Raw genomic sequence first — 144,179 nt, 5'->3', positions numbered from 1 at the left:
GTGGGCCGAGGACAGTAGCCATTTAAGATCTCGCATTCTTCCCTGTTTATCAAAACTTTAAGCAATACAAATCTCCCGTCTGTGTCTTTAATGCATTCTAACAACTTAAATGGGAGATTCTTCCTAACAAGTATAGCCACTCCCCTACTAATATTGAAAGATGAGCAATAAATCCAGTCATACATATTCTGTTCTGGATTAGTGGTGCTGGAAGAGCACAGCAGTTCAAGCAGCATCCAAGGAGCATGAAGGTAAAAGCCCTTCATCAGGAATAAAGGCAGTGAGTCTGAAGCGTGGAGAGATAAGCTAGAGGAGGGTGGGGCTGGGGAGAAAGTATCATAGAGTACAATAGGTGAGTGGGGAGGGGATGAAGGTGATAGGTCAGGGAGGAGAGGGTGGAGTGGATAGGTGGAAAAGAAGATAGGCAGGTAGGACAAGTCCGAACAAGTCATGGGGACAGTGCTGAGCTGGAAGTTTGAAACTAGGGTGAGGTGGGGGAAGGGGAAATGAAGAAACTGTTGAAGTCCACATTGATGCCCTGGGGTTGAAGTGTTCCTAGGCGGAAGATGAGGCATTCTTCCTCCAGGTGTCTGGTGGTGAGGGAGCGGCGGTGAAGGAGGCCCAGGACCTCCATGTCCTCGGCAGAGTGGGAGGGGGGGAGTTGAAATGTTGGGCCACAGGGTGGTGTGGTTGATTGGTGCGGGTGTCCCGGAGACATTCTCTAAAGCGCTCTGCTAGGAGGCGCCCAGTCTCCCCAATGTAGAGGAGACCACATCAGGAGCAACGGATACAATAAATGATATTAGTGGATGTGCAGATAAAACTTTGATGGATGTGGAAGGCTCCTTTAGGGCCTTGGATGAAGGTGGGGGAGGAGGTGTGGGCACAGGTTTTACAGTTCCTGCGGTGGCAGGGGAAAGTGCCAGAATGAGAGGGTGGGTCGTAGGGGGGTGTGGACCTGACCAGGTAGTCACGGAGGGAACGGTCTTTGCGGAGGGCGGAAAGGGGTGGGAAGGGAAATATATCACTGGTGGTGGGGTCTTTTTAGAGGTGGTGGAAATGTCGGCAGATGATTTGGTTTATGCGAAGGTTGGTAGGGTGGAGGGTGAGCACCAGGGGCGTTCTGTCCTTGTTACGGTTGGAGAGGTGGGGTCTGAGGGCGGAGGTGTGGGATGTGGATGAGATGCGTTGGAGGGCATCTTTAACCTTGTGGGAAGGGAAATTGCGGTCTCTAAAGAAGGAGGCCATCTGGTGTGTTCTGTGGTGGAACTGGTCCTCCTGGGAGCAGATACGGCAGAGGTGGAGGAATTGGGAATATGGGATGGCATTTTTGCAAGAGGTAGGGTGGGAAGAGGTGTAATCCAGGTAGCTGTGGGAGTCGGTGGGTTTGTAAAAAATATCAGTGTCAAGTCGGTCATCATTAATGGAGATGGAGAGGTCCAGGAAGGGGAGGGAGGTATCAGAGATGGTCCAGGTAAATGTAAGATCAGGGTGGAATGTGTTGGTGAAGTTGATGAATTGCTCAACCTCCTCGCGGGAGCACGAGGTGGCGCCAATGTGGTCATCAATGTAGCGGAGGAAGAGGTGGGGAGTGGTGCCGGTGTAATTACGGAAGATCAACTGCTCTACGTAGCCAACAATGAGACAGGCATACGTGTGCCCATGGCTACCCCTTTGGTCTGAAGGAAGTGGGACGATTCGAAGGAGAAATTGTTAAGGGTGAGGAGCAGTTCGGCCAAACGAATGAGAGTGTCAGTGGAAGGGTACTGTTAGGGACGTCTGGAGAGGAAAAAAATGGAGGGCTTGGAGGCCCTGGTCATGGCGGATGGAGGTGTAGAGGGATTGGATATTCTGTTGCAGTTTCAAATGTTCTGCATCATCTTGGTGTGTCTCTTGCAATAAGGCAACATCCACCTTCTCCCTTTTAAGACTGGAGAGTACCTTCTTCCTCTTGACTGATGAGTGACTTCCCTTAAAGTTCCAGATATACCACTTGAACACATCCTTAGCCATCACATTCTATAGCACCATTTAGACTCCAGAGAGGAGGAACTCGAATTATGAAACACTGACCTTCATTCAAAAAAAAATCCACCAAACACAAAAACTACATAAACTAAAACAGCTACAACCAACAAACCTACAAACTTACATAAACTATGTACATCAAAAATGGAAAAGCAAAAAAATGCTAAAGACACTGATTAGAGAAATTTACCCATGATTCAAAGGGGGCACTTACACACCCCAAACTCCTATTAACCATCCCAACCATCCTGTTCACTTCTCCGAATTAGGGTCGCACCATAACACAGGCAGCCCAGGATAAAGTAGCAAAGAAGAAAGCAAAAGACAAGATTAGTAGTATATTCCAGAAAGTTAAAAGTTAATACATTACCCATTCCCTGAAATAACTTAGCTTCGAAATTATAGGTGAATACTCTAACCATCCTGAGCATAATTTAACACCATTCACTACCAACAAAAAGAGACTCCACCAAGTCCTCCCTAAAGAAGGACAAACCCGAGCAACATTGTTATCTGTACCTATTCAATCATCCGGCTTAAGTTAGCATGTCCACAAAGTTTCTTACTTTCTCTGATGAGTCAAGTAAATGTACAGATCCATTATAGTTAATCAGAAGCACTACTGGAAATCTTAGAGAGTACTGGATCCCAAGCTGTCTCAATGACTTCTTGATGTTGTCATAGGACTTCCTTTTCCGGATCACTGCTGCTGGAAACTCTTGGAAAAACATAACCCTTGGGGCTTGCACACCAATGCCCTCGGATCCTCCCCTTGGGCTCTGGAAGCTTCCATGACTCTCTGTTTGTATTTACAATGATGGAACCATACCAGGATAGGGCAAGGGCACGAGTCCATACATGACCTCCATGCCGCGACCCGGTGGGATCTCTCAATCTTTACCCTTGCCTTTTCAGCTTCCCCACTAAGGAATTTTGGCAACCACTTCTTAAAGAATTCCACTGATCTTCTGCCCCCTCTGGCAGACCAACCACATGAAGATTCTTTCTTCTGTCCCTGTTCGCAAGGTCACCCACCAGATCCAGCAAACCATGGACGTGTGTTTCCAGGGCTTCAATCTGACTCTTGGATGAATCAGCCTCAGCGTTTGAGCTCATCAGTCCTTTTCCCCAGGTCTTCCAGCTGCTGTTCGTGCTTTTGCAGCATAGCAGAGACCGGGGCCAGCTTCTCCTCCACTTTATCTTCAATCTGCTTTCCCAGGACCTTGCGAGGTTTGGTGAGCTCCTCAACCAAGGCCTGGTGAGTAAGCAAACTGGTGGATTGAGCTGCAGCCCCAGGCAAACTCCTCCTTTCTTTGGCAATCTCACGCAACAAAAAAAAAGTAAGTAAAATGTTCAAGTTCTGTCGCTCTTTTACCTTTTTATTGTTCACAGTGAATTGGATGGGATGGGTTTTAGCTCTGGTAAAAACAATGACTGCAGATGCTGAAAACCAAATACAGTGGTGCTGGAAGAGCACAGCAGTTCAGGCAGCATCCAATGAGCAGCGAAATCGACGTTTCGGGCAAAAGCCCTTCATCATAGCTCTGTCCTGCTGATGTTATAGTGTGGACACCAGCAATGCAACCCCCCTAGGTCGCTGCCATCTTGTATCCAAGTGCATAGTTTTTAAGTGTAGCAGTAGTGAGTAGAGTGGGGGTTTTACCTTGATTATCTGTTTTATTGAAATCTGTCTCTTGGTTAAATTTTTAAAAATATAAACCATAAGTACTAAGTTAACCTGAACACCTTTTTTTAGAGCAAAATGATGGTGCAATTTTCTGGGTCTGTCGATTGTGAAGGAGCGAAGATTGCCTTTAGTAGAGTTCTTGTCAGATGTGGAAATTTAGGGAGAGTTTCCATGTTACTGAGAATTATGTCTGGAAGGCATGCATATTGGTTACAAATCCTTTCAGATGGAATGGAATGGTTGGAGCGACAGTTAGAGGCAATGAGGAATTTACAAGAGCTGGGGGTTTAATGGATGGGAGAAAAGCCACAGATAGAGTCAGATAGATGGGTTAACTCCAGGAAAGGTAGAAGAGCTAGACAGGTAGTGAAGGAGTCTTCTGTGCTTTCCGCATTTCAACCAAGTATGCTGTTTTGTAAAATGTAGGCGGTGATGGATTCTCAGGGGAATGTAGCACGAACGGCCAAGGTTTTGGTATAGACAGGCTCTAATGTAATGAGGGGTATGTCAGGTTTCAGGTGATCAGTTGTCATGGGGAGTCTCTCGTGAGAGGCACAGACAGACTTCTCTGTGGCCAGCAGTGTAAAATCAGAATGGTGTGTTGCCTCCCTGGTACCAGGATCAAAGGTGTCTCAGAGAGGGTGCAGAATGTTCTCAAAGGCGAGAGGGGCCAGCAGGAGGTGTATACATTGGAACCAATGACATAAGAAGGGAAAAGGATGAGATTCAGAACAGAGAATATTAAAAGTTAGGCAGGAATTTAAAAAGGAGGTCCTCGAAGGTAGTAATATCTAGATTATTCCCAATGCTACAAGCTAGTGAGGACAGGAATAGGAGGATAGAGCAGATGAACGTGTGGCTGAGGAGCTGGTGCAGGGGAGAGGGGTTCACATTTTTGGATCATTGGAATCTCTTCTGGGGTAGAAGTGACCTGTACAAGAAGGATGGATTGCACCCAAATTGGAAGGGGACTAATAGACTGGCAGGGGGATTTGCTCGAGCTAATCAGGAGGTTTTTAAACTAGTAAGGTGGGTGGACGGGGGACCCAGTGAGGAACAAAATCAATCTGAGACTGGTACAGTCGAGAAAAGGAGTGAATCAAACAGTCAGGGGCAGGCAGGAACAAAACAGAGTAGAAGGTAGGACTTATAAATTAAACTGCATTTACTTCAATGCAAGGGGCCTAACAGGGAAGGCAGATGAACTCAGGGCATGGTTAGGAACATGGGACTGGGATATCATAGCAATTACAGAAACATGGCTCAGGGATGGACAAGACTGGCAGCTTAATGTTCCAGGATACAAATGCTACAGAAATGGGAGGCAAGAGGGGATGGGGAGTGGTGTTTTTGATAAAGGATAGCGTAACAGCTGTACTGAGGGAGGATATTCCGGGGAATACTTGTAATTAGGTTATTTGGGTGGAACTGAGAAATAAGAAAGGGTTGGTCACCTTAATGGGATTGTATTATAGACCCCCCCCAATAGTCAGAGGGAAATTGAGAAACAAACTTGTAAGGAGATCTCAGTTATCTGTAAGAATAAGAGGGTGGTTATGGTAGGGGATTTTAACTTTCCAAACATAGACTGGGACCGCCATAGTGTAAGGGTTTCGATGGAGAGGGATTTGTTAAGTGTGTACAAGAAAATTTCCTGATTCAGTATGTGGATGTACCTACTAGAGAAGGTGCAAAACTTGACCTACTCTTGGGGAAATAAGGCAGGGCAGGTGACTGAGGCGTCAGTGGGGGGAGCACCATAATTTTGTTACTTTAAAATTATGATCGAAAAAGATAGACCAGATCTAAAAGATGAAGTTCTAAATTGGAAGGAGGCTAATTTTGACAGTTTTTGGCAAGAACTTTCAAAAGCTAATTGGGGGCAGATGTTCGCAGGGAAATGGACGGCTGAAAAATCCTTCAAAAATGAGATAACAAGAATCCAGAGACAGTATATTCCTGTTAGGGTGAAAGGGAAGGCTGGAAGGTATAGGAAATGCTGGAAGATTAGAGAAGTTGAGAATTTGGTTAAGAGAAAGAAGGAAGCATATGTCAGGATAGATCGAGTGAATCCTTAGAAACATATAAAGGCAATAGGAGTATACTTAAGAGGGGAATTAGGAGGGCAAAAAGGGGACATGAGATAGCTTTTGCAAATAGAGTTAAGGAGAATCCAATTGGATTTTATAAATACATGAAGGACAAAAAGGTAATTGGGGAGAGAATAGGGTCCCTCATAGATCAGCAAGACAGCCTACATGTGGAACCACAGGAGACGGGAATATACTAAACCAGTATTTTGCATCAGTGTTTACAGTGGAGAAGGACATGGAGGATACAGAATGTGGGGATATAGTTGGTGACATCTTGAAAAACGTCCATATTACAGAGGAGGAGGTGCTGGATGTCTTGAAATGCATAAAAGTGGGTAAATCCCCAGAACCTGATCAGGTGAAGGGCTTATGCCCAAAACGTCGATTCTCCTGCTCCTTGGATGCTGCCTGACCTGTTGCTCTTTTCCAGCAACACATTTTTCAGCTCTGTACCCAGAACTGCATGAAAAGCTAGGGAAGTGATTGCTGGGCCCTTTGCTGAGATATTTGTTCCATCGATAGTCACAGGTGAGGTGCCCGAAGACTGGAGTTTGGCAAATGTGGTGCCACTGTTTAAGAAGGATGGTAAGGACAAGCCAGGGAACTATAGCCCGGTGAGCTTGGTGTCGATGATGGGCTGTTGTTGGAGGGATCCCTGAGGGACAGATTCTCACGTAATTGGAAAGGCAAGGACTGACTCGGGATAGTCAGCATGGCTTTGTGCGTGGGAAATCATGTGTCACGAACTTGATTGATTTTTTTGAAGAAGTAACAAAGAGGATTGATGAGGGCAGAGCAGTAGACGTGATCTATATGGACTTCAGTAAGGCATTCGACAAAGTTCCCCATGGGAGACTGATTAGCAAGGTTAGATCTCACGGAATACAGGGAGAACTAGCCATTTGGATACAGAACTGGCTCAAAGGTAGAAGACAGAGGGTGGTGGTGGAGGGTTGTTTTTCAGACTGGAGGCCTGTGACCAGTGGAGTGCCACAAGGATCGGTGCTGGGTCCACTACCTTTTGTCATTTATATAAATGATTTGAATGTGAACATTAGAGGTATAGCTAGTGAATTTGTAGATGACACCAAAATTGGAGGTGTAGTGGAAAGCAAAGAGGGTTACCTCAGATTACAACGGGATCTTGATCAGATGGGCCAATGGGCTGATGGAGTTTAATTCAGATAAATGTGAGGTGCTGCATTTTGGAAAAGCAAATCAGAGTAGCACCTGTACACTTAATGGTAAGGTCCTAGGGAGTGTTGCTGAACAAAGAGACCTTGGAGTGCAGGTTCAGAGCTCCTTGAAAGTGGAGTCGCAGGTGGATAGGATAGTAAAGGCGGTGTTTGGTATGCTTTCCTTTATTGGTCAGAATATTGAGTACAGGAGTTGGGAGGTCATGTTGCGGCTGTACAGGACATTGGTTAGGCCACTGTTGGAATATTGTGTTCATTTCTGATCTCCCTCCTTTCGGAAGGATGTTGTGAAACTCGAAAGGGCTCAGAAAAGATTTACAAGGATGTTGCCAGCATTGGAGGATTTGAGCTAGAGGGAGAGGCTACATAGGCTGGGGCTGTTTTCTCTGGAGCATCGGAGGCTGAGGGGTGATTTTATAGAAGTTTATAAAATCATGAGGGGTATCGATAGGGTGAATAGGCAAAGTCTTTTCCCGGCAGTGGGGGAGTCCAGAACTGGAGGGCCCAGGTTTAGGGTGAGAGGGAAAAGATATAAAAGGGTCCTAAGGGGCAACATTTTCACGCAGAGGGTGGTATGTGTATGGAATGAGCTGCCAGAGGAAGTGGTGGAGGCTGGTACAATTGCAGCATTTAAAAGGCATCTGGATGGGTATATAAATAGGAGGGGTTTCGAGGGATATGGGCCAAGTACCAGCAACTGGGACTCAATTAGGTTTGGATAGCTGGTCAGCATGGACAAGTTGGACTGAAGGACCTGTTTCCGCGCTGTACTTCTCTATGACTCAATGACTTAGAGATAAGCATTTCTGGCAAATATCTGAGAAAGAGTATAATCATGAAGATCGGAATGTAAATTAACGAGGAATGTTGCAAGATCCTAAGGCCTGATGATAACAATGTCTGGTGAACATCATGAGCTCGTAGTAAACCTAAGGTTGACCATGACATTGTCCATCGTTGATTATGTATTCACAGGATTGGATGTCTAGGTCAGATAGGATGTGGAAGCACTGATGTAACAGGTTATGTATAAATATCCTATGCTTTATTGGGAAAGGTAGAATGTTGCTGACCTCCAATCTGAGCTGTAACTCAGCACACAAAAGCCAGATTCAGAACGGTTTCTCGTCTCTCCCACACGTGTATTAAAAGAACTCTGAAAAAAGTCACTTGTCCTGTTGGTTGCCTCATCCTTCCTGCTTCTTTTTCCTCAGGATGAATCTCTGCTGTATCTCCTGAATTACTCCCAGAAACTCCTGCCATTGCTGAATAAAAGTCACTTGTATTGCTGGACGCAGAACTCCTCTTTGATATTTCTCCCCAACAATTGGTGCTGCAAGCAGGGTCCAGCACTGGTCTGCTACCCACAATGTGGGTCCTAATCGGATGAGTACGTTTAATAATAATCAATTGACCTAGTGTGCACCAGGTAGGGGAGGGCCCTACAGCAGGATTGGTAAGGCCTGAGGAAAGTCAGTATTGGGGAGGACTGAGCCCCACAGCAGCACACCTCAGTTGAAAAACGTGCTAAGGGAGGCATAAGACCATGACAGCTGGAAAGGGTCCAGAATGGATCATGTTGAAGGACAAAGGAAAAATAATATGGGGCCCAGAGGGTCTTTAGAACAAAGTGTGCTGGATTTCAATCAGAAGCTGATCATGAATATGACCAGGAGGTGGTTTGACCCAGACCCCCCTGATAACAGAGCAGAAAGCTTGGTGGAAGGGACAAGGTAAAGATAAATATGAGAAGGTGCTGTAATTCAGACAACCCTTGTCAGTAATATAACCAGTGTGAGACGAGAACAGTGAGGGTGGTGGCTGTCAGACGTGAGAGTTTAAAGCCAAAGGCCAGATAATGGTTGCAGTAGGGGAGGCACCAATGCCCCGATCTACTCAGAGGGCAGCGAGGATGATGACATTCACTAGAATGGGTTCGAGGACAAAATGGGCTTGTATTGGCATGGGGCGGGAATAGGTGGGATGACCTACCACCCTATGAATCAGAAAGACCCGCACCTATAGCTCCTCTGTGAGCTGTAGTTAAACATTGAAGAGATAGGCAGGGGAATCCGCAGGACAGGAAAAAAAAATAACTTAGAACCTTTTAGCCCAGCAGAAAGGCAAGTGTTATTGAACAGATTGACCAAATAATTAAAATTAATTGGAACCTCACAAACCCACCTAGTTTGCAAGTAGAGTAGTAAAAAGAAACAAGAAACAAAGAAGATAAGTCCTTAAAAATTAGCATTTTGAAATCTAAAGTACAATTCCTTGGTCAGTGGATAAATATCAAGCTGAGATTATGGATGTGACCTGCTTTGTTGTGACTGTGTGCAATATAACTGCTGGTTCTGGAATGTGAAACTATTGTACTCTCATTCTCTTTATGAACAAAGAAAAAACAATAAGTTAAAACCTGACATCAGAAGGAAGTAAGGAAGTGTTTATAAGTGAGTGGTGGAGAGAAGAGAGAGACTTTTCTGTTTGATCAAGATAAGATGTTTTTCCTGTTTGGCTGTGAACGCGAGTGTCTGTAGCCCTTGAACCAAAGATTTACTCTTTCTGGTCTGGTGCATATGTATTTTCATTTGTTAGTTGTTAAATGGTGTCTTGTCTAATTTGTGTGTTTTCATTCCCTGGAGCTCACAATCTCGGAATACTTTGAGTTTAATTTGTGTTTTGGGAATATAAGGTGATTTGAAAGTGTGGTGTGTGCCTGTGTATTGTCACTTCAAGGAACTAGCAGTGGTTGGGTAAAAGAAAAGCCTGCTATGAAATGTTGACTTAGAATATGTTTCTTAAAGCATGCTAAAAAGTTACCCCTTGCAATTGTTTACAGTTGATTTAAGTTCATTGAGGAAGAAACAATTTGGTCAAAAGAGAGAACTTATTTTCTCCTTCCTCAAAATAATATCAAAATAAAACCACTTCAGGAGTTGAACCCTTGCTATTAGATACTGGATTAGTGGTGCTGGAAGAGCACAGCAGTTCAGGCAGCATCCAACGAGCAGCGAAATCAATGTTTCGGGCAAAAGCCCTTCATCAGGAATAAAGGCAGTGAGCCTGAAGCATGGAGAGATAAGCTAGAGGAGGGTGGGGGTGGGGAGAGTCCTGGGCACCTGTGAGGTCCACCGTGCAGACACAGATGAAGAGATATTACAGTATGTCACCACCAAATTGTCACCTATTTCCGACCTGACAGCAGAATGGGTTTGGATCATTAAGGAGGCTAAAGAAATCATCTACAAGTTATGAATTGGAGATGCCAGTGTTGGACTGGAGTGTACAAAGTTAAAAATCACACCAGGTTATAGTCCAACAGGCTTAATTGGAAGCACAAGTTATCTGCATTGTGTTTAGTTTGAGGAAAGAAACCTGAGTACATATATAATTTTGGGATGTTTAGGGTTTCAGTTACTGGCCAGAGTGAATGGCAAATGTTGAGATGAACTTGACGTCCTTCGGGCAGATTCCTGGTAGATACACAGCCCAAGTATCATAATGTAAAGCCCGAAGAGCAGCACTGAAATTAGCCAGGGGTCACAGAGTCAGCATATACAGCATAACACTTAAGGCAATGTAGACAAATATCGCGAGGGGACCTCGATATCACTAAAAAGCCTAGGAGAAAGTGAGCACTGTATGCTGGAGATCAGAGTCAAGAGTGTGACGCTCCTCCCAGCTCACTGTGACTGGAGAAGAACACTAGGCATGGCGAGAGGAACTGACGAAATAAAAGTTTGTCAATTGTGGCTTTGACTCTTATCAGAATTGCACACTGTCTATTTAATTAGTGAAAACAGTCTTTTCTGACACATGCACTGACTGGATCAACTTATCATTTAGCCACAGCAGGGGGTTATTGTCATAAAGGGTGAAAACAGCGCCATCTACTGGAATATAATATTGCCAACAACTCCAAATCATGAACAATATAACTGGGGACTTTATTGTTAATGAACAATGCCTGGGAAAGACTTAATGCTTAAGGATGATCTCGAGGTCCATTCTGTGGACACAGACCAATAGATATTATAGTATGTTGCCACTAAACTGTCACCTACTCCCCACCTGACAGCAGATTGGGTTTGCATTATTAAGGAAGCTAAAGAAATCATCTACAAGTGTTCTGAACACACTAAGGAGATCAAGATTCATGCGGATGAAGCAGACAAGATCCTGAGAGAGCCTAGTTGGTGGGACTGAACGTGGGACTGGCACCTAAATACCCAAATCTATCCATGGATTTGGATTATATGTTACCTGGTGGGTGTGGTACATTGTTATTTCATTGTATTGATTGTGTTGATGTGCATCATTAAAAGACAGTTCAAGAAGTGGGAGAATAGATAGCAGAGGTTGGAAGAACAGTTGCTAGTACCAGAGTTGATGCCTTAAGATATAGGGCAGCTTGGCACATAGTCCAAGGTCATAGAGGATGTTATTGTAGGGCTAGCCCATGGCCAAAGATGGCTGCCTGTGGATTTGTAGTTGGCACATATATATGGCGGAAAAGATTTTTAGTTGCAGTAACCGATTAGGACGTAGGTAATGGAGAGGAGCTCCCATCCATTGGCAAGAAAGGACTGAATGACAAATGGTTATCAGGTGATCTCAAAGCGGCACCAGCTTGAAAGCAAGAAAATAAAAAATCACGGCTTTCCAACCTAAATAATCAAATCTACATAATGATAAAGTCAGCTCAAATTAATTCTTACGTCTATGGATCAAGGCGGGAAAGGACAGATTCAGAGCAGTATCTGACCTCTCCCACACTTGTATTGCTGAACACAGAATTGGGGACTCCTCTTTGACATTTCTCCCCAACACTGGGCTTTCTTCCAGATGACTGAGACTGCACTCAGCCAGGTCTCAACCTTGGATCGGGCTGGGCATGGTCTGCTGTGGTAGCCTCCATTAGAGAAGATTTGGAGATGCTGGTGTTGGACTGGGGTATACAAAGTTAAAAATCACACAACACCAGGTTATAGTCCAACAGGTTGAATTGGAAGCACACTAGCTTTCGGACCGACACTCACAACCACCTGATGAAGCTCCGAAAGCTAGTGTGCTTCCAATTCAACCTGTTGGACTATAACCTGTTGTTGTGTGATTTTTAACTCCATCAGAGATGAGGACATCCCACTCCACATGACTCAGTCCACTAGATCCCTGGACACAAAACAGATGCCAATTTTCCTTCATTTGCGTGACAAGTCAGGAACCATACAGGGCAGCTTTGGACTGACAGTATTTTTCCCAGTGCATAGTGGTCTTGAAAAGATAGCATGAGGGACAGGAATGGTAGTCCATTTCGATAAATCCCAGCAGTGGAGAGGTGTCCAGGCTACAGTGGATGGTAAGATGGGGCTAAAATTGGACAAGAGGAGTGCCATATGGTCAGGATGCGTAGGTAATGAGATAAATTTGATGAGAAAACCTAATAGACTTCATGTAGAGTAACCCTCTATGAAACTCGATGAAGCTGAATTCGCCAAAAACAGTAAGATTCTGCCTGTCTTTTTTGAAATGCCTGATTGGATATGCCTCCATGACACATTCAGGCTGCACATTCCATGTCACATCAAAAAGAAATTCTCATCTTTCCACAGGTCATTTTGCCAGTTATCTAACCTGGCTACCAACCCTCATCTCAGTGAGAAACAGGAGAGTCATATCAGAGAGTAGAGACAGGTTTCTTTAGAGTAGAGATCTTTAAAATCATGAGGGGTCTAGATAGAATAAGTAAGGAGAAACTGTTCCTATCTAGAACTTGAGAGTGGAGTTAACATAATCACCAAACTAGATAATCAGGACATACATGTAAACAGTGGCAAAAACAAAAAAACACAGGTACAAGCGAATGTTCAGAGTTTGTGAGTCCATTCAATATTCGAACAACAGTAGGGTAGAAACTGTTTCGAAACCGGCTTGTGTGTGTGTGTGTGTGTGTGTGTGTATTCAGACTTCTGTACCTTCTCCCCGATGGTAGAGGTTGTAGAAAAACATTGCCAGGGTGGGATGGATCTTTGAGAATGCTGGAGGCCTTTCCTTGACTGCGGGCCTGGTAGATGGATTCTATAGATGGGGGAGTGGCCTTTGTGATTGTCCGGGCCGCGTTCACCACTCTCTGTAACTGTCTCCAATCTTGAATGGTACAGTCGCCATACCAGGTAGTGATACATCCAGACAGAATGTTCTCGATGGCGCACCGATAAAAGTTGGCAAGGGTATTCGCCGTCATGCCAAATTTCCTTCAGCTGCCTGAGGAAGAAGAGACGTTGTTGGGCCTTTGTAACCAGCGTATCCACATGAAGAGTCCAAGAAAACTTGTTATGGGTGATCACTCCCAGGAACTTGACACTCTCCACTGGTTCCACCTCTGTGCTGTTAATGTGTAGGGGGGCATGAGTAACATCCCGCCGAAAGTCAATAATGAGTTCCTTGGCTTTTCCGACATTGAGAGCTAGGGTGGTCTCAGTGCACCAATTTTCCAGGTCTTCCCACCTCCCGTCTGTAGTCTGTTTTGTCGTCATCTGAGATTTGACTGACTATGGTGGTGTCATCAGCGAACTTGTAAATGCCATTAGTCAGGTATTTGGCGACGCAGTCATGGGTATACAGTGAGTACAGTAGAGGGCTGAGTACGCACCCCTGGCGGGCTACAGTGCTGAGTGTTACTGAGGATGAAATATTGTCCCAAATCTTCCTGATTGTGGCCTGTGGGTCAGGAAACTGAGGATCCAGTTGCAGAGAGTGAGGTTTAGTCCAAGATCACTAAGTTTAGTAATCAGTCTCGAGGGGATCATAGTGTTGAAGGCTGAACTGTAGTCAATGAGTAGGATTCTTTCATAGCTGTTCTTGGTGTCAAGATGTTCTAGAGGGGAGTGAAGCACAAGTGATATGACACTGATGTGGATCTGTTGGTCCAATAGGCAAATTGGAGTGGGTCAAGAGTAGTAGGGAGGCTGGGTGATCATCATTGAGACATGCTGCATGACCCTTCTTCCGCACAAGGATGATGTCGGCCCTCTTGAAACAGGCAGGGCCAGTGGTCTGCTGCAGGGAGAGGTTGAAGATATCTGAGAAGACCTCTGCCAGTTGATCTGCGCATGGTCTGAGTGCACGGCCTGATACTCTGTCTGGTCCCATCACTTTCCTTGGATTCACACAAAGGAAAACCAATCTGCCCTCTGATGCAGTGACTGTTGGGATAGGTTCGTCAGGACTTGTCGGGATAGGTGTTACCTCTCTGCCAAAATTCTGCTCAAAGCGAGCGTGGAAGGCGTTGAGACAATCTGGGAGGGATATGATATCGTCTGCTATCTTACACTGTCTCTTTTAGAAACTGTGATGTCATTCAGTCCTTGCCGTAGTTGCCGGGTGTCTGTCTGGGTCTCTAGTTTGGAATGGTATTGGTCCATGGCTGTCTTAATGGCTCTGCGAAGGTCATACTTGGATTCCTTATATTTGAGTGGGTCTCCTGATCTGAAGGTCTCACGCCTAGTTTTTAGCAGGTTCTGTATGTCCTGATTCATCCAGGGTTTCCTGTTGGAGAACACCCAGGTTAACTTCCTCGGTACGCAGTCCTTCACAGATTTGCTGATGACAGTGATGTAACGGTAGTGGCGTGATCGTTTGAACACAGCCCAATCAGCCGATTCCAGACAGCACCGGAGTTGATCCTCTCCCTCCTCCGGCCAGCACTGCACCTGTATCCACGAGGGGGTCTCCTGCTTGAGCTTTTGCCTGTAAACTGGGAGCAGAAACATGGCATTGTGGTTGGAGTTCACAAAATGAGGGCGGAGATGGAGCAGGAGGCTTCCTTCACAGTGGTGTAGCAGTGGTCTAACATGTTCGGGCCCCTGGTGAGGCAGGTAATGTTCTGGTGGTACTTGGGCAATGCCTTCCTTTGATTGACTTGATTGAAGTCGCCAGTCACAATAAACAAGACCTCGGGGTGTGCCGTCTCTAGGGTGTTAATGGTGGAGTACAGCACGCCCAGAGCTTCCTCAACCTTTGCTTGTGGCAGTATGTACACATTTTTCAATTCAAAATTGAATGGTGTGTGTCTTTGTATCCTCCTGAATCGAAATGTCACTTTAAAAGTTACTTTAACTCTGTCTGAAGCAATGCAAGCTCTTTGCACCATCCACGTACTGCACTTGAGCAGCTTATCAAAAGTACATTGAGTTTTCAGTTAAAATCTGAAAAAAAATACCTGCCAGGAAAGACAAGGGCAGCAGATACACAAGAGCATCACCCCCCTTGCAAGTTCACTTTCCAAGACACTAACTATTCTGATTTAACAGATAGCAGTACAGACAGGAACAGGCCCCTCAGCCCACCAAGCCTGCACCAACACACGTTTTGTTTCTAAACAAAGCATATTTTACCTCTGTGTGTTCGTAAGCCTCTATCACCTGCCAACTCATGTATCTGTCAAGGTGCATTTTAACCATTGCTTTTACCACCTCCACTGGCAACACATTCCAGACACTTCTGGACAAAACAAACGTGCCTCACACATCTCCCTTAAACTTTCCCCTTTTACCTTAAATCTATGTCCCCTAATAATTGACATTTCTACCCTGGGAAATCGACTCCAATTAGCGATTCTGTCAATGCCTCTCATACTTCTGTAAACTTCTAACAGGTCACCCCCTCACCTTCTGACTTTCAAGTGAAAACAAACTAAGTTTGTCCAATCTCTCCTTATAGCTAAACTCTTTTCCAAAACTTGAATGCATAGTCAAAGCTGAGTATTCAATGTAAAACTGGGCAAATGACTTTATTCTGTATGTAAGGGTAAGACTGAACACCTTAAATTTTCAGGTTATCACAGAAAGCCAGCATGGGTGGGGGCATACTTTGTCATATTTGATTGCCATCTCTTTAAAAGTAAAATCAGTTTAAGACTTGAACCAGGGAAATGTTGATATGGGCCGCAAAACACATTTGATGAAGTACCTCATAAGAGATTCTTGCTCGAATTTGGAATTGGAAGCAAGTTATTGACATGTTTGGGAATGGCAGGAGATGAAGAAAGGGCAGATACCTGAATTGGTAAAATGTGACCATTGGTGTCCCTGCAGGATTTGTGCTAGGGTCTTAACTGTTCATTGTCTAAGTGTTCACATTCTGAGATAGAAAACCAGATACAGTCAGTTTTGCTATAACGCAGGAGTTCCATTCTTGTGCAATCCCATGATATAAGAAAATCACTTAATAGCAACAGCATTTGAACTAATGGAGCCGGAATCATGTTATAACCAACACATGCTTTAAAAGATCGCACTTTAGAAACAGTGTCCTCAACGCGTGTTAAAGAAATTTGCGTTATAGTAGAACAACCTGGATCTAAATGTGATGGTATGTGGGTAGGCGGCAATGTCAATGGTGTAAGTGGAATGATAGAGAGAAAGGGAGAGAGATTAAGTGAATGGAAAAATATGGCAAATACATTTTCATTATCAGTGAATGTGAGGTCACCTACTTAGAATATGACAGGAAACTTTCTAAATGGGGGATTAAAAATACTAGCAACAGTAGAAGTTTAAAAGAAAGCAAAGTATGTCTGTCACGAAAAGGTTATAAACAGGTACAGAAGATAATCAAAAAGGCTATTGGAATTCTGGTCTTTGTTTCTCAAGAAATCAAATGCAAAAGATAACAGTTACTTTACAGTTTGGTTATGTCCTGGTTAGACCACATCTGAAAGATAGTGAGCAGTTCTTTACCCTACAACCCTGAAATAATTCATGGGTACTCACAGGGGGAGGGTTACAGAAATTATTAAGGGTTAAACTCCAAGGATAAATTAAACAAATGTTGGGAATTTAAGGCTATGGGTCAAAGGCTGGATAATGGGATTAGAATAGTTAGATGGTTGCTTTTGACTGGCGCAGACTCAAAGGACTGAAGATTCTTTTATTTTGACTCAAATACATGCTTATATTGAAGTATTACCTAGAAAGAACTTCTCCGGATTGAAAAGGGATTTATTGGGTGTTCTCTCGAAAGAAGCTGGGGCTGTTTTCCCTGGAGCGCTAGAGGCTGAGGGGTGACCTTATAGAGGTTTACAAAATCATGAGGAGCATGGATAGGGTAAATAGGCAAAGTCTTTTCCCTGGGATCGGGGAGTCCAGAACTAGAGGGCATAGGTTTAGGGTGAGAGGGGAAAGATATAAAAGAGACCTAAGGGGCAACTTTTTCACACAGAGGGTGGTAAGTGTATGGAATGAGCTGCCAGAGGAAGTGGTGGAGGCTGGTACAATTGCAACATTTAAAAGGCATTTGGATGGGTATATGAATAGGAAGGGTTTGGAGGGATATGGGCTGGGTGCTGGCAGGTGGGACTAGATTGGGTTGGGATATCTGGTCGGCATGGACGGGTTGGACCGAAGTGTCTGTTTCCACGCTGTACATCTCCATGACTCTATGACTCTGAGCCAATAGTTTAAAGTATGCTGTGATTTCTGCTTTTCCAGAGGAAATGAAATGAGTGAAGAAACAGTTAAACAAAGCTTTCAAAGATTCCTCAGGTTCCTGAAGAAGGGCTTATGCCCAAAATGTCGATTCTCCTGCTCCTTTGATGCTGCCTGACCTGCTGCGCTTTTCCAGCAACACATTTTTAAGCTCTGATCTCCAGCATCTGCAGTCCTCACTTTCTCAAAGCTTTCAAATAGATAGGCACATGGATGATTTTGGGATAGTGTAGGGGGACGAGCTGGGAGTAGTTCACCAGGCGGTGCAACATCGAGGGCTGAAGGGCCTGTTCTGTGCTGTATTGTTCTATGTTCGATAGCTTTACTGCAAAATCCCAGCTTTGAGAGGAACAAGAGTCTCCATATTAATGGTTTCCTAGCATCTCAGATTGGGTGCAGTTCCAATAGCCCTCAAAGATCAACAACATCCAGGACAATTTGAGGCATACAAGGTAATGAGAGGCATGGATAGAGTCGATACCCAGAAACCTTTACCCAGGGCAGAGTTGACTGCCACTAGGGGGTTATAGTTTTAAGGTGTTAAGAGTAAGGTATAGAGGAGATGTCAGAGGTAGGTTCTTTATGCAGAGAGTTGTGAACGCATAGACTGCATTGTCAGCGGTGGGGTGGAAGCAGAGTTATATGGGACATTTAAGCGACTGATGGACATGCACATGGACGGCAGTGAATTGAGGAGTGCGTAGGTTAGGTTATTTTATTTTAGATTTGAATTAATGCTTGGCACAACATTGTGGGCCGAAGGGTCTGTCCTGTGCTGTACTTTTCTATGTTCTGAGTTCTAAGCCAGTCAGTCAGGGCAGGCAGGGACAAAGCAGAGAATAAGATAGGACTGATAAATTAAACTGCATTTAGTTAAATCCAAGAAGCCCAACAGGGCACCCAGGGCATGGTTAGGAATGTGGGACTGGATGATCATAGCAGTTGCAGAAACTTGGCTCAGGGATGGGCAGGACAGGCAGCTTAATGTTCCAGGATACAAATGCTACAGGAAGGATAGAAAGGGAGGCAAGAGAGGAGGGGGAGTGGCGTTTTTAATAAGGGAAAGCATTACAGCTGTGCTGAGGGAGGATATTCCCAGAAATACATCCAGGGAAGTTATTTGGGTGGAACTGAGAAATAAGAAAGGGATGACCACCTTATTGGGATTGTATTATAGACCCCCCCTAATAATCAGTAGGAAATTGAGAAACAAATTTGTCAGGAGATCTCAGTCATCTGTAAGAATAATAGGGTGGTTATGGTAGGGGATTTTAACTTTCCAAGCATAGACTGGGACTGCCATCGTGTTAAAGGTTTAGATGGAGAGGAATTTGTAAAGTGTGTACAAGAAATGTTTCTGATTCAGTATGTGGATGTAACTACTAGACAAGGTGCAAAACTTGACCTACTCTTGGGAAATAAGGCAGGGCAGGTGACTGAGGTGTCAGTGGGGGAGCACTTTGGGACCAGTGACCATAATTCTATTAGATTTTAAATTGTGATGGAAAAGGATAGGCCAGATCTAAAAGTTGAAGTTCTAAATTGGAGGAAGGCTAATTTTGACGGTATTAGGCAAGAACTTTCAAAAGCTGATTGGAGGCAGATGTTCGCAGGTAAAGGGACGCCTGGAAAATGGGAAGCCTTCAGAAATGAGATAACAAGAATCCAGAGAAAGTATATTCCTGTCAGGGTGAAAGGGAAGGCTGGTAGGTATAGGGAATGCTGGATGACTAAAGAAATTGAGGGTTTGGTTAAGAAAAAGAAGAAAGCATTTGTCAGGTATAGACAGGATAGATTGAGTGAATCCTTAGAAGAGTATAAAGGCAGTAGGAGTATACTTAAGAGGGAAATCAGGAGGGCAAAAAGGGAGCATGAGATAGCTTTGGCAAATAAAGTTAAGGACAATCCAAAGGGTTTTCACAAAAACATTAAGGACAAAAGGGTAACTGTGGAGTGAATAGAGCCCCTCAAAGATCAGCAAGGCAGCCTTTGTGTGGAGCCGCAGGAGATGTGGCAGATACTAAACAAATATTTTGCATCAGTGTTTACTGTGGAAAAGGACATGGAAGATATAGACTGTAGGGAAATAGATGGTGACATCTTGAAAAATGTCCACATTTCAGAGGAGGACGTGCTGGATGTCTTGAAACGCATAAAAGTGGATAAATCCCCACGACCTGATCAGGTGTACATGAGAACTCTGTGGGAAGCTAGAGAAGTGATTACTGGGCCCGTTGCTGAGATATTTGTATCATCGATAGTCACAGGTGAGGTGCCGAAAGACTGGAGGTTGGCTAACGTGGTGCCACAATTTAAGATGAGTGGTAAGGACAAGCCAGGGAGCTATAGACCGGTGAGCCTGACCTCGGTGGTGGGCAAGTTGTTGGAGGGAATCCTGAGGGACAGGATGCATATGTATTGGGAAAGGCAAGGACTGATTCAGGAGAGTCGACATGGCAGTGAATTTTTGAATTCCTCCAAAATAATTATCTCTCTAAGAGCATCATCGGTTTGATTGATTTTTAAAGCTCTTATCCATCTTTTGAAATTACTCTGTTTGATTCTTTCAAACTCAAAAGAGTTTTGACCAGGGGCCCTCCTTATATTCCTGAAACATTGGTGATAGACTTCTGCTACAAGCTCATATGCACTTAAAATGGCTTTTCTTCACCTCCTTATACTCCCCAGATAGCTTCTCTGATAGGGATGCAAATACCCCAGTAGCCCTACCTGCACATTTCGTTTGGATCAACAAAACCCACATGGCCACTGACCACTGCATATGATTGGAATGTTATTTAGATCTTGTAGCTTAATGAAACGTTATTCTAGAGACTAATGTTCTGTAGAACACTAATAACTGGCATGGATTTTTTTTTTGGAAGAAATCTTTGGACAAGCATATTGCAGGAAGGTCAGTGTGCCTTATTAAAAACTTAAATCTATTTTGCGATATTCTACTCCATTTGTTTAATTAAGAATTGTTGCCTACAATGTGAGGGATGTTGCACTGAGTAAAGCTCCACTGCACTATCCCATCAAACACTTCTAAAGCAGATGCAGAATTCAATAGATATAAATCTCTCAGTCCCCTGTCCGATGATACACTTCCAGCATAGGTGCAGCATGAGGTTAGATACAGAACAAAGCTCCCTCTGCACTATCCTACCAAACACTCCCTGGACAGGTACAACACTGGCTAAATACAGAATAAAGCTTGAACATTGTAATTTTATTCTGTTAGCTTCACAGTAATTCTCACAAGTTCCAGAAGCCATGTTACTCACCCATAAAAAGGTGTTGGGAAACAATATTCAGACAATTAACTACATTAACTGTGCAATTAATGCAATTCTAACCTTAATCAGAAATATCGTCTTAACAATTTGGTCAACATAGTTTCCATGATTCAGAACTGCATTATGGTGTCCAGAGACTGACAAGGCTCCTTCATCCTCTGGAATCTCAGTGCACCATATCTCTTCACTTCTCCATCCAAACCTGACCATAGATTTGTGTGGATGAATTATAGGGACAAGAGATGACTCTTTATGTGACCCCACCTACCCCACAATATGGAGCTTCAGAAATGCAAAACTGAAGTCTTTGTTCACAAGGACCTCGAGCAATCCTTTCTGGGTGCCTTGGAGAAGAATATTTCTCCACCATAGGTGCACCTGAACCTTTAAGAGATAATTGTGCAAGATTAAAACACATGGGATTGGGGGGAAGTATATGGAGCTGGCTAGAAAACTGGTTGGCAGAGAGGAAACAAAGAGTAGGAATTAAAGGGTCCTTTTCAAATTGGCAGGCAGTAACAAGTGAAGTGCCACAGGGATCGGTGTTAGGACCCCAGCTGTTCACAATATATTATTAATGATTTGGATGAGGGAACAAAACATAACATCTCAAAATTTGCAGATGATACTACGTCGGGTGGGAAGGTGAACTGTGAGAAGGATGTAGAGATCCTTCAGCATGACCAGGACAGGTTGGGTGAGTGGAAAATCAATGGCAGATGCAGTATAATTTGGATAAATGCAAGGCTATTCACTTTAGAAGCAAAAACAAGAAGGCCGATGACTACCTGAATGGCTGTAATTTGAGAGAGGGAACGATGCAGTGGGACTTGGGTGTTCTCACACACCAGTCATGTAGGTGCAGCAGGGCGGTAATGACAGCAAATGGTATGTTGGCCCTCATTGCGAGAGGTTTCAATAACAGGAGCAGGGATGTGTTATTGCAGTTACACAGAGCCTTGGTGAGGGCATACCCCAGAATATTATGTGCAGTTTTGGTCACCTTTTCTGAGGAAGGATGCTCTTGCTCTTGAGGGAGTGCAGCGAAGGTTTCCTGGGCTGATTCTGAGGATGGCAGGACTGGCATATGATGAGAGAGTGACTTGGTTAGGATCGTTTTCATTAGATTGTAGACTAGTGTAGGGGGAATCTCACAGAGACTTACAAAATTCTAACAGGACTAGGCAGGGTAGATACAGGGAGGATGTTCCCAATGGTGGGTGTCCAGAGCCAAGGGTCACAGCCTGAGGATTTGTGATGGAAATGAGGAAACATTTCTTCACCCAAAGAGCCTGTGGAATTCACAAGAAGTAGTTGATGCCAAAACATTGAATGTATTCAAGAGGCAACGTGACAAAGCACTTGGGGCGAGTGGGTTCAAAGGTTATGGTGAGAAAGCAGGATTAGGCTATTGAGTTGGATGATCAGCCATGATTGTGATGGGGGGGGAAACAGGCTTATAGGGCCGAATGGGCTCCTCCTGCTCCACCTTCTATGTTTCTATGTTCACGTAATCAGTAGACACTACAAGGAAAGATGTGAGTAAAATTCCATTTTTAATGACTGAATTTTCTATTAGTTGTGTTTTTTTAAAAGTGGGCTCAGAATGATATGGCGCTTTTACAGCTTTTACAGTAATCGGTCGTGTAGGATAGGCTGAAGGGCTAAACGTGTTGATGGTATTTGACAGCTGGGTGACCTTGAATGTGTCCTGTACACAACATTCCTGTACATGCCAAAGTCAGCACCATACAACGTGTTTTTCTGTAGTTATTTCTTCTGTGTCTTGCTGTCTGTGATACTGATTAAGAGAGAGTTTTGTTCCGAGCCTCTGGACCTCAACTTGGACCGGGATCGCAAACGGTGCCCAAAACAACCTTTAGCCTCCAAACAGACCGTAGATTATGGGGTCCCAATGGGCAGAAGAGTGTGAGGCTTACTGTGTTTCTTCCTCTCTTTTTCATTCTTTTTATTTACTTAGTAAATGTACCTTTGTTTTTGTGTCTTTTATTATTATTCAATAAATGTTCACATTTAAGCAAATCGCTGTTGTCGAGCCTCCTCTTAATTACAATTAACCAAATCCGAAAAGAACTGCTTGCACACGTTCTGTGATCCAAGACACACCCTTGACTGGACAGGTCAATGTCAGCTGAGGTTTACTCCAACTTAGTTCATCTTGTCCTGGTGCTTTTTTATTTGTTGTCAACAGAAAAATGTTGCTCCAACCCTGGAATCTGTATCTCCTAATTATTTAGATTCCTAATTATTTATATTATGAAATACACAACAACAAAGTTGCACGAAGAAAAACATAATCACTTTATTGAATCACCTGACAATTTTATATCAAAACACAAGATGATGTGAAAAGTATATCAACAGTAAAATAGCAACATGAACACGTTATGACTCAGAAACATTCAAGCTTGGCCTCTGGACTTTCATCTGCAAAAGAGAGAGGTAAATATTTCATTTATTTTTCTAAATAAACCTAATGCTCAAGTTCAAACATCCATTTTAATAATGGGGAATTATTCTTCTAGGTCAAAACAATGACTGCAGATGCTGGAAACCAGATTCTGGATTAGTGGTGCTGGAAGAGCACAGCAGTTCAGGCAGCATCCGAGGAGCTTCGAATTCCTGATGAAAGGCTTTTGCCCGAAACGTCGATTTCGAAGCTCCTTGGATGCTGCCTGAACTGCTGTGCTCTTCCAGCACCACTAATCCAGAATTATTCTTCTCGTCAATGTGCTGCAGTGTTAGTGCAGATAGGAGGAAATTATTATTGCCTGAGACATTTCTATGGGTAATTCGGTCAGTGGTCAGGGACAGCAGGGTGTGACTGCAAGTGAGGCAGGTAGAGGAATCCTGTAGTCAGGAACAGAGGCGCTCAGCCCTTGACTTTGACCAACAGGTATGAGGTACCTGCTCCCTGTGTGGATGGGATCAGGGCTTTGGGGAGGATGTGCCAGCTGACCATGGCACAATAGGCCATTCAAGAGGGGAGGAGACCAAAAAGACAAGTGGCAGTTGTAGGGGATTCTATAATTAGGGGAATAGGTAGCATCATTTGTAACCAGGATCGAGAGACACAAATAGCATGTTGCCTGCCTAGTGTCACAGTGAGAGATATCTCCGACAGGCTTGGAAGGATTTTAGAGAGGGAGGGGGAGGATCCAGTAACTGTGGTCCACTTTGGGACAAGCAACATAGGCAAGGCGAGGAAGGAGGACCTGTTTGGGGCTTATCAGGAACTAGGAGCTAAATTAAAGGACAGCTTTTCAAGAGTTATAAACTCTGGATTATAACCTGAGCCACATGCAAATTGGCAGAGGGATGCGAGAATAAATGATGTAAACATGTGGCTAAAGGAGTGGTGGGGGAAAGAGGCATCAGGATTGGAATAGGAGGGATCTGTACCATTGAGACAGTTTCTATCTAAACCGAGCTGGGACCAATGTTCTAGTGAATAGGGTGGTCAACAGGCCTTTGATAAGGTTCCACATGGTAGGCTGCTCTGGAAAGTTCGATTGAATGGGATACAGGGGAGTATGCAAATTGGGTATACAGTTGGCTGGATGGTAGGAAGCAGAGGGTAATAGTGGAAGGATGCTTGTCGGATTAGAGGCCTGTGACTAGTGGAGTCCCTCAGGGATCGGTGCTGGGCCCATTACTCTTTGTTGTCTGTACCAATGATTTGGATGAGAATGTACAAGGCAGGAATAGCAAGATCGTGGACAGTGAGGAACGCTCTCAGATATTGCAGCAGAACCTCGATCAGCTGGCGAAGTGGGTTGAGAAATGGCAAATGGATTTAATATAGATAAGTGTGAGGTTTTGCATTTTGTAAAGTGAAATCAAGGTAGGAGTTTCAGGGTGAATGGTAGGGCCTTAAGGAGTGTAGTGGAACAGAGGGACCTTGGAGTCAGGTTCACAGTTCTCTGAAAGTAGAGTCACAGGTAGACAGGGCAGTAAAGAAGGCTTTTGGCACACTGGCCTTCGGTCAGGGCATTGAGTTTGGAAGTTGGGAAGTTATGATGCAGTTATACAGGATGTTGATGAGACCGCACTTGGAGTATTGCATTCAGTTTTGGTCACCTTATAGGAAGGATGCTATTAAACTAGAAATAGTGTAAAAGAAATTTACAAGGATATTGCCTGGACTCAATGGTCTGAGTTATGCGCAGAGGTTGGACAAGCTAAGATTTTTTTCTTTAGAGCGTGGGAGACTGAGGGGGTACCTTGTAGAGGTGTATAAGATCATGAGAGGCATGGATAGGGTGAATGCACTCAGTCTTTTTCCCCAGGGTTGGGGAATCAAGGACAAGAGGACAGCAGTTTAAGGTTAGAGGGGAAAGAATAAAAGAGGGCCAACATTTTTACACAGAGGGTGGTACACATATGGAATGAGCTGCCAGTGGTAATGATTGAGGCAGCTACATTAACAACATTTAAAAGGCATGTGGGCAAATACATGGATAGGAAAGGATTAGAGGCATATGGGCCAAGTGCAGGGAAATGGGGTTAGCGTGGGTAGACATTTTGGGGGTCAGCAAAAGGGCCTGTCTCTGTGTTGTTGGACTCTATAACTCAATTACAGGACTTTAAAGGAGAAATTGTGGGGGAAGGGAAGGGTAAAACCCCAAGAACTATAATGGCTAATGGGAAACAAAGCAGCAGATTAACATCTGTGGGGGTGGATTCAACTGCATGGAAAAGAATTTAAAAAGTGAAAAGAAAGGAAAACTCAGGTGAGATTACTAAAGTCTCCAAGATACAAAATATGTCAGATTGTTTGGAAAGGGTGAGGAATCTAATTTCAAACACATTGGATAAAGGGATGACAATGAGAAGACAGATGGTAAATACAGGACTATATCGGAATGCACACAGTATACGAAATAAGGAAACGAGCTTGTGGTGCAGATAGAAATTGGCTGGGACGATGTGGTGACCATCATGGAGACATGGCTGCAAGGGGATTAGGACTGGGATCTAAATATCCAAGGGTATACGTCCTATGGAAAAGACAGGCAGGCAGGTAGAGGGGGCAGAGTTATCTTATTAGAAAGAAATGAAGTTAAATCCAATGCAAGAATTGAGGTAGGGTCAGATGATGTCGGATCTGTGGGTATCTGCGAAGGTAAAAGAACCGTAATGGGAGTTATGTACAGGCCTTCAAACAGTAGTCAGGATGTGAAGCACAAGATACATCAAGAGATGGAAAAGCTTGTCAGAAAAGCAAGGTTGTAGTGATCATGCAGGTGGACTGGGACAGTTGGTAGTGGATCGCAAGTTAATTTATTTGTGGAACATCTATGAGATGGCTTTTTGGAGCAGCTTGTAGTGGAGCCCACGATATAACAGGCAATTCTGGATTTAGTGATGTGCAATGAGGCAAATTTGATAAGGCAGCTTAAGGTGAAGGAACCTGTAGGAGGCAGTGGCCATAACATGATAGAATTTATTCCGCAATTTGAAAGAGAGAAGGTGGAATCAAATAAGACAGTATTACAGTTGAATAACGGCAACTAGAGAGGTGTGAGGGAGGAGTTGACCAGAACTGTCTGGGGGAGGAGCCGAGCAGGAAAGACAGTGGAACAGCAATGGCAGGGGATTCTGGGAGTGATTCAGGAGACATAGCAGAGATTCATCGCAAGGAAAAAGAAGCATGGTACAGGGAGGATGAGGCAACCATGGCTGACAAAGGAAGTCAGGGACTGCGTAAAAGCAAAAGAGAAAGCATATAATGCAACAAAGGGCAATAGGATGCCAGGGGATTGAGAAGCCTACAAAGACCAAGAGAGGACAATGAGAAAAGAAATAAGGAGGGAGAAAATTAAATATGAGAGTAAGCTAGCTAGTAATATAAAAGAAAATAGCAAGAGTTTCTTTTAATATATGAAGAGCAAAAGAGAGGCAAAAGTAGACATTAGGCTGCTGGAAAATGATGCTAGAGAAGTAGTCATGGGGAACAAAGAAATGGCTAAGGAACTGAACAAGTACTTTGCATCAATCTCCACAAAGGAAGACATGAGTAATATCCCAAAAATTCAAGAGAGTCGGGGGGGATGAGTATGATGGCCATTACCAAGGAAAAGTCTGGTGGGGGGGGGGAAGGGGGTAAATCACATGGACCAGATGGACTACACCACAGAGTTCTGATGAAGAATGCTGAATTAGATTAGATTAGATTACATTACAGTGTGGAAACAGGCCCTTCAGCCCAACAAGTCCACACCGCCCCGCCACCCACCCATACCCCTACATCTACCCCTTACCTAACACTATGGGCGATTTAGCATGGCCAATTCACCTGACCTGCACATCTTTGGACTGTGGGAGGAAACTGGAGCACCCGGAGGAAACCCACGCAGACACAGGGAGAACGTGCAAACTCCACACAGTCAGTCGCCTGAGGCAGGAATTGAACCCGGGTCTCTGGCGCTGTGAGGCAACAGTGCTAACCACTGAGCCACCGTGCCGCCCACATAGTGGAGGCATTTGTGGTGATCTTTTAGGAATCACTAGAGTCAGGGACGGTCCCAGACAACTAGAAAATCACCAATGTAACCCTCCCCCACCACCAATTAAGAAAGGAGTAAGGCAAAATACAGGAAATTACAGGTCAATTAGTCTGACCTCAATTGTTGGTAATATATTGGAGTCCATTGTGAAGGATGAGATTCCTGAATACTTGAAAGTTCGTGGTAAAATAAGATCATGCCTGACAAATCTGTCAGAATTTTTCAAGGAGGTAATGAACAGATTAGACCAAGGAGAGGCATTGAATATTATCTACTTAGACTTCTAGAAGGACTTTGACAAGGTGCCACACAGGATATTACAGGCAGGGTACTAACCTGGCTGGAACATTGGCCTTTTGGCAGAAAGCAGAGAGTGGGGTTAAAATGGTCCTTCTCAGGGTGGTAGCTGCTGATTAGCGGTTCCCCAAGGGTCAGTGTTGGTACCACAACTTTTCACTTTATACATCAATGATCTAAATGAAGGAACTGAGGGCATTCCAGCTAAGTTTGCTGATAATACAAAGATATGTAGACGGACAGGTAGCATTGAGGAGGCGCAGAGGCTGGAGAAGGATTTGGACAGGTTAGAAGAGTGGGCAAAGAAGTAGCAGATGGAATACAATGTGGGAAAGTGTGAGGTCAAGCACTTTGGTAGGAAGAATAGAGGCATAAACTATCTTCTAAATGGGAGAAAATGCAGAAATCTGAAATGCAAAGAGACTTGGGAGTCTTTGTCTTGGATTCTCTTCAGGTAAATTTGCAGGTTAAGTTTGTAGCTAGGAAGGCAAATACAATGCTGGCATTTATTTTGGGAGACTTAAATATAAACACAAAGATGTACGTCCAAGGCTTTATAAGCTTCTGCTCAGACCTCATTTAGAATATTGTGAGCAATTTTTGGCCCTATACCTCAGAGAAGTTGTACTGGCTCTGGACGGGGTTCAGAGGAGGTTCACAAGAAAGATCCCAGGAATGAAGGCTTCACATATGACAAACATTTGAGAAATCTGGGTTTATTCTTGATGGGGTTTGGAAGGATAAGAGGAGATCTAGTTGAAACTGACCGAATACTGAAAGACTTGGACAGAATGGATATTGGGAAGATGTTTCCATTGATAGGAGAGACTAGGACCCGATGGCACAGCTTTAGAGTGAAGGGAAGGATCTTCCAGAGAGTGGTGAATCTATGGAATTCACTGCCACAGAAAGCTGTGGAGGCCAGGTCATTAAGTATATTTCAGACAGAGATAGATAATTTCTTGATTGTTAAGGGAATCAAGGAGTTACAGGGAGAAGGCGGGAGAATGGGGTTGAGAAAACTATCATTCTGGATTAGTGATGCTGGAAGAGCACAGCAGTTCAGGCAGCATCCGAGTAGCTTCGAAATCGACGTTTCGGGCAAAAGCCCTTCATCAGCCATGATTGAATGGCGGAGCAGTATCGATGGGCCAAATGGCCTAATTTCTGCTCCTTTTTCTTACGGTCTAAACTTGAGCAAAGGAATTGATGATGGATACATAAAAATCAGGACAGATGTATCTTTTATGAATGAGAATTTAATTATGTCTGTACGCCCTAGCCTAATTATCCCCTGTGCTCCAATCCTCCAATTTGCCGAAGATTGTACTTAAACTGGATTGGTCGGGAGATTAATTAGCTTTATATTATAAATGGCCTCCTTCTGTTATTCTATAGAGGCACACATTTCCTCTTTTCGACTTCTCTACTGTACCTCAGGCAAGAGGTGTTTGACAGCCAATGATACAGTTTTGAATACATTACTGCTCATGTAAGTTTTTAAGCATGACTTTCTGAGAGAAAAAAAAGAGAGCTATAAATTTCTTGACCTGAGTAATACATCTTCTTCTCAAAGAGTTACCAACAGAGGTGAATTTGAAGTCACACATCTCTGTGGCACTTACGGTTTAACTGGTCCATTATTAAACCAAATAACAGTTTAAATACAAACCTCCTCAGTATAGAAGTTGGGGAATAGCTCCGATTTCATATTCTCCACAGAATCGTCAGACAATTCCCTTTGGCCTGTTGAATCTGCATTATAAACATAAGAAAAGATCATTATATCAGGAAAGACTAACCTTATATATGTACAGCACATTTTATATCTTGAGTATACCAAAGTGTTTGAATGTACTTTCAGTTCACTACAGTGTAGGGAAATGAGAATTTATGAATGAGAAGTTAATTATATCTGTATGCCTTAGCCTAATTATCCATTGTCCTCCAATTCATCAAAGATTATACTTAACTGGATTAGTTGGGGATTATTTAGCTTTGTATTAAAAATGGCCTCCTTCTGCCTTGAAATACTTCTGCTATTCCGTAGAGGCACGCTGAGAAGTGGCAGATGGAGTTTAATTCAGATAAATGCGAGGTGCTGCATTTTGGGAAAGCCAAATCTTAGCAGGACTTTTTAAGACTAGATTACTTACAGTGTGGAAACAGGCCCTTCGGCCCAACAAGTCCACACCGACCCACTGAAGCACAACCCACCCAGACCCATTCCCCTACATTTACCCCTTCATCTAACAATACAGGCAATTTAGCATGGCCAATTCACCTAACCTGCTCATTTTTGGATTGTGGGAGGAGACCGGAGCAAACCCGCACAGACACGGAGAGAATGTGCAAACTCCACACAGAGAGTCCCCTGAGACAGGAATTGAACCCGGGTCTCTGGCGCTGTGAGGCAGCAGTGTTAACCACTGTGCCACCGTGCCACCCTTAATGGTTAGATCCTAGGGAATGTTGCTGAACAAAGAGACCTTGGAGTGCAGGTTCATAGCTCCTTGAAAGTGGAGTCGCAGGTAGATAGGATAGTGAAGAAGGTGTTTGGTATGTTTTCCTTTATTGGTCAGAGTATTGAGTACAGGAGTTGGGAGGTTATGTTGCAGCTCTACAGGACATTGGTTAGGCCACGGTTGGAATATTGCGTGCAAATCTGGTCTCCTTCCTATCGGAAAGATGTTGTGAAACTTCAAAGGGTTCAGAAAAGATTTAAAAGGATGTTACCAGGGTTGGAGGATTTGAGCTATAGGGAGAGGCTGAACAGGCTGGGGCTGTTTTCCCTGGAGCGTCTCTGGCTGAGGGGTGACTTTATAGAGGTTTACAAAATTATGAGGGGCATGGATAGGGTAAATAGGCAAAGTCTTTTCGCTGGGGTCGGAGAGTCCAGAACTAGAGGGCATAGGTTTAGGGTGAGAGGGGAAAGATATAAAAGAGACCTAAGGGGCAACATTTTCACACAGAGGGTGGTAAGTGTATGGAATGAGCTGCCAGAGGAAGTGGTGGAGGCTGGTACAATTGCAACATTTAAGAGGCATCTGGATGGGTATATGAATAGGAAGGGTTTGGAGGGATATGGGCCGGGTGCTGGCAGGTGGGACTAGATTGGGTTGGGATATCTGGGCAGCATGGACGAGTTGGACTGAAGGGTCTGTTTCCGTGCTGTACATCTCTATGACTCTATGAGTTTTTCATAAATCCTACAACAGCAATAAGATCTTTTTATAGAGGGAGGAACATTGTATATCAAGAAGAACAGACAGTTCTTTGTTATCATGGGATCCTTTACAGCACCTAAACTGTCAGCTAGGTTCTCACTGTTAAGTACCACAAATCAAGAACAACATCTGTTGAAACAGGTCGAAGGCTAGCAGGAGAGTAGTTCTTTTACTTTTCAGCGGATTAAATACTATTTGTATTTTGCAGTCACCATTACATTCAGAATGAACAAAATCAGTATACTATTTGCAACCATCCTCGGTCTTGTAACCTATGGAATCTTTTGTGTCATTCAAAATAGACTCTGGAATCAAATTAAAATCACAATCAGCTCAAATTTAAAGTGGTCTTGACTATTCTATTGCTAATACATGTCTGACTCAAATATCTGAATAAAATTAAAAGGTATAGTAAATATCAGCCTTACTGTCAAAGCTGGCATCTTCTCTGTTAGCCAGAGTAATTGTTGAAGGATTGTAATATTCAATATCATCTTCTTCCCATTTCTCTGATATAATTTTGTTGTGCTCATCCTCTCTGTTAAAAAAAATACAGAGGTCAGATAGAGTTGGGCTGAAGGGTCTGTTCCCATGCTGTGGTTCTCTATGATTCCTGATGCCCGAAACGTCGATTCTCCTGCTCCTTGGATGCTGCCTGACCTGCTGCGCTTTTCCAGCAACACATTTTTCAGCTCTGATCTCCAGCATCTGCAGTCCTCACTTTCTCCCTGTGGTTCTCTATGACTCTAATTGCACTTGGAATAGAAAAGGTAATTGTACTTTGCATTGGTTTAGTTTACCAGGTCAATTGACACACACTACTTCCACTTCTTGCATCATTTTAGTAATTTGCTTCAAGAAGCTACAGAAATGACCTGTGGGTGAAATGGAACCCGCACCCACCCCCTAAAGCACTGGTACTCAGACTGTCAGGACAGCTGATCATATGGCTGTATTGGGAGTCTTGCCTCCTTCCAGCTCGACCTCACTGTCCATTTCCACCTCCCTTCCATCTGGAAGGGGTGTGCAGTTGAAGAGAATGCAATTAGTGCTGTTCTATTGCTGGTAGTATTCTTAGAATGGTGTAGGCTTTGCCCTTGTTCCTTATCGGTGGTACAAATTACTGGTCTTCTCTGCTGCTTCCATGCCACAGTGAGGGCTGCTGGCAGGAGATGTAGCTGCAGGTAAATAAAGTGCGAGACAGGAGAGTTTCCATCACGTTTGACAGTGACCTGTCAGAGTGTAATAGCACTTTTTGAGAGAAGTACTTAAGCTCCAAGTGAGCCAGGACTGGCCTTGAAACCCCCACTGAAGGAAGCCAGGAGAGTATGATAAGTTGGAATGCCAGGGAATGTAACTGTCCACATGTTTGCAAACCCACCCCCTCTTTGCTGAGAACAAGTCCGTTCTCCATGTCTTTATTCAAACTTCTCTTACTGCTTTCTCAAGATCTATTTGATACAAATTTATATGAAATACAAAGACACAGAGCCGACGTCTTAATGTTTTAGATGGTCATATTGTACTGTACCTTTCTCTGAGGTATTGTTTTCTGCTCCTTTGAAACCACACCGTGTAGACTGCAAAGGCTATAAGGCCCAGAAGAAACAGGATCAATGTCGCTGATAAACCACCAATCAAACCATTCTTATGAATTGGGTGGTTACAGAAATCCCCAAGGTACCAATAAGTTCCAGTTGAATCACAGCTGGGCAAAGAGGGAGGGAAAGATTCACCATTACTGACTATTGGCATGACATCACTTCTCAGCCATTCCAGTAAACAACACACCAGGGTCCTGAGGACAGGAGATTCACACCATTTAATTCATAGAGGGGAAACGTTATTGACCCCAGCTGCCATATTATAGTTGGAGGAAACGTAAAAATGAATGGGTGCCGCGTTAGTGGCTTACTTGCCTGGTGCCAAACTGCCTCCATGAATGCAAAGTGTTGATTAGGCCTCAACACCCTACCTGCTTTCCTTTACATGTATTAAGGCCATTATTGAGCCAATTGGTGATCAATTAATGGCTTGTTTCCTCACCAATGTTACAATATATGCATCTGCTTGTGGCATAATGGTAGTGCCCCTACCCCTGGACCAGGAAGCCCAGGTTCAAGTCCCACCTGCTCCAGAGGTGTGCACTAACATTTCTGAACAGGTTGATAAGAAAAATAGGTTAAAAAAAAAAGTGGCTGCTCTTGTTCACACCATCAAAAACCAGGCGAAAGTGAGGACTGCAGATGCTGAAGATTAGAGGGATGCTGGAAAAGCACAGCAGGTCAGGCAGCATCCGAGAAGCAGGAAAATCAACATTTTGGGCAGGAACCCTTCATCAGGAATGAGGCTGGGAACCTCTAGGGTGGAGAGATAAATGGGAGGGGTTGGGGCTGGGGAGAAGATAGTTGAGAGTGCAATAGGTGGATGGAGGAAGAGATAAAGGCGATAGGTGGGAGGGGATGGTAGAGCAAATAGGTGGGAGGGTCAGTCTTCCTGATGAAGGGCTCCTGCTCGAAACGTCGATTTTCCTGCTCATCAGATGCTGCAGTGCTTCTCCAGCACCACTCTAATCTTGACCATCAAAAACCACATTGTCAGTTTCCCCATGTAAGCTGATGACAAATCGCTTTATCCTACCATCACTATGTCTCTTGAGCGTTTTCATATTAGACCCCAGGATGCATTATGGACCACATAGCAGCACCATCAATAATTCCACCTATCTCCTCATCTGTAACATTGCTTGACTCTGCCCTTGCCTAGACTCATCTGCTAGAAACCTTGTCCATGCCTTTAGTGCCTCTAGTTGAGAGTATCTAATACACCCCTGGCCCGTGTTTCTAGCTCTGATTTCTGTCATTTTGAGGCCATTTATAATTCTATTGCCTGTTTCCTAAATTATCGTTCATACTTCACTCCAGCGTTGACTGATCTTCACTGGCTCCAAGTTTATTTTTATATGACTCAGATGATAAAGATTTCACACCATCACCTCTTAGGTTCCCCCACATCTCTACTCCCCTCCCCATTCCCCATACCACCCAGGCCAAATTAATGTCACCTCATGCTGCTCATGGTTTCCCCATGTCTCCTTGTTACGTCATGCTGATTGTCATGATATGTGCCTTTCAGAGGGATTTATCTAACTAGTTTTCTTGAAGAGGGGGTGTTTTAAACCTCGTGCTGAGGTGTCTGCTCCATGGAAATCTGTTTTGCTGTAATTGCCTTTGCCAAGGGTGTGTTTATGGGATGCTGCCATATTGGAACAGTTGATGTGTAGTAGCTAAATAATATATCATCTCGTCAAGCATTTCGCGAGTTAAGGTTATCCCAGTTCTTTCTTTACATGTATTTTAACTGATGTGTAAGAATAAAGTGTAGTTTGCTTAAAGCCGAGTAGTTTGACCAATCAAATCACATTTGGAACACAGCACCTTACACTTGCCTCTAAATAAGAGAAAAGGTAGCGTCTAGGCTATCTGCTTGATATCTTTTGAGGGGGTTTGGTCTGGTCTGTAACAGATTGGGGTCTCTTGTTGGGATCAAAATATTTAATTCCAACTTGGGTTTAGACTAAAGTTGGACTAAAGTGGTGAGTTGTGATGTTCTCTTTTCAGGTATTGCACTCAGTTGGTTGAGATAGGGCGTGCCTTTTGTAATAATGGCTCTTTCGGTGGCTAAGAGTTTCCTGGGTGTGAAGAAGTCCCTTGTAGAGGTTTACAGAAGGTGAGTAAGACAAAGCTTTTGGAATTGGTGGATTAGCTGGAGTTGAAGTTGCCTTTGATGAAGGAGGAGATGATTGCAGTGATAGCTCAGCACTTACAATGTCTAGCAATGCAATCGGAATCATTGGAAATGGCTCAAATTGAATTGCAAATAAAACAGTTCAAATATGAAAATGGAATGAAACAGTTTGAGTTATGATTGAAAACAGAAAAAAAGTGAGAAAGAGAGAACTTTTGAACATATAGTCATGTAGCATGGAAGCAGATTCTTCAGCCCAAGTTCTCCATGCCGATCAGATATCCTAATCTGACCTAGTTCCATTTGCCAGCGTTTGGCCCACAATACTCTAAACCTTTCTTTTCATGTACCCATCCAGATATTCATTTTGAATGTAATTGTCCACGATTTCCAGTGGCAGCTTATACCATACATGCACCACCATCTGTGCAAAAAGGTTACACCTCGGGTCCTCTTGAACTCTTTCCCCCTTACCTTAAACCCTTTAGTTTTGGACTCCACTACTCTGGGAAAGAGACCTTGGCTATTCACCCTAGCCATGCCCCTCATGATTTTATAAACCTCTATGAGGTCATCCCTCAGCCTCTGACACTCCAGGGATATCAGCCCCCAGCCTATCAGCCTCTCCCTATAACTCAAATCTGCTGGTCTTGGCAACATCCTTGTAAATAGTTTCTGCACCCTTTCAAATGTAACAACATCCTTTCTATAGAAGGGGAACCAGAATTGAATGCAGTATTCTAAAAGTGACCTCAGTAATGCCCTGTACAGCCGCAACATCATGTCCCAAATCCTATACTCAATGTTATGACCAATTAAACTTCATCCATCATTCCTCAGTCCACAGAACCATCTGATCAAGATCTGTTCATACTTTGAGATAATCTTTTTTTTAGATTAGATTAGATTACTTACAGCGTGGAAACAGGCCCTTCGGCCCAACAAGTCCACACCGCCCCGCCGAAGCGCAACCCACCCATACCCCCTACATCTACCCCTTACCTAACACTACGGGCAATTTAGCTTGGCCAATTCACCTGACCTGCACATCTTTGGACTGTGGGAGGAAACCGGAGCACCCGGAGGAAACCCACGCAGACACGGGGAGAACGTGCAAACTCCACACAGTCAGTCGCCTGAGGCGGGAATTGAACCCAGGTCTCTGGTGCTGTGAGGCAGCAGTGCTAACCACTGTCCACTACACCACCTATTTTGGTGTAAGCTACAAACTTACTAACTATGCCTCCTATATACGTAACCCAAATCATTTATATAAATGACAAAAAGCAGTGGACCAGCATCAATTCTTGTGGCACACTGCTGGTTCCAGGGCTCCAGTCTGAAAAGCAACCCTCTACCATCACCCTCTGTCTCTTATCTCCAAGTCAATTTTGTATCCAGGTGGATAGCTGACCCTAGATCCCATGTGATCTAACCTCACTAACTAGTCTACCATGCGGAACCTTGTCAAAGGCCTTGTTAAAGTTCATGTAGACAATATCTACAACTCTGTCTTCATCAATCTCCTTCGTCACCTCTTCAGAAAAATCAATCAAGTTAGCGAGACACAATTTCCCATGCACAAAGCCATATTGAGTATTCCTAATCAGTCCTTGCCTTTTCAAATGCAAATAAATCCTATCCTTCAGAATCCCCTCCAATACGTTAACCACCATTGACATAAGGCCTACTGGTCTAGAGTTCCCTGGCCTTTCCTTCCAACCTTTCTTATGTAATGGCACTACATTAGCAAACCACCAGTGGCTGGTAACAATATAGATGTCTCAGCAAGGGACCCAGCAATCTCTTCCCTAACTTCTCACAAAGTTATGAAAAACACCTGATCAGGACTCGGAAGCTGGAACTGAAAAGTGAAAGTTGACTCAAAGTGGTAGCGATAGAGGTGAAAGATGGGAGCAACGATGAGAACAGGGATGAAGAACAAACCCATTGTAGCCAAAGACCTGATGGGGAATCTGTTTAAATATGTCTGAGTGTTTCCTAGGTTCATTTCAGAAAGTGTTAATGTTATTTCCAGTGTTAGGTAATAGCAAGACTTAGTGGGCCTTATCAAATTGAAAGGCGATTGAGGTGAATTATTTGATAAGAACTCCAGATAGAAAGAAATATCACGGTGTGTGTCATGTGAATATGCTCAAACAGTATTTTTATAGGAAAGGGGAGGGTTGGGGAGGGGGGACTTACCAGGGGAAAACAGTGGGGCACAGGGGTCTGGCACAGAGTCTGCCCCTGCTGCTCAGAAGGGAAAGGGGAAGAGGAGCAGAGCAGTAGTCATTGGGGACTCCATAGTTAGGGGTACAGATAGGAGGTTCTGTGGGGACGAGAGAGACTCACGGTTGGTGTGTTGCCTCCCAAGTGCCAGGGTTCTTGATGTCTCTGATTGTGTTTTTGGGATCCTTAAGGGGGAGGGGAGCAGCCCCAAGTCATGGTCCACATAGGCACTAACGACATAGGTAGGAAGAGAGATGGGGATTTAAGGCAGAAATTCAGGGAGCTAGGATGGAAGCTTGGGGCTAGGACGAACAGAGTTGTTGTCTCTGGTTTGTTGCCCGTGCCACATGCTAGTGAGGCAAGGAAGAGCGAGAGAGAGGAGTTGAACACGTGGCTACAGGGATGGTGCAGGACGGAGGATTTTGGATTCTTGGATAATTGGGGCTCTTTCTGGGGTAAGTAGGACCTCTACAAGCAGGATGGTCTTCATCTGAACCAGAGGGGTACCAATATCCTTGGGGGATATTCGCTAAGGCTATTGGGGTGGGTTTAAACTAATCCAGCAGGGGGATGGGAACCAAAATTGCCGTTCGAGTATAGAAAAGGTTGAGAGGAGGGAGGTCCAAAATCATGTTTCAGGGACGCAAGATGGCACCGGCAAGCAAGAAGTTGGTTTGAAGTGTGTCTACTTCGACGCCAGAAGCACCCAGAATAAGGTGGGTGAACTTGCAGCATGGGTTGGTACCTGGGACTTTGATGTTGTGGCCATTTCGGAGACATGGATAGAGCAGGGACAGGAATGGTTGTTGCAGGTTCCAGGATTTAGATGTTTCAGTAAGAACAGAGAAAATGGTAAAAGAGGGGGAGGTGTGGCATTGTTGGTCAAGTACAGTATTACAGTTGCAGAAAGGATGTTTGGGAACTTGTCAACTGAGATAGTATGGGCTGAAGTTAGAAACAGGAGAGGAGAGGTCACCCTGTTAGGAGTTTTCTATAGGCCTCCGAATAGTTCCAGAGATGTAGAGGAAAGGATAGAAAAGATGATTCTCGATAGGAGTGAGAGAGACAGGGTAGTTGTCATGGGGGACTTCAACTTTCCAAATATTGACTGGGAACACTATAGTACGAGTACTATAGATGGGTCAGTTTTTGTCCAATGTGTGCAGGAGGGCTTCCTGACACAGTATGTAGACAGGCCAACAAGAGGCAAAGCCACATTCGATTTGGTACTGGATAATGAGCCCAGCCAGGTGTTAGACTTGGAAGTAGGTGAGCACTTTGGTGATAGCGATCACAATTCTGTGATGTTTACTTTAGTGATAGAAAGGGATAGGTGTGTACCACTGGGCAAGAATTACAGCTTAGGGAAAGGCAATTACAATGCAATTTGGCAAGATTTAGGAAGCATAGGATGGGGAAGGAAACTGCAGGGGATAGGCACATTAGAAATGTGGAGCTTATTCAAGGAAAAGCTACTGTGTGTCCTAGATAAGTATGTACTTGTCAGGGAGGGAGGAAGCTGTCGAGCGCGGGAGCCGTGGTTTACGAAGGAAGTGGAATTTTTGGCCAAGGGGAAGAAGAAGGCTTATGTTAGGATGAGATGTGAAGGCTCAGTTAGAGCGCTTGAGGGTTACAAGGTAGCCAGGAAAGACTTAAAGAGAGAGCTCAGAAGAGCCATGAGGAGACATGGGAAGTTGTTGGCGGATAGGATCAGGGAAAACCCTAAGGCTTTCTATAGGTAGTTAAGGAATAAAACAATGATAAGAGTAAGATTAGGGCCAATCAAGGATAGTAGTGGGAAGTTGTGTGTGGAGTCAGCGGAGATAGGGGAAGCACTAAGTGAATATTTTTCAACAGTATTCACTCTAGAAAATGACAATGTTGTTGAGGAGAATACTGAGATACAGGCTACTAGACTAGGTGGGATTGAGGTTCACAAGGAGGAGGTTTTAGAAATCCTGCAGAGTGTGAAAATAGATATGTCCCCTGGGCCAGATGGGATTTATCCTAGGATCCTCTGGGAACCCAGGGAGGAGATTGCCGAGCCTTTGGCATTGATCTTTAAATCATCATTGTCTACAGGAATAGTGCCAGAAGACTGGAGGATAGCAAATGTGGTTCCCCTGTTCAAGAAAGGGCGTAGAGACAACCCTGGTAATTATAGACCAGTGAGCCTTACTTCGGTTGTTGGTAAAATGTTGGAAAAGGTTATAAAAGATAGGATTTATAATCATCTAGAAAAGAATAATTTGATTAGGGATAAGTCAGCACGGTTTTGTGAAGGGTAGGTCATGCCTCACAAACCTTATTGAGTTCTTTGAGAAGGTGACCAAACAGGTAGCTGAGAGTAAACCGGTTGATGTGGTGTATATGGATTTCAGCAAGACATTCGATAAGGTTCCCCACAGTAGGCTATTGTACAAAATGCGGAGGAATGGGATTGTGGGAGATATACCAGATTGGATCAGTAATTGGCTTGCTGAAAGAAGACAGAGAATGGTGGTTAATGGGAAATGTTCATTCTAGAGTCCAGTTACTAGTGGTGTACCACAAGGGTCAGTATTGGGTCCACTGCTGTTTGTCATTTTTATAAACGACCTGGATGAGGGCGTAGAAGGGTGGGTTAGTAAATTTGCAGACGACACTAAGGTCGGTGGAGTTGTGGATACTCTAGTGTGGCTGCACTTGGAGTATTGTGTACAGTTCTGGTCACCACATTATAAGAAGGATGTGGAAGCTTTGGAAAGGGTGAAGAGGTGATTTACTAGGATGTTGCCTGGTATGGAGGGAAGGTCTTACGAGGAAAGGCTGAGGGACTTGAGGCTGTTTTCATTAGAGAGAAGGTTGAGAGGTGTTTTTCTTTATTCTTTCCCAGGATGAGGGCATCGCTGTCCAGGCAGCATTTATTGCTCATTCCCAATTGCCCAGAGGGAAGTCACCAACATTGCTGTGGGTTTGGTATCACATGTAGGCCAGACCAGGTAGGATGCTCATGAGCCAGATGGGTTTTTCTGACAATTGACAATGGATTTATGGTCATCATTAGACTCTTAATTCCAGATTTTTTTTAAAAATTGAATTCAAATTTGACCATCTGCCATGGTGGGATTTGAATCCTGGTTCCCAAAACAATATCTGCGTCACCAGATTAATAGTCTAGCAGTGATACCATTAGGCCATCACCTCCCTTACTTTCCTCAAATTAAATAAGGTAATGAGGAAGTTCTCAAAATTTAGCACAAACTATTGAGTTACTTTCCAGAAGAAAGTTGAAAGTTATTACAACCACATGTGTGGTAATAAGCTGGGAAGTATGCAATTGACTACGCATGATGTAGATATAGGAAATGCTATTCCAGTTAAGCAACATCCTTATGGACTTAACTATCTAAAATTGGCACAGGTTGAAAAACAAATTGAAAGCATGCTCAGAGACAACGTAATTGAAGTTGGTGGCAAAACCAGATGGCACCCAACAATTATGTGTGGACTATCATGAAGTAATGGCAGTTAGAAAATCCAATTCATATCCTATTCTACATTTTGAATACTGTACTGAGAATATGGGACAAGCAACTTATATTTCTAAGTTGGACTTGCTCAGAGGATACTGGCAGATACTCTTATCTGAAGAAATGAAGGAAATTTCGGTTTTCATGAAACCAAATAAACTTCACCAGTTTACGGTTTACATTTGATGTGAAGGATACACCAGCTACATTTCAAAGACTGACCAAAGGATGACCCAAATGTATCATGTACATAAATAATCTGGTGATTTTTAGTTACATATGGAAGGAAGAGTTTCAGCATCCAGCAGAATTACTCTATCAACTTCAGGAGGCAGGCTTGGTGATCAGCCTGGCTAACAGTGAGTTCAGGAAAGCCCAAGTCATGTTCCTGGGCCATACCATTTCACACGGGATGTGGAAACAAAGATTTCTGGGGAGTTTCCCATTCTGTCAACGAAGAGGGAAGTACCAAGAGTGGTTCTTATGGAAAACCCATAGCCGAATTTTAGCAGTGTGATTGCTCCATTGACTGATCTACAGAAGGAGTGCAGAAAATGTGAGTAGATGGAGGAGTGTCAGAAGCATTTGACAGCCTAAAAGCTGTGTTGACCTTTGCTCCAGTGTTAGCAACACCTAACTACACAAGCTATTCAAGGTGGCTATTGATGCAAGTGGTGTAGGTGGCAGTGAAGAATACAATGAGAGGATAAAAAGACCTTTTGGGTATTTTTCCAGAAAGTTGAATATTCATCAAAAGAAATATTCCACTATTGAAAAGAGACCTTTGGTGTTGGCATTGCAACGCTTCAACATTTATGTTGCCAGTGAAGTATCTGAGAAAATTGTATATACAGATCAGAACCACTTAATATGTTTGGAAAAAACTAAGGATAAAAATACCAGCCTGTTTTGATGGAATTTGTTGTAATAGCAATTCAATTTGAAAATTATACACTTGGCAGGATGAGAGAATGTAATTGTGGGGGTGTTGACATGACTTTGATGATAGAAGATAAAGATGCTGTGTGCAGTTCTGGTCTCCAAATTTGAGGAAAGACGTTCTGGCTATTGAGGGAGTGCAGCGTAGGTTCACGAGGTCAATTCCTAGAATGGCGGGATTACCTTACGCTGAAAGACTGGAGCGACTGGGCTTGTATATCCTTGAGTTTAGAAGACTGAGAGGGGATCTGATTGAGACATATAAGATTATTAAAGGATTGGACACTCTGGAGGCAGGAAACATGTTTCTGCTGATGGGTGAGTGCCAAACCAGAGGACACAGCTTAAAAATACGGGGTAGACCATTTAGGACAGAGATGAGGAGAAACTTCCTCACCCAGAGAGTGGTGGCTGTGTGGAATGCTCTGCCCCAGAGGGCAGTGGAGGCCCAGTCTCTGGATTCATTTAAGAAAGAGTTGGAAAGAGCTCTCAAGGATTGTGGAATCAAGGGTTATGAAGATAAGGCAGGAACAGGATACTGATTAAGGATGATCAGCCATGATCATATTGAATGGTGGTGCAGGCTCGAAGGGCAGAATGGCCTATTCCGGCATCTATTGTCTATTGTCTATTGCTTGGTGGCAGAAAAAATGGACCCAGATGGGCTGTAGTTTTAAATGTTTGCATGCTTAAGGATTAACGTAATGTATATAAAATGTAGAGTACTAACAGCGTGAGACTAAACGGTTTGAAAATGAAGCCATCTTTGTACATTGATGTTATTTTCAAGGGTGAGGTGTGACAATATGTGCCTTTAAGAGGGATTTGTCTGTCTTGGTTCTCTTGAAGAGAGGTGTTGTAAACCTGATGCCCCATGGAAAGCTTTGGGTTTCTTTTAAATTCGACAAAAGAAGCATGTTCTGACTCTGTTCTGAACATGATCAATATGTTCTAGGTGAGAACCCAGAGCAGCTTTTAGGTAATGAGCAGAAAATCTGGTTTACTGATGTGAGTTGTGGAATAAATATTGACAAAGCCCATCTCCTTGTTAGATCTTTTAAATCTGCAGGTGGAGTTCTGATTTAATGGAACTTATGACAGCATTAACACTCCTTCATTATGATATTGAAGTGCACTACATTGTGGCAGTAAAAGTATATAAAAATAGTGAAGCAGATTTAATTGATTGTTCAGTCTTACTAGCATTTGGCTCCCTTATTTGTCATTCCACATTTTCCATTTCCACATTTCAGTGAGTCCTTTCTTGCTTCGTTGCAGATCGAAGCACATATGGCTCCCTTACTGGTCAGAGTCAATTCATAATATTGCTGTAAATTTTCAGGAACCTGTGAAGCACAGTCACCTGTTGATTGCAAAAATGTGCATTTTTTAAAAATGTACCTCAAACATACTTAAAATTGTACACTTATACAAGAAATACTTTGAGAGCTAATTTGTTATAACATTGCTGGGAGGAGTGCACTGAAAATCAAGGTCCACTTCTCCAAGAGCCATGCCAAAAGAATAAACATTTATATCAACAATAAAATGGTCAATTTGTTTTTCATTATTGCTATGTAGAACAAAAGAGACTTTCATCAAGTCTCTTCAATAAGCTCAAAACTTACACATTTGTTAAAGGCGAAGTGTATTCTTACAGTCAGTCACAAAATTGTTATCAACTAAGCTACTGTGCTGACTTAAATCTATCCCCTTTAATCCCTAACACACAGAGGAATTGTGAGTAAAGAGATAGCAAAGAAACTTGTTGACCATGAGTCCAAACTAAAAGGGTAGAATTACTCCTTTCTCACAGCACCTTTGGTTTCTTGTCAGCAGAACCATACAATTATTGGCTGCAGAGCATTGAAAGACCTTCAGTTCAGCTCGCAAGTCAGCTAGTCATAGGCCTTACAATTAAATTAACAGATCAACTTTCAGAATATTTTGAGGAGATCAATGACATTGATTCCAGAGGCTTTCCCCTCAATTCTCAGAAAATACTGAGAACATTACAACTATGGGGGAGGTCATTTTTGTCTTTGTTGGCACTCTGAGCACTGCCCCAGCAGACTTAGCATCTCACCAACATCTTCATTTTGGCCCACCCCCACCAGATGACCCTGTTGGAATTTGGTCAGTATCTAGTTGTGGCAATCTTTGCTCGGAACAATCACTCTTGCTCCCCATGATGGAATACCATGCTGTCCGGTGATCTGGTCTTGCTGGGCCCAGAAAGGTTTCTGCTCTGGTTATGATTGCTCTTTAGTTTGCCTCATCACCACTAGCTGTTGTAGTTTTGCCAGGAGCAGATCTTTTTCCATGCACAGTCTTATATTGTCAGCGGTGACCAGAAGGACATCAAGAAAATTTAAAACCAGAATGCATTCTTCCAGTGCTGGCTCCCCTCGTAGTGTATCTGCCAGTGGGAGACTATTGAAGGCATCCACATTTATTACTTGGCCTCCTGGATAGTGATCTAACTTGTAATTATATTCACTTACAATGAGAGCCCACTGCTGAATTTGACCTGAAGCTATGGGCAGCACAGCCTTGTCCTCTTTGAGTAGCCCTAGCAGGGGTTTCTTGTCAGTTACGATTATAAATTTATGTCCATAGAGGTATTGATGGATTTTTTTCACACCAAAGATGATCACCAAACATTTCTTCTTTATCGGAGTGTATTTGCGTTCTGCATCACTGAAAGTCAAGGAAGCATACCTTATTGGGTGTTCCACTCCATTGGGCCATATGTAACTGAAGTTTAATGTTGAATCCCTGAAACTGTCTGGGGAAGCATTGCATGTCAGCACCACATCTCTCTTGGGACAGCGGTATGCCACCACCTTAGACAATGATAGCTGCTTCTTCACTTCCCTAAAAGGTTACATCTTGACTCCGAGATCATTTCCAAGGCTGATCCCTTTTCAATAGCAGATGTAATGGTGTCAGAATGGAGGCCAGCTTATGTCTGAACTTTCTGTAATAATGACCAATCCAAGGAAAGACCTGAGCTCCAGTACAGATGTGGGAGTCAGGGAATCTTTGATCACCCTCACTTTATCTTCCAATGGGTGTAGCCCAGTCTTGGCGACTCTGTAGCTTAAGCAGATCATTTGTGGTGCCTGGAACACACATATTTCTTTCAAAGGTATATGGCCACTTTGTAGAAACATCCAAGTACTATATCAAAGTTCTCTAAATGCTTTTTCTTGGTCTTCCCTTTTAGAATATCATTCAGATAAATGATGACCTGGGATAGACCTTATAAAATGGTTTCCATCACGCCACTGAAAAAATGGCACAGGCTGGTGATACCCCAAATGACATCTTGTATATTGGTACAAACCTTTATGGATATTAATTGTAGCATAATTCTGGGAATCCTCGTCTAATTGCAATTGCAGGCATGCATTTGATTTGATTTATTATTGTCACATGTACCTCGGTACAGTGAAATGTTTTGTTTTGCGTGCAGTACATGCAGGTCATACCATACAAAGTGCTCAGGGTAATAGAACAGGACAAAGAATGCAATTTTATGGCTGCAGAGAAAGTGCACAGAGAGTGAGGTCAACATTAAATTTAACTCTGTAGTTTCTTGCGGTCTTGGGAAGAGCAATTGCCAAACCACACTGAATTTCCTTAGCCTTCTGAGGAAGTAGGGATGTTGCTGTGCTTTCCTGACCACTGTATTGTTGTGGGTGGGAACAGGACAGATTGTTGGTGATCATCAGTCAAACTCTGGACCAACTCTACCTCAGGCAAAATTGAGGACTGCGGATGCTGGAAACCAGAGTTTAGGTCAGAGTGGTGCTGGAAAAGCACAACAGGTCAGGCAGCATCCGAGGAGTAGGAAAATCGACGTTTCAGGCAAAAGCCCTTCATCAGGGATGGACATGATGAGTTCTCTTACTCAATTCAAGCTAAGTGTGTCTCTTTTAGCTGTGTTGAGTCCACACACCGAAAGCAACTACAATGGGTTGCTGGTCTGGATCCAATAGAAACTGTTAACCGTTTGTCCAAGGCTTAGCTTTGTTTTGGGGTTTTGCTGTCCCTCTGTTCAGGATATGTCCTAAGTGAGGTTATGCAATTGCGTTCATTCAAGTGGTGTCACCCAAACTCAGTTATCCTGAAAAAGGTGTCCACTACCAACGGCATGTCCTGTAACTCATGTGCGGTACTTGCTGCATTTTCTTATGACAGAGCCAATTGTGGTTCCTGTTTGAAGTTTGGTTAGGCTGGTAGGTGCATTTGATGGTTACATCATTAATTCCACACACCAAAGGGTCTCTCAGCCTCTCATTAAAAATTAAACCAAAGTCTCTGCCAGTCTTCTTAACCTAATCAAAAATAACAACATGGATTCCCCTGATTCTTCATCTACTGAGTAAAATTGATAGCGTCTCAGAATTAAACGCTTGGGGTCGTAATATTCCTTAACTAAATCCATCAACTCTTGAAAAGTTTTAGTATCTGGTGTCTCAGGAAACATTAGGCTGTTAATAACTGAAAAAGCTGTATGTCCAAAAGCTGTCAGTTGCCTTTCATCTGTCCCAGTGTTATTCACTCAGAGAGAATAATGCATCCTTTCCCATATTATGGCCCCAGTCTTTGATGGCAGGATCAAATGAGTCAAGCTTCCCAAATAACAGCAGGATGCCAGAAATGCTTATCTCAACTTAAAGGTGACCGTTGTGAATGAATTTCGTCAGGAATGTACTTTTTTTCTCTCGTTGCCACTGAAATAATTCCACAGAGGCCCGTTATCCCATCACCGAGCCATTCTTTGTTTTCACATGCATCGTACTGGTCCAGCTTCCTCAGAGCCAGCTCTCAGAGTGAACAGAACTTCTGATACCCCTACTTATATCTGTCAGCTAGAACTCTCTGACTGAACCAGGTTAAATGCCCAATTAGGGAACTCCTATTTTATGAGGTCCATCTGGCTGACCTTGTTACAATCGCCACAAGGGTGGTGACAGCAAATCTATGAGTTGGATCTTACACCTTGATGAGTTATGGTGAGGGTTCCTCTTACAGCATCTGGAGGCCCTCTTATTGGACAATTACTGCAGGGTGATTGTTCCCCATATTCTGCAGGGCTGTGATCTCTATTTGAGCCAAACGTTTAAAATCGTGGAAACATCCATCATAAAAGGAAGTTATTCAGCCCCTTGTGTCCTGAAGAGTGATATTCAATTAGTCCCATTGCCCACCTCTTTCTGCATAAATTCAATTTCTTCTTTCACATGTTCACCTAGTTTGTTTTAAAAGTTATCATTGATCACATTTGCTTCCTTAGTGCAGAATGGCATTCAAGATCATAGCAAGTCATAGCAGAAAATATATTCAAAATTTTCTTCTCTAAGTTCCTGCTGTCAATTGATTTATATCTTCATGCCCTACACTCCCAATCCCCCAGTGGAAAAAAGTTCCTTTAAAATGTCAGAAGGGTTAAAAGATGTTATATCCCGAACAGATTATTCTTTGTTCGGACCACATCACCCATATTGCAACAGGAAAGTACCACAAATGCATCTCTTACCAGTTATAACTGGTTCTTCAACTTTTACATGGCCAGCGTCAAATTTGAATCCAGTGTTGTTATCTAGAGTTTCAAAGACAACATTATGTGAATCATTTCTTATTACCAAGTATCAGAGAATAGTTCATACTCAAACCCTTCTGGACCAAGAGTATTCAGATTTTGGTGCAGAAATTATATTAGCATTAGTATATTAACACAGAAATGTTCCCTCCACACTGTGCCACCAGACCCTCACAGAACACAGAGATCTAAGTTTCCATTACATTGTCCCAACAAATATTACCTCATTTATGGTTCTGCACAGGTAAGATACCAAATAGAACTCCTGATACACCAACAGTTCGCAGTCTATGACTCACAACCACTGTGGAGGTTGCAAAAACAGTTGAATGTTATATAGACCACAGTTGGTGTTCTGCATGGTAGCTCAATTGTTACAATGCCATGGATCCAGGTTTGATTCAAACCTTGGCCGACCATCTGTGTGGAGTTCCACATTTTTCCGGGATCTGCATCAGTTTTTCCCTGGTGCTCTAGTTCCCTCCCACAGTCCACGATTTGCAGATTAGGTAGTTTGACCAGGATTAATTGTCCCATAGTGTCCGGGGATGTGCAGGCTAGGTGAATTAGCTATGATAAATTTGGGATTATGAATAGGATGGGTGGGGTGCTCTGCAAGAGTTAGTGCAGATGTGATGGACCAAGTGGTTTCTTTCTGCACTGTAGGGATTTTGTAATTCTGTGTGAAGTTCTGGTCACCACATTATAGGAAGGATTGTACCAGGGAAGGTGCAGAAAGTATTCATCATGATGTTGCCTGGGACTGGAGTAATTCATATATGAAGAGAAACAAGATAAATTGAGGTTGTTTTCTTTAGAGTAGAACAGGCTTGAGGAGGGGAATCTGATTGAGGTGTGCAAAGTTATGAGGGCCATAGATAGAATAGATAAGAAGAAACCTTGTCCCTTAATAGAAAGGCCAATAACCATGGAACACAGTTAAGGAGCAGCAGAGGATTTAAGGAAAACGATTTTCACCCAGAGGGTGGGAAGTATCTTCAACTCTTTGCCTAAAAGGGTGGTCGAGACAAAACATTCAAGACAATTAAAAAGTATTTAGGTGGGCACTTGAAATGCCACACCACCAAACAAGATCATGGGCTAAGCCATGGAAATGAGATTAGAATCGATAGATGCTTGGTGACTGGTGCAAACTTGATGGGCTGAAGTGTAATTTTTCCAAGCTGCATATCTAATGGAGTTGCAAGAAATAAAATCATATTAAACTCTCATTCTATTAGGTCGTCCTGGCTTTGCGTGTGGGAAATCATGTCTCACGAACTTGATTGAGTTTTTTTGAATATATAACAAAGAGGATTGATGAGGGCAGAGCAGTAGACGTAATCTATATGGACTTCAATAAGGCGTTCGACAAGGTTCTTCATGGGAGACTGGTTAGGAAGGTTAGATCTCATGGAATACGGAGAGGACTGGCCATTTGGATACAGAACTGGCTCAAAGTTAGAAAACAGAGGGTGGTGGAGGGTTGTTTTTCAGACTGGAGGCCTGTGACCAGTAGTGCAGCACAAGGATTGGTGCTGGGTCCTCTACTTTTCATCATTTATATAAATGATTTGGATGTGAACATAGGAGATAAGTAAGTTTGTAAGTTTGCAGATGACACCAAAATTGGAGGTGTAGTGGACAGCGAAGACAGTTACCTCAGAGTACAATGGAATCTTGATCAGATGGGCCAATGGGCTGAGGAGTGACAGATGGAGTTTAATTTAGATAAATGTGAGGTGGAAAAATAAATTAGGACATGACTTACACACTTAATGAGGTAAAAGCAATAACTGCAGATGCTGGAAACCAAATTCTGGATTAGTGGTGCTGGAAGAGCACAGCAGTTCAGGCAGCATCCAACGAGCAGCGAAATCGACGTTTCGGGCAAAAGCCCTGCATCAGGAATAAAGGCAGTGAGCCTGAAGCATGGAGAGATAAACTAGAGGAGGGTGGGGGTGGGGAGAGAGTAGCATAGAGTACAATGGGTGAGTGGGGGAGGAGATGAAGGTGATAGGTCAGGGAGGGGAGGGAGGAGTGGATAGGTGGAAAAGGAGCTAGGCAGGTCGGACAAGTCCAGACAAGTCAAGGGGACAGTGCTGAGCTGGAAGTTTGAAACTAGGATGAAGTGGGGGAAGGGAAAATGAGGAAGCTGTTGAAGTCCACATTGATGCCCTGGTGGTAAGGTCTAAGGGAGTGTTGTTGAACAAAGAGACCTTGGAGTGCAGGTTCATAGCTCCTTGAAAGTGGAGTCACAGATAGATAGGATAATGAAGAAGGCATTTGGTTTGCTTTCCTTTATTGGCCAGAGTATTGAGTACAGGAGTTGGGAGGTCATGTTGCGGCTGTACAGGTCATTGGTTAGGCCACTGTTGGAATATTGCGTGCAATTCTGGTCTCCTTCCTATCAGAAGGATATTGTGAAACTTGAAAGGGTTCAGAAAAGATTTACAAGGATGTTATCAGAGTTGGAGGATTTGAGCTATAGGGAGAGTCTGAATAGGTTGGGGGTGTTTTCCCTGGAGCATTGGAGGCTGACGGGTGACCTTATGGAGGTTTATAAAATCATGACGGGTGTGGATAGGATAAATGGACAAGATCTTTTCCCTGGGGTGGAGAGTCCAGAACTAGAGGGCATTGGTTTAGGGTGAGAGGGAAAAGATATAAAGGGGACCTAAGGGGTGTGTGTGGAATGAGCTGCCAGAGGATGTGGTGGAGGCTAAAATAATGACAGCATTTAAAATGCATCGGATTGGTATATGAATAGAAAGGGTTAAGAGGGACATGGGCCTAATGCTGGCAAATGGGATTAGATTAGTTTAGGATATCTGTTCGGCATGGACAAGTTGGACTGAAGAGTCTGTTTCCATGCTGTACATCTCTATGACTGTTTGAGTCTATAATGGCAAATAACCAAACAGAACACAAACTCTCAGCTTTGGACATTTTGATGAGCTGTTATGGCTCTGATTGGACATGACGTGACATATCTATGCATCTGGAGTGACAGTGATGCAGACAGACCCTGATTTAGTCACTGGTGGCAGCCTAGGAACTGATTAACTGGAATTTTCATCGCAAATGTTTAATAGGTATACATTCTTGCAGTGATGCATAATCTTTAATGATTGTGTCCTTAATAACTGTTTGCTTTTAGAAAAGGACACAAAGTCAATGCTTTTCGTCTTGCACTCATCCAGACTTGTATGTCAGAATCAAAACTTGGAAACACTAACTTAGCCTGAGAGGAGGGTGCTGATTGGACCACAGCTGACGTGGAATTGCAGCAGGAATTGTTAACCTTCAAAAAAACAGAAGCAGCAGGTCTGGCACTGAAAACGTTAACTCTGTTCTCTCTTCACACATGCTGCCAGACATGCTGAGTTTCTCTGTTTTTGTTTGTTTCATCTCCAGCATTCGCAGTTTTTTTTATATTTTAGTGTTAACTGTTGAATCTGGTTAGCTGGAAAACCTCAGCCCAGGCAGATTGGGTTCCCATGGCAACACTGTGGCAAGTCAGAGTCGACCGATCTGATCAAAGTCTTTTCAGTTACTAAGATTGACAGTTAACAGCTTCTATCAGCATCCGTTTTACTGTACGAAATAGTCTTTCCTTTCTAAATTGGATTCCTTGCATAACAATCCTGATAAGAGCAGCCCGAAAAACGTCAACATCATGCCTCTATTTGCTTAATGTTACGATACTGCCCTAATGCAGTTTCGGTTTAATTTGGTTTAATTTCATTTTCAACAGTTAACGTAGATCATATTGGAAATGCTTTTACACACTAGTCTGCCAGATATTCCTAGAGAATGCATAGTACTTATTTGAGATAGAATAAAAAATTTACCTTTCCATACTAAAACTGTCTTCACTTATAGGGTCCGTATCCCTCTATTCCCTTCCTATTCATGTCTTTGTCCAGGTGCTTCTTGACTGCTGCTATTGTGTCTGCTTCCACAACCTCCTCTGGCAACATGTTCCAGGCACTCACCTCCCTTTTGTGTAAAAAACATGAAACACACATCTCTTTTAAACATCCCCCCCTCCTACCTTGAACCTGCGTCCTCTGGTAATTGACCCCTCACCCTGGGAAAAAGCCTCATACGTCCCACTCTATCCATGCTATTCACAATCTCATAAACTTCTGTCAGGTCGCCCCCTCAACCTCCTGCGTTCCAGTGAAAACAAACACAGTCTATCCAACCTTTCTTCATAGCTAAAATCCTCCATACCTTGCAACATCCTGGTAAACCTTTTCTGTACCCTCTCCAAAGCATCCACATCCTTCTGGTAGTGTGGTGAGCAGAACTGTACACAATAATCCAAGCGTGGCCTAACTCAAGTTGTATAAAGCTGCAGCATAACTTGTCTATCGTTATATTCAATGCCCCTTCCAATAAAGGTAAGCATGCCATAGACCTTTTAGTGATTTATGGATCTGTGTACACAGATCCATCTGCATATCAATACTCTTAATAGTTCTACCATTCACTGTATAATTTTCACTGTATAATTTCCACCTGTACTTGACCTTCCAAGATGCATCACCTCACATTTATAGAGAAGTACAACACAGAACCAGACCTTTCAGTTCAACTCGTCCATACCAACCAGATATTTGTCTGGATTAAACTCCATCTGCCATTCTTTTTGTTCATGTCTCCAACTTACCCATATCCTGCTGTATCCTCTGATAATGCTCTTCACTGTCTGCAACTCCACTAATCTTTGTATCATCCACAAACTTACTAATTACACCACCCACGTTTTCCTCCAAATCATTCAGACCACGAAAAGCAGAGGTCCCAGTACTGATCCCTGTGGAATGCCACTAGTCACAACCCTCCATTCCAAAAAGCATCCTTGCACCACTGCCCTCTGACTCCTCTGACTAAGTCAGTACTGTATTCATCTTGCTAGCTCACCCCTGATACCATGCCTCTTTTGATACCAGTCTACCATGAGGGACCTTGTCAAAGGTTTATTGAAGTCCACGTGGACTTCACCCATTTTCCTGCATCAATCATCTTCGTCAGCTCCTCAAAACACTCTAACAAGTTAGTGAGGCATGACAATCCTCCGCACAAAACCATGCTATCTATTACAAGTAAGTCCATTTGTTTCTAAATGCACATACATCTTGTCCCTAAGAATCTTTTCCAATAATTTCCCTACCACTGATGTGAGGCTCACAGGCCTGGTAATTTCCTGGATTATCCCTGTTACCCTTCTTAAACAATGGGACAACATTGGCTAGTCTCCTGTCCTCTGGGACCTCATCTGTGGCCAAACAGAATACAAAGATGTCTGTCAATGCTCCAGCAATTTGTTCTCTTGCCCCCCTCAATACTCTGGGATAGATCCCACCTGGATCCAGTGACTAACCTACCTTAATACTTTTTAAGAAACACAGCACCTCTTCTTTTTTAATAGCAACTTGGCTTGGAAATTCAATATTCCCTTCCCTGAGATCATCCTCCACCAATTCCTTTGGTGAATACTGACTCAAAGTATTCATTTAGGACCTCGCCTACCTTTTCTGGCTTCACACATAGATTCCCTCATTTGCCCTTGAGAGGGCCAACCTTCTCCTCAGCTACCCTTTTGCTTTTCATATATACATAAATAACCTTGGGATTCTCTTTGATCCTGTTTGCTAATGAATTCTCATGCCCCCTTTTAGCCCTTCTAATTCTTTGCTTAAGTCCTTTCCTACTTTCCTTATATCCTTTCTCAATGCCCATCCTCCTAGACCTTACGAATGGATACAGCTAGGGTTAGATACCAATGAATCTTCTCCTACATTACCCATCAATCACACAAGGGGAAGGTACAGCACTAACTTAGATACAGGAAACAACCTCCTCTGCATTCCCACAGCAAGTCTGATGTATAATGGCAGCCTTGTGTATTGTTAAACAATGGTTTGAACCTGGATGGTCAACAGGGTGTTAAAGATCGCCCAGCATAACAGATTCCACTGTATTTACTGAAGCTGAAGATTTCCAATTTAGGAAGTGAAAATTTTACTTGTCCCTGTTTATGCTGGACAGGTTCAATAGCTGTTAGAAATTACAGTACTCTCTTTGCACAATTTCAATACTCCTGGAACATGTATAGTAGTGGTTTTAGATAGAAACTATCTTTATACAACAGTTTTAAAGAGCTGCATCTTTTACCCATTGGCATTTCATGTTTGACTCCTACCTTCTGTTGCACTGTCGTTAGCTCTTTCTTTCAGTTTGACTTCAATGTCTTTAATTGTCTCAGAGAGATATTCTGGAGTAAGCTCTGCTGGATTGGTCATGTTGATGATAACGTCATGATCAACAATGATGCTGCCATTTCTATGAAGCAAAAAGGAAAGCCCATTAAACTCAATGAAATTCTGTCCAAGTTATATACGATGAAAGCTGTAGCTGTGACTATTTGAGCTGGGTAGAACATTCTTTACTTTGTCTCAAATGTGTACTGTATGTTCTTCACAAATATCTGGCAGTGCAATATGTAAAAGAGTTTTCAATGGCATTGCTTTAGAAGTTGAAGAAGAGGAATGTTGTTTTGGATGAGGCTCTGTCGGTGATAGCATGCCACCCTCAAAAGGAGCCACCTGAGGTTAACAACTCCTTCAGCTCTCTTTCAGTACTGCATGCAAACATACAAACATAGGAATTAGAAGCAGCCAAAGGCTATTTGGCCCTATTAGCCTTCTTTGCCATTCAATACAATCATAATTAAACAATTAATGGGATTAACATCACATTCTAGCTTCAATAAAAATTGATTCCCTTGCTAGTCAAGAATCTATTTACTATACCTCCACTGTGTTCTGGGGGAGAGAATTCTAAAGACTTATGACCTCCTAATTGAAACTTGCTGAGAAAATTAAGTCCTCCTCATTCCTATCTTAAATGGGAGAATCCTTGTTTCCGACCTGCCTATCTCCTTTTCCACCTATCCACTCCACCCTCTCCTCCTTGACCTATCACCTTCATCCCCTGCCCCACTCACCCATTGTACTCTATGCTACTCTCTCCCCACCCCCACCCTCCTCTAGCTTACCTCTCCATGCTTCAAGCTCACTGCCTTTATTCCTGATGAAGGGCTTTTGCCCGAAACGTCGATTTCGCTGCTCGTTGGATGCTGCCTGAACTGCTGTGCTCTTCCAGCACCACTAATCCAGTATTTGGTTTTCAGCATCTGCAGTCATTGTTTTTACCTTTAAGTAATTCCAGTCTTAACTACAAAGGTAAATGTTATTTCAGCATCCACCCTGTTAAGATGCCCGATAAGGTCACCTTCCATTCTTCAAAACTCCAATGAATACAGGCCCCGCCTGTCCAACCTTTCATCAGAAGATAATTTCCATCCCAAGCATTGGTTGAGTGTACCTTTTCTGAACCGCTCCTACTGCATTTATATCCTTTCTTAAATAAGGAGACTAAAACTGTATCCAGATGTGGCTTCACCAATGTTCTATACACCTGTAACAAAACATGCCTTCTTTCACATTCCCCTTGCAATAAGTAACATTTCATTTCCTTTCCTAAACATTTGATGTACTCACATCCTGGGTTCTAGCGGGACATCCAGATCCCTCTATTTCCCAAGGTTTTGCTATCTCTCTTCATTTTAACTAATATGCTGATTCTGTATCCTCTTGCTAAAGTAGACAAGTCCACATTTTCCAGTTTTATAACCTGCCAAATTATAGCCAGCTTGCTTAACTTATCCAAACCCTTTTGTAGAATCTTTGGACGGAATCTACACGCCCTGAAAGGTGTGGGCTACAGCAAGAAATTTGTGAAAATTAGATCAGATATTGAGCAGGGCCCACCTGATGATCGAAATATTGCATTCTCCAACCACATCCAAGATGTCGAGAAGAGATTCTCACTAGTGAGTGGCCAGAGACCTATTAACTGGCGATGTCACTCATTATCATCCTCAATATGAATTAATCTCATCTCATTGACAAGCATTCTTCTATCATCCCACCCGCTAGATAGAAACTAGGTGCTGAGAATTTATGACATGAAAGTCAGAGTAGCTACCATGCAACTCTAGCTTTTTGCTTCTACCTCTGGACCTCTATCTCAGACAGCTAGCGTCAATGTCTCAAGGCATGCTCCATGGAATATTGAGTGCAATTCTAGTCTCCCTCCTATCGGAAGGATGTTGTGAAATTTGAAACAGTTCAGAAAAGATTTACAAGGATATTGCCAGAGTTGGAGGATTTGAGCTATAAGGATACATTGAATAGGCTGGGGCTGTTTTCCCTGGAGCGTCGGAGGCTGAGGGGTGACCTTATAGAGGTTTGTATGGAATGAGCTGCCAAAGGAAGTGGTGGAGGCTGTTACAATTACAACATTTAAAAGGCATCTGGATGGGTATATGGATAGGAAGTGTTTAGAAGGATATGGGCCGGGAACTGACAAATGGGACGAGATTAGGTTAGAATATCTGGTCAGCATGGGTGAGTTGCACTGAAGGGTCTGTTTCTGTGCTGTACATCTCTTTGACTCTATGACTATATGAGCGGTGATCGCACTAACCACGCATTCACAAACATTGGCACTTCACGCAAACCAGCCTCATCGCACCCTCAAGACGACTCTGAACCACTTAGAGTATGCTCTGCACTGCCAAGCTGTGCTTTGGAAAAACACCAACATCTATCATTGAAATAGTTGCAAAGACATCGGGCACTTAGGGACAGGCATCCAGCTCTGATCTGCCCACCTTCCCCATTAGTGTTCACTCACTTTGTGCCTATCTGGATGTCCCAGCACCCTGCCCTCTCTCGCCTTACTTTGCCTTTCCGTGCTTTTATCCCCTCAGCTGCATTGTAAACATTCACAGTACTTAAACCATGACTTGCTATTGAGTGTAGATACAAAGCCAGACAATGTGTCCTGCTTGTCAGCAGTCATCAGTCAAAAGTGTGGACATGTAGCTGTGTGACACTGTGCTAGGTCAGTCTCACAACTACAGAATGTTGCAGCAGCCTTCACTGCAAACAAACTGCATGTGCATAAACGAAGTGACCATGTCTCAAATTTGAAGGAGAGTAGTCAAATTGGGAGTTGGGGGAGAGGGTGGGTGCTGCTCCTATTACCAGTCAGGGAATCCAAGTACAGTCAGTCAAGAGTCAGGGTCAGGTTCTGCTCTGGGCAGTGGACCATAATCATTCCTTTAGGTCCATGCCAGCTGGCAGGGGATGAGCAGATTATCAGACAGGAGATGCACTGTGAGCAATCGGGCATCTGATCTCTCATTGGTCGGACTGTCAAATGGAAAGTGAACATGACCCTCAGTGGGCAGAGTCAATACTTTTCCTGGTCAAAAATGTGAGATGAACTCCTGAGCAATCGGAGGCCCTTTAAGGGGTAATTGCCTCAATCATACACTTGCAGCATATAGCTTTACCTAATTTTCAACCATACATTATGCAAGTAAAATGTATGCAGTGTACAACTAAGTGGTGTGCAAATGCCGGTCATTAGCCAAGTCCACCATGTCATTAGTCCTTGTAGATTTAAAGATAATCATTTCAATGAAACAGAAGTAATCACAGGGAGCTTAAACTAGGCATCTGCAGAACACAAAGCTAATGCAAACCCTCATGCTAGTGTTCCATATTGTGTGAAGAATGGAACAACACTCAGTCCTCCAGCTATGACCTAACCAAAGGTTCTTACAGCTCCAACGTGACCTCCCTGCTCGTATAATCTATACCATGGGAAAGGCAAGTGTCCCATATACCTTCTTAACTACATTATTAACCTGTCCTCCTGCTGCTTTCAGGAATCTGTAGGCAACTACCCCAAGATCTCTCTATTCCTCTGAGCATCCTTGTGTTCTGCCATTCATTCAGAACTCCCTTGTCTTGTTACTTCTTACAAACTACATCACCTCACACTCTTTGGCGTTAAAGTCCACCTGATTCTGATCTGCTCATTTGACCAAACCATCTACAGCTTCCTGTAATCTAAGATCTTCTTCCACACTATTAACCTACCAACCAATCTCATAGAGTCATAGAGTCATAGAGATGTACAGCATGGAGACAGACCCTTCGGTCCAACCCGTCCATGCCGACCAGATATCCCAACCCAATCTAGTCCCACCTGCCAGCACCTGGCCATATCCCTCCAAACCCTCATGTCATCTTTAAATTTATTTCTCATGCCCCAACATTCTCATCTATATTGTTTATATGTCTCACAAGTATTAAAGGACCCAGTACTGATCCCTGTGGTATACCAATGGAAACCACCTCCAGTCACCCAAACAGCCTTCTACCATCACCCTCTGTCACAAAGCCAATTTTGGATCCATCTTGCCAAGTTACTCTGGATCCCATGTGCTTTAACCTGCTTTATCAGTCTCCCATGTGGGATCTTGTCAAAAGCTTTCCTGAAGTCCATATAAACTACATCAATTGCACTACTCTCATGTACATACTTGATCATCTCCTCAAAGTATTCTATCAAATTTGTTAGGCATGATGTCTTTCTGTCAAAATACTGCTTGCTATCCCTGATGAAAGCTTAACTCTCCAAGTTGGAATAATAATAAGTAAATAATTATTAATTCAGAATTTCCTTGTAATTTTCCTGCCACTGATGTGAGACTCACTGGACTGTAATTCCCTAATTTAACATCCTTCCTGAAAATTGGAATCACATTAGCTGTCCTTGAGTCCTCTGATACTTCCCCAATGTCCAGAGGGTCAGATCCCCTGTAATTTCCTTCCTCACCTCCCACAGGGTGTCAATTAGCTCAAGAACCTCATAGTCCCTTTCACCAAATTCTATGCATCAATCCTCTGTCTCCCAAATGAAGATAACTGTGAAATACTCATTTAAAATCCTACCTATGCCCTTTCACTCCTTGCATGATCACCCCTTAGTCCTTAATTAGGTTCTACGTAATTTTACCCAATAGTGTTTGTTCATGCTCACTCTTTGCTCTCCACCTACCACCCAAAGTTCCCCCCTGCACTTGGTGTTCCCCACAAGGGTCTCTGTTGATTTGTTCCCCTTGTATCTGATAAAAGTCTGTCTTTTCCTTCTCACTCAGTGCTGAATATTCCTAGACATCCAGAGTTCTCTGGGTTTGTTACTAAAGGAGACAAAAAAAAAAGAGGAATTGCTGGAAAAGCTCAGCAGGTCTGACAGCATCTGTAGAGGTAAATCAAAGTTAAAGTTTCGGGTCGAGTGACCGTTCCTCAGGTCTGTTCTCTTCACAGATGCTGCCAGACCTGCTGAGCTTTTCCAGCAGTTTCTGTTTTTGTTTCTCATTTGCAGCATCTGTGTTTATTGGTTTTTGTTTACCTGAAAGGGCCTGTACTTTCCTGATGCTTTTGAATGTACCCCATGGTTCTGCTGGAGTATTTCTCACAAGTAGCTGTGTCCAGTTTACTTTGGTCAGCTCCTGCCTTATTTTTAATAAAATATGCATTCCTCCAATCTAAAACCCCCATTTGCAGACTATCCTTTTCCTTTTCCATAACAAAGTTAAATCATACTGTGCTGTGGTCACTATCACGTAGCCACCTCAAACACATGTAGAACATAGAACATAGAACATAGAACAATACAGCACAGAACAGGCCCTTCGGCCCACGATGTTGTGCCGAACTTCTAACCTAGATTAAGCACCCATCCATGTACCTATCCAAATGCCGCTTAAAGGTCGCCAATGATTCTGACTCCCACGGGCAGCGCATTCCATGCCCCCACCACTCTCTGGGTAAACAACCCACCCCTGACATCTCCCCTATACCTTCCACCCTTCACCTTAAATTTATGTCCCCTTGTAACACTCTGTTGTACCCGGGGAAAAAGTTTCTGACTGTCTACTCTATCTATTCCTCTGATCATCTTATAAACCTCTATCAAGTCACCCCTCATCCTTCGCCGTTCCAACGAGAAAAGGCCGAGAACTCTCAACCTATCCTCGTACGACCTACTCTCCATTCCAGGCAACATCCTGGTAAATCTTCTCTGCACCCTCTCCAAAGCTTCCACATCTTTCCTAAAGTGAGGCGACCAGAACTGCACACAGTACTCCAACTGTGGCCTAACCAAGGTCCTGTACAGCTGCAACATCACTTCACGACTCTTGAATTCTGGCTTAATTTCCCAGAATTAGGTCCAGCACTGCGCAATTTTCTACGTGTTAGGAATACAGCGTAGGAATGGGCCTTTCAGCCCATGGTGTTCTGCCAAACGTGAAGCCAAATTAAACTAATCCCTTCTGCCTGTCCTTGGTCTGTATCCCTCCATTCCTTGCATATTCGTGTGCTTATCTAAAAGTCTCAGAAATGCTCCTGTTGTATCTAACTCCAGCATCACTCCTGGCAGCATATTCCAGACTCCCACCACTCTCTGTGCAAAGTACTTGGTCCTCACATCCCCTCTAAACTTTCCCTCTCTCACCCTAAGTGCATGCCCCCTAGAATTAGACATTTCAACTGTGGGTAAAAGATTCTGCCCATCAACTCTATATTTGCATCTCACAATTTTATAGACTGCTATCAAATCTCCCCTCAGTCCCTGACGCTCCAGAGAAAATAGCCTGGGTTTTTCTAGCCTCACCTTATAGCTCATAACCTCGAATCCAAGCACCATCCTGGTAAACCTCTCCTTCACTCTCTCCACATCCTTCCTGTGATGTGGCGACTAGATTGAATGCAATACTCTGAAGTGTGGCCTCACCAAAATCTTATAAAGCTGCAACATGGCATCCTGACTCTTGTACTCAATTTCCCGATCAATAAAGGCAAGCATCCCATACACCTTCTCTACCACCCTGTGTACTTGCATGGCTACTTTCAGGCAGCAATGGACTTGGACCCCAAATTCTCTCTGTGTATTGTATCTTGACATAAATAGCTCACCTGAATGCATTTTAAGAAATCTGTCCCTCTAAATCCTTAACACTATGACTACACCAATTAACTTGGGGAAGTTGAAATCCCTAATAAAGTTAGGCTATTATTATTATCATTACACACCTCAGTGAATTGTCTACATATTTGCTCCTGTATTGCCTGTTGGAGATGTATCATTCACTCCCTCCCTCCTTACTGTCATAACGGACACCTAAAGTAATAATGCAACTGCACCTCCTCTTTTACTGTATCTTGCCTGAAGATCCTATGATACAGAATGTAAGCAGGCAGCAAAGAAGGCAAATCCTATGTTGCCTTCACGCTGCTAGAATTCAAGTCCAGGAGCAGGGCTGTGTTGCTACAGTTGTACAGAATTTTGATGAAATCGCATCAGGAGTATTGTATGCAGTTTTGGTGTCCTTATCTGAGGAAAGATGTTCCAGCTATCAAGGGAGAACAATGGACTGATTTCTGGGATGGCAGGACTCATGTATGAAGAGAGACGAGATTGGTTAGTATTATATTTACACTAGTCCAGAAGAATGAGAGGGCATCTCATAGAACAAAGAACAATGAACAAAGAAAATTGCAGCACGGTAACAGGCCATTCTGCCCTCCAAGCCTGTGCTGAATCAAATCTTCTTTCTAAACCTGTCACCTATTTTCCAAGGATCTGTATCCTTTTGCTTCCTGCCCATTCATGTATCTGTCTAGATACATCTTAAATGATGCTATCGTGCCTACTGCCACCACCTCCACTGGCAACACGTTCCAGGTACCCACCAGCCTCTGCTTAAAGAACTCTCCATGTGTGACCCCTGGTAATTGAGTCCTGCACTCTAGGAAAAAGCTTCTTGCTATCCACCTTATCTACACCTCTCATGATGTTGTAGACCTCAATCAGGTCCCCCTCAACCTCTGTCTTTCTAATGAAAATAATCCTAATCCAGTCAACCTCTCTTCATAAGTAGCACCCTCCATACCAGGCAACATCCTGGTGAACCTCCTCCTCACCAAAGCATTCAAATCCTTCTGGTAATGTGGCAACCAGAACTGTACGCAGTATCCCAAATGTGGCCAAACCAAAGTCCTGTACAACTGTCACATGACCAACTCTTGTATTCAATACCCTGGCCAATGAAGGAGAGCATGCCATGTGCCTTCTTGACCACTCTACTGACCTGCGTTGCCACCTTCAGGATACAATGGACCTGAGCATCCAGATCTCTCTGTACATCAATTCCTTTTGGCATTTCCACTTACCATATAGTTCACTCCTGAACTGGATTTTCCAAAATGCATCACCTCGCATTTGCCCAGATTGAGCTCCACCTGCCATTTCTCTCCCCAACTCTCCAATCCATCTATATTCTGCTGTATCCTCTGACTGTCCCTTTCACTATCTGCTTCTCCACCAATCTTGGTGTCATCTGCAAACTTGCTAATCAGACAACCTATACCTTCCTCCAGATCATTCACGTCTTTCACAAACAACAGTGGTCCCAACACGGATCCCTGTGGAACACCACTGGTCACAGTTCTCCATTTTGAGAAACTCCCTTCCACTACTATTCTGTGTCTGCTGAGCCCAGCTAGTTTTCTACCCATCCAGCTAGTACATCCTGGACCCCCATGCGACTTCACTTCCTCCATCAGCACAAATCAGTCACCGGTGACACTTCGAAAATTTTCAGGTCAGCAGAAATCAGTACCATGGGAAACCTTAACAAACGCCTTACCGAAGTCCACATATATGACATTCCTCATCAATCAAATTTGTCATATCCTCAAATACTTCTATTAAGTTGTGGGAGGCACGGTGGCACAGTGGTTAGCACTGCTGCCTCACAGCGCCAGAGACCCAGGTTCAAATACCGCCTCAGGCGACTGCCTGTGTGGAGTTTGCACGTTCTCCCCGGGTCTGCGTGGGTTCCCTCCGGGTGCTCCGGTTTCCTCCCACAGTCCAAAAGATGTGCAGGTCAAGTGAATTGGCCATGCTGAATTGCCCATAGTGTTTGGTAAGAGGTAAATGTAGGGGTATGGGTGGGTTGCGCTTCGGTGGGTTGGTGTGGACTTGTTGGGCCGAAGGGCCTGTTTCAACACTGTTAGTAATCTAATAATCTAAACATGACTTTCCCTGCACAAAACCATGTTGCCTATCACTGATAAGCCAATTTTTCTTCCAAACATATAAAATTGCAACTGGACTAGATTAAGTGAACACAAGATGGATGTTCCAGATGACTATGAGTTCAAGAATCAGGGGTTATGTCTAAGGATAGGGGATAGGTTATTTAGGACGGAGATGACGAGAAATTTCTTCGTCCAGCGAATGGAGAACCTGTGGAATTCTCTGCCACAAAAAGCAGTTGAGCTCAAGATATTGAATGTTTTCAAGAAGCATTTAGATATGGCTCTTAGTGCTAAAGGGATCAAAGACAATAGGGAGAAGTGGGAACAGGATACTGAATTGGTTGATCAGTCATGATCATCTTGAATGGCAGAGCAGGCTTTGAGATCTGACTGGCCTACTCTTGCTCCTAATTTCTATGTTTCTATCCGATAGCTACCGGTATAAAGACAGCTGTAGGTGGGCTTGTGACCATGCGGCATATTTGGCAGCTTCTCAAGTTCAGGAGGAGGTACCTGGATAAAAGCATTCCGTACCGGTAGAGGTTCTGGACTTCAGACATAACGAGCCCTAACTTCTGCCCGTGCTGGCTACAACTCATACACTCCTCTCCCATACATTCTAACCACATTATACTTGGTAGATGAGACCCAGCCCTGGGGAAGGCGAGCCTTGATTTGGCTTTGAATAACTTGTGTTACAGTGGGCTTTCCTGAAAATAGGCAGCACAAGTCTCTCACTGGCTCACAGCCGGTAGGTCAGCTCCCCGATGACACAGCAAGATTCCATCCAAGAAAGTGAGGATTCAAGAGTATACCAGCTCTTTCCTTTCCTGAGACCCGTTATGACAATATACAATGGTAAAGAGTATTTTGAAGCAACGTAGTGAGCTACAGGTTGAATCAGTATTACCTTATGCTTGTAATCTTCACTCCTGCGTATCCCTCTATATCTTTATAAATTATATTCATCTTGAAAAGAGAAAACATGACAGAAGATTGTGATTGTAAATGTACTTTTAACTTAATTAAAATAACCCAATTAACTAAGTTAATCAGAATGGTATCTCCCCATCATCCCACCCCTTTCAATCACTGCTCACAACTGTGTTGATCACATTGAAAGTTTGGAGACTGGCATTATGCCAAAGAACTAAAAGAGAAAGATCTTAAGACCAATGTTCTGGAAAGGTGCTAGTCAAGGCAATTGTGAATTAATTTCAAGTCCATACTGGATTTGACCATTGGGGAAGTGTAAATTACATGTGGTGAACACATTAAATTTGGCCTGATCTACATTACAGTTATTAAATAATTTTCTTTTTAAGACATAATGGTGCATGAATCAAGGGCATGGATTGAATATTGCATCTGTAGATTTTCGGAAAGCTGGATAAGAGATTTCAGCCAAAGTAGAATCAGCATTATTCAAGCAATCAGACCTTCGTTAGTGGAGAGATGGCTGGAGAAAAAGGATAAGTTATTTGTTGTTGATTGGGAGTTTATAATCTATTTTCAGCACGACCTAAATGATATAAATTAGTAGAAAATCAGGAAAATGAATGAAAGCTGTTTGCAAGAAGATTCAGAAAAGCTCATGGATAGATGGATAATTACGAAAAGGCATTCAAGTAAGAGAAACATTGAAGTCATATACCTTGTTGAAAGACCAAGTTCAAAGGAGATAAATACATAGTTATAAGGACTCGGAGAACCTATACAGAAATGGCTGTAAAAACAGAAGTTCTCAGAGATTGTATATATTGGGGCAATTAATATGAAAGCAAAGTAGCAATGTTGAACTGCTGGAGTAAAATTTGCAGTCCTGCGCACCAACCTGTTGTTTAAAGTCACTCTCAAATTGTTTGAACTCAGGTGATTTGGTGTTGTTCAATTTTTTTGTATATTCCTGATTTGTTATCCTGACAGAAACATCGACATTGGCTTCAACGATGTCTGTAAAACATCAAAATGGAGTTTCATTAATCATTCCTCAGGCAAAATCTTACCTCAGAGGGGTGGTAAGGAGAATTTTTTTCATATAGGGAGTTGTTATGATTTGGAATGCCACTGGTGGATAGGAAAATGGAAATGGATTACATTGTTGCTTTAAGAATTGGATGCATCGTTGAAGATTAAATTTTTTTGCAAATCTGTTGTAGATAAGGGATTTCAGCTCTATAATTACATCAAGTCATCATAGAATCCCTGCAGTGTGGAAACAGACCCTTCGGCCCAACAAGTCCACACTGACCCTCCAAAGAGTAACTCACCCAAACCCATTCCTCTGTATTTATCCCTGACTAATGCACCTAATCTACACATCCCTAAACACGATGGGCAATTTAGCATGGCCAACTCACATAACCTGCACGTCTTTGGATTGTGAGAGGAAACTGGAGGAAACCCACTCAGACACAGGGAGAATGTACAAACTCCACACAGACAGTCGCCCGAGGCTGGAATTGAACCCGGGTCCCTGGTGCTGTAAGGCAGCAGTGCTCACCACTGAGCCATCATGCCACCCAAGTCTGATATAATGGAAGAGGAAGGTGATCCTAGCAAGATGTGTGACAAAAACAGGACACTCACCTGACAAATTGTAAGTGTGGACAAAAACCTTGGGAACGATTGGGACTTTACCATGAGTATCATTCAGCAGTAAGCAACAAAACCTGCTTGAGAAAATGCTACTTATAATTAAAGTGACTGTGCATCCAACCCTCAGGAAGAGAAAAGAACTGGGAGGTGGGAGAGGGATGTTAGCAGCAGCCAGAATCACTTTGAAGCAGACTGGGAGAGCAGACACCAGTGGGACTTAGGACTCAATGAGGGATATAACTTCTAAAAATATATAAGATATTAAAAATATTTTTCTAGTATACATGTGTGGGAGATTTGTTATAACCAAAGCAGCCATCTTATCACATACTATAAACCTGGAATCCATTTTAAATCTCATATTAGATTACTTACAGTGTGGAAACAGGCCCTTCGGCCCAGCAAGTCCACACCGCCCCGCCGAAGCGCAACCCATCCCCCTACATTTACCCCTGCACCTAACACTACAGGCAATTTAGCGTGGCCAATTCACCTGACCTGCACATCTTTGGACTGTGGGAGGAAACCGGAGCACCCGGAGGAAACCCACGCGCACACAGGGAGAATGTGCAAACTCCACACAGTCAGTCGCCTGAGGCGGGAATTGAACCCAGGTCTCTGGTGCTGTGAGGCAGCAGTGCTAACCACTGTGCCACCGTGCCGCCCACGGTGTCTGTTTGTGAGGCTCAGTGAGATGGTTGACCTTGCTGCTGTACTAACATTCAATAGTGAGCTCTTTCCCAGCATGGGAATGCTCTTCCTTTACAAGAATCTATTGTCATACTAACGCTTGCTTGTCAGCTACTAACTAGCACTATCCAGATACTACATGACTGAGGCTAGTGACTGGGCAAAGCGGCTATTTACTCATTATACTATAGTTAACAGTTTGTTAATTGTTAAATGATTGTAACCTGTATAATCGTACAACTCTCTGAATCTCGTCGGAGTGACTTGTGACCATTGGGTCGACTTGTCTCTCCCCGTGAGGTCACGAATAAACATCAATAACTCAAGGCTTGTGTGGCATGATTCATTTTTCTTTAAATTAGACCGCTACGAATAAGTCACCCACTGCATAGTCCTTTTCTATCCCCAACAACATGCCACTGCCAAATGTGTTGAGATTCTCCCGCACTTTCTATTTTTGTTTCAGAGCTGCAGCAGACACAGTTCTTCTTTTGAAGAAGCAGGCAGTCATCCCCAGAGTGCATCTCACTTGAGGACAGTTTTTCCATGTGGGAATATGGTGAGATTGGTAGATCCTTTGGGGAGTGCATTCAGAGTCCAAGGAGGGAGCAAGGATGCCACTGAACAATGTCAGAGGAAAATCGTATCTGACAGGTTTGATTGAGTTTATTGTGTAGGTGACTCGATGTGTCGGTGAGGGTGTGATGATGCTGCCAGGTTTCACTGTCCTCGGCTTTTTTTTTCAGAGAGTCGTAAAAGCAGTGATTCCGAAACGTCTACGTTTGAAGGGTTTTAGGGTCAATTTGATGACATCTAACAAATACTGCCTCAAGCAAAGGACTTTCAAGTTTAAAAAATATACTTGTACAATGAAAGAGGAGGGGCCCATTCTCCCAGCTCAGCTTTTCTCTGGTTTGGTTTTTTCAGTAGTCTGGCTGTTCACTAAAAGTAGGCAGTCAGTGAGGCTGCTGGTCCAAGAAACAGCTCCGTGGAAGAAAGTGTTCCATGCTGAATCTCTCTGCCATCTCTCCCTTTCCTCTAAGAACCTGTGTTTGACTTTACCTTTTTTTTTCTAAGGAGTGTTTATGGGGATTGTTGCAGGAATTTGGAACAGCATCATTAAGTTGGGATAATTAATTAGCTTTATTAGTTGAGGCACTGAATACAGAGCAAAGGAGGTCATGATCGAGTTGGACATAATGTTAGTTCAGCTACAGCTGGATTACTGTGTCCAGCTCTAATTGCTACACTTCAGGAAAGATGTGACTGTACTGAAGAGGGTGCAAAGGAGGTTCACCAGAATGTTGCTACACTTAGAGTGTTCCAGCTATGGAAGAGAGCCTACAAAGGCTTGCCTTACAGAGCTGTTTTCCTTAGAGCAGAGATAACTGGGGAGGTGAATCTTTTAGATTAGATTAGATTACTTACAGTGTGGAAACAGGCCCTTCGGCCCAAGAAGTCCACACCGACCCACCACCCACCCAGACCCATTCCCCTACATTTACCCCTTACCTAACACTACGGGCAATTTAGCCTGGCCAATTCACATAACCTGCACATTTTTGGACTGTGGGAGGAAACCGGAGCACCCGGAGGAAACCCACGCAGACACGGGGAGAATGTGCAAACTCCACACAGTCGCTTGAGGCGGGAATTGAACCCGGGTCTCTGGCGCTGTGAGGCAGCAGTGCTAACCACCGTGCCGCCCACAATCTGATTGAGGTGTACAAGACTGGGGGACATAGATAGAGTAGATGGGAATCAACAATCAGGGATGTGGATTTAAGGTGACGGGCAGGAGATTTAGTGGGGATATATGGAAGAGCTTTTCACCCAGACGGCAGTGTGCATCTGGAACTCACTGCCTGAGTGGGTGTTAGAAGTGGGAACTAGCCAACATTTCAGAAGTATTTAGATGATCACTCAAAGCATAGTAGCATAGAAGGCTATGTGTCAAGTGATGTTAAATGAGACAGATTTAGATAAGTACTTGATAACTAGGACAGAAACAATGGAGTAAAGGACCTCTTTCCTCGTGGTAAACCTCTGAATCTATGACTAAGAAAGCTATGAGCAGAGGCTGCTGGAATACAGCAGGGGCCACCTCGATTTGTTTGAAATTTGAGTTCGAGCCGACCTAGTGTACTGCGATTAATCATAGGCAGTGCTACAACAGAATAATGTTTATCTTGGTGCAGACGCAATGCAAATTCATCAGAGTGACATTGGATTTTGCAGCTGAAATGATGGGATTTGGTTTCACAACCTTAGCTTGTGTTCTTTGGACAATTAAAGAACAATCTGACCGAGGTGTTTGAATGTCAAAAGGGTTTTGGAGTATTTCTAGATAAACTATCTCCTCTACTGGGGCAATTGGAATAAAAGGGGGGGCTTAAACTTCCAATATGAGCCAGAATGTCCAGAGGCAAAATCATGAGGCAGATCTTCACACACAGGGCAGTCAAAATCTGAAATATATCCCTGTAGTCGGTGGTAGATACTGTGAAGGCTGAGATGGATGTTGTCAGGTAAGATTATCGAGGGAAGTGGAGCAAACACAAAGCAATAGCATCAAAGAGTAAACTTTTAAAATTTAACTCACCAACTTTGATGGTATCTGCTACAAATTCACAAGACTGTCCACTGAAGTTCTCCCTGCAGTCACAGTTTTTTCCGTTCCAGGTGCCTCCATTTTGGCATGAGTGTGTTACTTCATCAGAGATAATTATAGTATTTCAGATAGCGCATGGTTATTGAGAAGGATCATCATACAAGAGCATTTGACTTTTAAAATTTTCTGATTTCTGTCTGTCTCTGTTGTTGGAACATAATCGCATTGATTCCTTGTTCGATGGACATCCTCATTCTCTTTTACATAATCATTTTGCTGTACATCTATGAATTTGGTTGAACCTATGGTTGTTGACCTGCTGTTTGGTATTGGGCGGTATTAGATAATGGAAGACAAAATGGATAATACAGGTCAAACTGAGCAAAACTGGGGGGGGCGGACCCAGGGAGATAGTGAGGAAAGAGATCAATCTGAGACTGGTACAGTTGAGAACAAAGGTGAGTCAAACAGTCAGGGGCAGGCAGGGACAAAGCAGAGAACAAGGTAGGACTGATAAATTAAACTGCACTTATTTCAATGCAAGAGGCCTAACAGGGAAGGCAGATGAACTCAGGGCATGGTTAGGAACATGGGACTGGGATATCATGGCAATTACAGAAACATGGCTCAGGGATGGTCAGGACTGGCAGCTTAATGTTCCAGGATACAAATGCTACAGAAAGGGAGGTAACAGAGGAGAGGGAGTGGCGTTTTTGATAAGGGACAGCATTACAGCTGTGCTGAGGGAGGATATTCCTGGAAATACATCCAGGGAAGTCATTTGGGTGGAATTGAGAAACAAGAAAGAGATGATCATCTTATTGGGATTGTATTATAGACCCCCTAATAGTCAGAGGGAAATTGAGAAGCAAATTTGTAAGGAGATCTCAGTTATCTATAAGAATAATAGGGAGGTTATGGTCCCAAACATAGACTGGGACTGCCATAGTGTTTAAGGTTTAGATGGAGAGGAATTTGTTAAGTGTGTACAAGAAAATGTTCTCATTCAGTCTGTGGATGTACCTACTAGAGGAAGCGCAAAACTTGACCTATTCTTGGGAAATAAGGCAGGGCAGGTGACTGAGGTGTCAGTGGGGGAGCACTTTGGGGCCAATGACCATAATTCTATTAATTTGGAAACAGTGATGGAAAAGGATAGACTGGATCTAAAAGTTGAAGTTCTAAATTGGAGAAAGGCCAATTTTGATGGTATTAGGCAAGAACTTTCAAAAGCTGATTGGAGGAGGATGTCCGCAGGGAAAGAGATGGCTCGAAAATGAGAAGGCTTCAGAAATGTGATAACAAGAATCCAGAGAAAGTATATTCCTGTCAGGGTGAAAAGGAAGGCTGGTAGGTATAGGGAATGTTGGATGACGAAAGAAATTGAGAATTTGCTAAGACAAAGAAGGAAGCATATGTCAGGTATAGACAGGATAGATCGTGTGAATCCTTAGAAGAGTATAAAGGAAGTAGGAGTATACTTAAGAGGGAAATCAGGAGGGTAAAACAGGGACATGAGATAGCTTTGGCAAATAGAGTTAAGGAGGAACAAAGGATTTTTACAAATACATTAAGGTCAAAAGGATAACTAGGCAGAGAATAGGGCCCCTCAAAGATCAGCAAGGCGGCTTTTGTGTGGAGCCACAGGAGATGGGGGAGATGCTAAACGAGTATTTTGCATCAGTGCTTACTGTGGAAAAGGACATGGAAGATATGTAAGGAAATAGATGGTAACATCTTGAAAAATGTCCATATTACAGAGGAGGAAGTACTGGAAGTCTTGAAACACATCCCCGGGACCTGATCAGGTATACCTGAGAACTCTGTGGGAAGCTAGAGAAGTGATTGCTGGGCCTCTTACTGAGATATTTGTATCATCGATAGTCACAGGTGAGGTACCAGAAGACTGGAGGTTGGCCAACGTGGTGCCACTATTTAAGAAAGGTGGTAAGGACAAACCAGGGGACTATAGACCAGTGAGCCTGATGTCGGTGGTGGGCAAGTTGTTGGAGGGAATCCTGAGGGACAGGATGTACATGTATTTGGAAAGGCATGGACTGATTAGGGATTAACATGACTTTGTGCGTAGGAAATCATCTCTCACAAAGTTGATTAAGTTTTTTGAAGAAGTAACAAAGAGGATTGATGAGGGCAGAGCGGTATATGTGATCTATATGGACTTCAGTAAGGTGTTTTCTTCTAGGAGAAAGTGAGGACTGCAGATGCTGGAGATCAGAGCTGAAAATGTGTTGCTGGAAAAGCACAGCAGGTCAGGCAGCATCCAAGGAGCAGGAGAATCGACGTTTCGAGCATGAGCCCTTTCCTGAAGAAGGGCTCATGCCCGAAACGTCGATTCTCCTGCTCCTTGGATGCTGCCTGACCTGCTGCGCTTTTCCAGCAACACATTTTCAGTTCAGTAAGGTGTTTGACAAGGTTCCCCATGGGAGACTGGTTAGCAAGGTTAGATCTCATGGAATACAGGGAGAACTCACCATTTGATATAGAACTGGCTTAAAGGTGATGGTGGAGGGTTGTTTTTCAGACTGGAGGCCTGTGACCAGTGGAGTGCCACAAGAATCGGTGCTGGGACAATTACATTTCATCATTTATATAAATGATTTGGATGTGAGCGTAAGAGGTATATTTAGTAAGTTTGCAGATGACACCATAATTGGAGGTGTAGTGGACAGCGAAGAGGGATACCTCAGATTACAACAGGATCTGGACCAGATGGGCCAATGGGCTGAGAAGTGGCAGATGGAGTTTAATTCAGATAAATGCGAGGTGCTGCATTTTGGGAAAGCAAATCTTAGCAGGACTTATACACTTAATGGTAAGGTCCTAGGGAGTATTGCTGAACAAAGAAACCTTGGAGTGCAGATTCATAGCTCCTTGAAAGTGGAGTCGCAGGTAGATAGGATAGTGAGGAAGGTGTTTGGTATGCTTTCCTTGATTGGTCAGAGTATTGAGTACAGGAGTTGGGAGGTCATGTTGCAGCTGTACAGGACATTGGTTAGGCCATAGGTTGGAATATTGTGTGCAAATCTGGTCTCCTTCCTATCGGAAAGATATTGTAAAATCTGAAAGGGTTCAGAAAAGATTTACAAGGATGTCGCCAGGGTTGGAGGATTTGAGCTATAGGGAGAGGTTGAATAGGCTAGGGCTGTTTTCTCAGGAGCATCGGTGGATGAGGGGTGATCTTATAGAGGCTTATAAAATCATGGAGGGCATGGGTAGGATAAATAGACAAAGTCTTGTCCCTGGGATGGGGAGTCCAGAACTAGAAATTTACGATGAGAGGGGAAAGATATAAAAGGGACCTAAGGAGCAACTTTTTCACGCAGAGGGTGGTACATGTATGGAATGAGCTGCCAGAGGAAGTGGTGGAGGCTGGTACAATTGCAGCATTTAAAAGGCGTTTAGATGGGTATATGAATAAGAAGGGTTTGGAGGGATATGGGCCGGGTGCTGGCAGGTGAGATTAGATTCGGTTGGGATATCTGGTCGGCATGGACAAGTTGATCCATGCTGTACATCTCTATGACTGTATGCCTCTAAAACTGGATAATAATGGGCAAGATACATGAATGAGGAAAAACTGGATTATGGGCAGCAAACTGCACATTGAAGGAAATGTAGTTAATGGAGAACCCCGTGGACAGTGGAGTTCAAACGGTATACTTAAAGTCAAGCTGTAAAATGGAGGAAAAAGTGGATTATAGATTACTTACAGTGTGGAAACAGGCCCTTTGGCCCAACAAGTCCACACCTACCCACCCTGACCTATTCCCCTACACCTAATACTACAGGCAGTTTAGCATGGCCAAATCACCTAACCTGCACATCTTTGGACTGTGGGAGGAAACCCACGCAGACAATATGCAAACGCTACACAGACAGTTGCCTGAGGCAGGAATTGAACCGGGGTCTCTGGCGCTGTGAGGTAGCAGTGCTAACCACTGTGCCACCGTGCCACCCTAATCAAGTATGTAATAAAGACAGTAAATTATAATGGGCAGCAAAATGAATAATGGGAGACAAGCTTGCGAATAGAGGGCAGTTTGGAGATTTGAATCAAACTGGTTATTGAGGGACATTGAAGTGTTCAATCATCCGTGATCATATTAAATAACAGAACAGGCTTGATGGGCTGAATGGCCTATTCATGTTCCAATATTTTTATGACAACTGGATAATCAAAGTTCAAACTCAATAATTTAGGTGAAAACTAGATAGAATTGACAATGAGGCTACTCTGTATTTTGGAGTTCAAACAAGGAAATAGAGACAAAATTATTTAATGGTGGACTAAAAGGATAATAGAAACAAACATCTATAACATAATTCAACAGAGTAGGTAAGATCATTGAGTGTAGGATAGGATGGATATTGGAAATGTAATTTAGTAATTGAAGACAATGTGGAGATGGAGGATAAAATGGGTAATGCAGGTGAAATTGGATAGAATTAATAATGTTGTGACACTTGATAATGAAAACAAAACCTGATGATGGGAGATTGCATGGATAAAGGAGCTTGGTTATGAAGGATGCTGCATAAAGCAGTTGGCCTGGAAAGGTTGATTCAATTTGGAGTAGGTCCACCTGCTCACTCTCTGGGAGAACCTGGTCAGTTGTTCCAGTTTGTTGTTAGTTAGTTCCACAATGTACAGCCGAGTAATATAGAGTTACTTACAATCTGTCAGGAGATAACAATGACTCTTACCCAGTGTTAATGTAATCAATCACTCCTAAATTAAAATTATTTGTTATCTTCCTCTATTGTAAAGTATTCTTGTCAACATGTGTCACAGAGTCATAGAGTCATAGAAGCGTACAGCACGGAAACAGACCCCTTGGCCCAACCCATCTGTGCTGACCAGATATCCCAACCCAATCTAGTCCCACCTGCCAGCACCCAGCCCTTATCCCTCCAAACCCTTCCTATTCATATACCCATCCAAATGCCTCTTAAATGTTGAAGTTGTATCAGCCTCCACCACTTCCTCTGGCAGCTCATTCCATACACATACCACCCTCTGCGTCAAAAAGTTGCCCCTTTGGTCTCTTTTATACCTTTCCCCTCTTGCGTACACAGATGAATAGATTCAAGAATAGCTACTTTTCTGCTGTTATTAGATTTCTGAATGAACAAAGAACAAAGAAAATTTACAGCCCAGGAACAGGCCCTTCAGCCCTCCAAGCCTGAGCCGATCCAAATCCTCTGTCTAAACCTGTTGGTTAATTCCTGAGCATCTGTATCTCTCTGCTCCCAACCTACTCATGTATCTGTTCAGATGCATCTTAAATGAATCTACCGTGCCTGCCTCTACCACCTCCACTGGCTTATGCCAAAGACTTACTCACAATCAATTATTTGCTACTTGGTCCTGTAGATTAGTGAAATAACTGCACAGAAGCCAGCTCCCATCACCAAGTTACCCTTTATTTACTAGGGCACTGTATACTGACTGTGACCACCTAGCTCAGAGTCAGATCTCAACTGAAGAGATTCTAACCTTTTGGTTATTTTATTTTGTTTTGTCTTGTATTTTTTTCAATCTCTTGGTTATATGTATATTTTTACTGCACATTACACTGGCTGTGGCCAGCCAGCTCAAAGTCAATCATCAACTGAGGAAATTTTAGTGTCTTTGTTATTTTTTTCTGAGCAGATTCTGAATCCCCTGTTTAGGTGTCTTTGTTAGAATTTTTTTACACTGGAGTAACCAGTGACAAGCAATGCCCTTCTCACCAAAGGGCAATGCTGCACAATCAAAAAAGTGAAGGGGAGGGTAGGGATTAAAACAGAATACTGTTGGAGGGGGAAATAAACTCCACTCCCTGCGGTGCCCACTTCACCCTGAACAGCTCGAGGGAGGTGTCTTTGTTAGATTGGTCAGCCAAGGCTTTCCTGACTGGCCCAGGTTAACAACTCCAATCCAGAACCTCGTAGGCAACATGTTCCACCTGGTTCCAGTCACTATAACTACTACTATAACTACTACTATAACTACTACTCAAAGATGTGTTCGGGGTGGGTAGGCTGTCCTGACCACTGTCACCCTGGGTGGTGTGGGATATAGGTAAATTAATGTTACTTCTGCAATTCTGCAATTCCATCTTACAAAGTAAAATGAACTCACACCAGTGTGTAATTGTTTTTGCCAAGAGCTGAGTCAACAAGAATGGAAACGATGTAGAGGAAATATATAATTGTTTTTGTATTAGCTAAAACTGTATGTCAGAAGGTAGACATTATGGGCAAGTAGATAAGATGTTGTGAGGGGATGAAGTTAAGCTAGATACGCCTGTACAAACAGTAGGTATAAACATGTGCTTCCCACTTTTACAAAAACACAGGAACAAACCCCAATTAAAAGGGTCATAGGGATCAGAACGGCCTCGGGAAAGGCACAGATGAAGGGGGTAGATAATGATGAAGAAAGAATATGCCTAACAATGACCTATAGCAGGGTAAGGTCAAACAGCCTTGTGAGGCCAGGAATAAGCATTTTATCACAGACAAGGCCGGATAAGGCAAGAGGTAAACAGGGGTAATGGGGGCCGGTCTTAGGGAAGTGGACGATGTAAGCAGGGGAGGGAGCAGTGTAAAACAATAGACATCAAATCATATAAATGTTATGTATGAATTGAACTTGGTGTGTATGTCCTCTGCCTTTTTAGACACTGGGCATCACACCCACTTGCAAGTGTAAAATAAATGACACTATTGATTCAGATCTTGTCTCGGACTGAAATTATTGAAGTGAGTGGGCTTTGTTTCTCACAGCGGGTACCGGGGCGGGCTGGTCGAAAGGTGTGTCGGGGTGGGGGGGGGCTGAGAACTGGAAGGGGCATGGGGTGGACCAAGAGCCGGAAGGTGGGTAGGAGCGGGTTGCCTTAGAGTGGTCGGAAGGTGGGGGGGCAGGGGCTTGCTGGGTCTGTATTGTCTGATGTACAAAACTCATTGTTGATGTCTCTTTATATTTTTATGTGAAATTGGGATTTGAGGTTTGTCCTCATGTCCCTGTAAACTGTTTGAACTGTAGGGTTTGGGGCCTGGCTTTGCTGCTCCTCTCCCTTGTAAAATTGCTGTCTCTTGTTTGCAGCTGTAAATGTAACTGTTTGTTGGAAACTGTTTTTGTAATTTGTTTAATAAAATAAACAAAGATGTGTTCGGGGCAGCATGTCTACTCCCAGCCGATCTCAGCAGAACTGGCAGCTGCAGACACATCTTACAAAAAAGGAAAACTTAACAACAAAGAAAAAGTGGACAATGGAGGTTAAACAGGAAATATTTTGGACAAACTACTTTATTGAGGACATGATGAAATATAGAGGGTAAATTGCTTAATCGTCTGTCGTTGAAGGCAAATGTGAAAAATGAGATCAATGAGGGCCTTGCTGCATGCATGTGTACCTCTGGATGGAACAAAATTTACTTTTGTGAAAGAAGACAGAAACTTCAGAAGTTGCTAATTTAAATAAAAAGAACTTCTACAGTGTTTTAGAAAGCAGATTGTGATCTGACTCCTAGCAACCAATCTTCTATTGCCTTCCCTTTTTATTCCAAAGATGGAAGCTTTGTTCATCAACATAAAATTTGCATTTCCCCCAAGCCTAACTGAGTTGCTGTATATTTGTTATTGGTTGATTGTCCTGTAAGTTAAAATGGTGCACCAAATGAAAAAGTGCCATTAGGTGGCACTATAAGGTAGATATAATCAGTGCTGTTCCCTGCTCACTGCCCAGGATGAGTTTGTAGCCTGTCTGACAGAACTCACTGCAGTTCTATATTTTATTAGAACATTATTAGAAAATTCCAGCACTCATGAAGGCGGAACATCAAAAACAGATATATTAGAAGTGATGTATTCAAACAATTCAGAACTGTATTAAATCAATACCTTCTGCGGTGGCTGTCGATGTGAGGGTGGTATAGGTCGCAATTGTAGACTGAATGGTGGTAGATGTCCTCACAGTCGGTTTGGTGGTGGAAAGGGTGGAACCAGATGTACTGCTAGGAGCATTTGTGCTGCTGGTGGTAGTGGATGCGGTGCTGGGTGTGTTAGTGCTGCTGGTGGTAGTGGATGTAGAGCTGGGTGTGTTGGTGCTGCTGGTGCTAGTGATTGTGCTGCCTGGTGTGATGGTGCTGCTGGTGGTAGTGGATGTGGTGCTGGGTGTGTTGGTCCTGCTGGTGGTAGTCGATGTGGTGCTGGGTATGTTGGTCCTGCTGGTGGTAGTGGATGTGGTGCTGGGTGTATTGATGCTGCTGGTGGTAGTGGCTGTAGTGCTATGTGTGTTGGTGCTCCTGGTGGTAGTGATTGTGGTGCTGGGTGTGTTGGTGCTGCTAGTGGTAGTCGATGTGATGCTGGGTGTGTTGGTGCTGCCTGTGGTAGTGGTTGTGATGCTGGGTGTGTTAGTGCTGCTGGTGATAGTGGATGTTGTGCTGGGTGTGTTAGTGCTGCTGGTGCTAATGGATGTTGTGCTGGGTATGTTGGTGCTGCTGGTGGTAGTGGATGTTGTGCTGGGTGTGTTAGTGCTGCTGGTGGTAATAGATGTTGGGCTGGGTATGTTGGTGCTGCTGGTGGTACTGGATATGGTGCTGGGTGTGTTGGTACTGCTGGTGGTAGTTGATGTGGTGCTGGGTGTGTTAGTGCTGCTGGAGGTGGTGGATGTGGTGCTGGGTATGTTGATGCTGCTGGTGGTACTGGATATGGTGCTGGGTGTGTTGGTACTGCTGGTGGTAGTTGATGTGGTGCTGGGTGTGTTGGTGCTGCTGGTAGTAGTGGATGTGGTGCTTGGTGTGTTAGTGCTGCTGGTGGTAGTCGATGTGGTGCTGGGTGTGTTGGTGCTGCTGGTAGTAGTGGATGTGGTGCTTGGTGTGTTGGTGCTGCTGGTGGTAGTGGATGTGGTGCTTGGTGTGTTGGTGCTGCTGCTGATAGTGAATATGGTACTGGGTGTGTTAGTGCTGCTGGTGGTAATAGATGTTGGGCTGGGTGTGTTGGTGCTGCCGGTGGTAGTGGATGTGGTGCTGGGTGTGTTGGTGCTGCTGGTGGTACTGGATATGGTACTGGGTGTATTGGTGCTGCTGGTGGTAGTTGATCTGGTGCTGGGTGTGTTGGTGCTGCTGGTGGTAGTTGATCTGGTGCTGGGTGTGTTGGTGCTGCTGGTAGTAGTGGATGTGGTGCTTCGTGTATTGGTGCTGCTGGTGGCAGTTGATGTGGTGCTGGGTGTGTTGGTGCTGCTGATGGTAGTGGATGTGGTGCTTGGTGTGTTGGTGCTGCTGGTGGTAATAGATGTTGGGCTGGGTATGTTGATGCTGCTGGTGGTACTGGATATGGTGCTGGGTGTGTTGGTGCTGCTGGTGGTAGTTGATCTGGTGCTGGGTGTGCTGGTGCTGCTGGTAGTAGTGGATGTGGTGCTGGGTGTGTTGGTGCTGCTGGTGGTAGTGGATGTGGTGCTTGGTGTGTTGGTGCTGCTGGTGGTAATAGATGTTGGGCTGGGTGTGTTGGTGCTGCCGGTGGTAGTGGATGTGGTGCTGGGTATGTTGGTACTGCTGGTGGTAGTGGATGTGGCGCTAGGTATGTTGATGCTGCTGGTGGTACTGGATATGGTGCTGTGTGTGTTGGTGCTGCTGGTGGTAGTGGATGTGGTGCTTGGTGTGTTGGTGCTGCTGGTGGTAGTGGATGTGGTGCTTGGTGTGTTGGTGCTGCTGGTAGTAGTGGATGTGGTGCTTGGTGTGTTGGTGCTGCTGGTGGTAGTGGATATGGTGCTGGGTGTGTTAGTGCTGCTGGTGGTAATAGATGTTGGGCTGGGTATGTTGATGCTGCTGGTGGTACTGGATATGGTGCTGGGTGTGTTGGTGCTGCTGGTGGTAGTTGATCTGGTGCTGGGTGTGTTGGTGCTGCTGGTAGTAGTGGATGTGGTGCTGGGTGTGTTGGTGCTGCTGGTGGTAGTGGATGTGGTGCTTCGTGTGTTGGTGCTGCTGGCGGCAGTTGATGTGGTGCTGGGTGTGTTGGTGCTGCTGGTGGTAGTGGATGTGGCGCTGGGTATGTTGCTGCTGGTGGTACTGGATATGGTGCCGGGTGTGTTGGTGCTGCTGGTAGTAGTGGATGTGCTGCTGGGTGTGTTGGTGCTGCTGGTGGTAGTGGATGTGGTGCTGGGTGTGTTGGTGCTGCTGGTGGTACTGGATGTAGAGCTGGGTGTGTTGGTGCAGGTGGTAGTGGATGTGGTGCTGGGTGTGTTGGTGCTCCTGGTCATAGTGGATGTGGTGCTGGGTGTGGTGGTGCTGCTGATTGTAGTAGAGATGGTGCTGGGTATGTTGGTGCTGCTGGTGGTAGTGGATGTGGTGCTGGGTGTGTTGGTGCTGCTGGTAGTAGTGGATGTGGTGCTGGGTGTGTTGGTGCTGCTGGTAGTAGTGGATGTGGTGCTGGGTGTGTTGGTGCTGCTGGTAGTAGTGGATGTGGTGCTGGGTGTGTTGGTGCTGCTGGTAGTACTGGATATGGTACTGGGTGTATTGGTGCTGCTGGTGGTAGTGGATGTGGTACTGGGTGTGTTGGCGCTGCTGGTGGTAATGGATGTTGGGCTGGGTATGTTGGTGCTGCCGGTGGTAGTGGATGTGGTGCTGGGTGTGTTGGTGCTGCTGGTGGTACTGGCTGTAGAGCTGGGTGTGTTGTTGCCGGTGGTAGTGGATGTGGCGCTGGGTATGTTGATGTTGCTGGTGGTAGTGGATGTGGTGCTGGGTGTGTTGGCGCTGCTGGTGGTAGTGGATGTAGAGCTGGGTGTGTTGGTGCTGCTGGTGGTAGTGGATGTGGTGCTGGGTATGTTGGTCCTGCTGGTGGTAGTGGATGTGGTGCTGGGTATGTTGGTCCTGCTGGTGGTAGTCGATGTGGTGCTGGGTATGTTGGTCCTGCTGGTGGTAGTGGATGTGGTGCTGGGTGTATTGATGCTGCTGGTGGTAGTGGCTGTAGTGCTATGTGTGTTGGTGCTCCTGGTGGTAGTGATTGTGGTGCTGGGTGTGTTGGTGCTGCTAGTGGTAGTCGATGTGATGCTGGGTGTGTTGGTGCTGCCTGTGGTAGTGGTTGTGATGCTGGGTGTGTTAGTGCTCCTGGTGGTAGTGATTGTGGTGCTGGGTGTGTTGGTGCTGCTAGTGGTAGTCGATGTGATGCTGGGTGTGTTGGTGCTGCCTGTGGTAGTGGTTGTGATGCTGGGTGTGTTAGTGCTGCTGGTGATAGTGGATGTTGTGCTGGGTGTGTTAGTGCTGCTGGTGCTAATGGATGTTGTGCTGGGTCTGTTAGTGCTGCTGGTGGTAGTGGATGTTGTGCTGGGTGTGTTAGTGCTGCTGGTGGTAATAGATGTTGGGCTGGGTATGTTGGTGCTGCTGGTGGTACTGGATATGGTGCTGGGTGTGTTGATGCTGCTGGTAGTGGATGTGGTGCTGGGTGTGTTAGTGCTGCTGGAGGTGGTGGATGTGGTGCTGGGTATGTTGATGCTGCTGGTGGTACTGGATATGGTGCTGGGTGTGTTGGTACTGCTGGTCGTAGTTGATGTGGTGCTGGGTGTGTTAGTGCTGCTGGAGGTGGTGGATGTGGTGCTGGGTATGTTGATGCTGCTGGTGGTACTGGATATGGTGCTGGGTGTGTTGGTGCTGCTGGTGGTAGTTGATGTGGTGCTGGGTGTGTTGGTGCTGCTGGTGGTAGTTGATGTGGTGCTGGGTGTGTTGGTGCTGCTGGTAGTAGTGGATGTGGTGCTTGGTGTGTTAGTGCTGCTGGTGGTAGTCGATGTGGTGCTGGGTGTGTTGGTGCTGCTGGTAGTAGTGGATATGGTGCTTGGTGTGTTGGTGCTGCTGGTGGTAGTGGATGTCGTGCTTGGTGTGTTGGTGCTGCTGCTGATAGTGAATATGGTACTGGGTGTGTTAGTGCTGCTGGTGGTAATAGATGTTGGGCTGGGTGTGTTGGTGCTGCCGGTGGTAGTGGATGTGGTGCTGGGTATGTTGGTGCTGCTGGTGGTAGTGGATGTGGTGCTGGGTGTGTTGGTGCTGCTGGTGGTAGTTGATCTGGTGCTGGGTGTGTTGGTGCTGCTGGTGGTAGTTGATCTGGTGCTGGGTGTGTTGGTGCTGCTGGTAGTAGTGGATGTGGTGCTTCGTGTGTTGGTGCTGCTGGTGGCAGTTGATGTGGTGCTGGGTGTGTTGGTGCTGCTGATGGTAATAGATGTTGGGCTGGGTATGTTGATGCTGCTGGTGGTACTGGATATGTTGCTGGGTGTGTTAGTGCTGCTGGTGGTAATAGATGTTGGGCTGGGTATGTTGATGCTGCTGGTGGTACTGGATATGGTGCTGGGTGTGTTGGTGCTGCTGGTGGTAGTTGATCTGGTGCTGGGTGTGTTGGTGCTGCTGGTAGTAGTGGATGTGGTACTGGGTGTGTTGGCGCTGCTGGTGGTAATGGATGTTGGGCTGGGTATGTTGGTGCTGCCGGTGGTAGTGGATGTGGCGCTGGGTATGTTGGTGCTGCTGGTGGTACTGGCTGTAGAGCTGGGTGTGTTGTTGCCGGTGGTAGTGGATGTGGCACTGGGTATGTTGATGTTGCTGGTGGTAGTGGATGTGGTGCTGGGTGTGTTGGCGCTGCTGGTGGTAGTGGATGTAGAGCTGGGTGTGTTGGTGCTGCTGGTGGTAGTGGATGTGGTGCTGGGTGTGTTGGCGCTGCTGGTGGTACTGGCTGTAGAGCTGGGTGTGTTGGTGCTGGTGGTAGTGGATGTGGTGCTGGGTGTGTTGGTGCTCCTGGTCATAGTGGATGTGGTGCTGGGTGTGGTGGTGCTCCTGGTCATAGTGGATGTGGCGCTGGGTGTGTTGGTGCTGCTGGTGGTAGTGGATGTGGTGCTGGGTGTGTTGGTGCTGCTGGTGGTAGTAGAGATGGTGCTGGGTATGTTGGTGCTGCTGGTGGTAGTGGATGTGGTGCTGGGTGTGTTGGTGCTGGTGGTGGTAGTGGAGGTACTGCTGGGGGTGTTGGTGCTGCTGGTGGTACTGGATATGGTACTGGGTGTATTGGTGCTGCTGATGGTAGTGGATGTGGTGCTGGGTGTATTCGTGCTGCTGGTGGTAATAGATGTTGGGCTGGGTGTGTTGGTGCTGCTGGTGGTACTGGATGTAGAGCTGGGTGTGTTGGTGCTGGTGGTAGTGGATGTGGTGCTGGGTGTGTTAGTGCTGCCGGTGGTAGAGGATATGGTGCTGGGTGTGGTGGTGCTGCTGATGGTAGTAGAGATGGTGCTGGGTATGTTGGTGCTGCTGGTGGTAGTGGATGTGGTGCTGGGTGTGTTGGTGCTGCTGGTGGTAGTTGATGTGGTGCTGGGTGTGTTGGTGCTGCTGGTGGTAGTGGATGTGGTGCTGGGTGTGTTGGTGCTGCTGGTGGTACTGGATGTAGAGCTGGGTGTGTTGGTGCTGGTGGTGGTGGATGTGGTGCTGGGTGTGTTGGTGCTCCTGGTCATAGTGGATGTGGTGCTGGGTGTGGTGGTGCTGCTGATGGTAGTAGAGATGGTGCTGGGTATGTTGGTGCTGCTGGTGGTAGTGGATGTGGTGCTGGGTGTGTTGGTGCTGCTGGTGGTAGTGGAGGTGGTGCTGGGTTTGTTGGTGCTGCTGGTGGTAGTGGAGGTGCTGCTGGGTGTGTTGGTGCTGCTGGTGGTAGTGGAGGTACTGCTGGGGGTGTTGGTGCTGCTGGTGGTACTGGATATGGTACTGGGTGTATTGGTGCTGCTGATGGTAGTGGATGTGGTGCTGGGTGTATTCGTGCTGCTGGTGGTAATAGATGTTGGGCTGGGTGTGTTGGTGCTGCCGGTGGTAGTGGATGTGGTGCTGGGTATGTTGGTGCTGCTGGTGGTAGTGGATGTGGCGCTGGGTATGTTGATGCTGCTGGTGGTACTGGATATGGTGCTGGGTGTATTGGTGCTGCTGGTGGTAGTGGATGTGGTGCTGTGTGTGTTAGTGCTGCTGGTGGTAGTGGATGTGGTGCTGGGTGTGTTGGTGCTGCTGGTGGTAGTGGATGTGCTGCTGGGTGTGTTGGTGCTGCTGGTGGTAGTGGATGTGGTGCTGGGTGTGTTGGTGCTGCTGGTGGTACTGGATGTAGAGCTGGGTGTGTTGGTACTGGTGGTAGTGGATGTTGTGCTGGGTGTGTTAGTGCTGCCGGTGGTAGAGGACATGGTGCTTGGTTTGTTGGTGCTGCTGGTAGTAATAGAGGTGGTGCTGGGTGTGTTGGTGCTCCTGGTCATAGTGGATGTGGTGCTGGGTGTGGTGGTGCTGCTTGTGGTAGTAGAGATGGTGCTGGGTATGTTGGTGCTGCTGGTGGTAGTGGAGGTGGTGCTGGGTGTGTTGGTGCTGCTGGTGGTAATAGATGTTGGGCTGGGTGTGTTGGTGCTGCTGGTGGTAGTGGATGTGGTGCTGGGTATGTTGGTGCTGCTGGTGGTAGTGGATGTGGTGCTGGGTGTGTTGGTGCTGCTGGTGGTAGTGGAGGTGCTGCTGGGTGTGTTGGTGCTGCTGGTGGTAATAGATGTTGGGCTGGGTGTGTTGGTGCTGCTGGTGGTAATGGATGTTGGGCTGGGTATGTTGGTGCTGCCGGTGGTAGTGGATGTGGCGCTGGGTATGTTGGTGCTGCTGGTGGTAGTGGATGTGGTGCTGGGTGTGTTGGTGCTCCTGGTCATAGTGGATGTGGTGCTGGGTGTGGTGGTGCTCCTGGTCATAGTGGATGTGGCGCTGGGTGTGTTGGTGCTGCTGGTGGTAGTGGATGTGGTGCTGGGTGTGTTGGTGCTGCTGGTGGTAGTGGAGGTGCTGCTGGGTGTGTTGGTACTGCTCGTGGTAGTGGAGGTGCTGCTGGGTGTGTTGGTACTGCTGGTGGTAGTGGAGGTGCTGCTGGGTGTGTTGGTGCTGCTGGTGGTACTGGATATGGTACTGGGTGTATTGGTGCTGCTGGTGGTAGTGGATGTGGTGCTGGGTGTGTTAGTGCTGCTGGTGGTAGTCGATGTGGTGCTGGGTGTGTTGGTGCTGCTGGTGGTAGTGGATGTGGCGCTGGGTGTGTTGATGCTGCTGGTGGTAGTTGATGTGGTGCTGGGTGTGTTGGTGCTGCTGGTGGTAGTGGATGTGGTGCTGGGTGTGTTGGTGCTGCTGGTGGTAGTGGATGTGGTGCTGGGTGTGTTGGTGCTGCTGGTGGTACTGGATGTAGAGCTGGGTGTGTTGGTGCTGGTGGTAGTGGATGTGGTGCTGGGTGTGTTGGTGCTCCTGGTCATAGTGGATGTGGTGCTGCGTGTGGTGGTGCTGCTGATGGTAGTAGAGATGGTGCTGGGTATGTTGGTGCTGCTGGTGGTAGTGGATGTGGTGCTTGGTGTGTTGATGCTGCTGGTGGTAGTTGATGTGGTGCTGGGTGTGTTGGTGCTGCTGGTGGTAGTGGATGTGGTGCTGGGTGTGTTGGTGCTGCTGGTGGTAGTGGATGTGGTGCTGGGTGTGTTGGTGCTGCTGGTGGTACTGGATGTAGAGCTGGGTGTGTTGGTGCTGGTGGTAGTGGATGTGGTGCTGGGTGTGTTGGTGCTCCTGGTCATAGTGGATGTGGTGCTGGGTGTGGAGGTGCTGCTGATGGTAGTAGAGATGGTGCTGGGTATGTTGGTGCTGCCGGTGGTAGTGGATGTGGTGCTGGGTATGTTGATGCTGCTGGTGGTACTGGATATGGTGCTGGGTGTGTTGGTGCTGCTGGTGGTAGTTGATGTGGTGCTGGGTGTGTTGGTGCTGCTGGTAGTAGTGGATGTGGTGCTTGGTGTGTTGGTGCTGCTGGTGGTAGTGGATGTGGCGCTGGGTATGTTGATGCTGCTGGTGGTACTGGATATGGTGCTGGGTGTGTTGGTGCTGCTGGTGGTAGTTGATGTGGTGCTGGGTGTGTTGGTGCTGCTGGTAGTAGTGGATGTGGTGCTTGGTGTGTTGGTGCTGCTGGTGGTAGTGGATGTGGTGCTGGGTGTGTTAGTGCTGCTGGTGGTAGTGGATGCGGTGCTGGGTGTGTTGGTGCTGCTAGTGGTAGTGGAGGTGCTGCTGGGTGTGTTGGTACTGCTGGTGGTAGTGGAGGTGCTGCTGGGTGTGTTGGTGCTGCTGGTGGTAGTGGATGTGGTGCTGGGTGTGTTGGTGCTGCTGGTGGTACTGGATGTAGAGCTGGGTGTGTTGGTGCTGGTTGTAGTGGATGTGGTGCTGGGTGTGGTGGTGCTGCTGATGGTAGTGGATGTGGTGCTTGGTGTGTTGGTGCTGCTGGTGGTACTGGATATGGTACTGGGTGTATTGGTGCTGCTGGTGGTAGTGGAGGTGGTGCTGGGTGTGTTGGTACTGCTGGTGGTAGTGGAGGTGCTGCTGGGTGTGTTGGTGCTGCTGGTGGTACTGGATATGGTACTGGGTGTATTGGTGCTGCTGGTGGTAGTGGATGTGGTGCTGGGTGTGTTAGTGCTGCTGGTGGTTGTCGATGTGGTGCTGGGTGTGTTGGTGCTGCTGGTGGTACTGGATATGGTGCTGGGTGTGTTGGTGCTGCTGGTGGTAGTTGATGTGGTGCTGGGTGTGTTGGTGCTGCTGGTAGTAGTGGATGTGGTGCTTGGTGTGTTGGTGCTGCTGGTGGTAGTGGATGTGGTGCTGGGTGTGTTAGTGCTGCTGGTGGTAGTGGATGCGGTGCTGGGTGTGTTGGTGCTGCTAGTGGTAGTGGAGGTGCTGCTGGGTGTGTTGGTGCTGGTGCTAGTGGATGTGGTGCTGGGTGTGTTGGTGCTCCTGGTGGTACTGGATGTAGAGCTGGGTGTGTTGGTGCTGGTGGTAGTGGATGTGGTGCTGGGTGTGTTGGTGCTCCTGGTCATAGTGGATGTGGTGCTGGGTGTGGTGGTGCTGCTGATGGTAGTAGAGATGGTGCTGGGTATGTTGGTGCTGCTGGTGGTAGTGGATGTGGTGCTGGGTGTGTTGGTGCTGCTGATGGTAGTAGAGATGGTGCTTGGTTTGTTGGTGCTGCTGGTAGTAATAGAGGTGGTGCTGGGTGTGTTGGTGCTCCTGGTCATAGTGGATGTGGTTCTGGGTGTGGTGGTGCTGCTGGTGGTAGTAGAGATGGTGCTGGGTATGTTGGTGCTGCTGGTGGTAGTGGATGTGGTGCTGGGTGTGTTGGTGCTGCTGGTGGTAGTGGAGGTGGTGCTGGGTGTGTTGGTGCTGCTGGTGGTAATAGATGTTGGGCTGGGTGTTTTGGTGCTGCCGGTGGTAGTGGATGTGGTGCTGGGTATGTTGATGCTGCTGGTGGTACTGGATATGGTGCTGGGTGTGTTGGTGCTGCTGGTGGTAGTGGATGTGGCGCTGGGTGTGTTGGTGCTGCTGGTAGTAGTGGATGTGGTGCTTGGTGTGTTGGTGCTGCTGGTGGTAGTGGATGTGGCGCTGGGTATGTTGATGCTGCTGGTGGTACTGGATATGGTGCTGGGTGTGTTGGTGCTGCTGGTGGTAGTTGATGTGGTGCTGGGTGTGTTGGTGCTGCTGGTAGTAGTGGATGTGGTGCTTGGTGTGTTGGTGCTGCTGGTGGTAGTGGATGTGGTGCTGGGTGTGTTAGTGCTGCTGGTGGTAGTGGATGCGGTGCTGGGTGTGTTGGTGCTGCTAGTGGTAGTGGAGGTGCTGCTGGGTGTGTTGGTGCTGCTGGTGGTAGTGGATGTGGTGCTGGGTGTGTTGGTGCTGCTGGTGGTACTGGATGTAGAGCTGGGTGTGTTGGTGCTGGTGGTAGTGGATGTGGTGCTGGGTGTGGTGGTGCTGCTGATGGTAGTGGATGTGGTGCTTGGTGTGTTGGTGCTGCTGGTGGTAGTGGAGGTAGTGCTGGGTGTGTTGGTACTGCTGGTGGTAGTGGAGGTGCTGCTGGGTGTGTTGGTGCTGCTGGTGGTACTGGATATGGTACTGGGTGTATTGGTGCTGCTGGTGGTAGTGGATGTGGTGCTGGGTGTGTTAGTGCTGCTGGTGGTTGTCGATGTGGTGCTGGGTGTGTTGGTGCTGCTGGTGGTACTGGATATGGTGCTGGGTGTGTTGGTGCTGCTGGTGGTAGTTGATGTGGTGCTGGGTGTGTTGGTGCTGCTGGTAGTAGTGGATGTGGTGCTTGGCGTGTTGGTGCTGCTGGTGGTAGTGGATGTGGTGATGGGTGTGTTGGTGCTGCTGGTGGTAGTGGAGATGCTGCTGGGTGTGTTGGTGCTGCTGGTGGTACTGGATATGGTACTGGGTGTATTGGTGCTGCTGGTGGTAGTGGATGTGGTGCTGGGTGTGTTAGTGCTGCTGGTGGTAGTCGATGTGGTGCTGGGTGTGTTGGTGCTGCTGGTGGTAGTTGATGTGGTGCTGGGTGTGTTGGTGCTGCTGGTGGTAGTGGATGTGGTGCTGGGTGTGTTGGTGCTGCTGGTGGTACTGGATATGGTGCTGGGTATGTTGGTGCTGCTGGTGGTACTGGATATGGTGCTGGGTGTGTTGGTGCTGCTGGTGGTACTCGATATGGTGCTGGGTATGTTGGTGCTGCTGCTGGTAGTGGATGTGGTGCTGGGTGTGTTGGTGCTGCTGGTAGTGGATGTGCTGCTGGGTGTGTTGGTGCTGCTGGTGCTGCTGGGTGTGTTGGTGCTGCTGGTGGTAGTGGATGTGGTGCTGGGTGTGTTGGTGCTGCTGGTGGTACTGGATGTAGAGCTGGGTGTGTTGGTGCTGGTGGTAGTGGATGTGGTGCTGGGTGTGTTAGTGCTGCCGGTGGTAGTGGATGTGGTGCTTGGTGTGTTGGTGCTGCTGGTGGTAGTGGATGTGGTGCTTGGTGTGTTGGTGCTGCTGGTAGTAGTGGATGTGGTGCTTGGTGTGTTGGTGCTGCTGGTGGTAGTGGATGTGGTGCTTGGTGTGTTAGTGCTGCTGGTGGTAGTGGATGTGGTGCTGGCTGTGTTGGTGCTGCTGGTGGTAGTGGATGTGGTGCTGGGTGTGTTGATGCTGCTGGTGGTACTGGATATGGTGCTGGGTGTGTTGGTGCTGCTGGTGGTAGTTGATGTGGTGCTGGGTGTGTTGGTGCTGCTGGTAGTAGTGGATGTGGTGCTTGGTGTGTTGGTGCTGCTGGTGGTAGTGGATGTGGTGCTGGGTGTGTTAGTGCTGCTGGTGGTAGTGGATGCGGTGCTGGGTGTGTTGGTGCTGCTAGTGGTAGTGGAGGTGCTGCTGGGTGTGTTGGTACTGCTGGTGGTAGTGGAGGTGCTGCTGGGTGTGTTGGTGCTGCTGGTGGTACTGGATGTGGCGCTGGGTATGTTGATGCTGCTGGTGGTACTGGATATGGTGCTGGGTGTGTTGGTGCTGCTGGTGGTAGTGGATGTGGTGCTTGGTGTGTTAGTGCTGCTGGTGGTAGTGGATGTGGTGCTGGGTGTGTTGGTAGTGGATGTGGTGCTGGGTGTGTTGGTGCTGCTGGTGGTAGTGGAGGTGCTGCTGGGTGTGTTGGTGCTGCTGGTGGTTGTGGTTGTGGTGCCGGGTGTGTTGGTGCTGCTAGTGGTAAAGGATGTGGTGCTGCGTGTGTTGGTGCTACTGGTAGTAGTGGATGTGGTGCTTGGTGTGTGAATGCTGCTGGTGACAGTTGGTGTGGTGCTGGGTGTGTTCGTGTCACTTGTGGTAGTGGATGTGGTGCTGGGTGTGTTAGTGCTGCTGGTGGTACTGGATATGGTACTGGGTGTATTGGTGCTGCTGGTGGTAGTGGATGTGGTGCTGGGTGTGTTAGTGCTGCTGGTGGTTGTCGATGTGGTGCTGGGTGTGTTGGTGCTGCTGGTGGTACTGGATATGGTGCTGGGTGTGTTGGTGCTGCTGGTGGTAGTTGATGTGGTGCTGGGTGTGTTGGTGCTGCTGGTGGTAGTGGATGTGGTGCTTGGTGTGTTGGTGCTGCTGGTGGTAGTGGATGTGGTGCTGGGTGTGTTAGTGCTGCTGGTGGTAGTGGATGCGGTGCTGGGTGTGTTGGTGCTGCTAGTGGTAGTGGAGGTGCTGCTGGGTGTGTTGGTACTGCTGGTGGTAGTGGAGGTGCTGCTGGGTGTGTTGGTGCTGGTGGTAGTGGATGTGGTGCTGGGTGTGTTGGTGCTCCTGGTGGTACTGGATGTAGAGCTGGGTGTGTTGGTGCTGGTGGTAGTGGATGTGGTGCTGGGTGTGGTGGTGCTGGTGGTAGTGGATGTGGTGCTGGGTGTGTTGGTGCTCCTGGTCATAGTGGATGTGGTGCTGGGTGTGGTGGTGCTGCTGATGGTAGTAGAGATGGTGCTGGGTATGTTGGTGCTGCTGGTGGTAGTGGATGTGGTGCTGGGTATGTTGGTGCTGCTGGTGGTACTGGATGTAGAGCTGGGTGTGTTGGTGCTGGTGGTAGTGGATGTGGTGCTGGGTGTGTTAGTGCTGCCGGTGGTAGAGGATATGGTGCTGGGTGTGGTGGTGCTGCTGATGGTAGTAGAGATGGTGCTGGGTATGTTGGTGCTGCTGGTGGTAGTGGATGTGGTGCTGGGTGTGTTGGTGCTGCTGATGGTAGTAGAGATGGTGCTTGGTTTGTTGGTGCTGCTGGTAGTAATAGAGGTGGTGCTGGGTGTGTTGGTGCTCCAGGTCATAGTGGATGTGGTTCTGGGTGTGGTGGTGCTGCTGGTGGTAGTAGAGATGGTGCTGGGTATGTTGGTGCTGCTGGTGGTAGTGGATGTGGTGCTGGGTGTGTTGGTGCTGCTGGTGGTAGTGGAGGTGGTGCTGGGTGTGTTGGTGCTGCTGGTGGTAATAGATGTTGGGCTGGGTGTGTTGGTGCTGCCGGTGGTAGTGGATGTGGTGCTGGGTATGTTGATGCTGCTGGTGGTACTGGATATGGTGCTGGGTGTGTTGGTGCTGCTGGTGGTAGTTGATGTGGTGCTGGGTGTGTTGGTGCTGCTGGTAGTAGTGGATGTGGTGCTTGGTGTGTTGGTGCTGCTGGTGGTAGTGGATGTGGCGCTGGGTATGTTGATGCTGCTGGTGGTACTGGATATGGTGCTGGGTGTGTTGGTGCTGCTGGTGGTAGTTGATGTGGTGCTGGGTGTGTTGGTGCTGCTGGTAGTAGTGGATGTGGTGCTTGGTGTGTTGGTGCTGCTGGTGGTAGTGGATGTGGTGCTGGGTGTGTTAGTGCTGCTGGTGGTAGTGGATGCGGTGCTGGGTGTGTTGGTGCTGCTAGTGGTAGTGGAGGTGCTGCTGGGTGTGTTGGTACTGCTGGTGGTAGTGGAGGTGCTGCTGGGTGTGTTGGTGCTGCTGGTGGTAGTGGATGTGGTGCTGGGTGTGTTGGTGCTGCTGGTGGTACTGGATGTAGAGCTGGGTGTGTTGGTGCTGGTGGTAGTGGATGTGGTGCTGGGTGTGGTGGTGCTGCTGATGGTAGTGGATGTGGTGCTTGGTGTGTTGGTGCTGCTGGTGGTAGTGGAGGTGGTGCTGGGTGTGTTGGTACTGCTGGTGGTAGTGGAGGTGCTGCTGGGTGTGTTGGTGCTGCTGGTGGTACTGGATATGGTACTGGGTGTGTTGGTGCTGCTGGTGGTAGTGGATGTGGTGCTGGGTGTGTTGGTGCTGCTGGTGGTACTGGATATGGTGCTGGGTATGTTGGTGCTGCTGGTGGTACTGGATATGGTGCTGGGTGTGTTGGTGCTGCTGGTGGTACTCGATATGGTGCTGGGTATGTTGGTGCTGCTGCTGGTAGTGGATGTGGTGCTGGGTGTGTTGGTGCTGCTGGTAGTGGATGTGCTGCTGGGTGTGTTGGTGCTGCTGGTGCTGCTGGGTGTGTTGGTGCTGCTGGTGGTAGTGGATGTGGTGCTGGGTGTGTTGGTGCTGCTGGTGGTACTGGATGTAGAGCTGGGTGTGTTGGTGCTGGTGGTAGTGGATGTGGTGCTGGGTGTGTTAGTGCTGCCGGTGGTAGTGGATGTGGTGCTTGGTGTGTTGGTGCTGCTGGTGGTAGTGGATGTGGTGCTTGGTGTGTTGGTGCTGCTGGTAGTAGTGGATGTGGTGCTTGGTGTGTTGGTGCTGCTGGTGGTAGTGGATGTGGTGCTGGCTGTGTTGGTGCTGCTGGTGGTAGTGGATGTGGTGCTGGGTGTGTTGATGCTGCTGGTGGTACTGGATATGGTGCTGGGTGTGTTGGTGCTGCTGGTGGTAGTTGATGTGGTGCTGGGTGTGTTGGTGCTGCTGGTAGTAGTGGATGTGGTGCTTGGTGTGTTGGTGCTGCTGGTGGTACTGGATATGGTGCTGGGTGTGTTAGTGCTGCTGGTGGTAGTGGATGCGGTGCTGGGTGTGTTGGTGCTGCTGGTGGTAGTGGATGCGGTGCTGGGTGTGTGAGTGCTGCTGGTGGTAGTGGATGTGGTGCTGGGTGTGTTAGTGCTGCTGGTGGTAGTGGATGCGGTGCTGGGTGTGTTGGTGCTGCTAGTGGTAGTGGAGGTGCTGCTGGGTGTGTTGGTGCTGCTGGTGGTAGTGGAGGTGCTGCTGGGTGTGTTGGTGCTGCTGGTGGTACTGGATGTGGCGCTGGGTATGTTGATGCTGCTGGTGGTACTGGATATGGTGCTGGGTGTGTTGGTGCTGCTGGTGGTAGTGGATGTGGTGCTTGGTGTGTTAGTGCTGCTGGTGGTAGTGGATGTGGTGCTGGGTGTGGTGGTGCTGCTGATTGTAGTAGAGATGGTGCTGGGTATGTTGGTGCTGCTGGTGGTAGTGGATGTGGTGCTGGGTGTGTTGGTGCTGCTGGTAGTAGTGGATGTGGTGCTTGGTGTGTTGGTGCTGCTGGTGGTAGTGGATGTGGCGCTGGGTATGTTGATGCTGCTGGTGGTACTGGATATGGTGCTGGGTGTGTTGGTGCTGCTGGTGGTAGTTGATGTGGTGCTGGGTGTGTTGGTGCTGCTGGTAGTAGTGGATGTGGTGCTTGGTGTGTTGGTGCTGCTGGTGGTAGTGGATGTGGCGCTGGGTATGTTGATGCTGCTGGTGGTACTGGATATGGTGCTGGGTGTGTTGGTGCTGCTGGTGGTAGTTGATGTGGTGCTGGGTGTGTTGGTGCTGCTGGTAGTAGTGGATGTGGTGCTTGGTGTGTTGGTGCTGCTGGTGGTAGTGGATGTGGTGCTGGGTGTGTTAGTGCTGCTGGTGGTAGTGGATGCGGTGCTGGGTGTGTTGGTGCTGCTAGTGGTAGTGGAGGTGCTGCTGGGTGTGTTGGTACTGCTGGTGGTAGTGGAGGTGCTGCTGGGTGTGTTGGTGCTGCTGGTGGTAGTGGATGTGGTGCTGGGTGTGTTGGTGCTGGTGGTACTGGATGTAGAGCTGGGTGTGTTGGTGCTGGTGGTAGTGGATGTGGTGCTGGGTGTGGTGGTGCTGCTGATGGTAGTGGATGTGGTGCTTGGTGTGTTGGTGCTGCTGGTGGTAGTGGAGGTGGTGCTGGGTGTGTTGGTACTGCTGGTGGTAGTGGAGGTGCTGCTGGGTGTGTTGGTGCTGCTGGTGGTACTGGATATGGTACTGGGTGTATTGGTGCTGCTGGTGGTAGTGGATGTGGTGCTGGGTGTGTTAGTGCTGCTGGTGGTTGTCGATGTGGTGCTGGGTGTGTTGGTGCTGCTGGTGGTACTGGATATGGTGCTGGGTGTGTTGGTGCTGCTGGTGGTAGTTGATGTGGTGCTGGGTGTGTTGGTGCTGCTGGTAGTAGTGGATGTGGTGCTTGGTGTGTTGGTGCTGCTGGTGGTAGTGGATGTGGTGATGGGTGTGTTGGTGCTGCTGGTGGTAGTGGAGATGCTGCTGGGTGTGTTGGTGCTGCTGGTGGTACTGGATATGGTACTGGGTGTATTGGTGCTGCTGGTGGTAGTGGATGTGGTGCTGGGTGTGTTAGTGCTGCTGGTGGTAGTCGATGTGGTGCTGGGTGTGTTGGTGCTGCTGGTGGTAGTTGATGTGGTGCTGGGTGTGTTGGTGCTGCTGGTGGTAGTGGATGTGGTGCTGGGTGTGTTGGTGCTGCTGGTGGTACTGGATATGGTGCTGGGTATGTTGGTGCTGCTGGTGGTACTGGATATGGTGCTGGGTGTGTTGGTGCTGCTGGTGGTACTCGATATGGTGCTGGGTATGTTGGTGCTGCTGCTGGTAGTGGATGTGGTGCTGGGTGTGTTGGTGCTGCTGGTAGTGGATGTGCTGCTGGGTGTGTTGGTGCTGCTGGTGCTGCTGGGTGTGTTGGTGCTGCTGGTGGTAGTGGATGTGGTGCTGGGTGTGTTGGTGCTGCTGGTGGTACTGGATGTAGAGCTGGGTGTGTTGGTGCTGGTGGTAGTGGATGTGGTGCTGGGTGTGTTAGTGCTGCCGGTGGTAGTGGATGTGGTGCTTGGTGTGTTGGTGCTGCTGGTGGTAGTGGATGTGGTGCTTGGTGTGTTGGTGCTGCTGGTAGTAGTGGATGTGGTGCTTGGTGTGTTGGTGCTGCTGGTGGTAGTGGATGTGGTGCTGGCTGTGTTGGTGCTGCTGGTGGTAGTGGATGTGGTGCTGGGTGTGTTGATGCTGCTGGTGGTACTGGATATGGTGCTGGGTGTGTTGGTGCTGCTGGTGGTAGTTGATGTGGTGCTGGGTGTGTTGGTGCTGCTGGTAGTAGTGGATGTGGTGCTTGGTGTGTTGGTGCTGCTGGTGGTACTGGATATGGTGCTGGGTGTGTTAGTGCTGCTGGTGGTAGTGGATGCGGTGCTGGGTGTGTTGGTGCTGCTGGTGGTAGTGGATGCGGTGCTGGGTGTGTGAGTGCTGCTGGTGGTAGTGGATGTGGTGCTGGGTGTGTTAGTGCTGCTGGTGGTAGTGGATGCGGTGCTGGGTGTGTTGGTGCTGCTAGTGGTAGTGGAGGTGCTGCTGGGTGTGTTGGTACTGCTGGTGGTAGTGGAGGTGCTGCTGGGTGTGTTGGTGCTGCTGGTGGTACTGGATATGGTGCTGGGTGTGTTGGTGCTGCTGGTGGTAGTGGATGTGGTGCTTGGTGTGTTAGTGCTGCTGGTGGTAGTGGATGTGGTGCTGGGTGTGGTGGTGCTGCTGATTGTAGTAGAGATGGTGCTGGGTATGTTGGTGCTGCTGGTGGTAGTGGATGTGGTGCTGGGTATGTTGGTAGTGGATGTGGTGCTGGGTGTGTTGGTGCTGCTGGTGGTAGTGGAGGTGCTGCTGGGTGTGTTGGTAGTGGATGTGGTGCTGGGTGTGTTGGTGCTGCTGGTGGTAGTGGAGGTGCTGCTGGGTGTGTTGGTAGTGGATGTGGTGCTGGGTATGTTGGTGCTGCTGGTGGTAGTGGATGTGGTGCTGGGTGTGTTGGTAGTGGATGTGGTGCTGGGTGTGTTGGTGCTGCTGGTGGTAGTGGAGGTGCTGCTGGGTGTGTTGGTGCTGCTGGTGGTTGTGGTTGTGGTGCCGGGTGTGTTGGTGCTGCTAGTGGTAAAGGATGTGGTGCTGCGTGTGTTGGTGCTACTGGTAGTAGTGGATGTGGTGCTTGGTGTGTGAATGCTGCTGGTGACAGTTGGTGTGGTGCTGGGTGTGTTCGTGTCACTTGTGGTAGTGGATGTGGTGCTGGGTGTGTTAGTGCTGCTACTGGTAATAGAGGTGGTGCTGGGTGTGTTGGTGCTGCTGGTGGTAATGGATGTTGTGCTGGGTGTTTTGGTGCTGCCGGTGGTAGTGGATGTGGTGCTGGGTCTGTTAGTGCTGCTGGTGATAGTGGATGTGGTGCTGGGTGTCTTGGTGCTGCCCATGGAGGTGGAAGTGTTGCTGCCTGTTCTGCCCTCTTTGACTCTCCTGGACCTGTTGCAGAGTGCACTGCTATTGTTGGTGACCTTGAAAATGTTGGTGTTGCTGATGGCACTGGAGATGATGCTGGACCTTTTGGCACAATCTGTGCCTGTCATTGTACTGGTGTTTTCTGCCGCAACTGTCCTGTTGTCCACATTTTCTGAGAAAAGGAAAGATTATTGATGTTAAAATTATATTTTATTTACTCTGGATCCCCGAGTATCCCCAATTTTTTGCCTTGTAAATATGTACCTTTGTTTAAAAGGCTTGGATGGCATAATTGATTACTGCTGACGAACAAGCATACCGCCCAATAGTCTTTGATTCCCTTCCCAACAAAAAGCAAATTCCGAGTGTATTATTTCCCCCTCCAACTCTATTTTGATTTAGTCCCTACCCTCCCCTTCACTGTTTTGATCACACAGCACTACCCTTTGATGTGAAGGGCACTGCTTGTCACTGGCCACTCGGGTGTTTCCTTTCTTCCTGGTGGTGGAAATTGAATAAAGATTTGTGCCCCTTGTGTCTCTCACTGTGTCTCACACCTGCACACACACACCATGGGTGCTGGGGAAAAAAATAAGCACTACCGTGGTTAGGCAATAGTGTGGGGGCTAAAAAAAAAGAAAAAAAATTTTAAAAAAGCAAATTCCTTCTGCCTTAAAAACGTCCAATGATCCCACCTGCTTTGTCTTCAAAGGTAAAGTTCTGAAGTCTCATAGCACTCTGAGAGAGAATACTTCCTTCCATCACTGCCCTAAAATGCCAAGCCCCTAATTTTAATTGTGTCCCTTAGTTCCAGATTCAACCACAAAAGGAAACATCCTTTACTCATCCACTTTGTCAAAACCATTCAGGATCTTAAAAACTTCACTCAAATCACCCCTAAAACAAGTCCAATCTGTCCAATTTTTTCCATGAGACACTTCCCTGTTCACTTCAGGTCGCAGTCTGGCATATCTCATCTGGACTACCTCCAACACATTTACATCCTTCATCAAATAAGAATACTGAAAGTGCACACAGCACTTCGGATGTGGTCTCATTGACACCCTATGTAACTAAAGCAGTACCTGCTCGCTTTTATGCTCATTCCCTCTAATAATAGCAGGCCCCTAGTGACACAGTGGCTCATGGTTAGCACGGCTCTGGGTTCGTTTTTAGCCTCAGGCAACTGTCTGTGTGGAGTTTCCATATTCTCTCCGTGTGTCTGCGTGGGTTTCCTCTGGGTACTCTGGTTTCCTCCCACTGTCCAAAGATGTGCAGGTAGATTGGCCATGGGAAATTATCCCACAGTGTTCAGGGATAAGCAGGCTAGGTGGATTGGCTGTGGGAAAATTGAAGGTTACAGGGATAGGATAGTGGGGATCGATCTGGGTGGGATACTCTTTGGAGGGTCAGTGTGGACATGATGGGTTGAATTGCCTGCTTCCTCACTGTAGGAGTTCCACCATTCTTAACCACTTGCCTTACTTGCATCCAAACTTCTTATGACTAGTGCATTAGAACACTTGGATCCCTCTGCTCCTTGGAATTCTGCAGTTGTTCTCCATTTACAGCAATCTTCAGCCAGAAGAGCCGATGAATGATCCATCTTGGCCTCCTCTAGTGATCCCCAACATGATAGATACCATAGAGTCATAGAGATGTGCAGCACGGAAACAGACCCTTCGGTCCAACCTGTCCATGCCGACCAGGTATCCCAACCGAATCTAGTCCCACCTGCCAGCACCCAGCCCATATCCCTCCAAACCCTTCCTATTCATCTACCTATCCAAATGCCTCTTAAATGTTGCAATTTTACTAGCTATGGGGAGAATGCGGGTAAGTGGAGTTGAAATGCCCATCAGCCATGATTGAATGGTGGAGTGGACTCGATGGGCCGAATGGCCTTACTTCCACTCCTATGTCTTATGGTCTTATGGTCTTAACTGACTGTGTGTGAGAGTGATGGTTATGATGAAAGAATATTGGGTTTAAATCACAGACATTAATTAGATTACCTTGTTGTTTGGGTTTACCCAGCTGAAGTTACAGTATTAATAATAAATTGTGAATTTTGGTTTAAGCTAGAAACTTAGTGTCTGATATCTGTTATTCTTAAAGTTGGTTCGGGATAATAGGACAATTTTAATGGTCTTCGAATGTTTAAATTTTGCTGCGTTGTGAATCCAGTGTTAGCGAGTCTGATTTAGTCTGGCTTGCTATCCCTGTGTCATTATAGTATGGATCACTGAACTTTCAGAGATTTGCCTTGCAAAGGCAACAATACCAATGCTTCATACTGTTATAGGATCATAGCACAGAGAGAGGCCCTTTTGGCCCAAACTGGTCCATGCCGACCAAAATGTCCATCCACACTAACCCCATTTCCCCGCCCTAGGCTGATAGTCTTCTGAACATTTCCTATCCACGTACTTGTCCAAATGCTTTTTAAATGTTGTGAATGCACCTGTCTCAGCTACTTGCACTGACGGCTCATTCCATATACATAGCACCCTTTATAAAAAGGTTGCCCCCAAGGTTCCCTTTTTTCTTTCCTTACTTCCCTCACACTGATGCCTTCTGATCATTCAATGACCTTCAAAATTGCCCGATTATCCCTCTAATCCTTGATTCCCAACCCTGGAAAAAAGACTGAATGTATTCACCCTAACCATCCCCTCATGATCTTATACACTTCCATAAGATCCCCAACCCCCCGAGTCTCCTGTGCTCTTAAGAAAAAAGTCCTAGCTTGTCTGACCTCTCCCTATAACTCAGTCCCTTGAGTCCTGGCAACACATCCTTGTAACTTTAGATTAGATTACTTACAGTGTGGAAACAGGCCCTTCGGCCCAACAAGTCCACACCGCCCCGCCGAAGCGCAACCCACCTATACCCCTACATCTACCCCTTACCTAACACTAGGGGCAATTTAGCGTGGCCAATTCACCTGACCTGCACATCTTTGGACTGTGGGAGGAAACCGGAGCACCCGGAGGAAACCCACGCAGACACGGGGAGAATGTGCAAACTCCACGCAGTCAGTCGCCTGAGGCGGGAATTGAACCCGGGTCTCTGGCGCTGTGAGGCAGCAGTGCTAACCACTGTGCCACCGTGCCGCCCTGCACTTCTTCTGCACTACTTCCAATCCGATTGCAAAAATATTGATAGATCATCATCGGTATGGTATAAAAGAAGGGGGCAGTTGAAAAATCAGCAGAGCTAACTGCCATCCTGCCAGAGTTAACAGCTCTCATCTCTCTCTTTCTTTAGAGAGAGAGAGAGAGAGAGAGTGACAGAGAGAGCAAGAGAGAGAGAGATTAGATTCCCTACAGTGTGGAAACAGGCCCATTGGCCTAAAAGTCCACACCTACCCTCTGAAGAGTAACCCACCCAGACCTTTTTCCCTCTGACTAATGCGCCTATCACTATGGGCAATTTAGCATGGCCAATTCACCTGATCTGCACATCTTTGGACTGTGGGAGGAAACCGGAGCACCCGGAGGAAACCTACGCAGACACGGGGAGAACGTGCAAACGCCACACAGACAGTCGCCCAAGGCTGGAATCGAACCTGGGTCCCTGGTGCTGTGAGAGAGAGAGAGAGAGAGAGAGAGAGAGACAAATTGGCTCTCAAACTCATCCAAATGAAGTAGGCTGCTTTGTCCTGGATGGTATCAAGCTTCTTGAGTGTTGCTGCAGCTGTACCCACCCAGGCAACTGAGGAGAATCCCTTCACACTCCTGACTTTGTGCATAATAGTGCACCCGGTAGATGGTAGACAGGCTTTGGGAAGCAAGGAGATGAGGTAGTGCTGCAGGGTTCCTAGCATTTGCTCTTGAAGTGTGTGTTCTTATATAACTAGATAAGGAGAGTTTCTGGTCAATGGTAACACCAGCATGTTGATAATGGGAATTGATGATGGTTGTTCTGTCCTGTTTTGTAGCTTCAGCAGTTCGACTCTTCATTTTTAGGTATTTTGGTGCTGCTCCTGCATTTTTCACTGAACTAGGGTTAGTCCCCTGCCTTAATGGTATTGGTAGAGTCGGGGTTATGCTGGGCTATGAGGTTACAGAATGTATTGGAGCTTGATTCTGTTGCTGCTGCTCATCAAGAGCACCCCATGGATGCCCAGACATTAGTTACTAGATCTGTTTGAAATCCTTTGAAATCATTTAGCACAATCATAATATTACACAACATGATGAAGGGTGCCCTTAGTGTGAAGATGGGATTTATCTCCACAAGAATTGTACCATGGATACTTCTATTAAGTTAAAAATCACACAACACCAGGTTATGGTCCGACCGGTTTAATTGGAAGCACACTAGCTTTCGGAGCGACACCCCTTCATCAGGTGATCGGGTCATCATAGTCGTGCTTCCAATTGTGCTTCCAATTAAACCGGTTGGACTATAACCTGGTGTTGTGTGATTTTTAACTTTGTACACCCCAGTCCAACACCAGCATCTCCAAATCATGACTACTTCTATTAAAACTGCAGTAGATGGATGCTACTTTGGCACATAAATTGGTGAGGGTGTGGTCATGTCTGTTTTTCTGTCTTTCTGGATTCCTCACCACTAGCTGCAGCTATGTATTTTAGGGTTGAACCGGCTCCATCAGTAGTGCTGCTGCTGAGCCACTGTTGGTGATGAACCTTAAAATCCTCTGTTTTGTGCCCTTGCTGCCCTTGGTGCTTCCTCCAAGTGGTGTTCAAATTGGAGGAGTAATGATTCATCAGTTAAGTGGGGTCAGTACATAGAGTCATAGAGATGTACAGCATGGATACAGACCCTTCGGTCCAACCCGTCCATGCCGACCAGATATCCCAATCCAATCTAGTCCCACCTGCCAGCACCCAGCCCTTATCCCTCCAAACCCTTCCTATTTATATACCCATCCAAATGCCTCTTAAATGTTGCAATTGTACCAGCCTCCACCACTTCCTCTGGCAGCTCATTCCATATTCATACCACCCTCTGTGTGAAAAAATTGCCCTTTAGGTCTCTTTTATATCTTTTCCCCCCTCACCCTAAACCTATGCCCTCTAGTTCTGAACTCCCCGACCCCAGGGAAAAGACTTTGCCTATTTACCCTATCCATGCCCCTCATAATTTTGTAAACCTCTATAAGGTCACCCCTCAGCCTCCGACGCTCCAGGGAAAAAAGCCCCAGCCAGTTCAGCCTCTCCCTATAGCTCAGATCCTCCAACCCTGGCAACATCCTTGTAAATCTTTTCCGAACCCTTTCAAGTTTGACAACATCTTCCAACAGGAAGGAGACCAGAATTGCACGCATTATTCCAACAGTGGTCTAACCAATGTCCTGTACAGCCGCAACATGACCTCCCAACTCCTGTACTCAATACTCTGACCAATAAAGGAAAGCATACCTTCTGTCCCAGCAAGTCCACGCCTTCTTCACTATCCTATCTACCTGCAAACTCCACTTTCAAAGAGCTATGAACCTGCCTCCAAGGTCTCTTTGTTCAGCAACATCCCCTAGGACCTTACCATTAAGTGTATAAGTCCTGCTAAGATTTGCTTTCCCAAAATGCAGCACCCCGCATTTATCTAAATTAAACTCCATCTGCCACCTCTCAGCCCATTGGCCCATCTGGTCCAGATCCTGTTGTAATCTGAGGAAACCTTCTTTGTTTTCCACTCCACCTCCAATTTTGGTGTCATCAGCAAACTTACTAACTATACTTCTTATGCTCACACCCAAATCATTTATGTAAATGAGAAAAAATAGTGAACCCAGCGCCGATCCTTGTGGCACTCCACTGGTCACAGGCCTCCAGTCTGAAAATCAACCCTCCACCACCACCCTCTGTCTTCTACCTTTGAGCCAGTTCTGTATTCAAATGGCTAGTTCTCCCTGTATTCCATGAGATCTAACCTTGCTCACCAGTCTCCCATGGGGAACCTTGTTGGACGCCTTACTGAAGTCCATATAGATCACATCTACCACTCTGCCTTCATCAATCCTCTTTGTTACTTCTTCAAAAAACTCAATCAAGTTTGTGAGACATGATTTCCCATGCACAAAGCCATGTTGACTATCCCTAATCAGTCCTTGCCTTTCCAAATACATGTCATCCTGTCCCTCAGGATTCCCTCCAACAACTTATGCACCACCGAGGTCAGGCTCACCGGTCTATAGTTCCCTGGCTTGTCTTTACCGCCCTTCTTAAACAGTGGTACCACATTAGCCAACCTCCAGTCTTCCAGCACCTCACCTGTGACTATCAATGATACAAATATCTCAGCAAGAGGCCCAGCAATCACTTCCCTAGCTTCCTGCAGAGTTCTAGGGTACACCTGATCAGGTCCTGGGGATTTATCCACCTTTAACCATTTCAAGACATCCAGCACTTCCTCCTCTGTAATCTGGACATTTTTCAAGATGTCATCATCTATTTCCCTACAGTCTATATCTTCCATATCCTTTTCCACAGTAAATACTGACGCAAAATACTCATTTAGTATCTGCCCCATCTCCTGCGGCTCCACACAAAGGCCGCCTTGCTGATCTTTGAGTGGCTCTATTTGCTCCCTAGTTACCCTTTTGTTCTTAATGTATTTGTAAAATCCCTTTGGATTCTCCTTATTTCTATTTGCCAAAGCTATCTCATGTCCCCGTTTTGCCCTCCTGATTTCCCTCTTTAGTATACTCCTACTGCCTTTATACTCTTCTAAGGATTCACTCGATCTATCCTGTCTATACCTGACATATGCTTCCTTTTTTTTATTAACCAAGCCCTCAATTACTTTAGTCATCCAGCATTCCCTATACCTACCAGCCTTCCCTTTCACTCTGACAGGAATATACTTTCTCTGGACTCTTGTTATCTCATTTCTGGAGGCTTCCCATTTTCCAGCCGTCCCTTTACCTGGAAATATCTGTGCCCAATCAGTGTTTGAAAGTTCTTGCCTCATACCATCAAAATTGGCCTTCCTGCAATATAGAACTTGAATTTTTAGATCTGGTCTATCCTTTTCCATCACTTTTTTAAAACTAATAGAATTATGGTTGCTGGCCCCAAAGTGGTCTCCCACTGACACCTCAGTTACCTGCTCTGCCTTATTTCTTCAGCCAATTCAATTCACTCCATATGCTATCAAGAAATGGTTGGAAGCACAGCATACTGCAAAGACTCTGGGCCCTGACATCATTCTGGCAATAGTACTTGTGCTCCAGACTTGCTGCTCCCCAAGCTCTTCCATTACAGCTAAAATATTGTCATTAACCCGACAATGTGGAAAATTGCCCAGGTATAACCTATACATAAAAAGCAGGACAAATCCAACCCAGCCAATTAACTGCCCAATTAGTGTACTTTTGATCATCAGCAAAGTGATGGAAGGGGTCATCAACAGTGCTATCAAGCAGCACCTACTCAGCAATAACTTACTCAATGATGCCTGGTTTGAGTTCCACCAGGGCCACTCGGCTCCTGACCTCATTATAACCTTGGTTCAACATGGACAAAAGAGCTAAATTCCAGAGTTGAGGTAAGTGTGACAGCCCTTGACATCAAGGCCACATTTGACCGAGTATGGAATCAAGGAGCACTGGCAAAACTGGAATCAATGGGTATTAGAGGCAAACTCCATTGGTTGGAGTCATATCTGGCACAAAGGAAGATGGTTGTGGTTGTTGGAGTTCAGTCATCTCAGCACCAGAACATCTCTATAGGACTTCCTTGGGGTACTGTCTTAGGCCCAACCATCTTGATTAGATTAGATTAGATTAGATTAGATCCCCTACAGTATGGAAACAGGCCTTTTGGCCCAGCAAGTCCACACTGTCCCTCCGAAGAGTAACCTACCCAGCCCCACATTCCCCTACCCTATATTTACCCCTGACTAATGCACCTAACACTATGGGCAATTTAGCATGGCAATTCACCTAACCTGCACATTTTTGGATTGATTGGGAGATGCCAGTGTTGGACTGGGGTGTACAAAGTTACAAATCACACAACACCACCTGCTTCCAATTAAAGCTGTTGGACTATAACCTGGTGTTGTGTGACTTGTAACATCTTTGGACTGTGGGAGGAAACCGGAGCACCCAGAGGAAACCCATGCAGACATGGGCAAGATGTGCAAACTCCACACAGACAGTCGCCCGAGGCAGGAATCGAACCTGGGACCCTGGTGCTGTGAGACAGCAGTGCTAGCCACTGAGCCACTGTGCCGCCCCATCTTCATCAGTGACTTTCTCTATATCATGTGAGCATGTGAGCATCTCTAGAGCATGTGTTCTTCATTCAAAGAGTTCCAACAAATATGGTTAGATATGACTTCATTTTCACAAAACCATGTGAAGTCTTTCAAATTATCTTGAGGTTCACCAAATGTGCACTTATGACCTTTTTAATGCTAAATTCTAACAGTTTCCCCATTAATACTTCAAGCTAACTGGTTTATAGTTTCCTGTTTTCTGCCTATCTCCTTTCTTGAATAAACAGATTAAATTTGCTACTTTCCAGTCTGATGGAACTTTGAGATTTTGGAGAAGATTTGTCACTCTGGTTATGGATCAGGTTGTAAGTTTGCTCTTTGAGCTGCTCAGACATTTCATCACCATGCTTGGTAACGTCATCAGTCAGCCTCTGATGAAGTGTTGGTGTTCTGACCCACTTGCTATTTATGTGCCTTGGTTTGTTGTGGTAGTTGATATCATTTCTGGTTCGGTTTCTGAGAGGTTGGTAAATGGGGTCCAAATCGATGTGTTTTTTAATGGAGTTCCGTTTTGAATGTCAAGCCTCTAGGAATTCCCCCGCGAGTCCAGCACGTGCCTGTCCCTGGATGGATGTATTGTCCCAGTCGAACTGGTATCCCTCTTTGTCTGTGTGTATGACACCAGTGGTAGTTATCTTTTGGTGGCTAGTTGATGCTCATGTATCCTGGTGGCTAGTTTCCTGCCCATCTGTCCAATGTAATGTTGCTTGCAGTCCCTGCAGGGTATTTAGTATATGATGTTCATTCTGCTGGCTGTGGGTATGGGATCGTTTAAATTCATCAGGAGCTGCTTCAGTGTGGTGGTAGGTTTGTGGGCTACCATGATGCCTAGGGGCCAGAATAGTGTGGTCATCATCTGTGAAATGTCTTTGATGTATGTTCGGGTGGCTAAAGTCTCTGAGCATGTTATATCTTCCTGTTTAGGTCTGTTGTGCAGGAAATCAGTGGACTGTTTTTATTGGGTACCTGTTGTACCTGAATATTTTATCTAGGTGTTTTTTAACTCAGCTTCTCATAGTTCCTGGGTGCTGCGGTCTGTTTTGGCCCACTTAAATCATGTCCTGATGCAGCTCCGTTTGTGGGTGTTGGGATGGTTGCTTCTGTAGTTGAGCATCTGCTCAGCGTGTGTGGCTGTCCTATCGACGCTGGTCTGCAGCTCTCCATTGGCTTTCCATTCCACTGTGACGTCTAGGAATGGGAAAGTGAGGACTGCAGATGCTGGAGATCAGAGCTGAAAATGTATTGCTGGAAAAGCGCAGCAGGTCAGGCAGCATCCAAGGAGCTGGAGAATCGATGTTTCGGGCATGAGCCCTTCTTCAGGAATGAGGAGGGTGTGCCAAGCAGGCTAAGATAAAAGGTAGGGAGGAGGGACTTAGGGGAGGGGTGTTGGAAATGCGATAGGTGGAAGGAGGTTAAGGTGAGGATGATCGGCCGGAATGGGGGTGGGGGCGGAGAGGTCAGGAAGAAGATTGCAGGTTAGGAAGGTGGTGCTGAGTTCAAGGGTTGGGACTGCGACAAGGTGGGGGGAGGGGAAATGAGGAAACTGGAGAAATCTGAGTTCATCCCTTGTGGTTGGAGGGTTCCTAGGCAGAAGATGAGGCGCTCTTCCTCCAGCCGTTGTGTTGCTATGGTCTGGTGATGGAGGAGTCAAAGGACCTGCATGTCCTTGGTGGAGTGGGAGGGGGAGTTGAAGTGTTGGGCTACGGGGTGGTTGGGTTGGTTGGGCCGGGTGTCCCAGAGGTGTTCTCTGAAATGTTCCGCAAGTAGGCGGCCTGTCTCCCCAATATAGAGGAGGCCACATCGGGTGCAGCGGATGCAGTAAATGATGTGTGTGGAGGTGCAGGTGAATTTGTGATGGATATGGAAGGATCCCTTGGGGCCTTGGAGGGAAGTGAGGGGGAGGAGTGGGCACAAGGTTTGCATTTCTTGCGGTTGCAGGGGAAGGTGCCGGAAGTGGAGGTTGGGTTGGTGGGGGGGTGTGGACCTGACGAGGGAGTCACGGAGGGAGTGGTCTTTCCGGAACGCTGATAGGGGAAGGGAGGGAAATATATCCTTGGTGGTGGGGTCTGTTTGGAGGTGGCGGAAATGATGAAGGATGATACGATGTATCTGGAGGTTGGTGGGGTGGTAGGTGAGGACCGGTGGGATTCTGTCCTGGTGGCGATTGGAGGGGTGGGGCTCAAGGGCAGAGGAGCGGGAAGTGGAGGAGATGCGGTGGAGAGCATCGTCGACCATGTCTGGGGGGAAATTGCGGTCATTGAAGAAGGAGGCCATCTGGGTTGTTCGGTATTGGAACTGATCCTCCTGGGAGCAGACGCGGCGGAGACGAAGGAATTGGGAATTATGGATGGTGTTTTTACAGGGGGCAGGATGGGAGGAGGTGTAGTCTAGGTAGCTGTGGGAGTTGGTCAGTTTATAGTAAATGTCCGTGTTGATTCGGTCTCCCGAGATATAAATGGAGAGGTCTGGGAAGGGGAGGGAGGAGTCTGAGATGGTCCAGGTAAATTTGAGGTCAGGGTGGAAGGTGTTGGTAAAGTGGATGAACTGTTCAAGGAAGGGGAGTCAGTTATTGTTTTCTTCCCTTTTGGTGAACTTTATACCAGTAAGGATGTTGTTTATGTGCTTGTGGGTTTCTCCTGGTTTGTTGCGTTTCATGGTGACAAAGGTATCTTCCATACAGCAGACCCAAAGTTGGGCTGGATCGCGGGAAGGGCTGTTAATTCTAACCTCTGCATAACTGCTTCTGCTAGAAGTCCTAATATTGTTGATGCCACAGGCATCCCATTGATTTGTTTTATATCTTGTCTTTGAAGGTGATGTGAGTTATGAAGCACAGGTCTCCCAGTTTGAGGGTGCTGTCTTCGCTGGTGGAGTTGGTGCTGTCTGGTGTTTGTGTTCTTCGTTCATCTAGCAGTGAGGCCAGCGTTTCTTTGGCTCGAGTGATGGTTATTGATGTGAATAGGGCTGACACATTGAAGGAAACCATGACCTCATTGTCCTCTACCTTGGTGTCTTTGACGACGTTAAGGAATTCCTGGGTCGAGTGGATTGAGTTTTCTACCAGGTGTTGCAGTTTGCAGTTCCTTTCATAGCCTGTATGTCGGTGTGTAGGGATGTGAGACTCTGGCTCTGTGGGGGCAGGTGGGTGGGGTGGAGGGGAGCTTGTTACGTAGCTTTGGTAGTCCTAGAAAAGGGGGTGCGTTGGATCCTTCGGGTTTCATTCTTTGTAGGTCTGTCTTATTAATTTCAGCTGTCTTATGTAGGTTCCTCAGAGCGGCTGTAATGTGATTTCCTAGCTGTGGAGTCAGGTCCAATACCACCTGTTGGTAGGTTTTGGTATTGGTTAGCAGTATGTTTGCTTTTTCAAAGTATTGCATTCTGTTCAGGATGACAGTCATGCACCCTTTATCTGCCGGTAGGATTACGATATCTCTGTCTTTTCTGAGTCCTTCCAGGCCTTTCCTTTCCAGTATGTGGAGGGTGCTCCCTTCTTTCTTCCTGCTTAGTGTTACTTACACCGATACTTCTACCAGCTCATTAGTCACTTCCTTTACGACCTGGGAATGAAGTTATAACCCTGACACAACAAACTGTAAATCCATCCGTTTGATCAGTACTGGTTTACCTCATGAATTTTGCCGTCAGCCTCCTGACTTATATCTACTAAGAAATTTTTAATGTATCCTGTATATTGAAGATTGAGGCAAAATATTTATTCACAACAATCACCATTTCTTTATTATTAATTCCACTAGCTCCATCTATCTTCAGGCCAATGTACTGGGCGGCTAATCCATCTTGGCCTCCTCTTGAGGGTCCCTGCCTTGCTGATGCCAATTTTCAATCAATTTATTTCACTCCATATGATGTGAAGTAACATTTGAGAGGCACTGGACGCTGCTGATGCTGTGGGCCCTAACAGCATTCCAACAATAATTCTGAAGACTTGTGTTCCAGAAATAGCCACACCCTTACCCAAGATATTCTGAACTAGGCATCAGAAAAGATAACAACAAACTCAGCCATTTGAAAGCCGCAAAATTCTCCTTACCAACATATAGGGGTGAGTGCCAAAATTGGGGGAACTGTCTCACAGCCCAATCAAGCAAGAGCCCGACATAGTCATGTTCACGGAATCATCCCTCACTCATACAATAACTCAGAAAGCACCAGTATCATCCCTCAGAATGTTCTGTCCCATAAACAAGACAGATCCAGGTTGGGTGGCAGCACTGAGCTATACAGTCAGATGGGAGCTGTCCTGGGAGTCCTCACATTGACCACACCCTGTCAAGTCTCATGTTATCAGCTTATAGATCGGCAATGAAACCTCCTATTCACTATCAATGTTGTGAAACTTGAAAGGGTTCAGAAAAGATTTACAAGGATGTTGCCAGGGTTGGAGGGTTTGAGCTACAGGGAGAGGCTGAACTGGCTGGGGCTTTTTTCCCTGGAGCGTCGGAGGCTGAGGGGTGACCTTATAGAGGTTTACAAAATTATGAGGCGCATGGATAGGGTAAATAGGCAAAGTCTTTTCCCTGGGGTCGGGGAGTCCAGAACTAGAGGGGCATAGGTTTAGGGTGAGAGGGGATTGATACAAAAGGGACCTGAGGAGCAACTTTTTCACACAGAGGGTGGTACGAATATGGAATGAGCTGCCAGAGGAAGTGGTGGAGGCTGGTACAATTGCAACATTTAAGAGGCATTTGGATGGGTATATGAATAGGAAGGGTTTGGAGGGATATGGGCCGGGTGCTAGCAGGTGGGACTAGATTGGATTGGGATATCTGGTCAGCATGGACAGGTTGGGCCGAAGGGTCTGTATCCATGCTGTACATCTCTATGACTCTATGTACTGACCCCACTTAACTGATGAATCATTACTCCTCCAATTTGAACACCACTTGGAGGAAGCACCAAGGGCAGCAAGGGCACAAAACAGAGGATTTTAAGGTTCATCACCAACAGTGGCTCAGCAGCAGCACTACTGATGGAGCCGGTTCAACCCTAAAATACATAGCTGCAGCTAGTGGTGAGGAATCCAGAAAGACAGAAAAACAGACATGACCACACCCTCACCAATTTATGTGCCAAAGTAGCATCCATCTACCGCAGTTTTAATAGAAGTAGTCATGATTTGGAGATGCTGGTGTTGGACTGGGGTGTACAAAGTTAAAAATCACACAACACCAGGTTATAGTCCAACCGGTTTAATTGGAAGCACAATTGGAAGCACGACTATGATGATCCGATCACCTGATGAAGGAGTGTCGCTCCGAAAGCTAGTGTGCTTCCAATTAAACCGGTCGGACTATAACCTGGTGTTGTGTGATTTTTAACTTAATAGAAGTATCCATGGTACAATTCTTGTGGAGATAAATCCCATCTTCACACTAAGGGCACCCTTCATCATGTTGTGTAATATTATGATTGTGCTAAATGATTTCAAAGGATTTCAAACAGATCTAGTAACTAATGTCTGGGCATCCATGGGGTGCTCTTGATGAGCAGCAGCAACAGAATCAAGCTCCAATACATTCTGTAACCTCATAGCCCAGCATAACCCCGACTCTACCAATACCATTAAGGCAAGGGACTAACCCTAGTTCAGTGAAAAATGCAGGAGCAGCACCGAAATACCTAAAAATGAAGAGTCAATCTGCTGAAGCTACAAAACAGGACAGAACAACCATCATCAATTCCCATTATCAACATGCTGGTGTTACCATTGACCAGAAACTCTCCTTATCTAGTTATATAAGAACACACACTTCAAGAGCAAATGCTAGGAATCCTGCAGCACTACCTCATCTCCTTGCTTCCCAAAGCCTGTCTACCATCTACCGGGTGCACTATTATGCACAAAGTCAGGAGTGTGAAGGGATTCTCCTCAGTTGCCTGGGTGGGTACAGCTGCAACAACACTCAAGAAGCTTGATACCATCCAGGACAAAGCAGCCTACTTCACTTGGATGAGTTTGAGAGCCAATTTGTCTCTCTCTCTCTCTCTCTCTCACAGCACCAGGGACCCAGGTTTGATTCCAGCCTCGAGCGACTGTCTGTGTGGAGTTTGCACGTTCTCCCCGTGTCTGCGTAGGTTTCCTCCGGGTGTTCCGGTTTCCTCCCACAGTCCAAAGATGTGCAGATCAGGTGAGTTGGCCATGCTAAATTGCCCATAGTGATAGGCGCATTAGTCAGAGGGAAAAAGGTCTGGGTGGGTTACTCTTCAGAGAGTAGGTGTGGACTTTTAGGCCAAAGGGCCTGTTTCCACACTGTAGGGAATCTAATCTCTCTCTCTCTTGCTCTCTCTGTCACTCTATCTCTCTCTCTCTCTCTCTCTCTCTCTCTCCCTCTCTCTCTCTCTCTCTCGAGAGAGAGAGAGAGAGAGAGAGAGATGAGAGCTGTTAACTCTGGCAGGATGGCAGTTAGCTCTGCTGATTTTTCAATTGCCCCCTTCTTTTATATCATACCGATGATGATCTATCAATATTTTTGCAATCGGATTGGAAACAGTGCAGAAGAAAGTTACAAGGATGTGTTGCCAGGACTCAAGGGACTGAGTTATAGGGAGAGGTCAGACAAGCTAGGACTTTTTTCTTAAGAGCACAGGAGACTCGGGGGGGGTGGGGATCTTATAGAAGTGTATAAGATCATGAGGGGATGGTTAGGGTGAATACACTCAGTCTTTTTTCCAGGGTTGGGAATCAAGGATTAGAGGGATAATCGGGCAATTTTGAAGGTCATTGAATGATCAGAAGGCATCAGTGTGAGGGAAGTAAGGAAAGAAAAAAGGGAACCTTGGGGGCAACCTTTTTATAAAGGGTGCTATGTATATGGAATGAGCCGCCAGTGCAAGTAGCTGAGACAGGTGCATTCACAACATTTAAAAAGCATTTGGACAAGTACGTGGATAGGAAATGTTCAGAAGACTATCAGCCTAGGGCGGGGAAATGGGGTTAGTGTGGATGGACATTTTGGTCGGCATGGACCAGTTTGGGCCAAAAGGGCCTCTCTCTGTGCTATGATCCTATAACTGTATGAAGCATTGGTATTGTTGCCTTTGCAAGGCAAATCTCTGAAAGTTCAGTGATCCATATTATAATGACACAGGGATAGCAAGCCAGACTAAATCAGACTCGCTAACACTGGATTCACAACACAGCAAAATTTAAACATTCGAAGACCATTAAAATTGTCCTATTATCCCGAACCAACTTTAAGAATAACAGATATCAGACACTAAGTTTCTAACTTAAACCAAAATTCACAATTTATTATTAATACTGTAACTTCAGCTAGGTAAACCCAAACAACAAGGTAATCTAATTAATGTCTGTGATTTAAACCCAATATTCTTTCATCATAACCATCACTCTCACACACAGTCAGTTAAGACCATAAGACCATAAGACATAGGAGTGGAAGTAAGGCCATTCGGCCCATCGAGTCCACTCCACCATTCAATCATGGCTGATGGGTATTTCAACTCCACTTATCCGCATTCTCCCCATAGCCCTTAATTCCTTCAGTTCGTATTTGAACAGAAAATAAAGTTTGTAATTTGTTAGTTCAATTACCATCTCAACGATCGGTACCATCAAAGAACTTTTGAACAATTCATTATATTATTGCCATACTGGTTGAATTCCAAAGCCACCAGTCAACATAAACAGCTTCCACCAATTCCAAGCAATATTCACTTGTTTCTTAGAAACTGGGATTCTTTGCTCAGAAAGTTCACAGTTCATGTTGTTACATCTGGTTTTTCAACCCTACGAGAGTCATTCTGCCTCAAAACCATGCTTTGTATGTTGCCTGTATTGAAAACATCAGGCACAATCTGTATCTGTCCCATTCCTTCCACCCGGTGCCTCGGAACTGAGTGCAGTCCAGGTATAATGCAAAGGAAAATCTACCGTGGATTTCGGGGAAACACCAATCCAAAACTCACAATAAGTATTACCAAGGAATATATATCGTATTGAGACTCACCTAAAGTTGTAGCAAAAACCAAGCAGTATAAATATGCAACAGCTTTTGTGTTGTACATTGTATTTCTCCTTTTTTAAAAATCAGATTCAAAACAAGACTTGGAAGCAGCAAAATCAAATACGAATTAAAGTGATTGAAGTTTTTTTTTCAGGTGTCTTCATGTCAAAGTAAACTTAATTCAAAAGGCAAATCGACCATTCACTGCAGGATGGGGAAGAAAGTGTCAGAGGAAGTTAAAGTGAAGGGCTATTAAACACACCTTCCAATAGTGACCTTTGTAACTGTAGATAAGGGCCTTAAATTAGACCAAGCCCATTTATTCCCTGAAAATGTAGTGTCCCCCAAATAATCTCAGTGAGAAAATGGAACGCTTGTGGGACATGGGCTCTGTCCCTAGATGCCTTTGGACATGTGGCTTGCTAAGCCATTTCAGAGGACAGTTGACAGTCAGCCATATTGCTGTGGGTCTGGACAATAGGTTTCCTTCCCTCAAGGACGTTAGTGCACCAAATGCATTTTTCTTGACAACTGGTAATGGTTTCATGATAGAACATAGAACCTAGAACAATACAGTGCAGAACAGGCCCTTCGGCCCTTGATGTTGCGCCGCCCAGTGAACTAATCTAAGCCCATCCCCCTACACTATCCCATCATCGTCCATGTGTTTATCCAAGGATAGTTTAAATCTCCCTAATGTGGTTGAGCTAACTACATTGGCAGGCAGGGCATTCCACACCCTTACCACTCTCTGAATAAAGAACCTGCCTCTGACACCTGACTTAAATCTATCACCCCTCAATGTGTAGCTATGCCCCCTCGTACAAGCTGATGTAATCATCCCAGGAAAAAGACTTCCACTGTCTACCCTATCTAATCCTCTGGTCATCTTGTATGTCTCTATGAAATCCCCTCTTAGCCTTCTTCTTTCCATTGAGAACAGACCCAAGTCTCTCAGTCTTTCCTCATAAGATCTTTCCTCCAGAACAGGCACATTCAGGTAAATCTCCTCTGCACCTTTTCCAATTCCTCCACATCCTTCCTGTAATGGGGCGACCAGAACTGTAGAACCAATCAATAGATTCTTAATTCCAGATTTTTTTTAATTTTCATTCATGGCAGAATTTGAACCCAGCTCCCCAGAAATTTAACTGAGCTTCTGAATTAATAGTCTAGTGGTAATACCAATAAGATAACATTTTATTCCAGATTTTTATTGAAAATAGATTTCACCCTCTATCACAGGATTGGAACCCATGCTCACCAAACATTAACCTAGGCCTCTGGATTATTAGTCCAGTGACATTACTACTACACCATGCCTCCCATGTGTCTGGTGTCTTTAGCAAACAGTTATACTAAGATTGACATTCACACATGTTGTCTTTCTTTACACTATCCGAGAATCTTTGAAAATTTCAAATAATCGTTGTGTTTATACACCTACCACTCTTATACAGCACAATCTAACTGCTTTAGCTCACACACAGGAATGGCAAGTGATTTTTTTTTAAATTCATGAACCACTTGAGCATATAATCTTAGAGTCATTTTAGGAATTCTCACTTGCATTGAGGGTTCTGACCACACCAATCATATAATGAGGCGTTTTAGTTCACAACAGACGGACCCAAATTCCTGTTACGTGATCCCAGCAGTTAAAGTTGTGGGGTCAAGCTGCCCCTTGAGAGAGTCGAGGAGGGCACTCACACTGCGATGCTGATAACAATCAGGCTGCTTGCTTGGCAGCTCATCCACCATCTTAAACATCCATTCCTGCCATCAATACACAGTGTCTCAATGCTCAGCAAACCTGACTGGATTTCACTGGTAGCATAACCAATTGCATAATCTACACCATCTCAAAGGGCAAGAGCAGCAGGTATATGAGAGTGTGATAATCTCCGACTCAAACACAATCCAGGCACACTTTGCTATTGTAGTATCATACAGCTCATAAATAAACCCTCTGGTCTAACTTGTCCACACCGAGCAGATATCTCAATCTGACCCAGTCTGAACCCTTCCTATTCATATACAGATGACTTTTAAAGGTTGTAATTGTACTTGCCTCCACGACTTCCTCTAGCAGCTTGTTCCATACAGACACCACCCTCTGCGTTAAAATGTTATCCATCAGGCCCTTTTCAAATCTTTCCCCTCGCACCTTAATCCTATGCCCTCTAGTTTTGGACTCCTCCTAGCCTAGGAAAACAACATTGGCTAATTACCCTATAAAGGCCCCTCTTGATTTTATAAACCTGCATCTGGTCATCTCTCAACCTCTGACACTCCAGGGAAAATAGCCCCAGCCTATTCAGCCTCTCCCTATAATTCAAACCCAGTAGTCCAACAATAACCATGTAAATCTTTTCTGAACCCTCTCAAGATTAACAACATCCTTCCTATAAAAGGGCGACCAGAACTGAATGCAGTAAATGTCCAGTATAGCTACAACATGACATCCCAACTCCTCTCGCGTTTGCTCTGACCAGTAAAGGTAAGCGTGCCAAACTCCTACTTTAGCACATTGTCTCCCCTGTGACTTCAGTTTCAAGAAACTATGAACCTGCACTCCAAGGTCTCTTTGTTTTGTAACTCGCCTTAGGACCTGACCATTAAGTGTATAAGTCCTGCACTGATTTGCCTTTCCAAAATGCAGCACCTCACATTTATTGAAATTAAACTCCATCTGCCACTCCTCGGCCCATTGGCCCATCTGATCAAGATCTCGATGTACTCTGGGGTAACCTTCTTTGCTGTCCATTGCACCTCCAATTTTAGTGTCATCTGCAAACTTACTAATTATACCTCCGATCTTCGTGTCCAAATCATTTATACAAATGATGAAAAGCAGTGAACCCAGTACCGATCCTTGAGGCACACCACTGGTTGCAGGCCTCCAGTCTGAAAAGTAACCCTTCACCACCACCGTCTGTCTGTTTGCCCTGTCTGTTTGAGCAATTTCTGTATCCAAATGGCTAGTTCTCCTTGCATTCCATGTGACCTAACATTGCCAACCAGTCTCCTATGAAGAACCTTGCTGAATGCCTTACTGAAGTCCAAAGAGATTACGTCCACCGCTCTGCCTTCAGCAATCCTCTTCATTACTTCTTCGAAAACTCAATCTAGTTAGTATGACACGGTTTCCCATGCACAAAGCCATGTTGACTATCCATAATCAGTCCTTGCCTTTCTGAATGCATGTAAATCCTGTCCCACCAAATCCCCTCCAACAACTTGCACACCACCAATGTTAGGCTCACTGCTCTATAGTTCCTTGGCTTTTCCTTACCATCTATCTTAAATAGTGCTGCCACGTTAGCCATCCTCCAGTCTTCCAGCACCTCACCTGTAGTCTATTGATGATAAAAATATTTCCGTAAGGGGCCCAGCAATCGCTTCCTCAGCTTCCACAGAGTTTTAGGGTATACCTGATCAGGTCCTGGAGATTTATGTGCTTTAAGCTGTCCAGCACCTCCTCATCTGTAATATGGTCATTTTTCAAGATGTTGCTATCTATTCTCACATTCTATATTCTCTATATCCTTCTCCACTGTAAACACTGTTGCAAAATACTTGTTTAGTATCTTCCCCATGCTGTGCGGTTCCACACATAGAGTCATAGAGATATACAGCATGGAAACAGACCCTTCGGTCCATCTTGTCCATGCCGACCAGATATCCCAACCCAATCTAGTCCCACCTTCCAGCACCCGGCCCATATCCCTCCAAACCCTTCCTATTCATATACCCATCCAAATGCCTCTTAAACTGTACCAGCCTCCACTACATCCTCTGGCAGCTCATACAGATGACCTTGCTGATCTTTAAGGAGCCCTATTCTCTCCCTAGTCCTTAATGTATTTATAAAATCCTTTTACAATTCTCCTTAACCTTATTTGCCAAGGCTATCTTATATCGCCATTCTGCCCTCCTGATTTCCCCCTTACATATACTCCTACTGCCTTTATAAGCTTCTAAGGAACCACTCGATCTCTGCTGTCTATAACTGACATATGCTTCCTTCTTTTTCTTGACTAATACCTCAATTTCTCTTGTCATCCAGCATTGTCCTGACAGGAACATACTGTTCCTGGACCTCATTATCTCATTTTTGAAGACTTCCCATTTTCCAGCTGCCCCTTTATCTGTGAACATCCTCCTCCAATTAACTTTTGAAAGTTCTTGCATAATACTGTCAAAATTGACCTTTCTGCAACTTAGAACTTGACCTTTTAGATCTGATCTGTCCTTTTCCATCACTTTTTTTGAAACTGATAGAATTATTGTTGCTGACCCCAAAGTGCTCCCCCACTAAGACCTCAGTCACCTGCCCTGTTATTTCCCAAGAGTAGATCATGTTTTGCACCTTCTCTAGTAGGTACATCCACATACTGAATCACTTAACAAATTCCTATCATTTAAATAGTCCCTCCTTGTGTTTAGAAAGTTAAAATCCCCTACTATAACCATTGCATTATTCTTACAGATAACTGAGATTTCCTTCGAAATTTGTTTCTCAGTTTCCCACTGATTACTGGGGGTGGGGGTGGGGTGGGGGGGGGGGGGGGGATGGGGGGGCGAGGTGGGGTAATAGTACAATCCCAATAAGGTGATCATCTCTTTCTTATTTCTCAGTTCCACCCAAATAACTTCCCTTGATGTATTCCCAGGAATATTCTCCTGAAGTATAGCAAAATGTTATCCCAATTCAAAAATGCCACTCTCACTCCTGTTTTGCTCCCCTTTCTATCATTCCTATAGCATCTTATACCCTGGAACATTAAGCTGTCAGTCCTCTCCATCCCTGAGCCACATCATACACTTATGTGAGGAACAAGAGGATGGCCAGAGTGAGGGTGGGGCTAATCAGGCATGGTGGAGGGAGTCACGGAGGGAATGGTCTTTTCTGAACGCTGATAAGGGAGGGGAGGGGAATATGTCCCTGGTGGTGGGGTTTGGAGGTGGCGGAAATGACGGCGAATGATACGCTGGACATGGAGGTTGGTGGGGTGGTGGGTGAGGACCAGTGGGGTTCTATCCTGGTGGCGGTTGGAGGGGCGGGGCTCAAGGGCGGAGGAGCGGGAAGTGGAGGAGACATATGTCCCTCCTCTCCCTTATCAGCGTTCCGAAAAGACCATTCCCTCCGTGACTCCCTCGTCAAGTCCACACGCCCTCACCAACCCAACCTCCACTCCCGGCACCTTCCCCTGCAACCGCAAGAAATGCAAAACTTGCGCCCACACCTCCCCCCTTACTTCCCTCCAAGGCCCCAAGGGATCCTTCCATATCCGCCACAAATTCACCTGCACCTCCACACACATCATTTACTGCATCCGCTACACCCGATGTGGCCTCCTCTATATTGGGGAGATAGGCCGCCTACTTGCGGAACATTTCATAGAACACCTCTGGGACACCCGGCCCAACCAACCCAACCACCCCGTGGCTCAACACTTCAACTCCCCCTCCCACTCCACCAAGGACATGCAGGTCCTTGGACTCCTCCATCGCCAGACTATGGCAACACGGCGGTTGGAGGAAGAGCGCCTCATCTTCCGCCTAGGAACCCTCCAACCACAAGGGATGAACTCAGATTTCTCCAGTTTCCTCATTTCCCCTCCCCCCACCTTGTCTCAGTCAAATCCCTCGAACTCAGCACCACCTTCCTAACCTGCAATCTTCTTCCTGGCCTCTCCGCCCCCACCCCACTCCGGCCTATCACCCTCACCTTGACCTCCCTCCACCTATCAATTCCCAACGCCTCTCCCCCAAGTCCCTCCTCCCTACCTTTTATCTTAGCCTGCTGGACACACTTTCCTCATTCCTGAAGAAGGGCTGATGCCCGAAACGTCGATTCTCCTGTTCCTTGGATGCTGCCTGACCTGCTGCGCTTTTCCAGCAACACATTTTCAGCTTTGATTAGAGATAGTCAGCATGGCTTTGTTAGGGGCAGGGCATGCCTCAAAAACCTTATTAAATTAATTGAGAATGTGATAAAATGCATTGAAGGCAGAACAGTGGATGTGGTGTACATGGATTTTAGCAAGGTTGTTGATAAGGTTCCCCATGATAGGTTCATTCAGAAAGGAAGGAGGCATGGGATACAAGGAAATCTAGCTGTCTGGGTACAGAATTAGCTGACCCATAGAAGACAGAGGGTGGTAGTAGATGAAAAGTATTCAGCCTGGAGCTCGGTGATCAATGGTGCTCTGCAGGGATCTGTTCTGGGATCTCTGCTGTTTGTGATTTTTATAAATGACTTGGAAAAGGAAGTGGAAGGGTGGGTCAGGATCTGGACTAGCATGCGGCAGGTCAGGATAGGTCTGAGGGTCAATGCCAGTGGGAACATCCTCCACCCACCCTCCAGCTTTGCAATCAAAGAGAGCAGAGGGTACCTGATGTACGCAGGGCAGCCGAAAGTGTGCCAAACCTGCAGGAGGTCAGGCCACATGGCGGCGGACTGTAAGGTCACCATTTGTCAGAACTGTAAGAAGGAGGGTCACCCGACCAAAGAATGCAAAGAGGCCAAGAACTGCAATCTGTGTGGAGAGGCAGGCTACATGTACTAGGCCTGCCTAAGACGAGAGGCCACCACCTACGCACAGATGGCTGGAGGTGGCAATGCGAGCAGTGGATTGCAAAAGGCTGGCAAGGTACCCCACAAACCAGCAGGGGAACAACGTCTGGGGGCACCCAGAAGGATGGAGCAGAGTAGACGGCAGCCAGTGGGGAGGTGCAGCAGCCAATCCAAGCTCCCACAGGACAGACGGAGGAAATGGAGGAGGAACAAACCAAGGAGGCAGAGGAGTGGATTCTTGTAAAAAACCAGGAAAAGGAAACCTCATCAGGCCCCCAAAACCACCCAGCAAAGGGGGAAACGACACCTACACGACGAGGATACAGCCAGCTCTTCAGATGGTGAGGATGGGCGTAAGGAGTGTCGTCACCAGAGGAAGGGTCAGAGCGCCACGGGGAGAAAGGAGGGCAGCACCCCCCCAAACAGGAAATGATGAACCCTGTGAGGGGGCTAGTAAAGACCACCCCCTACCCTGTGAGAACCAGGAGGTACCCACCGCCCCACAGCTCCAGGTAACTTGGAGCAGTGATCCTCTGACAGCCAGAGAACGGGACTGTGCGAACCCTGGTCCCGACCCGAAGACACCTGAGGGAAATGCCTGCAGTGTGGAGCCGGACAGCTACCTCAGCCCTGGGAGGGTCCAGCAGTTCGTGTTCATCACAGGAATGCAGATAGCTACCCCAGAGAGGCAGAACCAACAGCAAATGGACACTGGTAACCTCATTAACTGGTAAAATGGAGATAAAAATTGCCAGTATTAATGTGCGTAGCGTTAAATCTGCTGCGCGATGTGTCTCTACGCTGGCCTTCCTGGCCAACGTTAAAGCCGATGTTCCTGTTTCTGCAGGAGTGTGGGGTACCGCACCTCAGCAGCTACAGGAGATGGTCGAGCTCGTGGGCCCATGGGCCATCAGTTTGGTCGGGGGGCAACGATAGCCACGCCTCAGGTCTGGGTATCCTGTTGCGAGGAGGCAACTTCACCATCTCTGAGGTTAAGGAGGTGGTGGGCGGGTGCCTCCTTGTCGCTGATGTCATGTATAGAAATGCTCCCCTGAGACTGATTAATGTGTACGCCCCAGTGGGTAAGAGTGAACGGTTGGCCGTCCTGTAGCAGCTTCCACTGTTGCTGGCGATGTCCAGGCCGGTCATTCTGGCTGGAGACTTCAACTGTATCATTGATGCAGATGGACGATTTGGTGGGAGTGGACAGTAAACTGGACTCCACATCCAGAACCCTGATGGAAACGGTCAAAGATGCCAAGCTGCACGATGTCTTCAGCGCCCCTGCAGATGGAGCGCAGCATAGATATACCTGGTCACAGGCAGACGGGTCTATCTGCTCAAGGATAGATTACCTGTTTGTGTCCCGAACGTTCTCGGTCAGATCCACCGACATCAAGCCGGTGTTCTTCTCTGACCACTGCCTCCTGCTGGCCGACTGTCACCTACAGGATGACCAATGGGCTGGTAAGGGAACGTGGAAGCTGAACACAAAGCTGTTGACCTCGGGAAACATTGAGGAGCTCAAGAGGGATTACTCAGGTTGGAGAACCGTGAAGCCCCTGTTTGAGTCTCCAGCGGACTGGTTGGAAACAGTAAAAGGGAACATCAAGCAGTTCGTCTTCCTCAAAGGTGTTTAGGAGGCGAGAGAGAGGTGGGGAAAACTGTCCCAACTCCAGGAAAGTATGCAGAACCTGCTCCTGTTGCAGACGATGGGGGTCGATGTCACGGAGGACCTCCAGGAGGTGAAGGGCCAGCAAGCCTCGCTCTTTGCCTCAGAGGCCTCCAAGATAATCTTCCGATCCAGGGTCCGCTCCATGGAGCAGGGTGAGACATGCTCATGTTTGTTTGTCCAGAAGGTGCACAAAGAGAGCCCCATGCTCTGCAGCCTGTAGGAAGAAGATGGCTCGATAACGTCATCTCAGGCTGACATTATGAGGATCAGCAAATCCTTCTATGCCAGTCTGTATGACTCGAAGCCAACCAAAAACGTGGCCTCCCAGTCGTCCCTGTCCTCTATCACGGGGGTCTTAGACGACAGAACATGGGAGAGGTTGGACCAGGCACTATCTCTGGACAAGCTGACCAAGGCCCTTAAGTCCTTCGAAAAGAATAAAACTCCTGGAAGCGACAGCTTACCGGTCAAGCTCTATTCTGCTCTGTTGGACTTGATGGGCCAGGACCTGCTGGAGGTGTATGTCAGTATGCTTCTAGCCGGTACCATGAGTGAATCCATGAGGAAAGACATCATCACCCTCATCTACAAGCGGAAGGGGGAGAGGGAGGAAATCAGAAATTGAAGACAAATTTCACGATTAAATGCAGATTACAAAATCATGGCAGAGGTCATCGCCAACCATGTCAGGTCTGCTGTGGGATCGGTGATCCACCCTGACCAAACCTGTGTAGTACTGGGCAGGAAGATCGCTGAGAGTCTTGCACTCCTCAGGGATACGATCGCCTATGTGCAGGACAGGGGGTTGGACACCTGCCTCATCAGCCTGGACCAGGAGAAAGCCTTTGACAGGATATCTCATAAGTATATGAGAGATGTTCTCTCCAAAATGGGCTTTAGGGAGGGAATTTGCAATTGGATCAGACTGCTCTACACCAACATTGTCAGTGCAGTCTCAATCAATGGGTGGGAATCAGATAGCTTCCCAGTCACATCTGGAGTCAGGCAGGGCTGCTCTCTCTCTCCTGCCTTGTTTGTGTGCTGTATAGAGCCATCAGGAAGGATGCGAGCCTGAGAGGGTGACTATTTCTGGCAGTGGCGGCCTACAGGTTAAGGCCTCCCTGTACGTGGATGACATCGCCGTTTTCTGCTCTGATCCGCTGCGCATATGTGACCAGTTCGAACGGGCCTCGGGGGCCAAGGTAAATCGAGGCAAGAGCGAGGCCGTGCTCTTCGGGAACTGGGCCGACCAATCCTCGAACCCCTTCACTGTCAGGACCGACCACCTGAAGGTACTGGGTATTTCGTTCGGGGGGGCTGGGGCATGCGCCAAGACTTGGGAGGAGCGAATCAAGAAAGTGAGGCAGAATGCGGGTAAAAACCTGGTCATCAGGTGTGAGGTTCTATCAGTGTTGTTATATGTGGCACAGGTCTGGCCTATCCCCAGAACCTGTGCCACCGCAGTCACCCGGGCCAGCTACCACTTCATGTGCAGATCAAAGATGGCCAGAGCCCGAAGGGACACAATGTATAAAGACCTGAGCAATGGAGGAAAAAACACGCCCAATGCCACCCTCACCCATTTGGCCACCTTCGTGTGTGGCTGCATCAAGCCATGCTTGGATCCCCGGTACACAAACACCAAGTGTCACTACGTACTGAGGTTCTACCTGTCCCCAGTGTTGCGAAGGGTGGGCCTGACCTCGCTGCCGCAGAACGCTCCAAGTAGTTGAACCTTTCCGTATCACCTTGTCCTTCGTGGAGGAATACCTTTGACCACAAGTCCATCAGGAAATGGTTGGCATGCAGTGTCCTTGAGACCCTTCGGGAAAAGGAGAAGGCGGATCCTATCGAGCGGTTCCCTGAGCAGACTGCCGAAATCATTTGGCAGAATGCCTCATCGCCAGAACTTTCCAACAAGCGCTAAGACATGGCTTGGTTGGTGGTGAGAAGGGCTCTGCCTGTGAGATCCTTTCTGCACGCCTGGACTCTCTGCCGCACCGCACGCTGCCCTCGAAGTGGCTGCAGAGGGGACGAGACTGTCACACACCTCCTTCTGGAATGTGCCTACGCAAAGGAAGTCTGGAGAGGAATGCAGTGGTGTTTGTCAAGGTTCATCCCGAGCAGCGCTATGACGCGGGACTCCGTGCTCTATGAACTGTTCCCCAGGATGCACACCGAGATGAACATCAACTGAGCCTGGAGGATCATCAACTCGGTGAAGGACACTCTCTGGGCGGTCTGAAACCTGTTGATCGTTCAGCTGAAGGAGCTGACCCCAACTGAGTGTTGCAGACTGGCACATTCCAAGGTCCAGGACTACGGGTTGAGGGACACGCTGAAGCTTGGGGCAGCTGTCGCCAAGGCGCGGTGGGGAAAGACCACAGTGTAACGTCCGGCTGCCTAAGCACAGGGGGCCCACCCAGTTCTGCTGATGCCTCAGCAGAATGGCTGGATAGTCAATGTACAGACTTGTATATACGAATGATTGTATGTAAAGAAATGTAATGTGTGCACAAGAATGGCATGACCAATTGTATAGATAGACAAATAATTTTATGCTTAAAGTATATTTTTGAAATTAAAAAGAAGTCTGAGCACCTGTGGGCAGGTCATTCCATTGCAAATGATACCTGATACCACTGATGGGAGAATTCACTGAGGAGCAGACTTCTGGGTTTGATTTATCCTTGCCTCATGGGCCTGTCATATCTGGGCAATTTTCCTTATTGCCAGATTGATAACTATTGTAGATGTACTGAAACAGCTCGTCTACCTGTGTCGCTAGTTCTGGAGCGTAAATATTCAGTGCTATTGCTGAGGGCTCATAGTACTCTAGCTCTTCCTTGATAGTATGTGGAGCAAAGTAACTTCGCTGAAGACTGCCATCTGTGCTGCTGGGGACCTTAAGAAGAGATTTACGGTTATCCCAGACCCAACCATCTACAGTTGTTTCATCAATGACCTCTCTTGCATCATATGGTCAGAAGTGGGGATGTTCACTGATGCTTGCAACAACGTGTAGTACCTTTTGCAACTACTCAAATAATGGAGCAGTCCAGGACCGAATGGAAAAGACTTGGACAAGATTCAGGCATGTGCTAATAATTGGCATATTTTGGGCGCACCATTGAAGTTCAGGGTATGATACATGTGTGGTGTGTTCCCAGATGCTCTCAATGTTGTGTCTTAGGTTTTGGTATGATTGGTTGTCAAAGCTGAGTATGCTGTTGTTTCTTCCATTGACTTAATGCCAGTTTGTTTATCAAGTTTCAAGCTTCTTGTATAGTTTGATACAATTGAGTAACTTGATCGGCCACTTTACTGTGGATCTGGAGTTGTATGTTGACCAGACCAGGTAAGGACAGCAGATTTCCTTCCTTAATGGCATTAGTAATCCAGCTGGGTTTTTACAACAATTGACAGTGATTTCATTTTAATTACAGATAATCTTTTTTCAATTAAATGCAAATGCAATCATCTGCTGTGTTGGGATTAGAACATGGATCCTGTGAATTATTTGGGCTCTGGATTGCTGGCCCAGCAACAATACTGCTACACTATCACCACCCCTCCAAATAGAGCCATGTGATTACATGCCTGAATCTTGTCCAAGTCTTTTCCATTCGGTCCTGGACTGCTCCATTATTTGAGGAGTTGCAAAAGGTACTACACGTTGTTGCAAGCATCAGTGAACATCCCCACTTCTGACCGTACGATGCGATATTGTTCCTGGCAATGACTTTTCCAGCAGTTTTGAAGCAATCTGTAAACTGTGCGTAATACTGTTATCAGAGCCAACAAGTTACAAAAGAGGCTGAAAATATGCAATCTGCCTGACATTGCCATGTTAACATGTAATTATTTATTTTATTACTATTGCAACCTTTGTAAATTTATTTCAGTCAAAGTCCCTTTTGTTTATGTTGCTGATAACTTGAGAAATGACGAAGATGAATATTAATGCATTAATCAAGTTCATTTCAAAGCCATAAAGATTACATATTCTGACTCAATTTTTTTTTATCAGTAGAATTTTGACCTGGGAAATAAATAGTGACACCTTAAAAAATGTTCATATTACAGAGAAAGACATGCTGGATGTCTTCAAATGCGTGAAAGTGAATAAATCAGATGTACCCTAGAATTCTGTGGGAAGCTAAGGAAGTGATTACAGGGCCCCTTGCTGAGATGCTTGTGTAATGGATAGTCACAGGTGAGGTGCTGGAAGATTGGAGGTTGGTTGACGTGGTGCCAGTATTTAAGAAAGGTGGTAAGGAAAAGCCAGGGAACTATAAACTGATAAGCCTGACAAAGGTCATGGGCAAGTTCTTGGAAGGAATCCTGAGGAAAAGGATTATCATGTATTTGGAAAGGCAAGAACTGATTAATGAATAATCAACATGGCTTTGTGCATGGGAAACCATGTCTCACTAACTTGACTGAGATTTTGAAGAAGTAACAAAGGGGATTGATGAGGGCAGAGTGGTGGACATGATCTATATGGACTTCAAAAAATGTTTGATAAGGTAGACTGGTTAGCAAGGTGAGATTACATGGAATACAGAGAGATCTAGCCATTTGGATACAGAACTGGTTTGAAGGTAGAAGACAGAGAGTGGTGGTGGAGGGTTACTTTTCAGATTAGAGGCCTGTGACCAGTGGTGTGCCACAAAGATTGGTGCTGGGTCCACTACATTTCGTTATTTATATAAATGATTTGGACAGGAACATTGGAGGTATAATTAGTAAGTTTGCAGATGACACTAAAATTAGAAGAGCAGTGGACAGCAAAGAAGGTTACCTCAGAGTACATCGAGATCCTGCCTCAGGCGACTGACTGTGTGGAGTTTGCATGTTCTCCCTATGTCTGCGTGGGTTTCCTCCGGGTGCTCCAGTTTCCTCCCACAGTCCAAAGATGTGCATGTCAGGTGAATTGGCCATGCTAAATTGCCCATAGTGTTAGGTAAGGGGTAAAAGTAGGGGAATGGGTGGGTTGCGCTTTGGCGGGTCGGTGTGGACTTGTTGGGCCGAAGGGCCTGTTTCCGCACTGTAGGGAATCTAATCTTGACCAGTTGGGCCAATGGGCCAAGGAATAGGAGATGGAGTTTGATTTCGATAAATGTGAGGTGCTGCATTTTGGAAAGGCAAATCAGTGTAGGATTTATGCACTAAATGGTAAAGTCCTGAGGAGAGTCGCAAAACAAAGAGACCTTGGAGTACGGGTTCATAGTTCCTTGAAACTGGAGTCAGAGGGAGACAATATGTTAATATAGGAGTTTGGCATGCTTGCCTTTACTGGTCAGAGAATACAGTATAGAATTTGGGATGTCATGTTGCAGCTATCCTGGTGAGTGGCACGGTGGCACAGTGGTTATCACTGCTGCCTCATAGCACCAGAGACCTGGGTTCAATTCCTGTCTCAGGTGACTGACTGTGTGGAGTTTGTACGTTCTCCCTGTGTCTGTGTCTGTGTGGGTGTGCTCTGGTTTCCTCCCACAGTCCAAAGATGTGCAGATCAGGTGAATTGGCCATGCTAAATTGCCCATAGTGTTAGGTAAGGGGTAAATGTATGGGTGGGTTGCTCTTTGGAGGGTCGGTGATGACTTGTTGGGCCAAAGGGCCTGTTTCCACACTGTAGGTAATCTAATCTAATCTATACCAGACATTTACTGCGTTCAATTTTGGTCGCCTTGTGACCAGTGGTGTGCCTCAAGGATCGATGCTGAGTGCACTACTTTTTGTCATTTATATAAATGATTTGGATGTGAACATAGGAGGTACAGTTAGCAAGTTTGCAGATGACACCTGAATTGGAGATGTCGTGGACAGCAAAGAAGGTTACCTCAAGGTACAACGGGATCTTGATCAGATGGGCCAATGGGCCGAGGAATGGCAGATGGAGTTTAATTTAGATAAATGTGAGGTGCTGCATTTTGGAAAGGCAAATCAGAGCAGGACTTATACACTCAATGGTGAGATCCTGGGGATTGTTGCTGAACAAAGTGACCTGGGAGTGCAGATGCATAATTCCTTGAAAGTGCAGTCGCAGGTAGATAGGATAGTGAAGAAGGTTTTTGGTATGCTTTCCTTTATTGGAATAGGAGTTGGGAGGTCATGTTGTGGCTGTTCAGGGCATTGGTTAGACCACTTTTGGAATAGTGTGTGCAATTCTGGTTCCCCTCCTATTGGAGGAATGTTGTGAAAGTTGAAAGTTGGTGGGTTTGAGCTACAGGGAGAGGCCAAACAGGCCTTTTTCCCTGGACTGTTGGAGGCTGAGGGATGACCTTATAGAGGTTGATAAAATCATGAGGAAAATGGATATGTAAACCCAGAACTTCTTTTAAATTACATTTTCAAGATAGCTCAGCTTTTTAAACAATAGGTGCAAAGTCTGTCTGTGTCCCCATGCTATGTCAGACTGTGGGCATCCTTGCCTGCAGCCTATGAGATAGAGCATGTTGGCTGAGTCACATGAGTACTTGCTGTGTACTTGCTGGAAGGTGTCCCCATGTATAATGGTGTTACCCTTGTCGATACTCTGATACATCTTGCAGCGGTTGCTATGGCAGGGTTGTACAGTGTTGTTGTCTTGAGGTCTGGGTGGTTTGCTACGAACCATGATCTGTTTAAGGTTTGGTGGTCTTTTAAAGGCAAGAAGTGGAGGTGCTGGCAAGGTCTTGGTGAGGTGCCCATCCTCATCGATAATTTGTTGAAGGCTACGAAGAACATGGCAAAAGTGAGGACTGCGGATGCTGGAAACCAGAGTTTAGATCAGAGTGGTGCTGGAAAAGCACAGCAGGTCAGGCAGCATCCGAGGAGCAGGAAAATCAACATTTCGGGCAAAAGATCCTGATGAAGGGCTTTTGCCCAAAACATCGATTTTTCTTCTCCTCCGATGCTGCCTGACCTGCTGTGCTTTTCCAGCACCACTCTGATCTAAACTACGAAGAACATAGCCTAGTCATTCAACTCTCAGAAGTACCAGACAATGAAGGATACCCAGCCTATGTCGGTCTCCTGAGGAGGTCATTACAATTTCTCACTGTGACACATCGGAACTGGATGTCGATGAGTACCCTGTTCTTATGAGGGCATCCTTGAACACTGTCAAGTGCCCGGCACATTCCTCCTCATCTGAATAGATCTTGTATTTGCGGAGGGCTTGTCTGTAGGGGATGGCTGTTTTAATATGTTTCGGGTGGAAACTAGAGAAGTGTAGCATTGTGAGGCTATCTGTGCAGGGGGTTCAGTTTCTGCCCCAACACTAAAATGGACCCCATGAGCTGAGCAGCAGACACAGAGGAACTAATCAGATAGATTAGACTCCAGGAATTCTGTCGGGGTGCCAGCAGTGATCCCAACGACTCTACCAATAAACCGGAACAGTCATCACAGGGATCCACAGAAGGGGTCGACTTGGACCCCACTGGAAGGCCACTGTCCTGGGCTTGACATGTATGTTCAAACTGCCAAGAAATATGTGAATGCCAGATTTATCAGCCACACCCACAAGGTAGAGGAAAGCATCACCTGATTACAACACAACGCCATCCAGGCTGTCAAAACCAATCACAACATTGTCATCAAACCAGCAGATAAAGGAGCAGCCATTATCATTCAGAATGGAACAGATTACTGCAAGGAAATATACTAACAACTGAACAACCAGGAACACTACAGGCAACTACCGGCCAATCCCACCAAAGAGCACACCCATGAACTAAAATTATTGATCAGGACTTTTGATTCAGTCCTATGCGCCCTCATCCTACATACTGCCCGCGTAGGTGACCTCTACTTCCTTTCCATAAATACTCAAACTAAATACACCAGGATATTCCATCACATCAGGCAATGGGACCATGTGTGAGAACCTCTCTGGCTATGTCGAAGGTTTCTTGAAGTCCATTGTAATGGGGACCCACCACTTCATGACACTGCAGATTTCTGACAGAAACTCAGCACCCACAGACCAGTCGATTCAGGAACGTTCCTTGTCACAATAGACGTGTCAGAGAGTTTAGGTCCATTCCCCTCGATCTCTCCTCATTGAAGTGTTATAGCTGAGATACATGTATGGTGATTCATGGGGTATGATTTTTGTTTTTTTCATTTATTTCCAATTCAACTTGGACCATGCACCTGCCCTTTCAGTACTTTGCTGTCCAATGCCAATAGTGCAAAGGCATTCTCATTCCATCATTATAAAAATTAAAGTCTTTCCCAGAGACAATCTCTGGAAGAGAGTGAGATTTCTGTGCTGACCTATTTAAGTTTTAGTCTTTATCAAGAAAGTCATCATATTAGTCAGATACGTCATGCAAGGTAATTACCAAACATAAATCAATAGTTAATAGCATTGCATAAAGAAACTGCAGGTGAGATTTTCACAGTCACACTCCTTGGCTTGGGCACTGATAAATACTATTACTTGTGCTCCTACCAAATAGGATTGGACCTGATTGGAGTTAGTGAGGACTGCAGATGGGCTGAAGAAGGGCTCATGCCCAAAACGTCGATTCTCCTGCTCCTTGGATGCTGCCTGACCTGATTGGAGTTGCCAACTTAGCTGGAGATAGTCTGAGCAGTTTCATTACATAATGTCCAACCTTCCCAACCAAACAGCAATGTTTCTGTATCCCAGTATTTTTAAAACTAGTAACAATAGTGTTACTAGTTATTAGCATCCAATAAAACTAACAGGAAGCACACGGTTCTTTGTAATTTCAAAGTGATTTTTTATTGCTGGTTTGATTGCAGCCCTGCCCAGGAGATTAATCCTTAACTACTGAGATTGCAAGCCAATTCTGCAGTTTCACCAGCCCTGGACCTCACTAGGTTAACCATAATTAATTAAACAAAAGAATATCAATTGAATCTGACAAGCATTTGGTGCATTTTGCTGTGAGCTCACATTTCCCATATTGACGCTGTGAGTGATCTTTATGGTCCTTGATACACTCATCCCGAAGGTGTGTTTACAGCTGTAAAATAGTCCTTGAAATTGTCCTCAACATATGTGAAGCAATCAATTGTTGAACAGTTAATGGATAACAAAATCACAACTTTGGCAATGTATCTCTCACATTCCATAAATGTTTTCTCTGAGCTGCAAGGCTATGTGACCCCGCAGTAATTTAACTGTATGATGGGACTCAATAATCAGCTCCAAACACAGTCGATGGTCCCTTTATGGTGCATGTATAGGCTCCTACACCACTATCCTGGACACATGTGCAACGAACTAAACAAGCTGTGCTCAATATGGAAACATTAGAGAGTGCATTGCCTCCCACCATTCTCTATTAATTTGACGGATTCACTGAGCCGAATGAACTATGCAATAATACATTTCTCCCTGGCAAAATAAGGAACTAATTCATACCACGTCAATTGTTGTAGGATCAATAATTGCAGAACCAATGATTATAGGCTGGTATTGGAATGGTTGCTACCATATGGTCAGCAATTAAGATGAAGTGCGTAAAGTATTTTATGTGTTTCCAAAATCATTACATGAAGCCTTAGGCTCTTAATTTGTTGCTATATTTATAAACTTAAAGAATGTAAAACTCACTAGTCACATCTTGATCTGTGTATGATACATTTTTGTAATTTGGCGCAAGCTGAATTCCTGAACACTGCTCTGAAATGTGAATGAGTTCACAGTTAAAAGGATATACACAGGAGTAGCTTTCAATAATCTTTGAATTAATCATTGTACACATCAGGAGTGCAACATGAATAAAACATTGAGACTGTATCCTGAAATTAAACAAAACAATGTGCAGTGATTATGTTGCTCCAACAGGTTTACTGTTGAGATAAGGAATCCTGTCACCCAGACCTGTACAGCCTACATGTCACCCCTGACCCACACCTATATGGTAATAAATGCCCATTGAAGTGGACAAACAATCCCATCATTTGTATCACCACCTACTCAGCATAAACAGGGATGGAGACTTAAGTACTAGTTATGCCAGAAACGCCCATTAATACACATTCAGGTTGGCACTGTTAACACAACAAAGATTTCTCGTCATTATTTTTAGCTTTACCGGAGGTGATTGCTCACCCCATGAAATCAACAGGCCTATGAGCCCCTCCCATCAGAGTATCAGACAGTCAGTGGGGATGAAAATGATGCCGAGCATATTTCAAAGGAAGCAAATGGGTTGGCAAAAGCAAACCCCTGATAAATGAGAGCAGTTTGTCAAGTGCAGTGATTGTGGAACGGGTTTAGAAACCCACAGATTCTAAGTTTGAAATCTAGCCACACATTGAATCAATGTGAGCTGGTGAGTAATAAAACCAAACGGATTCACTGAGCCCCTTCAGTGATGGGGATCCTGCCATCCTTTCTTCATCTGGCCGGTATGTCAGTAGGCTCATATCTCAGTGTGGATTATAAAGTGGAGTGAGACTTTAACCCCCAACCTTCTGAGAAGGAGGTGACAGTGCTCTGCCTGAAATAGACAGTCAACAATCAACATTGCTTGTGTGACAAGGAGTTATCTCCCATCAAAATTACAATATACATCAACCCGGCATATATGATGACTTCATTTTCATGGTCTCAAAATTCCCGTTTTTGCATATACCTTAACCCCTCCCACCCACTTTTCCAGCCCCAAGATGCTATTCTGACATTTGGAGCCTCAATGTTTCTCTCCACAGATGAATGTTTTATTGACCTGTACTTTCTCACTGGGTGTAAGGGATCAGGGTGGAGGCAGACAATGCAGGCTGTGCTGCAATAATATGCAGGAGTTTAAGACGTACCCTGCACACAGCTGACCCCCTAAGGTGATTGGTAAACATGGCAACCACCACTTCTTCACTTTTATACTTGGCATGAGTTGACTCTTCATTTCTGAAGATATGTTTGTAGGTTTTAAAGGTCAACTTCTCCGTGTGGCTAAAACAGTGTTAGTGTAGCGTAGGGTCTGGTTGGAGATTTTCATGAGCAATCACTGCTGTTTAGGAGGAAGAATGGCTTTAAATCAGTGCCCAACACAATGACACACCACACAAAGACATTTCAGATGAGGTGTTCATGTGGCTGTGCAACTTTACTGCTGAGTGTAATTGAGAACAGGATCACTTTCTTACTTGAATCATTACTGTTGGTACAATTCCTGGATTGTAAGCTTTCTTCGATATTCTGTTTTTGTTTCCTTTATCATGCTTTCATCGAACTGTTCTGTTTTATTGTTGAAAATAGCTTTATGATCAGTAACAATGCTGCCCTGGCTAAAAACATGAGGGAAGAGGAGAAAAACCAAAAATTGTGTTTAATGCTAGTTACTGCTTGGTGACATTGGAGCAAGATCCAACAGATATAATCAATGGAGCTGAATTTTATCTGCCCTGTGCATTCAGCTCTTGATATAAATAGGCAAATCCCGAGGGCAAATATCGGGATGATTCTGTAGTTTAATCTCTTTTCCAGTTACTTCTCCATTACTTCCTCTCAATGTGTCCTCCTTCAACTGAAGCTTTAAACCATCATCATCCATCACAGAGCACTTATTTGCATATCTGCACAGATTTCAATGAACATGATTGGCCCATATCGTTTTTATCACACATAATATAAATTTATTAGAACTTAGACTTGTGTTCTGAAATTGCTACCTTGCCATTGTGATCTCGACTGTTTGTTATCTTTGAATATGTCCATAAACAAATTGCATCTGAAAGACATAAAGCAATTGGTAGATAAACATACTCCTGCATACGTGTGTGAGACAGCAGATAAAGACAGACCGAGGGAACAGTAACAGTTCGACACAGAGTACTCAGGTATGCTGTTTATGTAGAAAAGGATGAAGAATGGGATTTGAGAGACAAGTCTTTTAGAGAGAAGGGACAGACATGATGTTCTAAATGGGGGAAAAGAAAAGGGAATGACCTCTGTTTAATATGGGCCAGGCCAGATGCACCCCTCCAAACATTTCAAGAAGGTAGAATAGACCCTAATGTTTCTAGTTGTTTTAAGCAGGTGTAAGGTGGATATTCCAGGAGTGATGCAGCTGGTCAAACCACACAGTTTCAAACAAAACAGAAGTTATTTACACACAAACAAAAGAAAACCGAGTTTAAATTAACATAATAGTTTGAAAACCCAGCAGACACGAAAACGCAAGTTAACAAAGAGTTGTCCTGATTTCTTGCAACATCCCCTGGGCAAAAAGGTAAATTCAAACACAGGGGCTCTTACAGGAGAGAGAGAGAGAGACTACAGAGAGAGTCAGACAGAAAATCTCTGTGGAATCAGGGACCCCTTTTTCCCTTGCCACTTTCTTTGCCCAGCTGCTTCAAACAGACTCCTTACTGAAACCAGAAAAAAAACCCTGAACTGGGAGAACTGCTGCCCCCTTACATTGTACAAGTGTTTTACAAAAAAAAATTCAATAGATATTTCCAGACATATTGGAACCTCTGCCTTTACGAACCCTCTTAAAAAAAAATGAAGTTCAAAATGTCAGCATCATCATACATGTGACTTATTATGATCCCTGTAGCCACTGATAACTTCTAAAATGTACACATCCTTTGGCCTATCTCAGTAAAGGGAAAAAAGTAGCAAATCAAACAATACCTCACTGTATCAGACAGAAGAGGAGATTAGATTACTTACAGTGTGGAAACAGGCCCTTCAGCCCAACAAGTCCACACCTACCTGTAATCCATTCCCCTAACACTACAGGCAATTTAGCAAGGCCAATCCACCCTAACCTGCACATTTTTGGACTGTGGGAGGAAACCCACGCAGTCACGGGGAGAATGTGCAAACTCCACAGAGAGAGTCACCTGAGGCAGGAATTGAACCTGGGTCTCTGGCACTGTGAGGCAGCAGTGCTAACCACTGTGCCACCCTGCCATCCATAAGGAGAAAAACAATTCTAATTTGACTTTACCAAGATGCCTCCATTTGTCATAACGTATAATATTTTCAAAACAATTTCTAATAATTGCCATTCAATAAAATTATATTAAATGTTTCCAATCTGTTCCTTAAAAGTTCGTGTACTTTTCAAAGTTCATGAAGGTTTCAGATGATCTGTCTGCCAGTTCAACAGAGAATTCCTATTCTCTGTTTTACTGTCTTTCTGGCATAAATCACATTTCCTGTAATAGAGTCATAGAGTCATAGAGATGTACAGTACGGAAACAGACCTTTCGGTCCAACCTGTCCATGCCAACCAGATATCTATAGTGCCACCTGCCAGCACCTGGCCCATATCACTCCAAACCCTTCCTATTCATATACCCATCCAAATGCCTTTTAAATGTTGTAATTGTACCAGCCTCCACCACTTCCTCTGGCAGCTCATTCCATACACGTGCCACTCTCTGCATGAAAAAGTTGCTCCTTAGTTGCTCTTTTATATCTTTCCTCTCTCACTCTAAACCTATGCCCTCTAGTTCTGGACTCCTCCACGCCAGGGAAAAGACTTTGTCTATTTACCCTATCCATGCCCCTCATGATTTTATAAACCTCAATAAGGTCACCCCTCAGCCTCTGACGCTCCAGGGAAAACAGCCCCAGCCTATTCAACCTCTCCCTATAGCTCAAATCCTCCAACCCTGGCAACATCCTCATGAATTTATTCTCAACTCTTTCAAGTTTCACAACATCCTTCCGATAGGATGGAGGCCAGAATTGCACACAATATTCCAAAAATGACCTAACCAATGTTCTTTACAGCTGCAACATGACTTCCCAACCTCTGTATTCAATACTCTGACCAATAAAGGAAAGCATACCAAACGCCTCCTTCACTATCCTATCTACCCGCGACTCTACTTTCAATGTGTTAGTACCTTATTTACATTTGTAAAAATAAACTATATACCTTAGGGCCGAAGTTTAACAAACATTTTAAAAGGTATGTAACTTTTTAAGTGCTTTCAACAGCTTTCATGGTTTCACTTTAGGCATCTGTTGAGATGAGCAATTATGAGATCACATTGTTTATTTTGGGGGATTTACGTGTGCTTGGATGTATCCAGTTTTTATGATAGACTTGTGAATTCATAGTATCTAAAGTGGATATGTTGCTGGGATGGGGATGGGTCAGAATGGGAGGTGGAGGATTGGTCGGGGATTGGTTGGAGGCTAATTAAAGCACAGGGGTGGGAGGTGGAATTGCAACTCAGGTTCCATCCCAATTCATGTCTCCTACAGAAAATATAAGCCTCGATGTCTTATTTAGGGAAATGTAGAAATAAAAAAACAGATTTTGATTTACAAAAACAATAACGATTCAGCCAATAAGTTCTCTCTCTAATTAAGTGAGATTATGGCTGATCTAATCATCCTCAATTCTGCTTTGTTAGCTTGACCCCATAAACTTTACTCCGTTACTTATTAATGATCTAATCTGTCTCAGACTTGATTATATTTAATGACACAGCCTAGAATGTCCTCTGCAATATATAATCCTACAGATGAGGCAGTCGGAGGTTGGGGGGAACAGGCAGGAAAGGGTAGTTGAGGTCATGATGAGAGCAGTCATGATTTTATTGCCTTCCCTCCATCATAAGGTCAGAAGCAAGGATCTTTGCTCATTCAACACCACTCCTGAAGGAGTTCAGCTCAAATACAACAATGTCCAGGCTTGGTCTGAAAAGTGACAATTGCATTTGTGCCACATAAATGCCTTGGCAATGACCATCTCCAATAAAAACAATCTAACCATGGTCCCTTGACATTGAACAGTGTTACCATCACTGAATTCCCCCACTATCAACATCCTGTGAGTGACCATTAACCAGGAATTTAGCTGGACTCACCATATAAATATAGTGGCTACACGAGCAGGTTAAATGCCAGGAATACTGCAGCAAGTACCTTACTTTCTGACTCCCCACTGCCTGTGCACCCATGTTAATATTGGAGTGCAATGTTCACTGTGTTATAATTGTGGGGTAATGTTCCCTGTCTTGATGATGGGTGTAATATTCTCTAATATTTAAACAGAGAAGAATATTACTGATGTTAGTATTGGATTGTAACATTACATGCATTAATATTGGAGCGCAATGTTCTCTGTATTAGGATTAAGACAAATTATTGCTGATACTGAAGCATAGTTATTATTAGGGTAGAATGTTCTGTATGTTAATATTGAGATGTAGCACTTACCATGTTGATATTTAAGTGTAATATTTCCTTTATTAAATGTATCATCATATTTCACATTATTACTGAGTGCTGCCATATTGTTTAATTTTCAAAATAATTTGATGTCAGGCACTGCAACATAAACTAATAACCAGATAAATGATAAAACAGATGCAACTTACCAGGGACAGAATTAGCTAATAATTCCCAGTACTGTCCTTCATATAGTACATTGGCAGGTACATTCAACACCATCCCAGGAACCTTCATGTTTACACGGATTAACTGATTGACTAAAAGACAAAACATTTTATAATGAGGAATATAGTCAGCCAGAATGAGGAGTCACCAGATTCAAAATATTAATTCTGTTTTCTTCCCACAGATGCTGCCAGAGCTGCTGAGTTTCTCCAGCAATTTCTGTTTCTGATTCAGATTTCCCATATAAGCAGGTCTTTGTTTTATTTTAGTGGCTCTTTGAAGGATCTATCCACCCAGTTCCACTCACTGGTTTAGTCTCCGTAATCTATTTTGTTTTGTCTTTTCGTACACATCTTTTTTTTCGGGCAGAATCCTGTAGGGGCCTGAATGACCTGAGCTATGGTGTGAAATGTGGCAGAATCATGTGAAAAGTTCAATGAGGTTTAAATTGATGTCGGGAACAATTCGCAATATTTTAAAAATAACTTTAGGGTGTCAATGTGACGTTTTCACCAAGGAGTGAGGATTAAAGTATTAAAGCCAATTAAAGAGGGATTATTGCTTGGTAACAACCTTGTTTACAGTGTTAAAAATCACACAACACCAGGTTACAGTCCAACCGGTTTAGTTGGAAGCACACTAGCTTTCGGAGCGACGCTCCTTCATCAGGTGATTGTGGAGGGCTCGATCGTAACACAGATTTTATAGCAAAATTTGCAGTGTGATGTAACTGAAATTATACATTGAAAAATTGATTGTCTGTTAAGCCTTTCATCTGTTAGAATACAGTGATAGTTTCACTTCTTTCATGTGTAAATCACAAAGCCTTTTTTTAAAAGTTGCATTCTTGGGTTAGCTGTTAACAATGGTGATAGCTAGACAATAGGTTGAAGGTGTTGGCCCCCTGTGTTCTCTGTCTATGACCTGATGTTTAGATTGATTCCAATCTAAAAAGTGAGATAACAGAGTTTTACATAAATTCATGCAGTTTTCGAGCTCAGAGTTCTACATGAACGTATGCAGTTTTTGAGCAAAGTGCAATGTAACTCTGCAAGTACAAATTCACCCCACAAAATATATGTGCGCATGTGGGTCTCTGTCTGTGTGTGTGTGTGTGTGTGTGTGTGTGTCTGTCTGGGGTGGGGGTTGGGGAATTGAAAGGCAGTAGAAGTCACCTACACGAGAAGTACGTGGGATGAGGGTGCGTAGGGAACTCTGAAGGACTGGATCCAAAGTTCTGATCAGTGTGTTTAATTCATGGGTGTGTTCTTTGGTTGGATCAGCTGGTAGTTGCCTGTAGCGTTCCTGGTTGTTCAGTTGTCGGTAAACTGCCTTGCAGTAATCTGTTCTATTCTGAATGACAATGGCTCCTCCTTTATCTGCTGGTTTGATGACAATGTTGTCATTGGTTTTGAGAGCCTGGTTGCATTGCATTGTGAACGGGTGATGTTTTGCTCCACCTTGTGGGTATGGCTGATGAATCTGGCATTTATATATTTCCTGACAGTTTGAGCATACATGTCAAGCCCAGGGCAGCGGCCCTCCGATGGGATCCATGTTGACACCTTCTTTGGTCGCTCCTCTACAGATCACTACACACACACACACTTTCTCACACTCACAATCCCCACCCCAGACAGACAGACAGACAGACAGACACACACACACACACACACACACATACACACACAGACAAAGACCCACATGCGCACATATATTTTGTGGGGTGAATTTGTACTTGCAGAGTTACATTGCACTTTGCGCAAAAACTGCGTACATTCATGTAGAACTCTGGGCTCAAAAATAATAACAAATAACTTCCCTGGATGTATTTCCGGGAATATCCTCTCTCAGCACAGCTGTAATGCTATCCCTCATCAAAAATGCCACTCCCCCTCCTCTCTTGCCTCCCTTAAGAGATAGGTCCAATACCAATCAGTTATGCTGGGCACTGGTGAGACTCCATCTGAAGCACTGTCTTCAGAGTTTGTTGCCACCCTTATTGAGTAGAGGGCAAACCCTATAGTCAATCCTGGCTGTAAGTTGCAGTATGAAAAGAACTAAGAGGGAGAAGGGAGTCGTGCTGTGTTCAGTAGACAACCAATTGACCTAGTGTGCACCAGGAAGGAGAAGGCCCTACAGCAGGATTGGTAAGGCCTGAGGAAAGTCAGTATTGGGGAGGACTGAGCCCCACAGCAGCACATCTCAGTTGAAAAACGTGCTAAGGGAGGCATAAGACCATGACAGCTGGAAAGGGTCCAGAATGGATCGTGTCTAAGGACAAAGGAAAAATAATATGGGGCCCAGAGGGTCTTTAGAACAAAGTGTGCTGGATTTCAATCAGAAGCTGATCATGAATATGATCAGGAGGTGGTTTGACCCAGACCCCCCTGATAACAGAGCAGAAAGCTTGGTGGAAGGGACAAGGTAAAGATAAATATGAGAAGGTGCTGTAATTCAGACAACCCTTGTCAGTAATATAACCAGTGTGAGACGAGAACAGTGAGGGTGGTGGCTGTCAGACGTGAGAGTTTAAAGCCAAAGGCCAGATAGTGGTTGCAGTAGGGGAGGCACCAATGCCCCGATCTACTCAGAGGGCAGCGAGGATGATGACATTCACTAGAATGGGTTCGAGGACAAAATGGGCTTGTATTGGCATGGGGCGGGAATAGGTGGGATGACCTACCACCCTATGAATCAGAAAGACCCGCACCTATAGCTCCTCTGTGAGCTGTAGTTAAACATTGAAGAGATAGGCAGGGGAATCCGCAGGACAGGAAAAAAATTAACTTAGAACCTTTTAGCCCAGCAGAAAGGCAAGTGTTATTGAACAGATTGACCAAATGATTAAAATTAATTGGAATCCCACAACCCCCTTTATCTTTGGAGCATAATTGCATTGAGCCCTTATTCGATGGGCATCCTCATTCTCTTTTGCACAACCATTTTCCAGTACATCTATGAATTTGGCCTTTGGTTGTTGACCTGTGTTTTGGCACTGGAGGCTATGAGATAATGGAAGACAAAGTGGAGGACACAGATCAAACTAAGCGAAACTGGATTATAAAGTTCTGTGTGTGAAAACATGCCTCCTAACTTTGCTTCTGAATCTGATGTATCATAGTTTCACATTCGAAATCCATGTAGATAATGGAGAACACCATGGACAATGGAGGGAAAACTGCATACTTCGGGTCATGCTGTAAAATGGAGGAAAGATTGAAAATGGACAGCAAATACAGACAGTAAACGATAACTGACAGCAAAATGAATAATGGGAGACAAGCTTGGTAATAGAGGGCAAACACAGGGCAAATTGTGCATTTGAATCAAACTGGGTTTTGGAGAACTTTGAAGAAATTAGAGTTTATTCATCCATGATCATATTAAATAGCAGAACCGGCTTGATGAGCTGAATAGCCTATTCCTGTTCCAGTCTACGATAGCTTGGATAATAGAGTTCAAACTCAGTAATTTAGGTCAAAACTAGATATTGACAGACAGAATTGACAATGAGGCTACCCTGTATTTTGGAGTTCAAACTGGGAAATAGAGACAAAATTGGATAATGGAGGATTAAAAGGATAATAGAAACAATTAATTCCAATGAATATAATCCTTGTCTATTCAGTCTCTCCTCATAAGCCAACCCCCTTAACTCCGGAATTAACCTCGTGAACCTCCCCTGGCAGCAGTTTCGGTTTGCCAGTACCCAGAGCACCCAAATTGAAACATTTTATATCGAAAGGCCAAGCAGCAGTTTTATCATGACAACAGGTTTTAAATTTAGGCAATCAATTTAAATCGGGCCCTTAGCTACCAAAGACCTATTAAATTTAAATCTGATGGTTTTGACAACCTGGAACCAATCCAAGAGAGAGAGAGAGAGAGTGAAATTGGCTCTCACAGTCATTTATGTATTAGAAAAAGAATCAACTAAATAATAACGGTACCAACGATGTAGAAACAACGGAAAAAGGTCTTTCCAATAGAAGAGACTGAGTAGGCATTCCTGGAGGAGGATCTGATGGAAGAAGGCACAGAACATTCTGGAAGATGTAATCTGGCTATAATTTTGAGACTAAATTCGGTTTGTTTTTATATAAGTGGGACTTATATTTATTGGAACAGTTTACCATCAGAATCTGGCCGTATTCGGTAATAATTAGTAGTTAGAAAGGATTTATTCTATTTGTTAATAGTTTAGTTAATTTTTTTACTGTTCAAGTTAGATAAATAAATTGTTACTAGGGTGAGTGTCAGGGATTTAATTTATTTAACCACTAGAAGTTGCTGGAAAAAAAAGAGATTGCACACATTCTCACACTCCTTTTAACAGATTATAGAATGAGGTGATCCTCTTTGGGTGAGTCGGTTTTAGTTCCCAGAGGTGAGGGTGAGGTGGGGGGGGGGGGGGGGGGGGGGGCGGTAAATCAACCTCTGCTTTACAACAACGATGATGGGTCAGAGTTCAGAAAGGGGGGGTAAAGGGCTTGGTGCGGTGGTGCAATGATAACAACCTCTTTCACGATATCAGCAAAACTAAAGAACTTCAGAATAAAAGGAGGAGAGCATACCCTTACCTACAGAGGTTGAGGGGATTGAGAGTGTCAAGTTTCTAGGAGTGACGATGACCAACAACCTATCCTGGACTTCTCACGTAGATGCGACAGACAGAAGGCACAGCAACTCCTCTGCTTCCTCAGGCTGCTCCGCAAATTTGGCTTGCTCATAAACACCCTCACCAGCATTTTCAGATGCACCACAGAAAGCATACTGTCCAGGTGCAAAACGGCCTAGGATGGTAACTGCTCTGCCCAGGAAACTACAGACGTTTGTGTGCACAGCCCAGACTATCGCGGAAGCCAACCTTCCATCCATGGACTCTATTTACATGCCTCACTGCCAAGGAAAAGCTGTTAACATCATCAAAGACCCATCCCAGCCCAGTAATCTCTCCTACAACCTCTTCTGTTTGGCAGAAAATACAGAAGCTTGAATATACACACCAACAAGTTCAAGAACAGGTCCGATCAAGGACAGTAGTGGGAGACTGTGTATTGAGTCGGAAGAGATAGGAGAGACCTTGAATGAGTACTTTTCTTCAGTATTTACAAATGAGAGGGAACGTATTGTTGAAGAGGAGAGTATGAAACGGACTGGTAAGCTAGAGGAGATACTTGTTAGGAAGGAAGATGTGTTGGGCATTTTGAAAAATTTGAGGATAGACAAGTCCCCCGGGCCTGACGGGATATATCCTAGGATTATGTGGGAAGCAAGAGAGGAAATTGCAGAGCAGTTGGCAATGATCTTTTCGTCTTCACTGTCAATGGGGGTGGTAGCAGGGGACTGGAGAGTGGCGAATGTTGTGCCCCTGTTCAAAAAGGGAATAGGGATAACCCTGGGAATTACAGGCCAGTTAGTCTTACTTCGGTGGTAGGCAAAGTAATGGAAAGGGTACTGAGGGATAGGATTTATGAGTATCTGGAAACACACTGCTTGATTAGGGACAGCCAGCACGGATTTGTGAGGGATAGGTCTTGCCTTACAAGTCTTATTGAATTCTTTGAGGAGGTGACCAAGCATGTGGATGAGGGTAGAGCAGTGGATGTAGTGTACATGGATTTTAGTAAGGTATTTGATAAGGTTCCCCATGGTAGGCTTATGCGGAAAGTCAGGAGGCATGGGATAGTGGGAAATTTGGCCAGTTGGATGGAGAACTGGCTAACCAGTCAAAGTCAGAGAGTGGTGGTAGATGGTAAATATTCAGCCTGGAGCCCAGTTACAAATGGAGTTCCACAGGGATCAGTTCTGGGTCCTCTGCTGTTTGTCATTTTTATTAATGACTTGGATGAGGGAGTCGAAGGGTGGGTCAGTAAATTTGCAGACGATATGAAGATTGGTGGAGTTGTGGATAGTGAGGAGGGCTGTTGTCGGTTGCAAAGGGGCTTAGATTTGATGCAGAGCTGGGCTGAGGAGTGACAGATGGAGTTCAACCCTGTCAAGTGTGAGGTTGTCCATTTTGGAAGGACAAATAGGAATGCAGAATACAGGGTTAACGGCAGGGTTCTTAGTAAGGTGGAGGAGCAGAGGGATCTTGGGGTCTATGTTTATAGCTCTTTGAAAGTTGCCACTCAGGTGGATAGAGCTTGTAAGAAGGCCTATGGTGTATTCACGTTCATTAGCAGAGGGATTGAATTTAAGAGTCGTGAAGTGATGTTGCAGCTGTACAGGACCTTGGTTAGGTCACATTTGGAGTACTGTGTGCAGTTCTGGTCGCCTCACTTTAGGAAAGATGTGGAAGCTTTGGAGAGGGTGCAGAGGAGATTTACCAGGATGTTGCCTGGAATGGAGAATAGGTCGTACGAGGATAGGTTGAGAGTGCTAGGCCTTTTCTCGTTGGAATGGCGGAGGATGAGGGGTGACTTGATAGAGGTTTATAAGATGATCAGGGGAATAGATAGAGTAGACAGTCAGAGAATTTTTCCCCGGATACAACAGAGTGTTACAAGGGGACATAAATTTAAGGTGAAGGGTGAAAGGTATAAGGGGGACGTCAGGGGTAGGTTCTTTACCCAGAGAGTGGTGGGGGCATGGAATGCGCTACCTGTGGGAGTGGCAGAGTCAGAATCCTTGGTGACCATTAAGCGGCAATTGGATAGGTACATGGATAGGTGCTTAAGCCAGGACAAATGTTCAGCACAACATCGTGGGCTGAAGGGCCTGTTCTGTGCTGTATTGTTCTATGTTCTATGTTCTATGTTCTCTGCTGTTATTAAACTGATGAATACTCTCTAACTTCAAATAATGCTGATCTTGTTAATGTTGATCTTGCCTAGTGCACGCCCTGTGCAGTGAAACTTGTATATCTCTGTCCAATAGTTTTTGATCGCCCTATGATCTGTATGATCTTGCTTACTATGATCTGCTTGTGTTGCTCGTAAACAAAACTTTTTACTGTATTTAGGGACACATGATAATATATCAAATCAAATCAAACCAAATGACCTCCTACTGGTAATTCATGTGCTACCCACAACAACTCCTTTCTATAACCCACCGATAATACAACTTTAGATTAGATTAGATTAGATTACAGTGTGGAAACAGGCCCTTCGGCCCAACAAGTCCACACCGCCCCGCCGAAGCGCAACCCACCCATACCCCTACATTTACCCCTTACCTAACACTACGGGCAATTTAGCATGGCCAATTCACCTGACCTGCACATCTTTGGACTGTGGGAGGAAACCGGAGTACCCGGAGGAAACCCACGCAGACACGGGGAGAACGTGCAAACTCCACACAGTTAGTCGCCTGAGGCGGGAATTGAACCCGGATCTCTGGTGCTGTGAGGCAACAGTGCTAACCACTGTGCCACCGTGCCACCCACAACTTGATGAACTGCTGCCCATTTCTCATCCACCTGAATATGTAGTGGTCTCCATTTCCTCATCAAGACACCATTTTTAAGATAGTAACATGCTGGGATTCACTCAGATTCTACTTCTGTGTATGCTTTTTAACGCAACTTTCTTTTTTATCTTTCTGTTGTAATTCAGTTAATTTCTCTGATCTAAAAATATCCACTTTGTCCTTCGCCTGTTCCTGTTTTTCTCAACCATCTGAGCAAACACAGTCTCTGACAAATGAATTTCAACTTCCTTCCCTTTATTCTTTGATTTTCTTCCTGCTACAACCTTAGGCTTTGTGACATTGTTAACACGCAGTCAGGAAAAATCCCTTCCTGTAATATTACTTCCTGTGATACCTCAGTTGCTTGTTTTTCCACTGGCTTTTCAATCACTCCAACCTGTAATCCAACTATATCAAGGATCAGTTATATCCCTGGAGCCGAGAATTTCTCTATTACTCCTACCAACCCTTTCCAATGGACTCTCCAACCTCACTATATGATCGAACACTACTCTTCTTACCATGAATTCCTCATATTACCAGCTTTTCTGAATTACACATCTTCTAATGTCTCACCATCAATGATTAACTTGCTCCCATGTCTCTTAAAATTTTAATTTCTTTACCCTCCTCCTGACATACATGGGTAAATCTTACCCTGGCAAGTAAATTGTTGAAAGATATCTGGCGGTTTCTTGTCCACTAACCCCTGACCAAGTTGTACATTCTGGTGCAGCTTTTTAGCTTCTACTGAGCTTTTCTTTATAATTTCAATAAAACTCATTGTTTTCCCACATCTGTCGTTTTTGACTTCCTCATTACTCCCCACACGCCTCCTCTGATAATGATGCAAATACCTCACTAGCTCTACCTACTAACTTTGGTTGGATCAACCGTACCCACATGGTCTCTGACCATTTCATTTGTTTAGACCCTTTCTCAAATGAAATGAAAAAGGCTTCAGCATCCTTCTCATCAACTTAGGCAACACTTGGACATATTTAAACAGATCCCCACCAGACCTTTGGTTGTGATGGGTTGGTTCATCCTCACTGTCCTCCTCACCAAGCCTACCTTTTCCCTTCACCTCTACCCTTTTAAGTTGACTTTCCTCTCTAATTGCCAACATCTGAAGTGCAAACTTGTTCTCTTTCTATTTTTCTTCTCTCTCTTTCTCCCTTTCTTCTGCTGAGGTTATTCTTTCCTCTTTGTTTTCCTCTGCTGGAGTTGTTCTCTCTTTCTGCTTTTCCTCCATCTTCAGGAACAAAATTCAAACGGTTTCAGTTCCTTCTTCTGTTCAATCTGCTTTATTTTCAATTGAATTTTAGCCATTTTCCAAAGATTCCGATGGCATTCCAGGCAACTGCAAATGCTGCATGACTGCCAGAGCACATTCCCTTTTTCTCACAGATCCAGGTAACTCCAACTTCAGTATGTTTAGCAATTTGTAAAGCTTAGTCTTGCTCACTTCCTTTAAAGCTTCTGAAGTGACTTCTTGCACCTCCATGAAATTTTTCGTGACTGAAAGAGCCATTGTTACACAAGGCACACCCTGTTTCAACCACCCTGAATGCAACACCTGAAATAAAAGATACCAACATTTACCACTCGCTGCCTTTGAATCCAACAATCTTAACCCCAACTTGGAATTAGGGATTTTGACCTCAAGAGCCCTCAATTTGTTATGGAGCAGATAAAAACCCCTCAAACTATTCAGAAGAAAGTCTGGACCCTAACTTTTTCTTATTTTAAAGGTAAATGTAAAGTGTTGAGTTCAGCAGCAGTTTGACTGGTCAAACTACCAGATTTAAAGCAAAACATACTTTATTCATCCATTTTAATTAAAATACAACAAAAGAAAGAAGGAATAACAATTCTATTGGAAAACTAAACGGAACAAATAGATACAGTAACTATTACTAATTAACTGGTCCAACAAAGCAACATCCTCTAAACACACCGTTGGCAAAAGACAAGTTCAGAAAACACATTGTCTCACATGCAGTTTTCCAGTCGAGGAGGAAAGAACATCAAAAGCTAATTCTAAGAGAGAGTGCAGCAGCCAGGAGAGATTCACTCCTTCCAACCCTACTGAGACCCCAGCAACAACTTCTCAAAGCTAAACTAAAGATCCTGGTATTGTGGGAGTTTGGTCACACCCATTCAGGCTGCTTCTATTGTTCCAACTTAAAAGAAGCACCCAAGGCTTCACAAGTTCTTTATCTTCTTATACAGTGCTTACCATTTTGTCCTCCAATCCCTGTCAAAAAGAAACCAAGACAAAACACACCTCTTAAAGCCACAGTATCATCACACAATGGATCAAATTGCAATTGACTATAAGAGACTGGAGATAAAGACTGCTGTGTTTACAGCACTGCTTTTTTTCTTCAAATGAATCATCTAAGCCCATAACTATAGTAAGGAAAACAGGGGCTACTCAAAGTCTTTTGCTGGAGAAGGAAACAGTTCTTCCTCCAAAGGATCCAATGAAAGCCAATATAAGTGGGATAGTTGGAGATTATATTGCGTTTCCATTGTACAATGTCCTTTTAGAGTGTGACTTATTGTCCAGACTAGTAGGACTAGTGACTGTATGGAAGAAATTACCTTGGACTGAGTTGATTTACTCCTGAGGACACAGCTTTCACCGATAATTATGGAAAATCGAGTTGAGGCTAAAGAGGTGGAACAATTAGAACATCAGGTTCCAGATAATTTTTCATTGTGTAGTGACCAGCGCAACAGCTAAACAAAGTTAATCACCAAAGGTCACATTAATATGTCAAACAAGTATTAGAGTAGCCCAAACTCTATTTAAGAATGAGGATAATTCAAAATAAATGTTTGGCTTCCTGAGGAGCATTGAGATACAGAGCAAGTCCATAACTCCTGGAAAGTAGCAACACAAGTGGAGAGTGTGATAAAGTAGGGGTACAGCATGCTTGCCTTAATCAGTCAGAGCATTGACTGTAAAAGTTGGTAAGTCATGTTATAGCTGTTTGTAACTTTAGTTGGTATTCCCAGTGCCCCTCCCCCAAATTCCCCTCCGCCCACCTTTTATCTCAGCCTGCTTGGTACACCAGCCTCACTCCTGAAGAAGGGCTTATGCCCGAAACATCGATTCTCCTGCTCCTCGGATGCTGCCTGGCCTGCTGCGCTCTTCCAGCACCAGACTTTTCAACCTTGAGTCACAAGTGCCATGTATAGTTCTGGTCACTACACATCAGGAAGAACCTGGAGGCCTTGGACAGACTGCAAAAGAGGTTTACCAGGATGTTGCCTGGATTGAAGTGTATCAGCTACAAGGAGAGATTGGACTAACTTGGATTCTTTTCACCAGACCGTGGGATGGGTATCAGTAGAATCTCAAAACAATGATT

The 144,179-nt window shown here is 45.4% G+C and overlaps 1 protein-coding gene across 1 annotated transcript; it reads right to left on the bottom strand.

Moving 5' to 3' along the window:
* Positions 1 to 23,131: 23,131 nt before the first annotated feature.
* Positions 23,132 to 142,330, bottom strand: LOC140492466 (uncharacterized). The gene is made up of 16 exons (XM_072591355.1): positions 142,205 to 142,330; positions 136,478 to 136,580; positions 133,362 to 133,472; positions 93,566 to 93,713; positions 81,280 to 81,421; positions 77,388 to 77,520; positions 67,820 to 67,927; positions 63,764 to 63,882; positions 62,840 to 62,898; positions 53,103 to 53,242; positions 46,826 to 46,888; positions 42,478 to 42,640; positions 32,379 to 32,555; positions 31,276 to 31,385; positions 29,293 to 29,375; positions 23,132 to 23,241 (listed from the first exon to the last, which is right to left on the bottom strand). The coding sequence occupies exons 1-16, from the start codon at positions 142,328 to 142,330 to the stop codon at positions 23,200 to 23,202; spliced, it is 1,827 nt and encodes a 608-aa protein (XP_072447456.1). The 3' UTR covers positions 23,132 to 23,199.
* Between the last annotated feature and the right edge of the window lie 1,849 nt (positions 142,331 to 144,179).

The sequence above is a fragment of the Chiloscyllium punctatum genome, chromosome 21 (assembly GCF_047496795.1).
Source record: "Chiloscyllium punctatum isolate Juve2018m chromosome 21, sChiPun1.3, whole genome shotgun sequence".
NCBI lineage: Eukaryota > Metazoa > Chordata > Chondrichthyes > Orectolobiformes > Hemiscylliidae > Chiloscyllium > Chiloscyllium punctatum.
This window is presented reverse-complemented; position numbering and strand designations above follow the sequence as displayed.

Excerpts from the sequence above, each read along its gene's own strand:
- LOC140492466 (XM_072591355.1), bottom strand. The coding sequence starts at position 142,330 with ATGGCTCTTTCAGTCACGAAAAATTTCATGGAGGTGCAAGAAGTCACT. Across the intron at positions 136,581-142,204 it reads AGTTGGAGTTACCTGGATCT|CATGACCCGAAGTATGCAGT; the intron begins GTGAGAAAAAGG and ends TCCATTTTACAG. Across the intron at positions 133,473-136,477 it reads ACATCAGATTCAGAAGCAAA|TCAATCAGTTAATCCGTGTA; the intron begins GTTAGGAGGCAT and ends TTTGTCTTTTAG.